Raw genomic sequence first — 144,179 nt, 5'->3', positions numbered from 1 at the left:
CATCTGGAAGGGGGACAAGGATGACCACACCTCGAAAACGAAGGTCAACCTAAAAGTATATATTTCACAAGTATAATTAGATTTCAGTCATAGTAATTTACATTAATTATTATGTAATGGAGACGCAAGAATGTGATAATTTCAAATTCAAGTGGTGTTTTTTGAGGGGACAGCACTAGTATCGGGGTAATATGCCCCATGAAAAAAATATCTTTCTTGTCCCTTTTTGGAAAAATCTGCGAACGTCCGTGATTAGGGGACAATCCTCCTCCCACCCGTGCACACGCCTATGACCAACATATATGGAATAGTTTGTAACATCGAGTAGCAGGATATCTCTCCTGCATGGTGCTGTAAACTAGGGAAATAATGACGATGTTTTTTGGTAGTGCATAGCTATTCAGCCTGTTGCGACACATGTGCAGAACAGGCGGAAGACATTCTTTTGTGTTTTCTGCAGTTGGTGGATTATCCTAGGTGAGATGATTTTGATGTTATTTCTTTTCTTAACGTAATAAAAACGTGTCTTACAACCTAAGGCGTCGTGCTTTGTGCTCTGCCTGAGGATGAATTATGATGAAACTCATTTCAGCAAAAAAGTATTCACACTCTTTGCATAGGGTAAGTAAATGGGGGTAAGGGAGAAGTTGCCCCTTAATAGTCTCACTTAGAAATTTATTGCAGAGGAATCTAATAACCGTTCTTAAACAACATTATGCTTTTATAGAAATAAAAGTAAATACTATTTTCAAACCTACGAAAGTTCCAAGCAACTACGTAAGGAAAGGGTAGTGTATTACTTCCTATGTAATTGGACTCTCCCACTAGCAAATTTCTTATTAACACCTCCACATATTTTATTCTTTAGTTGTATTATCTGTATGTGTCTGCAGAATAAATTGCCCATATATTGCACATGAATAAATTATGTGTAGTTCTTTTGAATTTGCGGTACTAAACCACGTTTATACGTACATTAGTCTTTGAACGACAGAGATGGAAAATAAAGCGCCAGCAGAGAACAATGGTGCTATTGAAGTTGAAATTCATCTAATAAAGTGATTTTAGGTGGGTCGGGACAGATACGACCCTGTTTTGTTCCCATCAATGTAATAAAAACAGTGAGATGGAATGAGGGCTTTATTTCCCCCACCTTCACTGTTGTCATTGCACTACAACCCCATCATGATTTAGTGTTAGGATATCGCGTAGTGAAGAACTGTTCACAAGCATTGCCCAAACCATTGATTCTCCCCCAAAACCTTTCCATGCCTTCTTTTTTCTTTTCCTAGCTCTCAGAATGCAGTTTTCTTGGAAGACTGGCCGGTTGTGAAAGAAAAAAGGGACGGCGGGGGAGTGTGGAGGGGGTGTGGCGGGCTTGAGCACGAGCGGTACAGAGGGGGGAAACGGCTAGTGCGACCAGCTTAGAAAAGTAGAAGTTAAAATTTACATACAGTGCTCTGTATGTCGAAAAACTACAGACATTCTAAAGAAAATTATGTAAGATCAGTTTCATTTCTTTGCTGTAGAAGAACAGTTGAAGCTTTCTGTGCTTTAAAATGTTGATTTAAGTTATTACATACAATTGGCGAGCTAGTGAATTTTACAAAATTGAGATAAGGAAAACTACGTAATAAATAATGTATTTCAAAAAGGCTTTGCGACATAACTAATTTCATATTTGATCTTTAACTCAGTAAAATTTAAATGCCACACACTTGACTGTTCGAGCACAGAAGGTCGACGCAAGAACCTATTTTTTTTAGGTATCGTCACCAGCAGTGATACGGACTCTTAAAGCAACAATTCAAACAAAAAAATCTGACATTGAAATTTATACTATACTAGTACATTCTATTTAAAACATATACATGCAACACTACTCAAGTTATGCGAATGTGTGTACGTAGATATATTTAAAAACCCACTGGAACTTGAAGATGACATTTGGGAAAACGATCCATTCTTGCAAACTGATTTGTCTAGCTATGAATTCCATATCGAAAGTTGTACTTTATATTTAGATCTGGGCATCTTTTTGTAGTCGAGAGATAAATGAAAGCTGTGAAATAAGATAAATGCAGTCAAGTAATGTATTTTCATTGATTTGCAAGACTTTGGGGAAATAAGCTCAGCCAAAAATGCTGAAGAATAAAACTAGTTTTTTCCAACCACCTCTAACTATTCGCGATTAGAATTACCACCTGAACAGTAGTGTCGCTTCCAATATGGCCACTCTAATTAGGATGAATCTGTGTTTACATTAGTAGTAGTACGACTGAAGCACCATGTAGTCATGGCTGGTATGGAAGAAACGTTTAAATTTTGTGGTTGTTTGAAATATTATGAATGTGATGTGAATTCCAGGAACTTTAACGAAGGTGAAGCTGTACTGAGAACAAATCATTTAATTATGATAGGCAAAAATAACATGAAAACGCAGATGAAAGTAATGTATAAGCACTGGTGCTATGCTGTTTCATCTGCATCTCAGATTGTAACTAGGGCTCTCTGAAATGATTTGAAAATAAAGCAATTCATTCACCTGTATTTGCAAAGCTTGGGCACGAGAAAAAAATAAACACACAGTTGCAGTTCTTCGCCCAAAGAGGCAAGCTGGTTTAATAATAACAAAATAATAGAATTCACAATTTCATCGAGGCTATCTTCACTGAAAAAGGACTTACTGAATTAAACAGCAACATTAGCATGTCTATTTTCTTTTTCTGATTACCTTTATGATTATAGACATTAATTAATTCTCAAACTATTTTCATCCTCGCACTTAATTGCCATGCACCTGTTCCAAATTTCATACATAATAGATAATACCACCAACAAAGTCTGGGATAAAACATTGTTTTCAAAAAAAAAATATTCATAGAGAATAATTTAAAATTTTACTTTCATGGTAATAGAATCGTCTTTCAGAAAATAAAGTTAACGGACTCTTGCATTCTTAGTAATTTACTTACCACATTTCAATGTTATCAATCCATGCCAATCTTCTGTCAAACAAATCTGTTCTTCCGGATTTATTTACAAATTTCATTTTGTTGATTCCATGGGGTGGAAACACATGTAAACTTTTCACTTGTCCTGATCCACAAAACGATTCGGAGCAAAAAGAACAGCAGACGTTACTCTTTCGAACACATTTCCCATCCTTTGAGATATCAACACAACACCGTAACCGACATAGAGCAGTTCCGGAAAATACCACCAGATGGTATATCGGATAATTTTAATCGCGAATTGGGGAGGCCAGGAATATTTGTTTTGTTTCTTATTTTACAATAGGTAATTATATTTTTCATGATTCTTAATCATAGTCATGTTACTTGTGGAAATCTTGCAGTCGATAAATGATTGGTGCGATTTTTGTTCATTTTATCGCAACTGCTCCAGTGGGGCAACCAAAGGAGGCATTAACCCCCCCCCCCCCCAAACCTTGGACGGAAACAAATTCTAGGGGTGGGCAAACATTGAAGAAAATCAAGGCTAGCAGAATCAAATTAGTTATATATTTCTTGCATTTTTCTTCCAGATGGCAAAGAGCACCTGCAGGGGGAACACACAGGGGCACCCATAGATTTCAAATTTTATGCATACAAAAATAAGTTCCATAAAACTTTCTTGCTTTTTCTAGTCTCATCAAGTTAATAATAATAATAATAATAATAATATATCTTTATTGAGCGGGCGAGGTTCAGCGTACGCTGTTCTCCCACCTAACCCTTGTCAGAATACAGTCTACAGTTACAAACGGTATATATATCCAATAAGAAAAAAAAATAATAATAATAATGATAATAATAGTAAATAATAATAATAATAATCAAATAAGAACTGTAAAGATACAATTAATGAGTATATGTATACACAAAAAAGAAAAAAAAATACATAAAACTAAATTCTAAATACAATTTTAAGTATATATATAGGCACACACACACATGTACACATAAGTGCATATTTGTTAATGTTTGATGGTGCAAGAATAGAAATATTTGACATGAAGTAATATCAAATTCTTATGTTGACATTAATACATTGTGGGATGTATTTTTATTCGTGTGTGCTTCTAGATTCAAACTGTTTACATAGTAGATAGTCCTTTGCTGTGGATTTAAGAGCATGCAGTGTTGATTGGTTAGTTATTGTTATGGGCAATTTATTCCAGGTTGAAACTGCATTTACCGAGAATGATGATTTGAAGGAGGCGGTACTGTGATGACATGTAAAAAGTTTGTTATGCACTCGCGTGAAGTGTGAGTGTATTTGAGTGCCTACTTTAAGTTTTCTAAATAGATAATCTGGTTTACTTACTTTCAAAATTATGTTTATGAAGGTGATTTAGTGCAGATGCCTTCTTCTGTCCATTGTTAATATTTTCTTTGTGTTCAAATGAGGCAGGATATGTTCATATTTTCTTATGTTCAATGCAAATCGTATACAAGAATTTTGCATCACCTGAATTTTCCTTTTATCTCTGACTGAGACCCCAGGACCATAAACTACATCACAGTAATCAAAGAGTGACCACAATAAGAGCTCAACGAGCTTCAGTTTAACTTTTTCTGTTAGATAATTTTGAGACCTATATAAATTTCTGAGAATGTAGAATGATTTTCTACACAGTCCATTGATGTGTTCTGTCCAAGTGAGAGAACTATCAATCACCAAACCCAGTTTTTTAGATGTTGTTTTATGCGGTATGCACGTCCCACGTATCTTCAAGACTATGTCGTTATACTTGTCGTTCGTAATTGTTTGTCTGTTCCCCAGTAACATGTATGTGGATTTTTTGGGATTTAATATCAGTGCATTGGAGTCACACCAGGTGGAAATTCTTTTTAATTCATCGTTGAGGACCATAACATCACGTCTAACTGTAATTGGCGTGGTAGGTAGGTATATCTGTGTGTCATCAGCATAGAAATGATATGTACATGTTTGTATTGCTCTCGATAAGTCTGCTGTGTATAAAGTAAACAGTAGTGGCCCCAATATTGATCCCTGAGGCACCCCAGTTTTTATTGGCACAGATTTTGAAAATGATAGTGGAGTGCCAGGCATTTGTACTTTCTGGTGTCTGTCTGTAAGATACGAGTTGAACCACTTGATTGCTAATGGGCTGAAGTTATAATATCTGAGTTTAGCTAAAAGTAGATCATGCCGTACACTATCGAAGGCTTTGCTGAGGTCTAAGAGGACTAGTATGACTGCACTCCGTTCATCCATGAAATGAAGGAAGTCATCGACTACTTTTGCGAGTGCAGTGGCTGTACTATGTTTACTGCGAAAACCTGACTGTAATTTTGGTAAAATATTGTTCGCATCAACAAATTTGGTGAGTTGCTGACACACTACTTTTTCAACAATTTTGGAGACAACAGGCAGCAAGCTTATTGGTCTGAGGTCATCAAGACTTTGAATATTCTTCTTCTTTGCTAGTGGGATTACGTGAGCTTCCTTCCATATGGAGGGAAATTCTCCAGTGCAGATAGAGAAATTGATGATTTGTGTTAGTGCAGGTAGTACAAAGGGAAGCGATAACTTGAACATTTTAACTGTGATTTTATCAGCTCCAGCTGCATTTGAGTGTATACTATGTATTGCCTTATATATGTCAAGTTCTGTTATTGTTTTAATTGTGAAACATAAATCTGTGGTATTCTCATTCTTGTTTGTCATGAAGTAATTGTACTGTTCTTGGATAAGCGTTTCAGAAAAATTGAGATTCTGTGTTACACTAACAAAATGGTTGTTTATAACATCTGCATCCCTAAGATTAGATGGAAGGGCATCAATATTATTTGTAGTTTTATCAACAATACCTAAATCTTTTAATTTTTGCCAGGTACCACGTGTGTTCATATTTCTGCTGTTTATATGGGATGTGAAATATGCTTTCTTTTCCTGCCTTGTAATTGACGTTGTGAAGTTACGGAGATCCTTGTATTGTAGCCAGTCGTGTGGGTTATTTGTTTGTTTAAATTTACGTAAGGCATTATCCCTGAGTTTCATTACTAGTTTTACATTATCTGTGATCCATGGAGTATATTTTTTTCCTACCCTTGCCGTTTTAGTAGGTGCATGAATTTCAAAGACGCTGATGATTTTTGAATTAAAATAGTTTATTTTGTCTTCAATATCATGGATAGGTTCATAGCTAGGGGGTGGCAGGAGTCTTACCTGGGCACCAAACGATCTAAACGAGAAAAGGGCCTCAAGTTCCTTTTGTTGTATTGCATTTTTTCATCATGCTGCAAATTAATTTTTACATGATTCAATTTAAGTCTGTTAACACATACTGCAGAGTTGCTTAACATTTTGTTCAATATATGCTTTCGTGGTTAGGTTAGGCAATTTGGGTTGTTTCTCTTAGCATTAAAATAAGGCTGCGACTATATTTCACCATGGGTGAGAATAACATACAGGGTTATTTTCACCAGGTGCTGAGGAACAGCATATATGTGTATTTGCACCAGCAAAAGTAATTACCTGAATCATATCATGACATTGCATTTTATCTTATTACATTCATTGACAGTGTTGCTGAACTTACTCCTAAGTTACTTTTAATTAAGAATGGGTGTGCCACCAGGTAGAGAGAATAGCATAAAGTGCTCAAGACCAGAAATTACATGATCAGGAGTTGGTAAGTATTTATAGAAGCAATTTTAATGCTAATAGCCATAAACCTGACCTGCCTAACAATGAAAGCAAATGCACACCGATTTAAGCTTAATACACATCAGCAATTAAAGAAAACACATCCATTTAGCAGGCCAGGCCAGATTTTAGATGATGCACATGCATAATGTCTACCAGTCAAGAAATCAACAGGTACCAAGAAAAAGTCAAGAAATTATGCATTAACCATTTACTATAAGGTTGTCCTCCTCCGTAGCCGAGCGGGTTAAGGCGTTCACTCGTCTTGAGATCGTTCGCTGCGGGACGGCGTAGGTTCGAATCCAGCTCTGGTTGGAATATATTCAGCCTACGTATAGGGCCGGTGGCAACCCACCATCGTGAGGAAATTGGGAAGCTCCGAATGAGTGAGCGGTAACCCGGTCGAGAAGACCTACAACGGCTGGGGGTTTGACGGGCTGACCACCCGTCACCCCAATACTGGTCTAAGATCTCCACACTACTACAGGTGACGGAGGAACAGTGTGGGAGGAAGACCAGCAGTCGGTAGGTAAGCCAAGGCCCTCACGGGCTGTAGAGCTCTGGGTTATTATTATTATTTACTATAAGGTTAGGTTAGGCAAGCATAGTGGAAAAAAGGGGTTGGAAACACTGACAGGGGTTTACGCCACCAAACGTACACAGCATGCAGTTCACATAGTTGAAGCAATGGCAATTGTGTGTCTGTGAGATATTTCTCTTGAAAAATATGATTTCCTGGTCAAATATATTCCACGATAGTAGTATATTTTATGCTATAGCAAGGACCACTTACAAGTGTAGAAAGTATGAACCCCTCTCAAGCAGATTTGCTTACACTTAAAACAAGCTCAACATGAGCATATGAGCTTTTTGCTCAAGTGCGGAACCTGTCTAATCCAAGATTTTTGTGAAAATGCCCTCATGGATTCCATCAGAAAGTATGACCCCCCTCAGATTGATGTGCCTATACTTACAAAAGGCACTTCTGTGAGATTGTTGTCCATAAACTTGTCAAAAATATGCCCCTCTTGATATTTTTTTGCCCACACATAAAACTAGGCCACCCTTACCTATATACACACCCACACCCACACACATACACACATATTTACTTCCGGTTTAAGTTCAATTGGATACCAGGTTCAAATTGTATATTAAAACAATGCAATATGCAGAGACCCTCTAGAATTGCTCCGTGACTCTCTCATTTCTCACATCATAAACATATGATTTTTCTCCTATGAGAATAACACTACATATGGTGTCATCAGGTAAAGCCTCATGGAATTCACAGATAATTTTAATATTTGTTCTGTCATTCACCACAACTTGTTTCCTTTTTGAAGCATTGATTACAAACATGGGTCTCTGTGCTTTGAATTCATCAGGTGTGTAATACATGTCAGTATTGCCTGTAGTGACTCTTTTGAAGGATGTAAATGCCTCATATAATTTAAGGAAATCATCCTTGGACATGTCTAAATTGTAATTTTCTCTAGGAAAAACCTCATTTCTGCCATTTTTAAGATATATGTTTTTGATGTTGCAGCTATCAAATTTACTTGAATTTTTTTCTTGATTGTTGTGTCTTCCATTCTGAAACAGTACTACTACAAAATCAGGCATGTCATATTGTATGCTGGAGAATGAATTTGTAGCATCAAACTCATAATATGTACCAGATGCGGGCTTCTGTACACATTGATATGTATAAAATTGTAGAGGAATCTGTGGATTTTTTATTATATCAGCTTTGTATTTAAGAGCATAACCGGCTTCATACTCAACAACAGGGATTCTTAACTCCATAGTCTGAATAATGCATTTGCCCTCATCAGGTAGGGTATTAGGCAGAGCTTCTCCTGTAGAGTTTATTGCACTGTACCTCATCAAAGCATTATTATCATTGCAGCTCTTCTAAATGTAATTCTTAACCCACCCTTCCACATAATTTTTTTGTAATCTGAGAAGAATCCTGGCAATAGGCGCATGGGGAACAGCACAGTGTGGTTCTTGGATAATATTTTCTCACCAGCCTCAAATCCTCCGATTTTGTAGTATGAAGCCTCGGTTTTGGATAATTTTAATGTGGCCAAAGCTGTGGAGGTAATGCCGGGATAATCCACTCTGTTTATAACAACGCCATGCTTTCTGATCTCAATTTCAGAGAATAGATGTGGCACAAAATTGTCTACAAGTCTTATATTTGAATTTGCCGGATAATCTGTTCCATCGAGCTTTACAACATCAAATTTGATGTATAGATCTGCTCTGTGGGGGTGTATAAATCCATCCCCTACATCAAGATCAACCTCAATTTCTGTGTTGGGTTGATTTAAATTTGCAAATGTCCTCCTGTTTGGAGGGAATGATTGTAGCTCATAACTCTCAATATTTTCCATTTTCTTCTTGTATGTATTTTTATTTAAATATTAATCTCTATGATTGCAGTTGTTGTGGCTCCAGCAAAATCAACTAATTCTTCTTTTTCATTAGTGACCATCAATTCGATGTTATCTATTCTATTATGGCACACAGGAAAATATAATGTTGGGGATGGATTATAGATGATGGGCTCCATAAATTCAGAATTAGGTTTGAATGTTGCAATGATGCCTGTTTGTTTGTGAGTGCCTATGCCATTTGATTTGGTGATCATACCCTCTGCCACATTACAGTGAATATTCAGAGTTTCTATGGCTAAGAATTTAGGTATATTCATAGCAGTGTGTTTGATGCCTGGTTCAAGTTTTGTGTTGTTCTCAAATCCTAACAGCTCTCCTATAGTACCCAGATCCACTGTTTCTGTGGCAGATACAATTTCTACTCTGTGAGTGACAGAATTTTGACTTAACACTATACCTCTGGGTAATTGAGCATTTAGAGTGGAGAGATTATATTGCCCTGGAGTGATGACAATTTTTTCATCCCCAACTGCAATTTTGTTGTTGTGGTGTGTAATATTAGGGATCAGGTACATGCCATAAAATGCCCTGAGGGCTATTGTTTTGGGATACACTATGTCATCATGTAATTTGAGTTTCAATATTGAATTTTGGCTGGTGAGATGGAATACCCCCATGATGTTTCAGATACCACAAGGCTTTTTGAAAATTTTCAATTGATGGTTTATTTATTTGAGACATGTATCTAAGAACAGATAAACACAAATGTCCGCAATTAACATCTTTGAAGTTTTGAACACGGGTATTATTGTAATAAAGATTAGCTGAATTTAGATATTTTATTAAATTTTCAGGTGGAACACCTCCAAATGAATCAAATACAAATGCCTCATTTTTTAAATATTTAAGATAGCAGATCCAGTGAGTGCCCTGATTTTTGTACTCATCCAAATTAACAATGCCACACTCTTTGTTGAGTGGTTGTTCTGGTAAAGAATCAGACATGTACACACCTCTAAAATGTTTGATGCCCAGTGGCTTGATTAAAGCTTCAATATCTTGGTTTGTAAGCAGCTCTTGTTTTTTTTAAACTTATTCATGGCTCTCTTAACACCCTTGCCTTTTTTCTCCATTGCCAGGTTATGGCGCTTCTGCTCATCTAATTCTGCCTTATTCTTCTTGGCATCTATTACTGTTTTTGCTATGGCAGCTGATCCCCCAGCCAAGCTCCCCACAGCCCCGAGAGCAGCTAAGATGGCAGGGATGGTAAATATAAATCCCCCCACATGTGATTTTTTTCTTGATTGCTGTAATTTTTTTAATTGGGGGGTACTAAGTAACAATTTCATACCATGACCCTTGGCAATACAATAATTTTTTTTCTTGCGCTGCTTTTTGGTCAAAAGACTGTCAATAGTTTTAAGAGATTTGAGACCTGCATAAGGTATTTGATACATAACACCCTTGGCCTTCATTGTAGGTTTATTATATACATATTCACAACCCCCACCCCAATTTTTGTTTGGTGCTCATAGCTATGGTGGTTCCCAATGCTGCTATTTTTTTCACTTAAAGAAGCATCTTTGCTTACAAATCTACCAAATGCAGCCTCTTCTAATTTCTTATCTGCAACATGTCTCTTGTCAAGATCAGAATGTGTGTTGTATGCAATATCATGGTCTCTACAAGCAGCATCTAAGGGATTAATACCAGGATCCCCTCTGTTTAATCTATGATCCAATTTTGTGCCTGGACCACAATACTGATAGCCTGGAATATGTAGTTCAAATGGCAGCTTGTTTATAATGTCATTAACAAGGCCCCGACCCTCAGAAATATTCCAAAATTTGGGGGGTAGAGTATTAATAATTTTTATGAGATATCCAATCCACTTAGTGTCATTCACTATAAAATTAGACAATTTTGTGCTTATCATGTCCATAATTCCAACCTTTTCATTGTAAAAATTGTGGTTGCCAGCATTTTCCTCCCCAGCTATCACCAATAACCTATCTACAAGTTTCCTGACATCATCAACCCACACAAATTCTTTAGGCAGGGTGTTGTATTGTTTGATTCCACTGCCAGTCTTGATCTGTGACCATATGGGCTTGATTAAATTGTTGTATTTTGCCCCACTGCTGGACTTGACTCTTTTTTGTGTGGGATCATTGTTCTGGTACAGAGCATCTGATTTTATTAATATTTCTTTGTAATCCTCATAATCTTGATCTGTATAGCTGCCAGGCCTTTTCCTAGTCATCAGTTCCCACAATCCAGGTGTTCCGGAGTACTTAACAAAATCACCTTTTTCTCCAAGTCGAGATTCTGAATATACAATTATATCATCTCCCATAAATGTTACTCTGAAATTGCCAATTCTATGTATGATGCTCCCATCAAGCTCTGTGTCAGCATATAAGCCAAAAACCTCATCTTTATTGTCTTTAGGTGTGGTTAAATATTTTTGAGCAAGAAGCCCCAATTCAATAGGATTCTGACTAGCCTCAATTCTTCTAGGAGGACTAGGTGTGTGAATACTGGAAAGTGGGGTGAATGGATAATCTAATATGTTTCTTGCAGCTACAGGTACAAGCTCTGTGAGCAAATTTTGATTTTGCTCTGTAACAGTTTTGATATTCTTACCTAAATTATTAATAGCATCAATTACAGGCTGTTCTGTTTGTTTGTGTTTTTCATAAATTCCTCGGTTCTCTGATTTCCATCCCTTAAATCTTTTTACAAGATAATCTCTTAACTTAAGATCATCAATGATTGGCCTTTTCATGTTTATTTATATATGTTTCAATGTCTAGAAAATTGTTGATTTTATTTCTGTATTTGCCACTATTGGGTGTTCTTGTCATATCAATTGTGACAAACCCATAACTGTCCTGGTTCCAGCACTTGCTGCAAATCTTGGAAAAATCATTGTAGCTCAAGTCCCCACCTACATATTCATCATGTATGTGTTTGAGGTTGGTATGGTCTTGATGAAACACACATATAAAATTGCTGTTGTCTCGGATCAGTTGCTTGGGTATTTTTGAAAAAGTCTGTGCCAGGTAGAAGCAATCAATGTTTTTGTGCCGGCCCTGTGTAAAGAAGTTTCTAACCTTGTTTTGATTATCCAATATAATGTCATCAAACACAACAACAGAATTATCGAGACATTCATGAAGTGGCTTAACATCTGGTTCAAAAGTGGCAATATCCAATCCATCATATAGCTTCATCAGCTGCTGATATTTTAATTGTTCCAAGCTCTTAGAAAAAATATACAAGTGCCTGTTTTTCCAGTCTAACCAGTTGGGTGCCAATAAAAAATTATCAACTATTAGTGTAGTTTTACCACAAGCAGATGGCCCAACAATAAGACACCTAATATTATCAGGTAGCAATTTGCCATTTCTCTTATTCTGTTGTTCAGGTTCTGGCAGCCTCTTTATAACATCCCAGGTGCTCATATTATTATTTTGTTTGCATCGATCCAGCTGTTTTCCGGATGACCCAGCCATTTGACAAATAATTTGTTGCCTTTTCTGCGGATGATTTTTTCTATGAGATATGTGTCAGGCTGTTTAGTTTTGCTGAGCTCTTGTTCATAAAACCTGCCTTTGAGAATTTCTCCTCGGTGATCCTTTATTATATATGTGTTAAGGGTCCCGGGTTTAACTTGAACCACTGTAAATAATTCAGTGCTCCAGTTTCTTGTAAAGCCTCTCTTGAATAAGTGCTTATATTTACTGATTCTTACTTGATCCCCTACCGTGTATTTGGTTTTTTTTGTTGTTGGCTGGTATCTAGGATAATAAACAGTGCTGATCAATTTTTGCTCATCAGATGAGCTCATTACTTCAGAGGGTTTCATGTTGATTGTGGAATGGACAGAATTGTTATATTTATGTAGAAGTTCTGGAAGAATATTAATCCATTTATAATTGCCTTGCAGTGTAAATTGTTTATACATAAGATTTCTTAAGGTTCTGTTGAATCTCTCTACAATTGAGGCCTTGAGGTCACTGTAACTCGAATAATGTTTTATTGCCTGGCTTTTAATAAATTGTTGAAACACTGAATTATAAAATTCTTTGCCATTATCTGTTTGCAAATAGCGCGGGGATCTTCCACTCTGATTGATGATTGTCCTGATGGCTTCTGTAACACATTTTCCAGTCTTGGATTTGAGTGGCACAGCCCAGGCAAATTTTGAAAATGTGTCTATTACAGTGAGTAGATACTTGTGGCCCTTGTTGATTTTGTCTAAGTTTTTCAACTGTCCACTTGCCATTTCAATCAAGTCGCTTTGCCATAAATCATCTATGCCCTTTGTGACTACTGGGAGTCTCTTAAAATTATGTCTGGCCTGTCTGTGTAATTCATCAACAATAATTTGTCTAGACATAATATGTAAACAAGAATATTGCAACTATAGGGTGTTCAGCAGCTGAGACTGCAGGATTTTCTAAATATAATTTGTCCCCAATATGTATTTTAAATTCCAGAGTGCCATCATCTTCAGTATAGGCTGTTTCCAATGTATTGGGATCTGTAAAATCCTCCAATTCCACACTGGTGATTTTCACTTTGTTATCAGCATTTGTTATTGATAAGGTAGGGTAGTGATGTGCCTGTGGCTGTAGCCAATATTTGATCTTGATTGGTCTCAATGTGCCCCCAACAAAAAATTGGTAATAAAATTGTGCAGGGGACAGCATATATATTTTGCCACCTGGTGTAAATTGAGAATCATATTCTTTGTTGGGGATGCTGTACAATTCAAGAATTACTGTATGTTTTGGATTCTCGATTATGCCTGTTATTTCCTTTTCTGCTGTGAGCAATCTGCTTGTTACAGATTCAAGGTGCTCATTGATGGTCCTAACAACATCATCATGACCTGGCTTTATCTTTATGTCCACAGCAAGTCTCTTGTATTGTTGCACAATTTCTTGTAGCTGGGTGGCAAAAACAGACAGAGCATTTGCTTGATTGGATTCCATGGTCCCTAGCTGTTGCTTGATATTGGCTACAATTTGTTGCAAATTTTCAACAACTGCCAATTTTGAATTTTGAGCTGTAAGATCATGGACCTGCCTTCTGATATCCTCAAACAGGGCATGCAGTTCATTAATATGTTGATTGGTTGGAAGAGTGGCCACTGTCTGAGTGAGATGTTTGATCTCTGCTTGGATATTTTTGATATCTTCTGATTTCAATATCCTATTCACAGCTCTCTTTATATTTTTAAGTTCCTGTGATGTGGGCAGATTTGATACTGTATTTTGTAAAAATTCAAGTGCCAATTTTACATTGTGTAATTCAGAAGCATCAGCCACATTTTGCATAGCATTTTGGAGCAGGGCTATATCTGCCTGAGAGGGTGTGGATTGTTGTAAAATTTCAAGTTTTGTTTGGATATCATCTATCAAGTGATGAAAATGAGACAGTTCAGATTCAGTGTTGAGGTTTTCAAGCTTTGTGATTTGTTGCTGGACACTAACAAGGGTATCTACAATCCCAGGCAATCTGGATTCTAGTACATTTGCCAAATCACTTTGCACTGCTGCTATTGTACCTTCAAGATGGGTTATGGAACTTTGAATTTTTCCAAAATCTTCATATGTTTCAAGTTGCAGCTTAATATTTGCTACACTCCGAGTTATTGCATTTAAAGCATCAGAAGATGGCAAATTGTTCATAAAATTTTCAAGTGTCTCAATTTTTTCTTTAACCTCGGCTATGGCATTGTTCAGAGGGTCCAGATTAGGTATTTGGAGTGACTGAATCTGTTCCTTTAGAGTGGAAATCACTAGATCAAAATCTTCTTGTGATTTTATGCTTTTGACAATTGTTTGGAGCTGTGTCTGGACATTATTTATTTGCTCTTCTAATTGCTGTTTCAATTGCTCAGAGTTGTTAGCCTGGGTCTTAAATTTGGCTTGAAGAGCTGCAACAGCCTCTTCTAAACTTTGAAAATTATTTAATGTCGCCAGGTCAGTATATTTCTGAAGCAGCAACTTGAGTTCAGAATCAATTTTAAGAAGAGGGTCCATGCATTGTGATTGCAAATTTGTAATTTCTAATTGAAGACTGGCATTGAGTGTAGTTTGTAAAGCTTGTAAATCACTTCTTAATTTCTTGACTCTGACATCAAGCATCAGAATCTCGTCACTGTGATCTTCATGTCTTGTATGGCCAAATATATCATTAGGCATTTTTGTTTAGTAGTTATTTATTATTGAATACCTGATTCTTAATTCTATAAAAAAGGGTATAAGCTTGTCATAAGATCCAGGGACCTCAATATATAAGCAGTCACCAGCAGAAACAGTATAAACAGTGCCAGAAACCATGTTTGAGTGCTTAATTCTGTAAATATTTCTCCCTACTGAAATTTTAACATCACCCTCAGGGGTTGTAATAAATTGCAATTGCCCACCTACAGGTAATTGGTAATGATTTAAATTATTGTTAAATATGTACAATATTTTGCCTGTTTCTTCATCAACATCTGTAAATATGCTGTTCAGATGAATAATTAACAAGCCACTCAGTTTAGACAGCATATCAGAAGAGGGTTGTGGTGTTGGCAGCTCCATAATACCTTGTTTTTTAAACCCAAATAAGTTCATAGGCATGTTTATTTATTTCAAATCATGCTCTGTGCTTGTGCATTGATTGCCATTTTTCAAATCACAATGCCCCCATGGTAAAGTATGTATGCCACATGATAAAATGCATCTCTTATCATCATGTGGGTCCAGAGCCACTTTTCTTACAACATTTGAAGTCAATAAGTGATCCACACTCTGAATTCTGGATTCTGATGTTTTGATTAAACTCTGGGATTTGATGCAATTTTTATAATCTTCAAATTGGAGCTCTTTTTCCACAGTAACTCTGCCAATGCCCTTGGCTTTTTTGACAACAGCATTACATGTTTTAAAACTATACATCTTGGCACTTAACCCAGCAAATTCCACAATAACATCACCAAGTGTCTCATCTTTTAACTTGCCGGGCACCTTTTTGTTGTGGGGTTGAATATTCAAATGGCTTGGCAATTCACTGGTATCAAAATATTGAAACAATTCAGGCTGTGACATATCTTGATAAACATCTTCTGTTTTAATATCAAGAATAAAACTATCCGTGTCCATGTACATCAATTTTATATTATCACCATAAAAAGGTTTCAACACATCATAATACAATGTTAACATATGTGATTTGGCCAATTCCAATATTGCAGCCCCTACATAAATAGGTTTATCAAACTTAATCTTTGTTTTTTTCATGTTGAAAAGTGCCATATGCTCATCATAAATTCTTCTATAATTGAAATTAGGCTTTGCAACCAATTTTTTGCTCAGGCTGGGGTCAGTAATTATTTTAACATCGGTATGTTTTCTGACATTTTCAATTGTTTTGCCATATACAGAATTAACCATCAATTTAAACAAGCCCTTATCAAATTCGCTCTTTGCAGATGTTCGAAGCTCCGTGTTTGTATCAATGTATGGTTTCAACCATCTTGAGTGCCTGAACCTCAAAACTTTTCCAAGTTTGGTCACTTGGACACCATGTTTCATCAGGAACTGGAGGTTCTTGTAATATATGACACAACCCTGTTTTGCCTCCAGTGTCATCATCAATTTCCTCTGTTTAGAGCCAGGTGAGCACTGAACCTCGGGAATTGGGGGCAGATCAGAAAATTTGTTATGTAAATCATCTGGAAATATCAGATCAACCTCTAAGAAGAGGCCATGTTCTCTGTCATCATAGTTCTGAAGATCCTCAATATTGAAATCGACCCATTCAAGCCCTGCATATGGCAGTTTTTGCATCATTGCGTGACCATAGAGGCTGTTTGCATCCACATACAATATATAATTTGATGGCAGTGCTGGATCATAATCAGGCATATATTTGTTATTTGCTCTGGCATATCTCTGAGAACATTGCACCATCCCCCCTCTTATACCTTGCTCCATAAACAGATACATATCTTGATCTTGGATCAGATCCAATGGCATTTTGGTGTTTAAAAACATTGCAGCCCATGCTAGGCCCGGGGCACTGTAAAAATACACTGGGTCCAGTTCATAATTTTGCATAGAAGATTTTCTGAATGTCTGCATTATATCTGCTAAGAGGGTCACATCAAGTTTCAAATATGCCATGTGATAATCACCAAATGTCTGGCATTTTAAATTGTTCCACATCAATTGGGCATGGTGATAATCATCATCAGTGATTCCAGATCCTCTGATTTTGCTGTAAAACTCTTCTTGTGGTGGCAGAGAACATTCATCAAATTTAGAAAAATCTGTAACATAATCATATGGATATACACCCTTCCGCCTAATTAATTTCAGATCCTGATTTGGAAACAATGCACGTGTAATTTTGAATTGATCATCAGATAATTGAGTGGCCAGTGTAGCCAGGCTAGCAGATAAAATTCTGTAAGAATCAAGAAATCTCATGTGAATAGGAACACCATTAACTTTAATTGTTTTGCTAATAGATATATATTTCTCATCATTTTCAGCTAAAATATTTAAATTCTGCTTCTCAAACCCCTCGTACCTGATGAGATGATGGAAATCATAATTGGATGCTCCATGGCAAAATATGGGGATAAATTTTGGTCTCTTGATCTTAATATTACAGCTATTACACAGGGCCTGTTTATATCGACCATCTGTATGAGAATGGTGTTTCACTTTGATATTTGTATCTGAAAATTCAGAATCACATACCGGGCATTTTTCTGCATTGTTGAAATCTTCAATCTGTTTCTCTGTTAAAGGCAACATGGGTTTTGATTTTAATAAAATATTAGATGCTATGTCACGGCACTCATTTTCTATTCTATGTGCAAATATTTTGATGGCATCTGGCCCCAAGTATGAATATTCTTTAGTAACAACACCATCCTGTACAACCACATAACAAAAGCTGGAAGGTTCATGTAGCTGGTATGGTGTAATAGAAGACTCTTCAGGATCTGGATTGCAGAATGAAAGAGATTTGAGATTTGATTCAAAATCACAGACAATATATGCTGGGTGTTCCAACAAGGCTTCAAACTTTTTGAATTTGCAATTTTCACTTGGCATTGGCATCACCATATGAACAGGTTTATGATTTTTACAGTATTTTAAATGCTCAATTAACTTGTTTTTAGCAATTTCTGCATTTTTTTCCAGAACCCCATTCACCATTTTTTGACCATCAAGTACAGTTAAACATCTTCTGCACAACTTAAATATTCTATTAGATTTGTCTAGTTGTGTTCTGACTAAAGCTTCAAGATTATGTATCAGAGTGTAATGATATGTGCCATCCCCTTCAATTAAGAGCAAATCAATTGGAATAGCAGATTCATCATCAATTGTACTGATTCTGAGAGGTTCTATCGGGCAATTGCCAGTGGAGCAAATAAATACATTAATAGATAATTGTTTACCATTCATATCCCGGGCCTTTTTTTCAAATTTATCAATATTCTGAACAGACATTGGATATTCTAAACCCTCCATTGCATCATCAAATTTGTGTTCATGTTGTTTGTAATAATTTATTCTTTCAGGATGCCTTACAACTGGAAACAAAGCAGCTAATATACACCACAAAAAGCATTTCTCATCATTATTTTTAATATTAACCACGGCTCTTTTGTTTTTAATATTGGCAGGTAATGGCAGATATGTAGATCCTTGTAATGGGCAGAATTCAGAAATATTAACATATAACTTGTGTGAAGAGCCGCATAGGCTCCATCCAGACTCTTTTGCAGCAAATTCAGAGTGTTTAATATTTAATTGTTCTATCAAACTGCTTATTATTGTGTCTGAATTTGCATTTGAATATACAGGTACAGTTTCTGTCATGTGGGGCTGTGTAAATTTTGTGCCATTTGGTTTCTTATATTGTGTAAATAATTTGAGGGAGAGCTTATAAGAGCCATTTTGTGCATTTAGAATTGCCTGCAGATCAGGATTTATACTGTTCAAGAAATTCTCAATGCCACATCTTGGCTCTGATACAAACCGATAATCCCTAAGTTGGGCATTAAAACTGCTATGGATGGGTTCATAGCGTGGCTGCTTTGCAGGTCCAGCATTAACAGGTGCTTCATGCTTCCTTTTGAGACCAGATGTAGATGCTTGTGGGGGCAATGTTGATGACTGTACAGAACAAGTATCTTTATGTGTATATGTGAAGTATTGCATGTTATATTTTCTATGGCATTTGGGGCAAATTTTTGTGGGAGCTCTGCATTTGTCTGGGTTACAAATCTTTTGGTGCTTGGCCCAATTGGGGCTGGATATATTCTTATTGCATTGATTACAATATTTTTGATTCGGCATTTTTGTTGTTGTTTATTATATACAATTTCCTGGGATTCAATTCAAAATTCTATACTGGATCAGTTGGGTTCAGCACTGTGCTTTGTGTGTGTGTGTATGAGTGTATGTGTGTATGTGTGTTAATATTTTTAGCTTTGGTATTTATATAAAATTTCCTGGGTTTTTAAATCAAATCTTTATGCCTATTATGACAGGTTGTAAGGCCAATAGCCCACAAGTGGAAAAAGAGAATAAATATTGATTCACACTGACCTAGCGCAAATGCCTGCACGAACATGCATATCTTGAATGGCAATGACCCAGCACTGAGTGTTATGTATTGATTTTTGTATAACAAGCTGTGACAGGTATAGGCCCGACCCTAAATAAGAGTGGATTACAACAAATAAGCTAGATGTAACAAATATCAGATTTTGTATAAAAAAAATGCAAAATATCCCAGTTTCAATTCGATCCATTTATCTGAATCAAAGAAACCAACAATTCACATATCCCCATATCATTGTATGCTTGCCCTATTAGCACCTCTTTTGCTGTTGTGCTCAATTAATTTTCACTAATTGGCAATTTTCTTGAAGAGGCCTAATAGAACAAGATACGGCGGTATGAGAAATATGTGAATTAAAGATATTTTAGCAATATACGACGTCTTAAGAAAGGCATATTCGGCTCCAAAGTACTTTGTCTAATGCTTACTACCATTCCCTATTACTGGCAAAAAGAGTTAAAAATATTGATATATTGACTTGTTCCCAAGTGTTCACCGAGTTCAGACATTTGCTCATAGATGGCCCCTGTTGTTGTTGCTTATCAAATATATATATATTTTTGGAATATCTCTAAAACAAGCAAATTTTGTTTACTGTTTTCTACAATTGGCAATACTGACATGTATTACACACCTGATGAATTCAAAGCACAGAGACCTATGTTTGTAATCAATGCTTCAAAAAGGAAACAAGTTGTGGTGAATGACAGAACAAATATTAAAATTATCTGTGAATTCCATGAGGCTTTACCTGATGACACCATATGTAGTGTTATTCTCATAGGAGAAAAATCATATGTTTATGATGTGAGAAATGAGAGAGTCACGGAGCAATTCTAGAGGGTCTCTGCATATTGCATTGTTTTAATATACAATTTGAACCTGGTATCCAATTGAACTTAAACCGGAAGTAAATATGTGTGTATGTGTGTGGGTGTGGGTGTGTATATAGGTAAGGGTGGCCTAGTTTTATGTGTGGGCAAAAAAATATCAAGAGGGGCATATTTTTGACAAGTTTATGGACAACAATCTCACAGAAGTGCCTTTTGTAAGTATAGGCACATCAATCTGAGGGGGGTCATACTTTCTGATGGAATCCATGAGGGCATTTTCACAAAAATCTTGGATTAGACAGGTTCCGCACTTGAGCAAAAAGCTCATATGCTCATGTTGAGCTTGTTTTAAGTGTAAGCAAATCTGCTTGAGAGGGGTTCATACTTTCTACACTTGTAAGTGGTCCTTGCTATAGCATAAAATATACTACTCACGATGAAAGAAAATACCTCAACGAACGTTGGAAAGCTTGCAGAAACTCATCTCCATAAGTAGTTTCAGTATGACTGAAGATGACCAGACCCCTCTTAGATGTTCTTCATTTTTGGCATAGCCCTACTTACTAATTGAGGCCTGTTAATGACGAATCTGAAGTTAAAGTTTGTCGGAAACATCTAGAAATTTTTAATTAATTGCGAACAATTGACGTGTTGTTAGGTTAGGCAAACATAGTTAAAATTTGGCATCGTGGTAGTATCAGGAATATAAATATTTGCTTGTGGAACAAAAAACTTCAACAAAAATAGACTGTTTCCATTCCGAAAACTAGTGCCTTATTTTCGCTTATTTTGCAATTTCTAGACGTTTCTGACAACTTTTAACTTCAGATTCGTGATTCGGAGGCATCAATTAGTGAGTATGCCATTTCTACTGTAAAAATTAAAAATGTGTTTCCGATATACCAAAAAATATCCATTTTCTTAATTTCCAACCATACCTAAGTAGGTGATTAAATACATGAAATGAAAAAAAAAAGGTCAAGAAATTTGGACTTGTTAATTCATGCAGCTTAAAATGTGGTGAAATAGCTCAAAAGTCACTCCATTAAAATAAAGTCCCTAAATGCATTCTACTAAGGTTCTGATTTGATTGTACATTCATTCCCACTAGTCTATGATACTTACTGTCACTTGTCAAACTGAGAATACCCGTGTCCATGGTAAGTATGCATGCTTGCATCTGGTTTTATTTTTCAACACAAAAATTTGCCGAATGCAAACCATTCACATTACTTTAAGGAAGGTTAAAATTTTGTGCATCAATGATTTCCAAAATTCTAAAATTTGAAAAAATCATAAAACAACTGAAACGGTTACTGAAAACATTGTAAAAGAGAGTTTGCAAAATTTGAATCTAAAAATGTTCTTGCCCGCTTCGCTAGCAATATGATGCTTTTCTGTAATGCATTGTAAATTATTAAGAGAGAAGCAAGACCAAATATGTACGTACATCAGAAAGTTGCTGCTAACAGTTTTGTTTTAGAAGTATGGGTAACAGTTCGTTATATTGGAGACATTTCTTCATTTTTACACAAGAAACTACTTACAGAAATGAGTTTCTCTAAGGTTCCTAATGTTCGTCAAGGTATTTTCTTTCATCGTGGAATCTCATTTTACCGGGAAATCGTGTATTTTGCAGGTGAAATATCTCACAGACGCAAAATTGCCACTGCTTTCCTACATGAACCGGATGCTCCATACATCTGATTACATAACCCCCTGTCAGTGTTTCCAACCCCATTTTTTTTAACTATGCTTTCCTAAACTAACCTTATCGGAAATGGTTCGTGGGGCCTTCAGTCAGCTACCCGTACATAATGTGCAATTTGCACATGTGACAAACACGATAGTAGGTATTTTTCAGTGAATAAGGTTGGAAACCCTGCATACTGACAATAGTATGTCAACGTGTGCCCACCATATTATGTGTTAGGGAAGCAAAAAAAGGAATAAAAACTACTCTCTATGTAAAAAATTGTGTTTTCATGTAAAAAGCATTATGGCACCTTGAACTATGTTCCGCACTACACAATTGGTAAGTACGAACCATACAAAACACAAAATATCAGATTTTAATGTGTCTCCGATATAATGAACTGTCACCGAAGTATGAATTATTGTTTTGAGGAAAAGGAGCATAGGTACTTATCCGATAAGGCCCGAACACCTCTCACTCTTTTTATTTCCTTAATTTTAGCATTGATACTTACTTATTCTGCATTGCGGAAGATTCTTTAAGGTGAAGTTATGCCTTTTTTCCATAAAATAGTGTCAACTTTTCATATTACGAGTCATTATTTGTTTTCCTTGTTATGCTTGGGTAACAGACAATATGGCGTGCACTAGTCATGGATCATCGCGCGTCATGCTTGTGTTTTCTTGATTTGGAGTGGGTATGCAGTGTTTCAACCTTCTTAACTGAAAAATACCTACTTTCGTGTTCATTATGTCATCATAAATCATTGACGGATAGCCCCAAAAACCATTCACGATAGCCCCACGAACCATTGACGGATAGCCCCAAAAAACATTCACAATAGCCCCACGGACCATTTCCAGCAAGGTTAGGTTAGGTTAGGTAATCATAGTTTAAAATAAAAAATAAAAAATCTCATAAAAAAATGCACGTTTAGAAACTGCCAAGACACTCGCGCCATCTGCACGTACATAATGGAAACAACGGCCTAATGTTACACAAGATGCAAGTTCCTTACGTAACAACTGATTATTTATTGTTCTGCAGCATTCTATGGTGAAGTTTTTAGTTTCCGCGAAAGAAAATACCTCGAAGAACCTCAAAAATAATACAGAAAGTGATTTCAGTAAGTAGTTTCTCCTGTAAATTTGAAGAAATCCGTTCGGGCGATATCAGATAGTTACCAGAGCACATACACGTGAGAAACAATTTATATCACTTTTGCTGTTGGATTGTTATGAGTCAGATGAGTTGATTATGTATTAAAGAAACAGTACGTGCACAATTTAGTGTTAACATGTTGCACATGTAGCCTATCTTATTTTACGTCGCTCCATGTCGCATATGCGTAAAACATGTTCTACATGCAAGTTACACATATGTACAAAGAGAATTGTTTTTGTCTTTCAAAAATACCAGGAGAAAATGCCAATAATAATGGAATAAATATAATTATTAACATCATTATTGGCATGCTTATGCTACAGGTACTCCTCTCTCAGTAAAGCTATCTAAAAATTGTTCTTTATATTCTGGTGACTAGTTCATTTGCATACACAATATTCTGGCCAAGCATGCAAAAATAAAGACACCAAAATTATGAAGCACTGAATTACTTGGTTCATTTACTACGAACGTCCATTCGATTAGTTCCATAATGTTCAAACAGTGGCACGCAATCTAATCATTTCGTGCAACAAGGTCAAATTTTACAGTTCTAATCCATTTTGTCACTTAACATACCTTATCATTTTCTGGTCCTTGGCAAAAGTCTTCTTTTCTCCTGTTCGAGAAAATATTGGGCCCGATAGATCACGATGCAATTTTCTTCTTTCGTACTTGTGGTAGCAACGTGCACGGACTGGGGATCACTGGGTCAACCACGTTTCCGAATTGCCTGCTACAACCATGATTCAAGTAAATTTAATCCAAAGTTATATAGCGAATAATAGTTACTTACATAATAATATCATGAAACATGGAGAGCCAATTTACTTATCAAGCATTTTCTGTTATTTGCCTATCCTAGTGGAAACTAAAATCTTTTGCCTTGCTGGTGAACTCGGTTCCTGCAAATTCAAGACGGCATTTTCTAATTTTCATTTCTATTTGGGCCGACAACTCCGTGGTGGAGTGGTTATCAGGTTACGCTATGAACCTGAACAGGCGCGGTTGGCCCTATAGCGCATAGGATCAGTGAACCCCCAGTAATATACGATAATCACCTCAAGAATGAACAATAAACAATGTCTTTACATTTTCACATTATTTCACTAAAAATTCTACACAATAAGTCATGTATTTGTGCCCGTAATACGGCGAACTCTTTTGCTGAGAAGAAGAAACCGCGAATCGGCCACCCTGATACAGACCCTCAGTTGAATCCCCACAGGACAGCTCTTGCCATTGTGAAAGCTTCGTGTGGGAACAGAAGCTCGAGGAGGGTATAGGACAAAATACATGGAAGATGATATTGCAGAACCTATATCTCCACCCAACGGTCATGCGCAGTTCGTTCTCTCGCAGAAGCCGCGGGACAAGGCTCCGTTCTCGCTGCATCCTCCCTTCCAGTGTTGCTGTATGGGGTTCAAGTTTGAGCGCACACATTACATATTCAATCTTCTCTTTGTATCATTTTTGTACCGAACTTCTCGGAATAAATGCAAGATTGTGGCAGAGATGGATGAGTGGAAACAAATAAAAGCTGGAATTAGATGCGATGAATTAAAATAAAAGAGATACATTACCAAAATAGCTCGTGCATGCATTCAGGGTTTTTTCCTTAAAGGTGGAAACACTTCGGGTTCGCGAAAGAGAAAGAATGGCGCGAAGACGTGACTCGCTGTCGCTCGGTGTTAATCGTCTCAAGTTTGTTAGTTTTTGAAGTGCTTGGATACTTGTTGGAAAGTATTAAGTGATGCTGCGAGTGAAGCGAGGGATGGACTTTACCTAGGTTATGTCATTTGATGCAGTGTAGGCGTTGCTGTCCGCGCAGAAATGCACATAATTAACGTAAACAAACTTCCTTGTCCACTGAAAAAAAAGCGTGTGCTGGTCGACCAGCCCCAAATTTGAACAAACCTGTTGCGTATCAATGAAAGGGTCTCAGGTTCAATTTCCAGTATAGGGGCTATCCACCGGAAGGAAGTGCCTTCGCGCGGAGGCCATACTTGTAGCACAACAACTTCCGGTTCGTAGGCTCACAACATGCCTCTAAAGGGAGCTGAGATTGTGTCATGTATGAAAGGAACGAACGAGTGTGTACAAGGAGGATGTAAACTACGATCAGGGCTAAATAATCTTTCATGGATCTCTCTTCATCCATTTCCTCGAGATAGGCCCCAAATTATTGCATTCAAGCTGTCAGGCGTGAAAATTGGAAGACCATTAGCAGGAGTAGACTGCGCAGTTTAAAAGTACAGTAGAGCGTCGATTATCCGAAGTAATTGGGGGACATGGGTGTTCGGAAAACTGGTTTGTTCGGATAATCGAACTGTACATGTTTATTTGCCAAAAAGAAGTACTGTACAGTAAATTTATTCATAAAAACAGGCATCTCTTTAAGTATGTATTACAAAGTAACGTACAAAGGCAACTTTAGTAGGAATATATAGTATGTGGTACAGTTTATTAAACAAAAATATGTACATATTACATACGCATTTTGCATGAACAATACACACAGTACACAAATTTAACGTTTAAAAAAATCCTTTATTTTGGTCTGTCTAAGCAAGCCTACACGCTTACGAGCAGCTAAGTCACGTACTTTTTTCATTACAGATATCTGAAAGTGAGCGAGTACACAGTTCGGTTAAGCGGTCGTTCGGTTGACCGACGTTCGGATAATCGACGCTCTACTGTAGTTTATTCCCTACATTTTTTTTGTACTAAATGTCCGAAATTTATTGAAATTAGCAGTTTTTAATCCAGAAATGCAAAGTAAATCATCACCCGAGGGTGAAATTGTGTGTATAATATTTTTTTTTTTTTTTAGTATCGGGTAATGTTGAATATTTTCCGCTCCTATAATCTCCCAATTTAGTCGGGAATTAACATTATTTTTCCCGTTTTGAACGTCAGGACTTTAAAAATACCCCGTTCTGTTTCCTTCCCAACCAAAAATTTTGCGTCCCGCACCACTTGCAACACTTGTAACAGATAGGTTACACGTTAAGTTCTTGAAGTACACACGAACTGTATTAAATATTTGTGTAACCAGATTTTTTTTTGTGTGTAACCAGAGGAAATAAATTTTTGTGCAACCAGAGGAAATATTTTTTTGTGTAGCCAGAAAATTAAGTGCGGGTACTATTATTAATATTCGTCTTTTGCAATGGAAATCTTTTCAACATTGATAGATAGAGTGCCTCCCCGATGGCGCAGTGGTATCCTCGTCGCCTTGTAATCAAGGGGTTCCGGGGGTTCGATTCCCGGTGGAGGCATATAGTGGTTCGGATCCCAATTTAAACTGTAGGTCCAGTCCCGATTAGCCTTACTGTGCACAAAGTGGACTTAAAACACCAACTCAATCAATCAAATCAACATTGATGGAGAAGAGGTCCTAGGTTTGAACACCATGGTGAGGCAATGGTGTGTCATTGTGTTTGTCCCATCATTAATTTTTTCAGTTTATTATTCATCTTCATCGTCATGTTTAACACAAATAGCAGAAAATTGACTTAAAATAACAATGAACGTTTTGTATTTCTGCGTTCAAACGAGAACGAAACCAGCAAGTGTGCATTATCGCATCCCTCTGACTCGTCCTGACTGAAGAAAGAACAAAAGAAGACCCTTTTTCCGTTTTTTATATGTCCGTACATCTCGCACTTTTTCACTTAAAACATAAATGTATGCATTTAAGCGCTCTCGCTCTGTAGGAAAAATTACTTTCTATTTAATATGTAGGCTACAAATATCGCCAATGAAACGACGATCAGCAAATGGATCTCATCTTGGGATAATGCCATATTACTTCCTAGTTGCTCATCCAATTGATATGCAAAGGCCTCTACTTTGCCCTGATATCTCTTATTCTCCTCGTCGTCAAGTGCTTTTATATGATCCATTTCATCAACGAGAAGAAATGCCACAAGTACGCGCTTGAATTGCCCGGCCGCCGTGAACCGGAAGTTGTTGTGCTACAGTTCGACAATCGATTGTGCCGTTCGATATGTTTTTGTTTACTCGTGGATAGCCCCTATACACATGCCATTAGTTGCCATTTCTCTTTAATAAATGTAGGACCAGTTCTGATTAGTCGGCATGGACGTCCGGAAGGGGAAAAGGGGGCTGCCTCCCATGGAAATTGAATGTAAACCAAAAATTATATATTACATGCATATAATTTAATTTCAGTCACAGTAATTTTTGGTAATTATTATAAAAGCATTGCAGTAACTTCAGACTGAAGGAGTGTTTTTTGCTCCTCCTGGGGAAAAAAATATATTACTTGCCCCTACTTGAGGACGTCCATTCCAACAAAACTCAACTTTTTCATAAAGGCACAATTTATTGTAGTTTCAGCCCTAAATTTATTCGCACACCCCTAATACAAAACCTTATACTCCCAGAAAAAAAAAAGAATTCTGGACAAATCTTTTAAGCCCTCTCCCATCCTTTTGTTAGGGGAAGGAACTGAATATATGTCACATGACTTCAGTGAACCCCCGGGTAAATAATGCACGAGCTGCGCCTGAAGCTGAATGTCCCATGTTCGAATCCCGGCCTCAGAATGTGTCTTCTTTGTGATGGTCCTTTCATGAATTTAATCTTAACTCATTCTAATCTTCACGATTAGCCAGAAAAGTGAAGTAAAATGAACCAAGTCAATCAATAATTTCTATTTCGTTATTTTACGCCGCTTTTCTACCTCTTGGGTTAAATGCAACGATGAGATTGAATGATGATCCGAAGGAATAGCGATGCGACACATGATGCAACCATACCTGTCCAAGGTCCGAACCTGGGACCTCTGGTTTCGTAGCACCTCATGCTCATGCTTCGGGAGTGGAATCCTTTGAATGAAAAACTATAAAAGTAGGGTGAAAGAAAACAACATTGTACTGTGCAAAAAAGCCATGTTTAGGTCCTCTAAAGAAAACTACAGTTATTCAGTAAATGTGTTCCGAAGTGTTTTTCCATTCGGTGACGTGTGGTCATCACATCGAGTCCTATCTAGTTTTGAGAGTGGAATTTGCTTACATATTGATTTCAAGTAGCTTCTCAATTGTCCTCACGATGTTTGGCCATCACAGAAATTTTGGAGTTTCTACCAGGGATCGAACCTTGAAAGATTAGAGCGCAATAATTTGAGCGCGCGGGAATTTTCTTGTTTCTATTGACATCATTTATTCAGTTTTGCACGTACAAAGATGATTACTTTTAAGAAACTAGATGTGTGCATAAAATTTCATACATATTGTCATAATTCTCCAATGTGTACAGTACGACACCACAAAACACTCGTGCATGTCCCATAGAATAGTGGTTAAGGGTGTCGCCTTGCACTAAAGGCCGTCGGATTCGATTCTGGTATAAACAATATACATGCGATGCCTATATTGAACTCATTACACAAACATTTCATTTTCGCACCGTTGTCATACTTGTGCACCTGATTCCAGCACCTTTTTATATCTAAACTGACGGAAGAGGGTTTTCTCTACTTCTCAATTTTGGTCTCTTATCAACCTGAGTTGAAGATCTAAATTTTAAGATTTTATTTGTAACAATATTTACTACTGCAAGGGATTAAAAAAACTTACGGCTAATTTCGGCACTGTTCCTATTATATTCTGTAATAGTTACATTTGTTGTACGAACATACTTAATACATTAATTTACTTTGTATGAATATTACATTATCAGTTGCTTTTTCTAATTAAATCTCATACCATATCCAACACACACACAAAATGCCTTTTACTAATATAACAGTGTGCCATTAGAAAATAAGTCTTGTGAAGCAACACAAATACGGCCTCCCCGGTGGTGTAGTGGTAGCGCAGTCGCCTTGTAATCAAGGAGTCTCGGGTTTGATACCCGGTGGAGGCACATATTGGTTCGGATCCCACTTTAAACTGTAGGTCCAGTCCCAATTAGCATTTCTGTGCAAAAAGCGGACTTAAATCACCAATTCAATCAAGCAACACAAATATTAAATCTAGTTTTTTTTATTTTCTATTTGGTTTATTTTAGTTCACTTTTCTGCCACTTTTGGCTAATTTCGAAGATGGGGATGGGTCATGATGATGAAATTGATGAATGGACACTCTGAAACATCAATACCCAGGCCGGGATTCGAACCTAGGACCCCCGCCATCATAGCGCGATGTGCTAACCACTCTGCCACGGATGCCGGCTATTGTACGTGGAAAGAGTTTCTGCAGTATGTTTGAGTTGTCAAAGAAATTTTATAATGTGTCAGTATTCTCGCCGCATGTATTCAAATATGTACTAATACAGGGCTAAGGCCTACCTACCGACTGCCGAACTCACTTCCACCTGCCAAGGTGGGAGATCACCCAATCGGTTACGAGGTGATGTGTGGTCAGCACGACGACCCCCCAGTCATTTTTGTAAGTTTCCATGACCGGATTACGCTACTCATTCGTAGCTCTCCAATTTCCTCACAATGGTGGGTGGCCACTGGTCTCATACACAGTCCGAAACCTCAGAAGCAAAGTTGTTACGCTTCCCCTAGGAGACTCGAACCTGCATGTTCCGTAGCCAGAGCCCAAAGCATGATGTCTTAGACTGAACGGCCACGGTGTGCCACTAAATATGCACTAAGGTTTAAAAGCAAAAAATACCTTCTTGCGAGTTGCAACATGCCATGAATGAATATAGGGATTATGATTCACATTCTCGGCCATTTATGAAGGTGGTGTTAGCATCACTTTCCGGCCCCCAAAACACTATTTTTTTTATACCCCTGGTGACCCTCAAAGCAGTTTTCATGCAAGGACGTTGCTGACAAAATCCCCCTCGAGGCCAACCACCCTGGGAACAGAATCCTCGTCTTCAGGGTGACAGATTATTTACCGTCTTACCGACTGAACCAACGAGGCTTTTTAAAGCACATATACAATTAATTAAAGCCAGCAAAATAGTATTATATTTGTACGATATCTTGAAATTATAATATAATAGACGTGTATACAACATATTAGCTATATTGATAATACAAAAATCATTGATAAAATTTTCCTTTGTTAAGTATGCTTTACATTGAATAGCTTATTTGGGCATTATTTACATGACAGCTGTTCTCATTGATTGACAAGAAGATTGAAAGGATGTGCAAGGGCAAAACGTCTGTACTGTAAGTCGTACATTATATTTTCAGCACAATTTCTAAACAAACTCACATAAAGTAAAGTAACACAGTGCAATTGCTAATTAGTGTTGGCTACCTATGAGATGTTCAAAGTATTATTTTCGAGGGGCAATGTTTCAACTTCAAAGCTAATAAATCTTATCTTGCTCTCAATATTCAATGAAGCAATACTTAGAAACTCAGTTCCTATTGTGTAATGGTTTTTGAAAGTTGCATACGTGATGATACTGAAGGCGAGTGTGGAAGTAAGGTCAGAAGTGCAACCACGATTTTTTGTCTGGAAGGGGCAAGTACCAGGATAAACGTACCAATAATAATAATAGTAATAATAATAACAACAACATTAATAACGGCATTATAATTACTATTACTAGTGGTAGTAGTAGTAATATCAAAGACGTTATTATCCTCATAAATTACGCAAAAGGCAGGTAGATGTCTGTGCTAAAGCATTTATTTGGAACAAACTATTTGAAATATTTTTTCAACACCAGCAACTTTACATTAGCTAATAATGGAAAACAAGCACAAAAACTGTAGTTTTGAATGGCAGAAAATGCATGCCGAAGATATTTTTTTGGTACATATAACATGTATAACTTTCATGTACAACATATGTTTTACACATATGCAACATGGAGTAACATAAAATAAGAAAATACATATGCAAGATGCTAACACAAAATTATGTACGTATTCAAAGTTTATTCAATACATATATACAAAACATATTTAAATACATTACATTACAGAAAACAATTATATTGTGAGCGAAGCGAGAAATAAAACTTTTAGATCCAATTTTTGCAATTGAAAATAATTTTCATTTAGTAGGGAGCAAATAATATCACATGGCGCCAAGGCATTCTCTCTTTCACAACTTTTTTTAATTTAGATCATTTGGCGCCCATGGCCGACTCCCGCCGCCCCCTACGTATGGCTCTGAACTTGAAGAGACTGAGAAAAGCAGGCATTGCAAGCGAAGCGAGCAAGAAAATGTTACGAAATGTATTTTTATTTCTATAAAATTTGAAATAGAAGGGGGCAATTGCTCCTCTGTGCCCCCTGCAGGTGCCCTTGGCCATCAATGTTTGCCCCTCCTAGAATTGACTTCCGTCGAAGTTTGGGGGCAATGCCCCCCTCCCCACCTGTGGTTGCACCACTGAGTAAGTCCGAAATTTGGAGGAACAAATTGAATCAATCCTGCTGCAGCAACTTGTTTTTGTGGAAGCGATGGTTTCTTTATTCCAGGCGATTTTTTTCTATTATTATTATTGCACATGGCAAGAGCACAAACAGGGCGATTTGTACTCATTCTACCGGTATTCAAGAAAAGGTGTGTATAAGTAAAAAATCGACCCATTTATTTCAAGCTTCCGTATATGCTAACGAAACAAGTTCCATTCTGTCCTCTTAATGATGTCATAGCGTGCACAGGATCATGGGAAATTATCTCAGAACCTCGGGAATGGCCTACCTAATAAAGGTACCGGGGCAGCCATCTACTTCACATGCATGGAATGCAAAGAGGTATTACGTCGCTAAATAATTTTGTTGTTAGGTTAGGATGTTCAGATTTAGGACTTTTCATATTAATAAAACACCCCTTAATGCTTTCATTGGTAGGTTAGGTTTAGGGCTCTTAGCATTAAAATAACATTCCTAAATGCTTCCAATACCTGATCACGTAACATCTGGTCTCAAGCACAAAACTCCTTTCAAGCCTCGCATGAAAATCTGCTATTGAGACGAATGGAAACCAAGAACAGCTGTTAGATGAAAAGCATGGTCGCTTGCATAAGCTACTTTACAAATCATAATTTCTCTAGTAAATAGTACTTAGTTTGATGTAGAAGTTTGAAGCTTCCACAGTCATTTCCAGAATTGTCAACCACTTTCTAATACTCCTATAAAACTTGCAAAAAAAAAAAAATCATTAAACATTTGGGATCATTACTTTGGGGTCTCACTATTTGCGCAGTAAAAAAATAAATATGTAATGCAGTTAATATTCATTGTACTTATTCATTGAATGATCTCCTTCAAAAGATCAAATGTTTCGCCACATCACCTTTCATTTTCTTTCTGCTTCACCAATATTTCTGCCTGGAGACTATATTTTACGTTGACCGAGGCTCACAAGTGAACTATCTGTTTCACTGTTTTTAGCGAGCACGTAGAGAAAGCTTGTATCAGTAAACTTTACACGAGCTCGCTTCGCACATGACATCTCTCTTCCATCATGTAGTGTTACAACCCTATTCCATTTGAGATTGTGTGATGAGCCGAAAGCAACCTACACATCATTGCATGTAGAAAGGGCAATCATCTGTGAGCAGCTTTGTGTATTGTAGTTCATAGGTATAGCAAGTGGATGATGAAAATCCATTGTAGTCTCATTTTATTCAGTTTGTATTGTGAATGTACATTGTAAATGTGATGACGCGTGATATTTCCATAGCGCGTGTGACTGTGGTGGTTATTGAATGCAGAGTTATCAACAATCATGGAAGAGACCCAATGACATGGCTTCTTTCATTATCAATGGAAAAATCATTGGCTATTTCAAATTTGCAGTACATTGTATCTTTTTTACTTTTCAGGAAATATAACTCTGCCATAGTCTCATTATCAAAAGTGCATCATAACTTGGATTGTCATTACAATTAGCTTCATTATGTACACAAAAACCGGTGTGAGTAATTGAGTATTTGAAAGATCAGTGAACGTTTTCACATATCATGTGTTGTGGATCTTCTTTATAGAATTATGATAAACTTTTATCCACAATTTCTGTTTTCACTACTCAATGTTTCAGTACAAAACATTGTCACATATTCATAAACGGCTCTATAAATGTATTTTCATGTGACTGTAAGATACAAAAAATGCTCGTACTTTAGTATTATACGGACTACCTCCAATCAGTATGCTGTACGTACCTAATCTACCCTTCATATCGAATTAGTTAGGTTACGTTCTTATGGTTGTAATTACATATGAAGGTTAGGTTAGATACGTATAGCATACTAATTGGAGGTAATCCGTATAATACTAAAGTATCAAAATGCTTTTTTTGTTCAAATATCACAGAACATACATGCAGTTGCCCAAAGAAAAGAAAATCACAAAAATTCACACAAAAAAATTCTGCAAAATGTCAAAATGAGAGTAAAAAGCTTATTGATCTTAGCGATAGTAAGTGTAAATAACTTCATTATTATCCCTTTTTTCAGACACCATATCTGATAATTCACTTTCGCTTCCAACTTCTTCAAGTGTTGCAAGGATATTTTCACTATAAGATGGATTGTCAACTCGGATTCTGGCACAAGGTTCTATTTCTATGTTTTTTTCTGTAGTTGGGAAGAAAGCTATCAATCATGGAGTGAACATTTGTGAAGGTAGTAAGTACCCAGTTTCAATTGATGTGTTAAATATTCTGAGTTATAATGTATATATTGATATTGGTAAATAAATAACATGTACCACATTGTTTTACTTTTTGCGATGGAAATAAATACTACCTTAGTATGTCATGATTATGAAGATTTTAAAAAAATCGCCTGTGTAAAGAATTCATCGAGATTATGAAGCTGGTGCAAACATGAGAACTGCATGGTATATATCTGTGACATACATACAGCTCCCATTTCAATTTTTAGTGCAAGGAAATGCATACTTTATCTTTATATTTGTACATATATGATGTAATATGAAGCTCTGTGTATAATCCTCTACGTCTCTTGTTTCCCCTTTAATACCAAAGAAGTGAGACGAGGATTGTCTTATCGGCACAGTGGATGATCATATATTAGGTACTTAAAGTATACAATTGGAACTTAATATTTGTTAACCCAATATTTATTACAAAACATATTAGTACTTATACATTCCAAATACAATTAATTCAACAGAAATGTCTATGGATTATCTCCCAGTTAACCTAGTTTAATTTGTCCCATTTGATAGTCAGCAGTCAGTAAGTAAAGGCTACACGAGTCAGAGCAAATCGCAACCCAGCCCAAAACCCCCCACAGCCAACATGACCCGGAGCAATCCACGTAAAAAAATCTAAACTAAAACAATTTCCTTTTCTTGCACTTTTAAGAACTCAAAATAAATCAATGGACTTTAGGTAAATTACACCCGGCCATGAGGGCCTATAAAGGGCGATAGACTGTAATGCAATATACTCAGCCTGTCCAACCAGTGTCCAGTACGTCAGAAGTCTCTCGTAGTCGGCAAGGATCTGCCACGCTAAACTTTTCGCTCGACCAGCGCAGAAGCCCAGCCAATGGCAGAACCTTCCAGAGTCACCTGTCTGTTGAGTCTCCATCCGTCATTCATGAGCAATATTACACTATGGGCTTACATGTGCCATTATGAATGTAATTAATAATAGCTTAATGTAGACATATTTAATTATGCTATAACTACATAGGACAAGGCGAGTAGAATGTAGAACAGGCTTGGGGACTTCACATGCTCATGGAGACACGTGAGCTTTTCACATGGAGACTGCACCTCAAGGCCAGTAAGTGATCAACAGCAGTGGGAAGTTACTCACGAATACAAGAGATTTCACACTGCTCTCAATAATAACAACCCTGATCTTGTTGTAGAATGTGGCAATATTTCCTTGATCGGTCTATGAAAAATATTGCCAGATGGGCAATTTTTCTTTCATTTATGCTTTTCAGAAAGGCTTAATTGGTAGGTAATATGAAGAACACCCACAGGATTATTTGTCATAATATACATTCAGGTCAGTTTATACATTTTTGCCTATGGGAGATTTTTTACACAACAAATACTGTGAAAACATAAAACCATGGGAAACTTTGAAAACACTATTTTGAACTTGAAATATCTTTCAAGCAGAGAAACTCAGATCAACAAGATTTTGAATTGTGTAAGGGTTACGTGAAAATAGATGAAATTATATGCACATTAAATATGCCCATTTACACAAACTCATATTATCTACAATTCTATGTGGTTACTGTTCCATTAATTTCTACCGCAATACAATCATCCACCTTAGAACTGAGGGATTACTGTGATTAGAACAAAAGTTAAGAGTTCCAGATAACGCTATTGTATGTTACAGGTATTTTAAGGAGTGTATCGAAAAGTAGTTATCAACAAGGAGATGGAAAACACACTCAAAAAAAGAAGACAATAATGAGAGAAAGTAGTATTTATGAAACTACACCTCGTGATGAGTACAATGTACAGAAGCAAATACAGTTATCATTCATTACGGACATATGAACGCAGTTTTCGTTTGACCCAACCCATCAATTTCCGCACAGTATCGGCGGTGCAGTGTCGACATGCAGCAGACCAGTATTTCTTGAATTCAGCCATGTTGCGAATAGGTTCACCTTTCTGACGGAAGATTCGTTTCACTATTCCCCAATATCGTTCAATCGGACGGAGCTGTGGGCAGTTGGGTGGGTTCATGTGTGTGCCAACAAAATTGATGTTCCGTTCAGTGAGCCACTGTACTGTGGATCAAGCATAGTGGGCAGATGTCAAATCTGGCCAAAACAGTGGGGGGAGAACATGCCTTTTATACAAAGGAAGCATTCCTTTCTGCAGACATTCCTTTCTGTACGTTTCAGCATTAATGGTTCCTTTTGTATAAAACATAGGAGAACGCAAGCCATAAGAACAAATAGCTTGCCACACCAGCACCTTATGTCCGAATTTGTCCACTTTCACATACTTGTCGGAGTCACCCACAATCACAGCACTGCCTGTTGTATAATACTGCGGCCCCGGCAGTGTTTTCAAGTCCTCTTTGACGTAGGTTTCATGATCCATCAAAATGCATTGCTCTGGCGTCTTCACAATGCGGTCATACAGCTTGCGAGCTCTTGTTTTGGCTATCACCTTCTGCTCCGGAGTTTGTTTGGGCACTTTTGCTTTTTATAGGTTTTCAGATTGTGTCTGGCTTTGACACGTTGCTATTTCAGGTGGTACTTTTAGGTGCCTCACGCGGTGTGTGTGTGTGTGTGTGTGTGTGTGTGTATATATATATACAGGGTGATTGGTAATTCGACCTATTCCTGGAAAGGGGTAATAATAGAGCACATTTGCAACAAATTTGACCCTATGCACCGGGGGTCGGAAATCAATGGGTTTAGAGTCATTGCAGTTTGTAAACTTTTGTGACATATTCTGACTTGCAACCAAAAAATTACTACACCCTGGCCACTTAATCGACATGTAGCTAACAGCTGACGAATGAATGACTACTGGTAAAAAAAAATTCATGCCCAAAATTCCCATACCCACAGAAAGAAACAGTCATTGGAGCACACGTCATGAAGAAATTTGGAAATTATCGTTTAAATCGAAGAGGATTACTCAAAAAAAAAATGGTAACACACTTAGGGTAAAAATTACGGGAAAAAACTGCGTTTCATAAGCTCTCCAAAACTATACAAATGTTGTCAACTGTAACACTGGTTGGGGAAAAAATCTGAATAAAAAGCGGAGAAGGTGCGTTGTAGACCCCCATCATCTGACAAGAATTCTGTGGACGGACGAATCCAAATTTGACTGCGATGGTATTACGAATTTTCATAATGCTTTTTTTGGTCCCATAAGGGTCATAACCCAAGAAAATCTAAAGAAAAGGCTTAACAGCGAAAATTCTCACTAAATGGGAATCATCCACAATCATGTGATCGGGCCATTCTATCTGCCACAAAACCTAAACGGCATTACCTACAAAAACTAAGGGAAGAATTGATGACGCTGTTGGAGGATGTGCCACTCACCACAAAAAGGGGTAGATACTGTTTGACCAGCAATCCAAGAGCTCCAGTTGGCAAAGTGCCAAGAAAAAGGGGAAGTTCGTGAGAGGTAGGCAGGCGGGAGAACGCAGTTCGGGGTTGCACATTGAACAGTGTTACCAATCTGCGAGGATGCTTATCCACCAGAACATAAGTATCGAAAACTGAGGGACACACACAGAAGTAAAGGATTGTGACAAGGACTTGTTTTGTATCACAATCATGTCGTTTGTCCTTCTTACAATTTAAAATAGAAGGATAGTAGGGTATAGAATTGCAGTGTCACTTATACAAGGTATTTTTTTCCAGTGGGGCAAACAAGGCACATTTTCTCCAAAAATAGTGCAGTTCCATAAAAAAACATTGCTTAAATTTGAATTTATGGTGATCATGCAATAATTAACACATATTATTGTGGCTAAAATGAAATTATATGTGTGAAATACATAATTTTTGGTTTACTTTCATATTTCATGCCCCCCTTCCCGACCCCCTTGGTGGTGGCCCGAAACCAGATACGGGTCCGGTCGGCTTCCTCTGAGGTTGGGTCAAAGATGCCGAACTTGCACTACGTTCAAGACCAGCATTTGCAAAGACACCTGTCCACGGCCAGAGCACTTCCAATATCTTGTGTCAATATTCTCCAGTTGGCAACATTGCTTTCTTTCCCCACGTGACACTCGCGCTGCTCGCGTTTCAAAGAAGCGCCTCCGCAAACTCCCCCAATTTACGACTGGACTCGGCTACTTCGGTCATGCGCAGAAAACTCGAGAGCTCTCGGATCGCTGGTCAAACAGTATACCCACACGATGGCTGCCCAGCCCACTATTTCCGGGGTGTGCGACAGTGGCTGCACAACAATTATCCCATGTGATGGATTTATCGTGGCAGCCCGACCCCCTAGCTGGCGAGGAGTCCAGATTTGACGCCATGCCAATACACCAGTGGATTCCCAAGAAGAGTTCACAGAGAGAATTGTGACAGGTGCCCAATATATAAGAGACTGAGTGTCAACAGTAGTGACTGTGTCTGAAGTACGCCGCAGGCTGCGTGCTTGCATACGTAACCGGGAGGCAATTTGAACAGGATTTGTAGTTTTCGTAACAGTTCATTCTGGCAACCTGGAAACATGAGAATGGTAAATAACATTACTATTTCACTCATTTTCGTTCCTGTATTTCTCACAACCGACAACTTCTTTTCATTTTACAAAGAGGTCTACAATGTGCCTTCTCTGCTTTTTATTCAGATTTTTCCCCTCAACCCGTGTGCCAGTTGACATTTGAATCTTTTTGGAGAGCTTATGAAACGTGGTAGTTTTTTCCATAATTTTTACCCTAAGTGTGTTACCATTTTTTTTAGTAATCCTCTTCGATTTAAACGATAATTTCCAAGTTCTGGAATCCAGACGAAAATATGCATTTCTACTAAAAATTCACCAGGCGATTAACACGCACCACCACTTATTAAAGGACAAAGTAATGATATCTAGTAACATACATTATCCCAATCTGCGATCCAACAACACCAACAGTATCCGATTACCAAAATGTAACAAGATACGGATTAAAATCCCTGTAATCTCTGGCAAGTGCAGAAAGGAGAGAAATTTGGCCAAATTTAAACAAGAGATTAGAACATTAATCTATGAATACTGACACCGTGCCTCATTGCCTCCTTCATATAACGTAGATGAAAAAATGTTTATTTTATTCTATTTCTTATATTTTTCAATTATATAAATTTATAATATTCCATTTTATGTATACTTATAAACAAACAGCATAACTGTATATTAATTCATGTAGGGCAAAAAGCTGTTTTTGTAGTTCAGAATCAATGTAAAGAAAATTGTAAGCTTAATTGTAACCCTACTTTAATAATAATAATAATAATATCGTGTCATTCTATAGAATGAAGGGATCTGAACCAGTTAACTGATGGGGTGATGTAAACTACTCATCATTCATCCTCTTGATGAGACCACTCGTCATTGACATGACGAGTTATCGCTTGGCATGTGAAAGGTACAAATTACACAAAGGAATTAAACTACTGAAAAGACAATGGTCACTCGTTGGGTTTCGTGAACCGTTGAACCTGTATCATGGCTGGGTGTAGGATAATTACCTGTCTAACTGAAGTCTTTAGCTGAGTGAAAATAGCGAAGTCCTCTGTAAGCTTCTCTCTAAGGCTGACCAAAGCGTGCTTCCACTATCGACCTCCTGCCTTGCTGACCACCTCTCTCAACCAACTCAATTCCCAAAAGTCCAGTCACTTCCCAGCTTGTCTCACCTCTATATTCCCTGGCCATCGAGCTCTTCCTCGATGCCGAATCGCCGAATCGTGTTTATTATAATTGCTACCATGCAAACCGCTGACACCATAACCAGAAGTGTTACCTGTTCCTGAATGCTCAGGAGGTTTGCATGGCACAACACAATGCATTGTAAACATGCCTAAGAGGCTTGAGACAGCTGAGAAAAACAAGTGAATGCCCTGGTCAACATGAAGCGTTCAGAGAGACTTAATAAAATAAACATACAATCTTAGGGATTGTTACGTTCGCCCCTACAAGGAAAAATTTTCTCCTTTGAAAATTTAAAAGTCAAATCGCAAAGCTTGACATGACTCAGGTTCGCCAATTCCATATATTTTCTTAAAAAACCCAAATATACAAAAGAAATCCACCATAACATAACTTTCTCTTGTTTACTGCATCCTGAAGGAAAGAAAATTTTCATTCCCTAAACTTTATAATGAATAATACCCTTAATACTAACAAATTCGTATGTTTATACGATGTAAAAAACAATAATATATACTATTATAAGACTAGAAATCACAAAAGTTCGTGTCGTTAAGCGATAAAACTCTTAATGTACCACATTTTGTGCGTACGTAATGTGTATTATGTAGAATTGCTCATCCGCCTGCTCCTAGTCAAGAGTCTGTGATGTCTCGCCAAGCGGTAACGACTCTGTGTGTTCCGCGAGGCCAACGGTTAGAGCATCTTCGCAAGAACGGAATTCACAATGTTGTTTATATTGCCACTTGATATAGACTCTTCAAATAAATAAAAAACCTTAAAAAGGTGCACAAGTAAGTAAACGGAAGTAGGCATGTAAAACATTGTCACATCTCACTGTTTTTTCTGTGTGAAAGCCTGATTATATCAAAATGTAGTATGTTTTACGAACTACGTAGCCAGTGCACTCCTAAAATCGTTGAATATATGAATTTGCACGGCTATGTTGCACATTCCAATGTATTATTATACAATATTCAATGCATATAGTGAGTTACACTGAAAACTGTCGCTGGTAAAAACTTAATTATAGCGTTCAATTTTCTTTTCTACGTTAAACTGTACACTGTATACATATATATGGCTTGGTGATTACCTTTGTATGACTGCACACAAAAATTATTAATCTTGCAAGTGACAAAACTATGTGCTTGAGTTATAAATATCAAAAAATGTTCTGCGAACAAATGTGTCGCTTTCAATATTCCATGTTGGTGAGAAGAAAAGAAAAAAATATATATATATAATAATAATAACTGCATGCGACAAACATATGCATAAAATATTGGTACTAAAGCATGCTTTCTAAAATGTTCGAAAGTGCTGTAATTATGTTTTTTGTATTGCTTGCATGTCCGTTTATTATTCGAAGTGCAAAATTTCATCGTAAAAAAAAAATTATGCACTAATAGATGCACTGGTCAATTGACACCACTGGTGCTTGTCGCTTCCTTGTAGTATAATGTAAACTTGAATGCATATAAAACTGGTTCTCATGCATGGCACAAAACTAAAAATGTGTATAAGGGCTATGGAAAAATATTGTTTCCCATAATGCATGTTAGATGACCAAATAAATACACTTGATAGGAGCTCGCATGTGTATGTGTAGAAACATTGTAGCACAATTCTGTAATCATTGTTTGTAACCGGAACTGCTGTTTGTAGAAAGTACGTTTTCTATGCTTCTTCTTCTTTCTGGATTGCTTGTCGTCTTGACTGCATTGGGGCAATGTAAAAAATGTGGTAAATTACCCGTAGAACTTGGGAAATGGGAAAAAGTTGTTGTTTGAACTGCAAACAGTGTGGAGGGGAATTGTATCTAGCTCCATCACTAGGTGTTGTTGATAATGTATAGTCCGCTATACTGGAAATGTATGGTTGACTACATCCTTCCTGTAAAAGGTAGTCTCCGTGTAGTAATAATTAGAAATGTCTGCATGTCTCCCTCGTAGAATGGTAATCAGTCTTTCTGCCTGGTAATAGTAGACTGCCTGCGGATGTCCGTCATGAAAATGCCCATGGATGGTGTAGGCATTGCTTGTCCATGTTGTTCCGTATAGACAGGTTAGGTTAAATAAAGGGAAAATTATGACAAAGAAAGGAAATTGCAATAGGATGGGTATATATAATTCAAGTATGCATGTACACAAAACCAACTAATTTCCACTGCCTTTTCTGTAAAATTAAATTAAATTGTCTCATCAAAATAAAATAAATAAATAAATAAAATAATTGCCATAACTCTTTGAAAATAAATAAGGAAAATTTAAATAAAATATCCAACCGTAATTAAAATATTAATGTCCATGATTAATGTGTTGCCTTAACCTATTAATTATTACTGCGCTGCTCTAAATGCATCTGTTTCGCAAGCTGATGATGCTTATAAAAATAATATCCTAGGGTTGCAGTTAATAACACATTCCAAATAACAAAAACTAATATAGACATGGGCAAAGGGTTTAGGACTAATTCCTGAAATGAGATGCTCTTACTAATAGATTGATTAAGTTGCTTTAAAGCAAGTTCAAGCGAAGTCCATTGGGGAATAGTGAAATCAGATAAATTCTTGAGGATATTAAGTAGTAACTCAATTTCCTTCATTTTGACTTGTTCGAAAGCTAAAATTCTTGTGTGTAAAATTTGTTGATCCACAATAATTTGCGAAAAATCCTGATAATTTAAAAATAGAGATTCCCCTTCATTAAGCTGAATTGATCTGTGCGTATTCAAATTATTATTCAAATTCTGAATAACAATAAATTGACCTGAACCTGATATTAAAATACCATTACGTGTCCTAATAAACTGGAATAATTTATTGTCAGTAATAGATTTCACTTCAAAATTACAAAATGGAGAATTAATAAACAAAGGTAAGTGTTGCAAGCATGTTCTAAATTCTGTTGAAAATTATAAAATGAATTATTATGTTGTGAACCCATAAAATAAATATATAAAATTTGTGTTGCGCAAAGCAAGCTGTTAGTATCTAAAAGGTTGCTTTTTCAAGCCTCTAATGGCCTCCTAATAAATGATAGGCAGGTGCAATTTGCTGTGGTTCATTAATATGCAATGTAAAACAAAATTTCAGTAAATGCTACTTCTGAGTTTCGTTGAAACTCTAGGTGGTAACAAATATAGCATCAGGGAATTAAAAAGGTGATATTCAAATTTGAAACACAATAAAGAATATAAAAACTTTCTCAATTTCAAATCTTCTTTAAACAAAAGAAATTTAACAACTCAAAACTTCTTGAGTCCGCCGTATACCTCAAATCACTTGGTCGTGTAAACAGACCCGCTGCGGAAAAGTATACTTGACTCATATAAGAATGGTGTGTCAATCCCTTAGGTATGTCCAAACAAAATAGATAGAGAATAGTTATGCAATATATTAGAATATAAATACAAATTACTAGTTATTACCTACTGTACTAAAATTAACACTAAGTTAATCAGTAAGAAGTAATGAATTTATTGCTGCATTGTCGAATAAGATGCAAAGTGGGTAAGTAAGCTAAATTTCCTAATAATAAATATGAATAATAATAATAATTCTCAAATTATAACATTTGTGGTAAACCACACTGTTTAAATTTGGAAAGGCTAACGATGCCGTGGCGACTTTTTGCTGCACATGCCTGTGCCAATCACCGAGGCTTAGCCTGGCATGTTGCTAATAATCTTGATTACTCTAAGTGCATAAAGTGCTAAAATTGCCCTTTTGTAGAAATTTCGTTTGACTTTATCCTGATTCTAATGAAAAAAAAAATACGTCGATTTCCCAAAAAATTTACTTACTATAAATATCTCTATGAAAAACGGTAACATTTTGCGAGAAAAACGCAAAAATTCGTCTTGTTGTTCTTTAAAAAAAAAACTTATTGGTCGTGATTACTCTGAAGTGCATAAATGCGACATTTTACGGAAAAATTATCTATATAGAACAAAATATCCCTAACATTGTTTACATGAACTTCTATCGTAAAAATCAAATTCTGATGGCTATATGCGTAACTAAACTGATCCCATAAAATTTTACTGAACGAACGCCACTAACTCAAAAAAAATATGCAAAGCCTATGGTAAGTGTTTCTGAGCTTCTAGCGTGTTCAAAGTACTCGGGAGAGAGCTACAGTGCGGAAAAGGAATTTGCTGACATCAGACATTCTAAATTGTGCAAAGTTGCATTAGTGGTCGCTGGACGCAACTGAAAATTTCTCTACGGCGACAACGAGAGCTCTTGCAAGTTCGCTGCCGTGATCGGCGACTTCGGGTACGTTCGGGTGCCGTCGGAGAGGTGGAGGGGAAAAATCGCTGCTTCGGGCAGCGAGCAAAGGAACGGAGAAAGAAAATGCAAGGCGATGGTTCGCTGACGCCCCGAATGACGCGTACATGTGTACAAAACTTTAAATTACTACGAACAAAGTCTAGTAAGCGCTGCGGGAGTTCGAAATAAAGTCAAGGTCTTTAAAATTACGTCATAGATGGGATGGAAAGGGAAAAAATATCGTCGCGCTTGCGACAGTGTGTTACTTGAACACTTCCGTGCTCGTAATAACAACAGTTGGGAAGCTGTTAGCAAACTAAATGACTAATAAACCTTGCATAAGGTACAATTAAACGTAAAAAATGAATTATACTTAAAATTTGAATCGTAATGAATATAAAAATTCTAAGCGAACGTGAAGTCGTACAGAATATGGTCTGTAAACGATACAACAGGTTCGGGAACCTGAAAATTTGGCTTACTTTCAGCTTTTAAAGTAACACTTGAAACTTTCTCGACTTTTACTGGTGACTGATTCGCAAATAACTCTTGAACTTTTACAACTGGCTGAACACAGGGTGAAATAGGCAATTCACTTTCCATTTTGCAACTGTTTTGAACAAAATTAGGACCCTTGTTTACGGCAAATTTCTGAACTCTATCTTTAACGGATAAAATATTCTTCGGCAAATCTATACTGTCGTCTTTAGTGACTAAACTATTTCTGGATACATCTTGAACTTCTTGTTGTACCCTAGGTTGAATAATAATGGACTGAGGCAGTGGAGGGGGAATTGGCGGGTGGCTCGTTTTAAATGGTACCACTTCAACAATCGGTGCAACATCGTCGTAAACCTGATCGATGGGCGGTGAATCATTATTAAGTTTGCTTAACTGTAACTCGTTGGTACACTCATGGTCATAAGTAATAGATTTCTTGCGCTGACATTGAAAATAACAGATTATGAAAATTATAAAAATACTAATAATAAATGTTGTTAATAATAAAATTGTAATTATATTATAAGGATAGTCAAAGGACTTGTTCAACAGATAAATAAAATTAGAAGCTTTTACGTATGGAAGAAATCCGTTTAAAATAACTAAAATCGCAATGATTTTCATGTTGCTTAGGCAATCAAAACAAACAGTTCTTCAAAGCTAATACGTACTTTAAGCCTGCCTAGTCTAAATTAGTAAATATTTTAACTCAACTTTTAATTATTTCTGACTCTAGGCTCAATTTATCTGCGTAATTTATTTATTTAATGTAATTTATTTATTCTCTAAATTTATTAGCACTGTTTAACTTATCTTATTTTGAATTTTACTGCAAACTTATCTTATTTAATTTCAGGTGTTAACGTTATGTTTAAAAACTTGAAATCAATCGAACCGTACTAAGGTACAAGGTAAAGAAAAGAAAAATTGAGACTGATTTACTCCTGACTACCTGAAATAAAATAATAATTATTATTTATGCAATCTTTAAATGCATTAAAATACTAACATCACTAAAACCTGAAGAATCTTTAATTCTCTCTACTCATTCTAAAATATGCTTAGCATATTATTGTGGCAAAGTTAGAAACTAAAACCGTTGTGGTTTAATCATAATCATTCTGCGATGGCAGAATGGATTTCCAGGATTATCGGTAGCTATCCAATATCCGAAGGAAAATACTTGTTAGTGGAGCGCAAAAAATCTTGACGTCGACGTCTACATATTCATATAGTATAAATATTCTCATAACTGGCGCTTAAAATAAACTTTGCTAATATAATCATATACCTTCTTCTGAAGAGTAACTATAAAATTCTAGTGATGTATTCGCTGAGCTAGTATTATTACATACTGCAAAAAACTTTTGTGCCTAAAGCACATTATTAAATAATAAGTCTGCTTTTTATTGTTAATATTATTAGTGCTATTTTATTATAACTTATTATTATATCTCGTGAGTGGATTTAAAATATTAGACCTGTTTCACTTTAATAAATGCCGTAACTTGGAGCAAACTTGCAATATTTATATTTAAGATTTTAAAACAATCTGCATTTTAAAGTTTTTAACGTTCGAAGCTACAACGTGCTAAGGATAAATATTCAACTGTCAAACGAAACTTTCGGACAGAAAAAAAATATAAATATATACTAACAAAAAAAAATCTCGTTAATATGTGAGAAACGTCCACGCCGTGTAATGCTCTCCTAATTCTCTTCTAGTTATTCAAAATAAGTTGGCTGTGCCTAACTTTGCTTAAAGCATATAAGTATATGTATATCTGTGTACGGATTCATTCTCGTCACTACTGCTTACCTGTGAACGGACATCTCTCGTCACTGCAGCCTATTTATACATCTATTACTTCTCAACTAGAACTTTTAATTAATCGGGCGATTTATATCCTAAATCACGGTACGAACATTGTACAGTGTGTCGAGGAATATAATTGGCGTTTCATTTCTTTACATATTAACATGGATTAAAATTTCAGGCAATGTATGCGTAAGTTAAGGTAACATAAGGCAAGTGACTATCTCGTATAAACTTGACTATCTCCTTAATCTAAGCTCCCTTCATGAGGTGCTAGGAGACTTCAGTCATTAAGAATATAAATGAGTGGTCCTTGGGGCCTTATTCATTCCCAAAACTATATATGTATAAAAATGTAATATCCTCGTTGCAATAATCTTAGCAGTTATAGTTCAAGCATTCTAAATCATTTACAAGTTACGGTCAGTTTTATACAAAATTTAAATTAAACTTTTAAGAAATTTCAATTAATAATAATAATAATAACAATATATTGACTCAAACAAGCATACTCTGTGCCATAACTCGTTAAAATGCACCATAGTGCTGATTCACTCTTACTCGGTGGCACGAATTTATTTTCCTCATTCGTAAATAACTTTAAAATCCACTTTTAATCCACGTTGTTAATTAATTAAAATGTTAAGGGTAAAATCGTTTACTGTTCACTGTAGCTTACTGCATCCTCATAATCAACGTTGTAATAATTCTTTTATCCAAAAAAATATTCTAAAATCACTGTCAATGCAAGAAATCATCAAATCTAAATGCCTTTTCCTTATTCCTTAATTAAAATTCTGGATGGTAAAAATTTCTCAGGTGGGAATTTGTCGTAACCATGGTACCGGGTTCGTGAGTGAACCACAGAACAACCAGGAGCAGATTGATAGGGAATCGTCCACGGACGTCCCTGGCCGACCGCATTGTTGGCAAAATGTGGCTGCCTGAAACCCGACATCGAACCTTCCGCCACGCGGAATGCCGGACGCTCCTGATACCAAAGCGCCAGCCCGTCGCGGGTAACCGCAACGGAGCTAGGGCTTAGTTCCTCCGCATTCTACATTTCGCTGATTACCGACCCAGACTCGAGGTCGATAAATTTAATCGAATTCATCCTCATGTTAGACTAAACATCTATCATGGCATATATAAATTCTTCTCCCCCCCCATTAATGCAAAAAAAAAACTTTAAGCCCTATGTATTTTCAAAATTGATTTTGGCAAGGCTATACCAAAAACTAAACAAATGAGCAAAATGTTTGGGGTGGGTAAGGAACTAGCACTCCACTACGTGTCAAAATTTGGGGTGGGGTTGAATTTAAACTGGTTAAAAATTAACTGCAACTCTTTTCATTTCCGAAAAAATGAAAATTCCAGCACCCTCCTCCACGTGTCATGCTATTTTCTCATCGCATTTCCGCAAAAATGGATGAAAGCCCTAAGCACCTCCATCCACGTGTCATTCTATAGAATGAAGGGATCTGAACCAGTTAACTGATGGGGTGATGTAAACTACTCATCATTCATCCTCTTGATGAGACCACTCGTCATTGACATGACGAGTTATCGCTTGGCATGTGAAAGGTACAAATTACACAAAGGAATTAAACTACTGAAAAGACAATGGTCACTCGTTGGGTTTCGTGAACCGTTGAACCTGTATCATGGCTGGGTGTAGGATAATTACCTGTCTAACTGAAGTCTTTAGCTGAGTGAAAATAGCGAAGTCCTCTGTAAGCTTCTCTCTAAGGCTGACCAAAGCGTGCTTCCACTATCGACCTCCTGCCTTGCTGACCACCTCTCTCAACCAACTCAATTCCCAAAAGTCCAGTCACTTCCCAGCTTGTCTCACCTCTATATTCCCTGGCCATCGAGCTCTTCCTCGATGCCGAATCGCCGAATCGTGTTTATTATAATTGCTACCATGCAAACCGCTGACACCATAACCAGAAGTGTTACCTGTTCCTGAATGCTCAGGAGGTTTGCATGGCACAACACAATGCATTGTAAACATGCCTAAGAGGCTTGAGACAGCTGAGAAAAACAAGTGAATGCCCTGGTCAACATGAAGCGTTCAGAGAGACTTAATAAAATAAACATACAATCTTAGGGATTGTTACGATATAGCTCAAACATACATAAATCAGGGAATGCAGGATATTCTATAATGCTATGTCACTGTTAATTGGTTCTATTCCTGGTGAAAACAGCTATGCAATCTACTGATGAAGGTATGTAAAAGCTTTTTTTCCTATGATAGGCATCCATTATTATAGTTCATTTTTGAGACGGAGCTCCTAGGTTTGATACTTTGGTAAAGCATGTCAGTTTACTCAAGTATTTTATCAATTCAAGAATAATACTTTTTCATACAATTGTAGAATCTAAAATAATGTATACAACAAGAATTCTAGTTACATTTGTTTCCCATAGAAAGTACTCCAATTGAAAAATAATGAACCTCATGAAAGGGTATTAAGTTAGAATTTGTTAGTGGATATTTTGCCATGAGGGTACATAACAGAGCGCACATGTTCAGAGCATCATGGACATAGAAATAAAAAGCATCTTCATTTTTAATATTTATTAAATTCAGTAAAGATAGTAATACAAACATGGAGCACATAATATCTGTAAAAGAACTTAAAATTCACAAAAAGTTAAAAAATTCATTGATGTATAAAATATATTTTTCATTATATCAAAAGCCATTGAGGAATATAAACTCACAGGGCACACCTTTGTTCAAAAGGATCTCTTACTTGTTAATATACATATAACACAATCGTTCATTAACACAGTACATGGAATTAAAATTACAATTTTTCAAAAATATATGTGGCACGCAAATCACAGAAAGCTAACATTGGCTATGTTCTAGTTTACCCTGAAAATTGCACTTTATTAATCATGAAATTCTTTTTGTTTCATATATTTATGCAACAATTGATATTTTCTGTGAAATTGCTACCCTTTACAATATATTGAACAGTTACAAACTTTTACTTTGACAAAACCATGAAAACATGCAAGTAAACATTTTGTCTAGCCTATAATGTCTGCTTAAGGAATCAACTTACAAAACTGTTGAATCAAAACCAACCAGACGTTATTCAAGTGAACAACTTGAAAAATGTTCAACATCAGTAGAGCTCTTATTCTCATGTACTCTATACGAGCGTCATCAAGGGCCTCCCAGATGGCGCAGTGGTAGCATTGCCGCCTTGTAATCAAGGGGTCCAGGGTTCAATACCTGGTGGATGCCCAAAGTGGTTCAGATTCCACTTTAAACTGTAGGTACAGTCTTGATTAGCCTTACTGTGCACAAAGTGGACTTAAAACATCAACTCAACTCAAATGAGTGTCATCAAAGTATTATTCAAGCTTATAAACACAAGAACAAAACACAACATATCTTTATGATATTAATATTTTAGAAGAAAGAATATTTGTCTCACAGGTACTGATTAATAATTTTGTATTGATGCAGTATATCTAACTGAAGTGCTAATAAATTCAAAATAAAAAGAAACCAAGAAATGAAGTTTTCTCAATGCAACATATCTCACAGAGATTGAATGTGTAAATACTGTAAATAAATGCATATATAAAAATGAATTAATGATATTTTGTTTAGGTTTGAATAAATGCAGATTAATTGATCTTCTTACATTGCTTGCAAACTGACAAATTGCATACAAACATGTTTCATTGTTTGGAAATTGCATAAATTACATAAGCCTTTTGAGTTATTTCTAGAGATGGACTAAATCGGAAATTTGATATCGCGATATAGCACCACAGACAATACAATACAATATTTTTCCGTATCGTGATATTGGCGATATATCATCCCCACAATACATAGACAAAATATCGTGATGATATATCACAGGAACGATATACATATCGGCAAAATATCGTGATGATGTTTCGCCAAAATAATGTGACAATATATCACCGACAATATATATCGCCAAAATATCGTGATTATATATCATCTAGTTGATATCGCCTGGATGATATTCTTTCTTCAATATTGTGATGTATTGTCTGGCATCGCGCAATACTAGTCATTTCCTTGTTTGGACAGTAGCACATAAAGATGTGTGTCCATATTGTCTATCACCAATGTGTTGTTATGGGATTGAAACTAAACCATAAATACAGGTGAACATATGCGTTTCAAGTGAGCTGAGCCAATATAAATGCCAATACTCTTAATGATAATCACTAATACTGATACCGGAAAATTTAATATTTCAAAGCATTCAGAATATTTATAAATGTTAATATATACATTTTCCATGGAATCATACTGAATCGGTCTACAGTTTTACTTTAAAATATTCATAACTTCTCATGAGATGACAACTTAATCATAACACCATTTATTTTTCATAATGTTTTTGTAAAAAGCAGTTAAAATTAAGCATTTTGCATAATTTCCAGGATATGCTGACTCAATGACATGACATTTTTGTTGTATCTGGAAAAGTAACAGTCGATAACAGTACATCAGTATTGACTCATCCCTATAATATAACAATTGCTTTCAATTTTTAAGTCTCCGCTGAAGCCAACAAAGCTGTTTTTGAAATTCTCCCTTGTTTCAAAAACCATAATGAATTTCCATAGAACTGAAAAATTACATCTGTTTAGAATTTCTTCTACAGCATAGTTTCTCAACCTATGGGGCGTGACCCAAGACTACTAGAAGGAAAGGCTGGGGTCAGACACTCCTCTTTTCGCGATTGGCGTGGGTGTGACGTCAGCGGCGGAAGAAACTTAGATGAGCCTTTACCCCATATGGAAAGAAACATGTAAAGGCTGATTGGTTTTTTTCTTTTCGCTCCTTTTTTCTTGTATTTCTGTATTGTTGGGTTGTTGCCGTTTATAATGCCTTCAGAGTGAGGCATGAGACGTATGATCTGTGACGAAAAAAGGAAACAGCGAGTGATAATATATAACTGAACCGAACACACATAACAAGACTTGTTAGTGAATGCGTTATCAGTAGCCTCATTACACATCAGGCTCCATACACTTCAATTGGGTTATAATTATTAGAATAAAAAAATGAATATTGTAATTTATAATAAAGATTCTCACGAGTATATACAGAGTTCAGTTTTGGTTGGGACGGTGGTACGCAACAACAGAATATCTTAATAGTATCCGTGGTAAGATATTTAAAAGAGTACCCTTGGCACTTTTAGGAAAACAGCAAATCAGTATACAAATTTTATACCACATCACTAATTTTTCCCCCGCCAAAGTTTAATGTTCGACCCTGCTACTTTACAGAAGTCAATTGACCATGTAAGATCAGAGCTGCATATCCCTCTTCCCCCAATTTAATATCCAATCTGCCACTAAAATTTCCATACCAATTTTAGGTTCAAAATTCCCATACTAAAGTTGGGTCCCCAGTTTGATACCTGGTGGAGAAACATAGTGGTTCGGATACCAGTTAGTGGTAGTCCCGATTAGCCTTTCTGTGCATAAAGTGGACTTAAAACAACAATTCAATCAATCAAATACTTACAAGTACTAAATGTTAGCAAGAATATGATTATAAACTGGATGCAAACCCCTACAAGTAATTCTGCCAGCGTCCATGCTTGTGGGTTGCATGAAGTGTAATATCAATCAAGGTGGGTACCGGACTGAAAAAAGTTGAGAACCACTGTTCTAGAGCATTCACATGAATCTTCACGTACTTTGTTTTTGCTGTTGTGTAAATATTTGCTATAGCGTAATGGACTCATGTCCCACAAAACTACCTAGACAACAGCGATAGCAAACCACATAAATATTTACCTCAATGCTCTGGAAGGAATTCAAAGGAAATGTAATTATTCTGATTTTGGAAAATCATAGTTGTTTTGCGAAAGAAGAGGGAATTTCAAAAACAGCTTCGCTGGCTTCAGCCAAGAAGGCAACAAGAAGAACTTTTACCATTGTCCATATTTCGATTTGATGAGTCTTTTGTGAAAGACGTTAAAATTTTACAGAAATATTACATTATTCCTATTACAATGATGATACTCTTACATTCGATAACTGGAAGAGAATATTTGCTTCAGGATAACATTTTGAAAAACTTACAGCCGACGATGTAACGACAGGTCTATTACAATAAAAAGTGCAATCTCCTACTTGTTCCCACAGATATTTCAGAGTTCTGAAGCCCCTGCTTCATACACCCATGACTGCAGTTGTGTAAATATGTATTCCATAAGGTTATTTCAATGCGCAGTAAATGTAGGGATGGTCAATATGAAATTTTTACCAATACTCGTCAAGTACCAGTATAATATACCATACTGATTTGTTACAACTTTGTACTTTGCAGCATGTGTTTTCTTTTCTCTTTCTTTTTTATATTCTATTAGGGCTTGTTGTAAGAATGGCCTTCAAGGCCGGAACACCTTTGCTGAATAAAGGCAATTTTATTATTTGTATTTCTTATAAACTAAATTATGTGGCACAACAACCGTCTGATGGGAGGTGCATACTTGAATTTTGCCAGAACTTTCTCCGTGTTGCAAAATATTCCATTATAAAGTGAAAAATCATTGAATATGGTCCTAAAACTATTGTTTTTTGTTGTTTTTTAATATCATTGCTCAAAAAAACGAACCTGATAATTTGTATTTGTTGATATATATGTGTTATACACAGTGAATACATGCTCGGTATCTCAAAACTGTTTACAATAGGTGCCTCCACGATAACTCAACATAGCAGCAAATGTTGACCTGCTACATCACACAGTTTTAGGGCTTTTCCTGGATGCAGAGTTGAGTAGCAAGAAGCATCAGCTGATAACAGTTGAGAATCATCTTGTGATCCATGCTTTTCACACTGCATGTCAAACTTTACTCAAGGCCCAGAAAAGTTAACAAAGATATCTATTTACATTTATTTATATCAATAACTACGGACAATGTTATATAATGTATTTAAAATTATGTAAGCATTGATGGCTTTAGTCAGAAGCCATCTGTTTGTGCAATATACCCTAAAAGCTATTCTGCATGTAGTCCCTGTCCGCCATCTTGCCACTAGCAGAATACTAAGTTGACCACAGGTAGCACATGAAATCCTTACAGCCTGAAATAGCAATTGCTATCTTGCAACACCCAGGTAGTAAGTGCCTCCAGAGACCTTGCTACCTGGGTTTGCTCCAATGTTGAACATTCCTGGAGGCACCTGATGATTTCCGGTGAATATTGAAAAACCGACATAATTTCTATTTACACCTCTTGATATACACACACATATATATATATATATATATATATATATATATATATGTATAAATATATAAGTATAAGTATATAAGTATATATAAATATATATATATATAAGTATATAAGTATATATATATATATATATATATATATATATATATATATATATATATATATATATATATATAAATATATATATATATATATATATATAAATATATTATATATAATGGATAAAAGCAAGGAGGGCCAAAAGGGCTAAGTAAAAATCAAAGAAGGTAAAAGGAAACACTCACCGGACAGTAGAAAAGTTCAAAATTTTCGCTAATTTATATTATATACTTTTATATATATTTATAACCGGTTCCGTCTATTTCTCCTCACACCGATGATGCTATATATATATATATATATATAAATAAATCCCGGTATCATTACGGCAACCACTATACTCTGCAGGAGTGTGGCAACCACTGGAAATCTTTGAGTATACTCGTTTTTTAACGTGTATATTTATATATCATATCGTACTGAGAAGCCTGTTTAACTTTATTTGTAAAATTTGGATAAATCTCTAGTAAATTCACTCCGATATCATTGTGAAGGCCATTCGCACCACTATCATTGTAACACCCAATGTATATATTTGTTATTTTGCTATCATTGTGGAACCATTGCAGCAACACTGCTACCAACTGTTGAATATCATACTTTTTGTCCCCGGCTTTGGTTATCAGTTGACATCACGTCTGTTCGTAATGAAAGACAAAGCAGCTTGACAAATATATTGTAATGATGGCCACGAAGAAGGAGAAAAAGAAGAAGAAGAAATTAGCTGAAAGATGCTCGTATGATTTAATGTGGTGTACTGTGGTGTCAATGAAACCTTTTGAGCATAGCTGGAGTGAGTTGAAGGATGATTTGCGAAATTATTTCCCTCGCACTCGAGCATTGGAATTTTACATAGCATTAAATCGGAACAGTTCCGCATTGTGTATTTCAGGCTTGTATAAATACTGAACTTGTGTTGCAATTTGCAGGCAGGAATAAGTACCAATCGTCATGAAATGGCATATCTTATGGTGTATGGTACCTCAACGAAATCAATATCAAACATATTCAATACTTAAAAGGTAATTGTGTGGTATGTAGAGACTGTAATGTTCCTACAAATTACTTATGTTTGCAACCCACGAAACTGAAAAAGTGCCATATATTTGCAGAAAATAAATATTCCGAGTGAAAAATACGGTGAAGTGCACCACGAAAGTGAAAAAGTGCAATATAATTGGAAAAATAAATATTCCGAGTGAAAAATAAAGTGAAGTGCACCATTTACATTTATTATAGAATTGAGAAGGTATGTAGTAATTTGCACAAGATAAGCATGTTAATTGCAAACAATTATGCGCAGCAATTATAATTCTACTGTACAGTTTTCGTTATCATGGTTGATTCATTCTTGTGGTTTTCATGAACGGTATTTGTACTCGGTGTTATTGAAGATCTCTTGTTCATGAAGTTTTATTAAATTATGTGCTAGTTATTTCAGAAGAAAAGGAAAATTTGTAAACATCCAAACTAACTTTTTTAAAAAAATACATATGGAGGATACTCACTGCTAAAAATTTGTAGTTTCCAATCTGTAATTATATTTATCTTGAGACTTTATCTTCCTTAAAATCCTAAATAAACTTAGTGAATTTTTTCATCCACAGTTGCATTATTTTCTCTTGTAATTAGTTCTTCTTCATGCAAAAAGTATGACAATTATACACTAAAAAAGTGGGAATCAAGTGGGAAAATGTAACATAATATTTCATGTCATGTATGTAGCTGAACGTTTAAGGGAAACGTGCCCTTTCAAGGATGTTTTAATTTTGAAATCATGGTAAAATTCTGTCCCATAGGAGACGCCTGGAAATCATCGAATTTCGCGTATGTTACATTTGTACTTACTTATTATGCATTGCTAAACGTCGTCTGCATGTTTTTTTTTTGCTGTTTTCACTTCAAAAACTTCGATTTCTGACAGTATTCTTCGATGCGTTTTCACTTACGTTACGCAGAACATAGCGACCAAATTTTGACGACCGTTGTCTGTGATGGACCACAAACCATTGGCGCTAGCTCCACACACCATTGGCACTAGCCCCACACAGCATTGGCAATAGCTCCACATACCATTGGCATTAGCCCACAAATCATCTACAGGTAGCCCCACGCACCATTCGCAGGAATGAGGTATGCCTATGAGGTTAGGTTAGGCCTGTTAGGTTAGGTTCTATTAGCATAAATACAAAACAAAAAAATTCCCGTACCCCCCCCCCAAAAAAAAAAATTGGCACTAGCCCCACACACCATTGGCGTTAGCCCCACACACTATTGACATTAGCCCCACAGACGATCCACGGGTAGCCCCACGCACCATTCACGGGATCGAGGTATGCCTACGAGGTTAGGTTAGGCCTGTTAGGTTAGGTTCCATTAGCGTAAATACAAAACAAATTTACAGATTTTCGTGTTAATCAGAAAAAAAAAACACAGACTATGTTCAGCAATGCATAATAAGTAAGTACAAATGTAACTTACATGAAATTCGATGATTTCCAGGCATCTCCTATGGAGCAGAATTTTACCGAAATCATTTGTGAAAAACTGGAAGATTTTTTTTTTTAAATGGAATTAGATGGAATGAAGGTGTTTTGATATTTTATACCGTTGACCTGTTTTGTTGTGTGTTTATTTTAGAAGGGCACATGTCACAACACCCTTTTATTTTAAAATATTCCTTTGGTAAACAATTTCAAAGTTTTACATTCTGTAAATACTAGAAGAATGCTCAACACTACTCAGCTGGCTTATGTAAATAGTATGTGTGAACACAAATGGCCAAAAAGATGAGATACGTCCTTTTTACCAGTAACTGCACACTGGACCAGCATTGGAATTAACTTTTATCTGTATTAGCACTTTCAAGCAAGGCTTTGAACTCAATTTAGCCAACACTGGACTTATACCACTTTCTCTTCTCTTCTCTCCCCCAACATGATAAATTTTTTACCAATTCTCTTAGCAGGAAGACTAATTTTTGTAGAATTTTGGCAATCATTGTTACACAAAATTTGAACCTTCATCAAAGTAGTGAGCACTGTTTGGATTTCGAAAAATGGGTAAAATTATCGCAAAGTTAAAACACTTTTCAAAGACATTTCTGTACAGTTTTTAATGGTCATTGATATTTCTTCTTGTGAAAGAAACACATTCGCAGTTAATTACGATGTGTTTCTAACGCCAGAAACCATCTACGGATAGCCCCACACACCATTCACAGAGACGAGGTATGCCTACGAGGTTAGGTTAGGCCTGTTGGGTTAGGTTCCATCAGCATAAAAATACATTACGATGTGTTTCTAACGCCACAAACCATCCACGAATAGCCCCACGCACCATTCACAGAGACGAGGCATGCCTACGAGGTTAGGTTAGGTTCCATTAGCATTAAAATACATGATTTTCCTCTTAAATTAAGTTATTTTGCTTCTGAAAGTTTGCGTTCGAAAAGAATACACTTCCATAAACATAGGAGAGTCCACAGAAATGTGTTAAGGTAAGTAGTTTCTTGTGTAAAACGTAAGAAAACTGTTTTAACTTTGCGATAATTTTACCGAAAAATGTTATTGGTAAAATTCTTGATGACGGCGAACACTATTTCTACAGAAGAAATTACTTAGCAAGTTTCTGTACCATTTGTGATGTTCTTGATGTTATTCCTGTAGAGTGTATTGTGTTTAACATGAAAATCGGTATATTTGCTTTCTATTTATGCTAATGAAACCTAACAGGCCTAACCTAACCTCGTAAGCATACCTCGTCTCCGTGAATGGTGCATGGGGCTACCCGTGGGTGGTTTGTGGGGCTACAAAATCGATTCTTGTTTCCCGATTAAACGTGATTCCCATGTTAAAGAATGTTTCGCAATGCATAATAGGCGAATTCCGATGGAAAAAAATAGAAAACTAACGTGGGAAACGTGCTCACCGTCATCAACAGTTTTAATATGTTATTTATGTTTTTTTAAAAAAAACTTATAAATTACCGTATGCAAGTATGCACGCTTCCCATGGAAAATGTATTTTCCGTTGACAAGTGACTAAGTATCGTACACAAGTGGTAAATAATGTAGAAGTAAATTAAAACCTCAGTAGAATCCATTTACGGAATTTATATTGATGCTAAAGAGAATCAAACATGTCCTGCCTAATCTAACCAGGTGGTGAAGCTAGAATTTGAACTATTTTCACCAGATTTTAAAGTATGCACGTGCATGATCTACACTGAGGTCTGGCATGCTATATACATGTGTGTATTCTTCAGTTGTCAGTGTGCATTTATTTTCATGTTGGCAATATTTTTTTTCTGCATGCCATGGAGTTGGAAAAATACTGCAGGGTGTTCTAATAAATACTGGTGCTGCTAATATGTCACAAGGCATTAGTATAAAGGGGCATTACATTCTTAAATGTTATCATTGTTAGGTTAGGCCGGTCAGGTTTAGGGCTATTAGCATTAAAATTACTTCGTTAAATATTCCCAACACCATTGATGCAATTTCTGGTTTCAGTACTTTTTGCTGCTGTCGCTACTTGGTGACTTGTTAGCAGTAAGTTCTACAACATTGCTAATGAATATAATGAAATAAGGTAAAATACAATGTATTGTTATGATTCAGGTAATTAATTTTGCTGGTGAAAATAGCCACATATGATTTTCTCAGCACTTGGCGAAAATATTCGAGGCCTTTGTTTATAACATTATAACATTATATATATATGCTTCTTTAGTAATTTTTACACATAAAATGTTTCTGAAATTGAAACGTGTGTTTATTTTTAACTTCAGGCAAGCAACCTAACCACACTAAATGAGCATTGTAAGTGTTAGATAGGGATGCATTCTGACTTTAGCGCTACGGAAAAATCTTCAAACACTAAGGGTGCCGTGAAACCATGCTCTACAGCTTGTTAGTCTATGCCTAACGATTTATTATGTGTATATTTTTTTATCAATATAATGTTCCACACTTTTGCGAGTATTGGTAAATGCATAATTATTAGATTTATCATCATATGCAAACAATTTTAGGCAAAAATGTTGCCCCACCTGTAAAGTTAGTGTTATTTGATGCTACGTGCATGTTGTGCTGTACTTTACAAATGCTTTCTTTTGTTTCATAAAGTGGCACACATTTCCACTGCTGAACTATATAAAATGTGCGACATTATGTGAACAGGAGTGTACCAAACACATATGCTTTGAATTTGAGATTTAAGTCCACTTTTATGTTCAGTTAAACTAATTGGGACTTGACCAACAGTTTAAATTGGGAGTGGGATCTGAACCATTTAAGACTCAAACGGATATCAAGCCCTTGATTACAAAGTGACGGTGTTACCAGTATGCCACTGACGAAACCCTTACATATGCTTTGATCAATGAAAATGTTCAGTGAATGAAACAAAAGAAACCTAACCTAACCTTTTCATTTGTACATCCAGTACTGTTTTGCATTTAAAATATAATTTTCTATAGTTTGACGAGTGTTGACTTTTTCCCCTCTGCGACCTTTCAATTACTAATTTAGTCAGCAATACAGGGTTATTAGAACAATGGTTGCAAATTTGACTTCATGCTGCGACACCTTTAAGGGTCAGAGTATGCCTGCCAAGCAGATTCTTGTTGGTGACACATGCATCAATTTCCATACAGGTTGGCATGTTTAAAACTACTTGTTCTAAACATTTAAAACACAAAACTTTGTTTTCTTTTAAAATACTTTAAACATTTCAAGCACACTGCTGTAAGCATGTTTTTTCAACTTTGTCTTGTTTAAAACATATTTTGAAACTTGATATTTGAAATTTTGTTGTTTTACTTATCCTTAATCTCTGTTATTTAATTTACTGTGCACAGACATTGGCCAAATATGTATCCATTTCACAAAGAAACATGCCATTATGACTACCTGTAGGTTACATTTAAACACGTGAATAGTGTTGTTCCGCACTCATTGTTTATTGTTGTTAATGCGATTTGTTTGCATCCACAATAAAATGTGATATTTGGGAAAACAGTAAAACAACTACAGAGATTGATTTGCTTTATTTTAATTGCTTTCATGCCAATTCTGGCTAATTTGAGAAGATGAGGGTGAGTGACGATATGATGAAGGGACACTCACAAACATCCATGCCTAAGCTGGGATTCTAACCCGGGACCCCTGGTGTCGTAGCACGATGTGCTAATCACTCCAACACACGTGTCGGCCACTAGAGTTAGAGTGGGGACTGACAACCGTGGATTAACTAAACCTTGAGCCTACATGTAAGATTTAAAAGTAATGTAAATAGATATTTTAAGAAGTTCTTCAAATGTTTTCCATGTAACTAGAAATGCAGTCCTTCCTTGCATGATAAACATATTACTTATCAGAAATGTATTCTTGGCACTCTGTTTAAAACACATAGCTATTTTTTCTTTTACCAAAGTTTAAAACACATTTGTGGGACTGATACATGGATGAACAGTTTTGTTCTGCACTCAATGTACATTCCCCTTCCTGTAAAATGACACAAACTTTGTAGGGTTGTACAGTTAATGAATGTGTCACTTTATCTGAACTGGAATGTACATTATTGTTAATGTTTTTTTTGTTTTTTTTGCATTCACAATAAAATGTGTGGTATTTCCGGCAACAGAGTGGCTAGTACAGGGATAGAGTGGATCCTGGTAACTGTGGATTAGTTGAACATTCTCAACAGCCAACATGGAAGACTTAAAAGTATAACGTAAGTATTTTAAGAAGGTACTCGGGTGTTTACATTATAACTAGAAACACAGTATTTCCTTGGATGATTAACCCTAAACAGCTAAAGTGGAAAATCAGTAACAGTAACGCTAAAGCTAAGGCATTCTCATCTTGACGACCTTATTCTTTGGCTTTATTGGCTACCAACATAATTTATTTCCGATAGTAACAAACAAAAAAGTTTTGACATGATTTAACGTTCATAGTTGCATTAAAAACAGCAATTTGTTTGGTATTTTCCACATATTGCTTTGGAACAAAGACTGCAATACATTTTTGTTGTACCCTCTTTTGCTTTGATGGTTATCACAGGTTATTTGGAAGTTTGATACATTGATGCTGTGGTGTGAGTTGTCTAAAGCAACAAAACACATATTTTTAGTTTTGTTCTGAAAAACATTTTTTTTTTTTACCTTGTTGAAACAAAAAATAGATATGGCAAATTTGGTTACATTGAAGCCAATGCTTCGTCACAATGACTACCCACATAAAATAATATCAAATAATTTGTCAACTAGACAGAAATTGAACCCAGACAGTATCACTCCCTCTTTCAGAGTTTAAGGTCAGTTGAAAGTATCGAGGGTGCCAAGTATATCATGTGGTAAGAAAAGGTGGAAGGGGGATACCTTTTTGTATTTACTAGTCTTCATTTTGATAAAGCTTTATCTTTTTGGGTAAACAGATAATTATCTGAATATGTTTTCTTGGCATTATGTTTTAAACATTATTTTCTTCATGGTCAAACGGCCTCCCCGATGGCACAGTGGTAGCGTCATTGCCTTGTAATCAAGGGGTACCGGGTTCGATACCCATTGGAAGCACATAGTGGTTCAGATCCCACTTTAAACTGTAGGTCCAGTCCCGATTAGCCTTACTGTGCATAAAGTGGACTTAAAGCACCAAATCAACCAACCAACCAATCTTCGTGGTTTAAAATAATTTAAGAAAACAAGGAAAGTTGTTTCTTCATTAAAAAATGCGAACCCTGCTTTTATAGCTGCAATTATCTGGTATTCTTGACTTAAAAATGACAATTTTTGTTAACTTTTCCACTTGGAGTTTTTAAGTCTAGTCTATGTATAGTACAGCTAATTGGGACTGGACCTACAGTTCAAAGTGGGATCCAAACCACTTGTGCCTCCGCCAGGTATCAAACAACTTTAGCACTTATTGAAAACATTGAGTTACATAACAATATGTCACTCTGTCCTACCTGTAATTATTAAATTGCTGATGGGCAATTGTTACTTCTTGTGTATTTCACAAATGGTGATTATATCGCTAATATTTGAAAAAATCTTAACAGCTGTGCCTTGATTTAAAAACTACTTTCTCCTGCTAAGACAAATTTCATAAGAATGATGTAAATTATAAATGTACATTGTTTCAGAAAATTTCAGCCACAGCACATGCTGAAAACATAATATTTTGTTAATGAAAGTAGAAGCTATTTATAACTTGCAGTCACTCAACACTTCTTTGTCAGCCACCATGGATGAGAGATATTTCAGCATTGGGGATTCCTTATGGTTGTCTGTTAACCTGTATCAGAACAAGAACATTTTTGCAAGTATTCTTGTGAAAGTGATTCATTAACTATATACATAATAAACAACCATATGTACAGACTAAATTCCCTGCAATGTGTAAAACTTAGTAAACTCTACAAAGTGTGTTGTTCTACCACCTTGAGCTACCTTGAAAACAACGATACCATATGAGTGAAAAAGTGTTGTGAACATTTTCATTTTACACAAATAATTTGTATTGAAGTTTATATTTTGACTCACAATAAAGTTTATGTATCACAACACAAACCTATCTATACTTAAGTTTACACTACGACACCACAACGTGAAAAAAACAAAACAAAAAAAATGTTGGCCAAACCTTGGAAACAGCCAAAATTACCAGTGCTTTATGTTCGTGTATTTGGTAAACCATTTTTAGTATGGTTGGTCGAATGTCGAGCCAACTACTTTTCGCTAGTTGGGATACCACAATATTTTGTGAATTTCTTATGATGAACACAAGAAGAAAACAACTTCAAAAGTTCCAGAACCTTTATTCCCAGAAACAAGTCGGATTAGAAGCAACCCCCTTTTTTAGCACAGCTAGCACAATTTCAGTGTAACATAAAATTGCATTTTATTCTTAAACAAACACTGCATCCGAAGCATAAAATTTGCAATGTTTAACGTTTTTTTGTAAGTATAATATTTTCTCTTAGATATATTAACGATTTTCAATAGGCCGTAATAATTTTCAGTTACATTATTGTTGTTGAAACATTGCTTACAGAGAAAATAAGGAACTGTTGTGTGTACATAAATTATCAATTCTTGACTTGAGAAATGTTGCGAGAATGCATATCCAGTGTTTGTTTCAGAATATTCTTAATTTTGTTACAAGTGGAAAACATCAATCATTATGCAAAATTAACAGAAAATATTTAAATTGGAACAGGTGACATTACAAGTGTCGACAACATACATAATGGCTTACACAGTAGAAATTTTAATCATAGTTTCTGCAAGAAAATCACATTCTTCAATACAATATGTACTATGAAAATGATATAATGCATATTTGCACAGATATTTTCTATAATTTGTCCCTTACTTGCTACAGTTCTAATTAGAACTGATCAACAAAATTTTTATTTCAATGATATTCCAGGATATCATGTTTACAACATTCCGTACAAAGAATTATATAAAGGATAACTTACACCACATAACTGAATTCCAGTTTTGTCATGTACTTTTTTACACAAGTTTTTACCATACCACATGCCTTTTTCAGGGGTAAGACAAGAATGGTCAAATAATAAAACTTGGGAACGTAAGTACATTTAAAAGATTAAAGTTGATGGTGAAGAACAGCAGTGACAGGGCACTCTGCTAAGGCAATCTGCCATCTAATAACTTCAATGTTGACCTTTTAAACCAACGTGCCTTCCCATATTTTAAACTTTGGCTAATATCAATGAAGTCTTACATCTTTAGATAAGTGATAATTGAGTAATTTGTTAATCGAAGTGAGAGAGGCTGTGTGCACTGTACATGATTATTTTGCTGGTATTGTAGTTTACTTTATAAGTGTTTGAAGTTTCTTGGATAACTTTTTAGTGTAACAGTTCAAAATTCAAAGATTCAAAATCATCATCAGTTTGAGTTTTCAAACAACCTAAACTCTGTGGTTGAAAATTTGTGAAATGATCCCCTGCGACATTATTTATGCATGAATCTGCTGTGTTACACACATCACCCAAATCATATTGCTGCACTGTCATCATGTTATCACTCAAATTAAGTCCTTTCACGTAGTCTGGATCTTTTACACTATCATGAACAGTTGAACAAGATGAAGATTCAAAATTATCATTAGTTTGAGTTTTCAAACAACCTAAACTCTGTGGTTGAAAATTTGTGAAATGATCCCCTGCGACATTATTTATGCATGAATCTGCTGTGTTACACACATCGCCCAAATCATATTGCTGCACTGTCATCATGTTATCACTCAAATTAAGTCCTTTCACACACATGAGGAAATTGCTTTGCATGGAATGGGAATCTGTGAATGGATCATGAAGCAAATATTGCTTGCATTCCTCACCACAGTACACTGTCGAGGAAGGTGAAGGTGGAACAACTTCTTCAATTTTCACTTTTGGATCACTGTGTAATAATAGTCCATAAACTCCAGCATCTTCTAAAACTTGGCATATTGTCTCTGAACATGTTACGTTACTATTTACACTCCATGACATGGGTTCGGAAACCGTATGAGGTTTATTTTCACAGGACCTTGTTTCACTGTTGCTCACATCCAGCATTTGGTAAACTAAAAATAAATACATGAGAAAAAAATAGTAAATACTATCTTAAATATCTTTAAGTGAACTACAGTGAATGACCATTACAGTTATCATAAAACTGTATTCATGAAATTTAAGCAGATTTATTAATAGGCACTATTTTGGGTGCATTCCGAAAGTCTTAACGAAACAAACGCATCCAATGAAAATAACTGGGCTTGTGAATCTGTTGAAACCTGTTATTTTACAGACTTATGGGACACTAGGCAAAAGCGCAGGTGCAGCGTTTTGTTTAGAAAAAGTTTCCACATGGCGTCTAGCGGAAGGAATATCCTTATTGCAAAAATAAACTCTACTGTGGGCACTGTTACTCACTTTACTCACATTCTAAGAACTGTTATAGTCATACTCATTTTGTGCATGTTGCTTCATATCGCTATCTGTTAAAATTATAATACATTTTCCGAACTAGTGCAATTTGAATCCAACAGCACGTACGTTGTCTGGAAGCAGCAACTATTCTCACCGAACAAACGAGCCTCCTGATCCATGCGTTTGGTGAATCTCATTCTTGCATGAAACACACGGAATGAGACTTTTGGAACAGCATAATGAAACTCACGGAAACACTTATGTGACAGCCAGTTACCATAACTCATTTAATGTGTTAAACTCGTGTGACTTTCGGAACAGACCCTTTGTTATTTTGTTTATGAATAAAAACATATAATTCATATCTCATGTTTTGTACATGTTTATATTCACTGTTTGTTTTTCAAAGGCAATCAGATTGCAATCACTTTGTCATATACATTAATTAACGATGTGAATGAACTATTCACATTTTGCTATGAATTGAGGAAAGAAATCTAAATTTCAGTTTGTGATGTACAAATTGCCATAAATAATAATAATTTTAAGTCCAGTGCATTTCAGGCAGGGCTGAAGCACAATAGCTTCCCTTAAATGAATAATTGGTGTGACATACATAATAGCTGATTTGGGGGGAGTTCATCTGTGCTTAAAATATCTGATGGTAAAATCTTGTAATTTTTTTAACTCCAGAGAAATTGTACACATGCTTGAATACTTCTATTGCCATTATTATATGTATGTTTGAGAGCAAATGCATATAACCTACATCTCACAATGTTTGCAAGATGATGGTCGGGTGGAGCATTAACAACCAAGCAAAATGCATTACAAAAAGTATTGCTAATGCAAGAGAGAAACATTGCTCAGTGGTTCTCACAATTTAGAATATTAATATTGTCGAACATTAGAAATTCCTCAGAATTAATGAAATGGTACAAATAATTTAACTGATATTGTGTCAATTTATAATATAAAGTTTTGGAGTCAGAAATAGTTTTGTTGCAATATCCAGAACTGTGGACGTACAGTATTTCGAAACCACATAATTCATTTTATTTTTTATTCAAATGTGTATCTTAATAAATATATTTTGACACTACTACGTAAGTACAGTGTTGGCAATAACTATTGAATTTGCATTATATTACGTACTGAGACATTGTACCATTATGAAGACCTAAAGACTCAATCCCATCCCTCCCTCCCTCCCAGTTGGCTTGTACAAGTGTAGTTAAAGTAGCAATCGAATAATACATAACAATTTGTTTGAGGTAGTACATATCATCTTATCTGGATTTTTTTTAAAGAGGACATTATAATATTTTTTCATAGCAACATTCGAATATTATCCACAAAATGTTGTTTTCGGCTCCTCACTCTCCTTTCCTCAAGGTTCTCATTTGAAAATAATAGTAATGGCAGCAGTAATGAAACTTCTGAGAGTGCCATGAAGATTTGTACTGGTGTTCTTTTTTTCAAAACACACAAATTACACATGAACTCACAATGAATTACAATTTCTAGGAACAACCATCTGATTTGTCTGCATTGATTACTTCATGAAATACCAAATGCAAGTATACAGAAAGAGAGCTGTTTTTTTAAAATAAATAAATAAATAAATGTTCATGTTTTGAACTACATCATAACGTTTTTTGTATGTACACACATTCAAGCGCCTGTTCACTAGGCAAGAATGCAATTCAACATCAACAGCATATTTTCGTGAGTAGTTTGGGTTTCATATATACAAGAAAATGAATTAGTCTGATCACTTAAATTTTAGTCTGCCATACAGAAGTAATTTTGGACTGAACCTACAGTTTAACACAGAATCCAAATCTCAGGACCATTTCGCACATAGGAGCAGCTTAGTTTAAGTTTCAGCCTGACAGGCAATGTGCTAACAATTATAGCAATGTGATCCTCAAAAGTGCATATCATATAGTAGCATGTAATCAAAATATTATGCAAATCCAAAATTTTCAGACTTGGTAAAAATTAACTTCTTTAGCCTTCTTGGACCTGGATAGCAAAGTAATACAGAGTCCTTATTGTGATTTCACAAATGTCAGTTATTTAGCAAATAATCGTGAACTCTATATTTATGGGATGGCATTTTTTTTTCGATTCTGGCCCCCAAAGTTAAGCTTAAAGTAAGATTCTGCCCCTTTAAAATTAGGCCCCAAGTTACGTCCATGTAAACAATCGTATAAACAAAGCCTACAGAAACAAAGAAATTTACAATTTTGCAAAACGCAGCTACTTTCCTCTTCTGACAGTCCTTTTGTGCTTTCATATTTTGGTTTCCATCCAGTTAGGGTGTCTTTTCCACCACCTCTACTCTTCCGAACCATTTGTAAGATCTTTTTCGCTCTCGACGCCTGGAAATAATAATAAAGTTTTTAATGGTATGTTGTTAAAGGTGTGCATGCTTCTACCGTAACACGCTATTCAATAATTTATTAGGGATCCCTGGTTCGAATTCTGGCCTGGGCATGAGTGTTCTCTGTGAATGTCCCTTCATAAATGTCATCACTCCGTCACTCATTCTCATCGTCGCGATTAGTCAAAAGTTTTGAAATGGTACAAAAACTCATTTACATTGATTGGAAATATATTGTAACGGCATGGGAGAGATTCATATCGCAAATATAACATGTTACAAGATAATAAAAAATTGAATTAAAAACATTTATGACAAATTTAATGTAAATCATTGCCACATCTATTTTTACAGTGCTTCGCCATCCTAATACTATGTATTTCAAACTCTGGTCTTAGAGATTACTTCGTACACAGATCATGAAATAAATTAATTTCATGAGCATTCAGGCTACGCTCTTCTATTTCTTATTTTTTATGCAGAAATAAAGCTTTCCAGCCGCTGACAAAATAGGACAAGAAAAAGCAGCCCTAAAACAATCTGCGCATGAAATCATTGATTTGATTTGATTTTAAACGTGGAACATACAAAAGTCCGATCTCACTGCAGTAGATTTAAATTAAAATCTCCACAATCTTACGCTAATAATTTCGGCCTCCCCCTCCTCCCCACACACATACACACAAAGTAACACCGATTTTAGCTTGATAACCTCATATTTTGTCTGAATTGAGAATATTCTAGTTACTTACGTACGTGCAATAGTATGCTATTTAAATAAAGTTACTGAAACTTCAACTTACCATAGTTTTATTTGAGTTTGTACTTCTTCGTTTTCCTTTTGCAGCTAGCACATGTCGGAACGCTGCAAGCAAGACAAAGCATTCACATTAAATATCACTCCTGCTTCTTCGCGTTGGTGGACCGTGTGCTCGGTAGTCTGAAAGAAATGTATACGAACGCTCACGTGGTTTATCCAATGCTACCAACTTCGTTTTCGGTTGCCACTTTAATGAAACTATGAACAAAGTGTATAAAATCAACATATACAGCGACCGACTGTCGCGCTCCAAGCGGAGGAACCGTGAACTAAAAAAATATACAATCCAGACATTCTGCTACCAATGTGGCAACATGGTCGAATTTTCGATGACAGTTTATTGTACTATTACTTCAAAATTTCACAATTTTGACATTCTACTATCATTGTGGCATCAATGACGTATTTCCAACGACAGTTCATTACACTCTCTCGAGTATCAGGAAAACGATAAGCAGGGTTGCCTTCATGGCAACCGTATACGGTCGTCCTAAACACCCGGTCGTCACTTTAAATGGAATTTTCAAATTGATGGTAGTCACATTGGTTGTCGGATAAATATATATATATATATATATATATATATATATATATATATATATATGTATATGTTATACACAGTTTCCAGGAGTTACTAGCATCTGTTAGTGACAGTTTCTGTAGTTGAAACAATTTTTAAGAAAGTTATTTTCCATTATTTCTCCCACGACAGACAAATACCACTGTATGCCTTCTGTTTGACAGGAGGTGCATGCTCAATTTCTATGATGGTGCTACTTTTCTCGATTGCTCAAAATGTTCCGATACAAAGTGAAAGATCAAGGGAAACTGCTATTTATAGGTTGTTTTTTTAAAAAAATTAATATTACTAAAGGAATCCAACCTAGTAATTTGTATTTGTGTCTGTTGATATTTACATGCTATATGCAGTGACATAGTGAAAGCATGTGTCGTTTCATGTTGGCTGTCCGAATTATTCCATGCATAATACGGACCATAGTTGTGGGGGGGAGCAAAAGTTTTGGGGAAAAAAAGTGTGCACTATACATGAGAAATTATGGTATGTCGACACATGTTAACGTGGATCAAAATTCACACGTATGTCATCAGATTCCCATTAATTTAGTTTGAATTCACCCATCAGTTCCCTCACAAAATTTTGTTACTTTTGTGTGGGATCGGTTAACTTTTAATTTATTTGTTCCAGCAAATTTTATATTGATGCTCTTTCAATATTTGTAAACATTTCATATTTGCACACACATCCCTGATTTGAGTGGCACTGTTGAACAGCAGTATTTCTGGATTGTCTCAAAAACGAAGACCGAATACAAAACCAGCAAGTTTTACAGTCAAGAAAGCCACTGTACCTACTACAGCGACTGCAGTCGTAGTATCCACGGCATCCATGATGGTGAGATGACTCTTGCTTTTTCCGCTATTTCAGAACTGATGGTGAAACACAAAGCATGAAGCCAATGTTGGGAGTTCTTACCCACTGTGGAATATATCATACCATTGTGTTTATTGATCTGTACATAATTCCACAGTCTGTATGGAGACAATCGCACTTCTCCCAGCTTATTATTAAAATTAAATCCCAATGGTCGCTGCTTATTATACTTGGGAACAATTTTTCCATGACAATCTTGCTTCCCTGTGCAAAGAAAAATGCAATATATTTAAGTCACCTTCTCAAACAAGATTGCAGAAACAGAAACTTTTATCTTCTGATTTGGCACACACACAGGATATGTACGAGGGGGTATCGTAAAGTTTTAATTATCATCTGCAAGTTATTGAACTATGTGAATGAAATTTCACCAGTGTAATTATTGATCTTTGTGTGCATGATGGTGTAAAACTGTTCATAGTATGTTGTTTACTTTTTGACATGTGCCGTACATGTCAGTAACCTGCAAGATGTAGAAGAGTCAGGCTCGCAGCGTGATTAAGTTCCTGCATTTGAAAGGTTTCAGTGCCAGGCGAATTCATGATGAAATGAAGACTGTCTATGGTGATGATTGTTCATAGGACACTGTTGTGAGGTGGAAGAGGAATTTCCAAAGTGGCCACATGTTCCACACAGACAAGCCAGGAAGTGGACGACCATCACTCCATCACTCACGGATGATAATACTACAGTGAAGAAAGCAGAGGATCTCTCCCGAAAGACCGACGAGGAACTCTACACATGATCATGGATTCAACTGGTCTTAATTATGGCAGTGCGTGGAAAATTATTCACGACGAACTCTGCATGTCTAAGGTGTCAGAATACTGAACCCCGCAGTCTGACTCCTTACCAACAATGCACCTGCTCACTCATCTCAAGCTGCTGCTGTGGAAGCAAGGCGATACAGCTATGGAATCTTGCTGCATCCTCCCTATTCTACTTTCTAGCTCCAAGTGACTTTTACTTGTTCCATGAAATGAAAAATCCACTCTGGGGTTGGCGATCCAACAACATGAATGATGTCATGCAAGAGGTGGAATGCTGGTTTTTGACGCATTCTACAATGATGGACTGCGGAAGGTCAAGAAACGGGAGAAATGTGTGCATCTGGATGGTGACTATGTAGAGTAAGGACCACAATATAAAATAAAGTACCTGTTTCATTTAGTTCATGGCAATAATTAAAACTTTATGATACCCCCTCGTATTATGTAGAAACTTCCAACAACAAATGCAGGCTTGACCAGGGCTTGAACCTGGAGATCTGGCATACTGTGACATTGCTATACATACTGAACTCAAGGTGGCTACAGATAAGGAAAAATGAAATTCCCTGACTTTTCCAGGATTTCCAGGACAAAATTTGGATTTTTCCTGACAATTATCAAAAAAATTCATGTTTTTGCAAATGGAAATAAGAATGTCATACAGATCCAGGTATATTAAGTACCTATATTTGCTTCCACGAAATTGACTTTATTTCTCTATGATTTGCATTCAAACTGCAAAATAGTGAATTTGGAAAATTATTACTATTCACAAGCTAGAGGAAATATGGGATTTTTTCATATCCGGCCAGTTTTTCAATCAAATATTTGATTTTTTTTAAAAGTTACGACTAAATTAGATTAGAGCGAAGTGATTGATGCAAAAACGAATTATGTAATTTTCAATCTCTTTAGCCTATATCGTTATTATATGTCGATATTTGTACTGAGGTTTGGAATCCTCTTCTTGCAACAACCATGCATGCAGAATTATTTTTCAATGCACAAACCTACTTCTCTTTTCTATGTAAAGCAAGCAACTTAACCCTTGCCTATATCCAAGTGAAATACTGTGAAACTGCCAACATGCAGTTATACCATTATTACTGGCGAAAAGGGTGTGTGTGTGTGTGTGTGTGTGTGTGTGTGTGTGTGTGTGTGCTTTTGCAGATGCTACCTTATGGGGACACTCGTCAGTTGTGAATCCACCTTATGGGGACCGCACCGACTTGTGGGGACCAAAATCCGGTCCCCACAAGGAAATCGTTACGAAAATACATTTAGAAGCCTCGGATCACTGCCCTTGAATTTTTGAGGAACGATAATGAAATTACCTAATAGGAAATACTTGCAAGAACCTGATGGATAGCATCCTTACTTGGGAAAATTTGTTTTTCACGTGTCCCCATAGGGTGGCAAATTTCAATGCAACGTGTGGGATGAGCTTACTATTTTCCACACCAGGTGGCAGAAAAATCGCGTCCGCGTTACACACCCACACGCTCTGGTTTTATCGCCCTTGTCGGTACCCGGGGGGAAGTGGAGTAAGGGGGGAGGTTTCGGGTGGTGGTGCGGTGAGAGGGGGAGCGCATACACACGATTTCTTTCCGAGTAGACCTTGTGGGTACCGGAGAATCACCTCCCGGTCAAAGGCCAAGATATTGAAGGTGTATCGACGCTCGTCAGGAGAGGTTGAGACAGTGTCTGGCTGAAGGTCACTTTTTACCCCAGAGCTTTCTGGAATTCGATTTCTGAAATACTTTTAATTCTTATTATTTGGCGCCATTACCCTCTATCTAAATCTATGTTTCGCAACCGGTGTTCCTCCACAAGGTCACGGGTGTACTGCGAACTTTTCTTGTAGTAACAAATTGAATGTAAATTATTTAATCTGACTACCATGCGAGAGATCCGGGTTCGATCCCCAGGGGGGGAGAACCAGTATATTTTCCACCTGTTCAAGCGGTTCTGGCGCCCACCCAGCGTCGTATAAAGTTGGTACCTGGAGAAAACTTTTGGCTAAAGAAGGTGGTCATGGACGTGGTGCTGATCACTTCACCCCCACCTTCGACCGTGATCAAGAAAGTGTAGGGTCCAAACTCCACACCGACTTTACTCCTTCATGGCATGCCTTGATGGCAAGGGTCAGTTTGTTATTACACATACATAATCTCTACAGGCGTTTCGGATCCATATAATCAGCTGCATGAATCGTTTCAATAATAATAATAATAATAATACCAAAAGTACCTATGAGTGCAGTGAATTGTATTATTATTATTATTATTATTATTATTATTAGTAGTAGTAGTAGTAGTAGTAGTAGTAGTATTTTTAACTGATTATATTGTAACTCATTCCTAAACTTTTAATTTATATCAACAGTGCCGTAATGTATGTTTTTTAGATAAATAAATTTTATGATGAGCCGTGTTCAATACTGGATAATTTATGGTATTCTGCGAGGACAAGAAGGTTGCGGAACATTGCTCAACCTTTACTTTTACAGATGATCGAGGGGTTTAGAATTATCAGAAGGAAAAAGAGGGGAACACTATACTTTCGGAGGTATTTTCTTATGCCCTGGTACCTTAAAATTAACTCAGGGCGTGAGTTCCGCGATATTTCTTTTACGGATTCCCTTTTTGATTCATCCTTTATTTTCCTTATTTTTTTGTTTACAGTAACTCACTGCGACATTGGCATAAAGAACCAAATTTGTTCGGTTTTCCTGTATAACGTTGGTTTTACAGCATTCTACGAGGAGATAAGTAAGATTAAAATAAACGTTAATAATAGTAGAAGGTAAATATGTGTTAGTGTTCAACATTAATAATATTTATGAATACAGATACAAAATCACATAAGTGTGTAATTGGTTTTGTAATGTTTTGTTTGGATAGGTTACATTGTGTGTCGTGTGCCTTAATGTTACTGTTAGTGTCAGAAGGAAGTCATGAGCTAACAAGACGTCCGTTAAAAGTGAAAAGTTAGAGAGGCCCTATCACGGGTAAATACATGTTGTTCAGTTATTTTTTCCACTTATTTCTCTTTGATTCAACCTCGATAGCGAGAAAAGATTAAGATTCAGTTGAAGTGAAGAAACTTCTTTTGGTACTTAATTACTGCGATGTGTAGGGAGTAAAACCACAGACTTAAAAACGAGGGAAGAACAACGTTAATACCTATTTTGTTCTTTGTTTCTTGACTGTAAACTTACTGTTCTCTAGGACACAGCCTATATATTATGCAAGTTCTGTCCCAAAAGTAACTAGACCAATTCTAGAAAAATCGTTTTGTTGAAGGTACTGGTGTGTTTAAGGGGGCTATCGAATTTGAACTTTCTCAGAACATTCTCTGCACATAAATACTATCAATTAAATTCAATACCAATTTTTTTTGCCCTACCCTGTGGCCGAGTGGTTAGCACATCGCGCTGCGACGCCAAGGGTCCCGGGTTCGAATCCCGGTCGGTTGGTTGTTTGTGAATGTCCATTCATCAATTTCATCATTTCATCACTCATCCCCATCTTCGCAAATTAGCCTAGAGGCACAAAACGCGAAGTCAAATAAATTAAATGAATCAAAAAATCAATACCAATTTATGTGATGTAAAAATGTGAATAGAATTTATATATTTTCACATATGCCTTTTGAATGTAACAATGCTATTGTACGTTTAATATTGTTGCCAAGTTGCTCGATGACTTAGAGACAGTCAAAGACGACAGTTGCTACCACTAAGTTATCCAGATACCTGTACCCTGCACCGTCCCGTTTCAATTTATTCATCATTGTTGCGGCCTACCAGGAAGGAATCCTTGATTCTTCAAACTGTTATGGGTTTTCAGCGACGCATTTATGCGCAGCAACCATAACTTAGCAGGGGCAAAGGAGACACTTGCTCCCAATTTTTTAATGGTACTTTTGTTAACCTCCTGAAACCCGAGGACTACAGTAATCAGTAATTTTATGATTTTGCAAATGTAACACTTATTTATCAAAATAGTCCTGGATGATATTTCTATGAGCTGCAAAAAAGAAAATATTCTGATCACCCCCCCCCCCCATGAGTTAAGCTCCAAATTTTTATACTATAATCTGAGCATACGGAACAAACATTGAATATTTCATTCTGTAAAATAACGTAAAGTTTTATGGTTGACGTAAAAGTGTGGAAGAAACCGAAGGAAAATTAAATTTAGATAAATAACATCATAAAATCGGATCGTCTTAATGTGAACGAAATTAAATAACGTCTATTTCTGCCATGAATTCAATGGCGCTTCCAGAAAATTAGTAAGAAGCCTAATGCTGCTTTTTCACTCTTGCAGATGTATTTTCCCAGTATTTCATATTATTTTTGACCGAACTGGAGCTACAAATTCAAAGCGCGACAAGGACAACTTGAAACGTGACCTCATAAGAAATCAAATCCCGGAACCTATAATTACAAGATCAACGTTCTATCGGCGATGCCCCTACGTAAATTCCTCAGTGTATGTGTAAATAAAATAGAGTAAGTTAGTTACCATATATTTTCAACCGTGTTTGGAATTACAGTTTAATGTGGAATCTGTCCCGGGGAACCTTGATTGCAGCTTCAACCACTCGCTATCAGTTGTATCACGTTTTTCATTTTTCTTGGTAAAGGATATACGTATATGTACATTTGGATGGTCACTGATTCACATCTCACGACAGCCTAAAGAGTTCTCGTTGTCTTGTTGAGTCTATTCAGGCGACTGCTGAGATAGTGCCGCTGACGCTTTATTCCCTGCACTTTATTTTCACTTTTTATACACGTCATCCTCTCGTCGCTGTTCAGTTAATTTTGAGGCCTCCTCGATGGCGTAGTGGCAGAGTCGTCGCCTTGTCATCAAGGGGTCCCTGGCACATAGTGGTTCGGATTCCACTTTACTTCTCTATCTCTCTCTCTCTCAATGAAAGAAAGAGAAGAGAAAAGAAAGAAGAGAGAGAGAGAGAGAGAGAGAGAGAGAGAAAGAGAGAGAAGGGATAAACTGTAGATCCAGTCCCGATTAGCGTAACTGTTCATAAAGTTGACTTAAAACACCAAATCAATCAATCAACCAATTCAGCTAATTGTGCATATAAGCAATGATGAGTAAATAAACAAGCACCCAATCACAAAAACGATCCTTCAATTTTTCGCTTCTCATTAACTTAATTCATAGTTTCCAAAAACCTTTCAGCAGACGTGAATAAAAAGCGTAGGTCGTTCCCCGTGACGTAAGCATATCAGAATCAGCTGCCTTGTGACTTGAGAAGGAAAGGAGAAACGTGACAGGTTAGAAGTTCAGATTGCAATGCCTCGATTCGTGATACCCACACACATGCTTGGAACCTAATGTCTTGTGTTTCGTTGTTGATAAAAACACAGCAGCCCCAGAGAACATTTGTGGAAGTTGCTAACAGCATGTCCACTGCTCCATTTCGACCTTGAGTTTCTTCGCTCGAATCACTTTGAACTGCATCGTGTGATATAGGTATATTGGATGTCAAACGTCCCATCTTGTGAACGTCGAAATACATAACATCTTTTATTATAAAGTTGATATTACAAAATATATGCTACGAATGATGTGATAAAAAATTAATGGCAGTTATTTTCCTCAGGACGTCTAACTGCCAAGCGGGTGACCAGGGTTCGATTTCCGGGTGGGGCATGATATACTTTCGGAATTTTTTCCGGCCTTGTCCAAGCATAAAGCGGGTCTGGGCTTACACAGTTTCAAATCTATTGCTAACTGGGGCCAACCCTGAGGGGTAAAGGCGGCTGCAGCGTGCTGCTGATCACATCACCTCCAAATGCCCGAGATCGAGTTCGAGAATATGAGGGGTCCTATACCTATATCCTAAATGTGCCTTTATGGCACGATGCTATCTGCACGGGGAACTTTACCTTTTATCTCACATTTATCACAATAAACAAGCTATGTTGAAAAATATAGTTCTGGCTGGGTAAAGGCTGTGTAATATCCCACTTTATTTTTCATGATTTTCTGTAACGTTACTAAACACGATATTTATTGCCATATTATTTTTATATTATATTTTTGGATTATTTTATATTCCTTTTAGGAAACTGATTAGCGAATGTGTAAAGTGTTTCTCTCCAAGTCCATCAGCCCGTATGAACGATCAGTGTCTCAAAGCTACAAATTAAAAAATCTGATAGACCTAACAGATAGTAGGTAAACACATCTCTATCGGACCGTCCGTCTGTTTGGCCGTGAGGGACAAGAGTCAATGCGAGGTGAGACATCCACATCACAGAATCTGTTGACGCTACATCCGCAAAAATAAACACAATTTACGAGAACGACAAAGAAAATTCTAAACAATCCCTGTATAAATTATCTCCAATCCAATCCAAAAGTCGGAAACCACCCATATATTTTCTCCAGATATTATATATGTATTTATTTATTTAACAAATGATGCCACAGAACATTGTTCCATTGAGACATACATACATTTTGTGAATTATATATGTGCATTACATATATCTGTGCATAACATAAATTGTTTCACTAATTCCTATACAGACGAACCCCTCACCCCTTTCTCCAATGAGCCAGTAGGACTCTTTTGAATGATTGAAATGACAGACTGTTTATATCAACGCTCGGATCATTTGCTACTACTTCATTATAAGTTTTACCCATTTTCCACATCGGAGATATATTTACATAATTTGTTCTAGATTTTGGTACATGAATCAAACCGGGTTTCGGTCTGTTTCTCATTTGAGATACATGATATTGTAATGCAGATACTAACCCCATAGAGTCTATTTTGTTATTTGCAATTTTATATAACGTGCTCATCAAATTAAGATTAAACTTTTCTTCAATTTTTCAATGTTAAACTGCGATACAAGCTCAGAGTACGGATTGAATTTGGGATATACTTTGTCTTCTCTATACTTTATGAACCTCAAGAACTTGGACTGAATCATTTCTATTTCCCTCATATGTTGTTGTTTTTTTTTTGTCCAAGGGCTGCCATATTACCGACGCATATTCTACGAGTGAGCGTACTAGGGAGACATACAAAAAATATTAATATTGATGTACTTTCTAGATCTTCCCCACATATTTTTATCAATCCTAATTTCTTATATGCTTGGTTAACGATATGATGCATATGCTCTTTAAAACATAGATTTGCGTCATACGTGATACCAATATCCGTGAATTTAGTGACCTTAGCTATTTGTTTTCCTCCCATCTGACACTGGAAGTTTCTTTTTATTTCAGCGTTTGTTATATACATTACCTGACATGTATCAAGAATACAAGTCTATAATTTTTCGCTCCATTGTAGTAATATATTTACGTCTGCCTGCAAGTCAAGGCTGTCTTCGTCAGAGCAAATTGTTCTAAATATTTTTACATCGTCAGCAAATATGTCAACGTGATTTCGTAATAATTTTCGGGAGGTCATTAATAAAGAGTATGAAAATGAGGGGGCCCAAATTGGATCCCTGCGGCACCCCAGAAGGCGTAGGGTATTCCCGAGATATGTATCGTCTATAATTGACAAATTGCTTTCGGTCCATGAGGTAAGATTTTAGCAGCATAATTACGTTTTCACAAATATATTAAAATACGATAGTTCCTGAAGTAAAATGTCATCATTTAGCGAATCGACCGCCTTGGTCAGGTCAGCATAGATACCTGTTTCCTTTCGTCTAATTCATAAGCTACAAAATGTGCAAATTCGGCAAGGTTTGGGATTGTCGACCTCCGCGATATAAAACCATGTTACATGGTAGATATAGCCGGTCGTACGTTGGCCATTATTCTGTCGTACAGTATTTGTTCAAACACTTTGCAAAAAAACTGAGAGAATTTACACTGGCCTAAAGCAATCAACGTTCTTTGCATTTGCCTTTTTTTGGGAAGGGATTAACTTTAGTGATTTTCCATTTTGATGGGAAGTTGGGATGTTCTAAAATGTTATTGAATATTATACTCCCCTTGACCACATAGGGAGGAATGATGTCCATCCTCACTGCTTTCTTGGCTTTCAACATTTTAATTGCTTCCTCGATATCATTCAATTCGATATACGATATATCGAGTTGGGAAAGCACTCCGGTTTCGCACTTATCTGATTCAACTATAGAGTACTGTAAAGAATCTTTTACACCGATAGAAAGTAGGTAGTAAATGCATTTACAATAACGTGTCCATTGTGTAAGATTTCATTGTTGTATTCAAAAGTATCACTACCTGAATCCCTCTTTTTATTTCTAATACAGAGTGGCCAAGATAAAAGAGGCCCCTTGTTATACGTGATATAAAAAGAACATTAAGCAAGTAAGAGCTGCATTTTTGTTACAAGATTTTTTTTCGCACGTTGTGTAATGACGTGTTGTTATTTCTTACCGCTAGGGCGGCGCTCGATGGGGTCACGTGATGTCGAGCAGCCATTGAGTGATCAGTGCTGCGTTTTCAGTAGTCGGTTTGAAGCGTGTTGTGAAGTGCTGCAGAATGCCTTTATCAATCGAACAAAGAGAGTTCATTGTTGAAACGTTCTTCGGATGTAAATCGTTTAAAACTGTAAATGAAAGGTGCACGATAAAATATCAAGAGACAGCAGCTCCTGCAAAAAGTGTTGTGCAGAAATTGATCACGAAATTTAGAGCAACAGGTTCCGTCGCTAACGCCAAAGGTAACCGTGTAGAGACAGTTTGTTCGCCGGACAATACTGAACTTGTTCACGAGGCTATGGAAATCAACTAGACGTCTCTCCTCCCAACTAAACATCAAACGAACGTCATGCCAGAACATGTTGCAGCAGTTACATATGCGACCATACAATGTAAGAGTGATGCAAGCATTAAAACCTACGAATTACGGACAACGACAACACTATTGCGAATGGTTACTCACGAATGTTGCTGATGGTTATCTGGGTCCTCATCTTTACTTCCACTCAGACGAATCATGGTTTCACCTTACCGGGTACGTGAACTCTCAAAAAATACGCTATTGGTCAACAGACAATACCAGGGAACACTTTAATGTGCCTCTGTATGATTTGAAAGTAAGCGTTTGGTGTGCTGTATCAGGCCAAAGGATTGTAGGCCCCATTTTCTTTCACAACACTGAACTGGCAAGTGTATCTAACGGAATTGTTGCAACTATTCATAGCGCAGCTAACGGCTGAAGAACGAGAGTATGTGTTTTTCCAGCAAGATGGCGCTACGGCGCATACTTCACGGTTTTCAATGTCATACGTCCATGAAGCTTTCTAAGAAGAACGTACAGTTTCCGCAGGTTTATGGCCTCCAAGATCTCCCGAACTGTCGACCTGTGATTTTCATTTGTGGGGTAATTTAAAGTGTAAGGTCTACAGTAACAACCAGCTTACAATTGAAGCGTTGAAAACAAACATTCGCAATGCGATTGCGGAAATCACACCAAATGAATTTGGCAAAAGTTTCCAGAAACATGTTGAGACGTGCTGAGTTGTGTATCGAGGTTCCTGGTGAACATTGTCAGCACCTCCTGTAAACTATTGACCTAATGAATGTTCAGTACGTTGTGTTTCATAATAATACTTTTCAAGTCTGTATTCTGTATATACAATAAATGAGTGAATTGTCTGTATGTTGTTTATGGGGCCTCTTTTAATTTGGCCACCCTGTATAAGTCCATACATAATTTACATCTATCCTTATGTTTTCCTCCGTCTCACGGATGTACACTTTGTACGCTGCTGTTACCCCTTTCTTTATCTCTTTCCTAAGATTCTTGTATTTCCCTTCATGATACTCTGCGTTGCAATGACCTTTTCCCCACTTTTTGTAATGATATAATTTTGACATTATTTTCCTAATAATGTCACCATTGAACCACACAGGATATTTAGGTACCTTGATGCGTTTCAGTGGTACGCAGTCATTCAAAATATTATACAAAATATCATAAAACGTATTAGTTAGTGTATTGACATCCTCAATATCGCATAGATTTACCCAGTTATAGTCTGTTAATTTTCGATGTAAAGACTGAAGTTCGCTTTTTTGAAGTTTTATTGAAAATTTACATTCTCTGCTTGAGTTGAAACATGGACCATTAATGTAGCCATATGCGGTATTAGGAGATAAAGTGCTTCATCTCTGAGGCATGTTAGATACCCCGTACGCCAAATTGGATTCGCCATATTTGATCTAACCTTTTTTCAAATGAGAATAGGGGTAAGTAACACATCAAACATCTTTGACAGTTTTCGAGTTCAGGAGAACCATTATTAAGTACGTAATTTTATATTATGCAGACACTCAAAAACGAATAAAAATCCCTTAAAAAGGATTTCAAAATGCTATATTTCAGAAAATTTCACGTTATTTCGGTATGACACATGATCCCCTTTCCAATTAAAAAAATAAGCGGATTTGAAGTTGGAGCGGGTATTCTTGTTGCACTCTTTAGTCCAAGACACAATGGTAATGATATTATTGGTTTAACGTTATGCGTTGTCATGAAATTGGGTGGTTCCATGTTTTTGCCTGTTTATACGTCGGTACTTTTTGACACCCCGTAACTTCGAAAGTAATACAGATATCTTAAAACCGGATTTCACCATTCAATTTTTCAGAAAATTTTACATGAATTTGATATGTCATTTGCCTATTCCCATTTGAAAAAAAAAGAAGAAAAACTTTCTATCCACTTTCATCAATTGATTCTCATATCGTAGAATAACAAAACAGGAGAAGAAAGTAAGATATGGACACATAGACTCCTACATACTGCACGTGATTGCATTCACGGTTTATAATATCTGTAGAAATTGTATGGGTGTTTCTCTTTCGACTTTCGAATCACCCTGAATTTTAAAGTGGTGACGTGACCGAAACGGTTCGAGCTATAAATTGAAATTTGTCAAACCAACCGGACGCGTTATTAAAAATCTCCATTGAGTCTTTCATTTAATTGTTGTAGTCATTCACGAAATAATTGGATAGATAGTAAAAAACCATAAAATAGAAGCGTAGATAGGTAGACCTATCAAATACTAGCATGGAGCGGTATAAAGTATCTGGATGCGAGTATCCGTCTGTTTATGGGAGGCAATGAACCGAAAGTCAACAATGAAAATATTCTTATACTTAAATATCTACGACTCAATTAAAGCTACGAACGTGTAATTTGATAGATATGTTAAATAGCAACTTCCATGTGGCGTAACTTGGGACCTAACTTGGGGGGGGGGGAGAGGCATGATCGAAATTTTTTTCATCCCATAACTACTGTATTTGTAAAATTAAAAAGTTATATTAATATAAAATCAATTTTTAATTAAACTTTTAAAACCATTAATTATGTATTGGAAAATTAACAAGCAGAATAGAAATTTTAAACACACAGCAAACTTTTGTTGTTATACTTAATTTAAACTTAGGAGATAAAAGAGCATTCTTCTTTCTGGTTGCAAATATTAGTCCTTGGGGGCTTGTTTTAAGGTGGACTTCCCCACCTGAAAATACTTGTTTCAAATGGTTCATGTTAGAAATTTTAATATTGAAGGAGTTAAGGTCAAACTGTTTCAACAGTGAATAGATGATGATGATCATGCACATTCGCTGATGCCAGAATTATTTAATATATAGCAAACTGTTCGCATTTAAGTATTCATTTAATATTTTTGATATTTAAAGTAACATCTGGTTATTCACGTGGGAATTTACAAATACAATTGTTGTCAATATTATTTAAACTGTAATCAAGGGACCCAGGTTCGATACCTGGTAGAGGCCCATAGTGATTCGGATCCCACTTTAAACTGTAGGACCAGTCCCGATTATCCTATTAGTGCATAAAGTGAGGTTAGAACAACAACTTAACAAGATAATTTATACGTCACACAGCATGCATGAAACTTTTCAGATTCGTTGACTTTCTGCTATCCACTGTGTACGTCCCAGCACAGAAATATCGACTTGTATGGAAATTTTCACACGCATAAATCTTCCACGGTTTCATGTGATTTCCGGTGGCCGTGAAGAGCAGGACTTCCTCCATGCCGTAAGGACCACACAGTATTTGCAAAGCCCTGAAAACCTGGACAATACCTACTTTATAAATTGGACATTTAACCAATGTAGTTCTCTTTCTAAATTTTGTAGTCTTTTCTGCGAGAGGGCGCGATAGTTCGCTCTTTGTATTTCTGCCATTTTTTAAAGAACAAGAATCAGAGCTCAAGCATGTATGTACGATGAGTCCAAAGTGTACCTGGGGAGGGGGAGGGGTGATTCTGAATTATTTATCATCATTTTTACCCCTGTATCCTCATTAAATAATAATATATTTCAAGAAAACTGGTCATGGCTTTGGCTTTCAGGCCTTTGAAAACTCTGTACCATGGTGCGCAAAGTATGCAGTACGGTGTGAGGTTGTTTGCATGAATTTAGTTTCATCTAGCACAGTATAGTTAAACTATTTTTTAGCGTGTAAATTTTACAATTTGTTTGCAGCAAGTTTTGTCAATCATGTTGAGCTGTTAATACCTCTAGTGCATAATGGTTCTATTATTGCAGAAGAAAACTATAAATGAGCCCAGCAACTTATAAATTCCTCCTCTGTAAACGATATCTATTCTTCAAATACAAGTGATAGAAATGCAATAGTTTTGCACTATCTATGTTGAAAAATGATGGTACCCAGCCACGCAAGAAATGTGGGTTTTCGAAGGGAATTCCTTCAGTATTTGGAATCATGTGAGACGTGGCATCCCCAAGAGTATCCGTGAGGTCATAAACATACTATATAGACCATAATACAATTTCGAAGGTGTTTTTATGCATAGCATATTTCGATCTTTATATAGCATATAAATCCGATCCGCCACATACCACATATAGCACACAAGTATGAGTGAAGCTTCTAGTTCTAATGAAGCTTCAGGCCTCCCCGATGGCGCAGTGGCGCAGCGTTGTCGCCTTGTAATCAAGGGGTCCCGGGTTCGATACCCGGTGGAGGTACAAAGTGGTTCGGATCCCACTTTAGACTTTAGGTCCAGTCCCGATTAGCCTTACTGTGCATAAAGTGGACTTAAAACACCTAATCAATCGACCAATCAATCAAAAATCTAACGAAGCTTCAGTTTCCTTTCTTGACGAGTTGCGTCCGAGTAAAATTCATTTATCATTTTGGACCTATTAATATCATTCGTTTGTTAAATATACAAAACAGCAATAAGGCGAAGTCTTTAATGCCCAGTAGCTTTGAGTATACAGTGTATTGGTCCTGAACCTCCGAGGGCAAGAAAGAATGCTCACAGCATCCTGAACTCACGGAGGTTGTCAATAATGTTTTGAACAGTTCATTTCAAATTTGGAAAATGTTCTCGTAAATGTTGTTCCTCACTCACAAGAAAGTTCTGGGTTGAAACTCATGATCAGTGTTCTTATATTCACACATTCCTGACAGCACATTGAGTTCTGAACTATTTCTGTCTCTGACATTTTATGTGTGGAATATACCTCTTTTTCACTCAACACATTATTTTGGGGGGTGGGGGGCGGTTGCCCGCCCTTGCCTCCGCCAAGTTATGCCTATGGCAACTTCTCTCGGCAAAATGTTCTCAAATGGTTTGTGTGTTTGTAAGTGAGGGTAAACAATTTGACAACATATAACTGTCGATTGCTCAGAAATAATTGCAAATTGGATTGAAAGTAGTCTTAAGTCTAGTATTATGGAATAATTGGTATGTCGATAAAATTGTTTGTCTGTCAATGCGAGTTCAACTATGGATATACTACTTTCTGATTAGTACACACAGCATAGAGCATTCGCAGTTACACTGTAAACACCGCTCTATCTTCTTTTTACATATCTACGACGTGACATAAGCATGAATCATGAACTCATGAAATAAGTGGAGGGATTTTCGCACCTGCATGCTTTACTTAGAATTTCAACCTGAGGTCCATAACGCTATGCTTGATCATTTTTACGTACACTGCTGTTATCCTCTAATCAACCATCCCGAATAATGAAGCAAATTTGCATGTGAAAATTTAAAACTGTGGGTTAACTTTATTCATGTATTATAATTACGGACGGAAAATACATAAAATGTGATCTTTATAGTTCGCTTTTATTCATCGTACCTTCATCAACTATTTGTTTCGTTAACGGAAATGTCGAAGTTGCCAAATTCCGTACATAACTGTGGTACAACTTGCTGCACATGGAAGAAAAATATTATTTAAAGTTCTATGTAAAATGAAATACACTAACCGTCGGAGTGGTCAGCGCCAGGGGCATGAGTATTCTTTCTGAGTATCACTTAATCAATTTCGTCAAATCATCACTCATCTTCATCTTCGCGACTTTCCAAAAGTGGCAGAAATTCGAAGTAAAATAAACCAAATTAATCAATCAATCAATCAATGAAATATACTAACTTGAAGTTTACAAAATATATTTACATGTAACTCGTACATAATCAATTTACAATCCATTGATGGAAATATATTTGCTAATTTGCGGTGATTAGAAGACAGTCAAAAGTTCTACTAATTCTTGACTTTGGTCGTTGAGATGTTCTTAAAACGTGCTCATTAAAACTTTCGAAAGCAGATATTTTGATGCATTAAGGAAGATTCAGGCAAAAGCAGATTTCAGAAGAATAAGTAAACAAGAAACAAGTGTCGTTTGAAACGAACATTAAGAATCAAGTGTGACCTTCCACACCGGGGCGACGCAATAAGCAGCTCAGTTGCCTGTAGATTGGGTGACTCTCGGAAAGGTTCGTTTTTTCTATAGTCTTGTTGCACCGTTCACTTGCAGTGAATCCTGTTTTTGAAGATTGCAAAGAAGATCCAGGTGTTGTATCCCTTGCATTTTGTTGCTTTGGTACGAAACCCTCTGTTGGTTCAAGCAACTTGCTTGTCTCCTGTACGTATTTGTTATTTGTATATTTTGTATGAAATCTTCGTAACATAAATGTCATAGCCAAGAAAAACCTCGGAGCACTTGTAATGGTCGGATTGAGCATTACTGGTTTTGGAAATATGTTAATTAATTGCTGGCCAGCTACAAGGTGTAGGGTAAAGTAATATGTTTTCCATGTGCGTACTTATATGGTATTACTGGATGTAAGTGTATGTGCTCATTGGATTGTGCTTTGCTGGATATTAGATTTCTTTATCACCCCAGTGGGGGAGATGTCTTTCCAAAGACCATTACAGTGGAATTTTCCAACGCTACGTGGTCCACGTCCACGGACGTTTACCCAGACTATAAAAAAGCCAATTGGGCTTTTATAGAAAACAGTGTTTCCCCATCTTTCGACGACGAGGAATGTCTCCTCGAGTTTAGTCCACTTTTGGTGGCTAGACTATTATAAGAATGTAGCATTTGGTGCAAGCCAGCCCCTGTATGCTGTCCCAAGTCCCCTTTAGAAAAGTTTTGAATATTTGGATATTTCCGTATTGAATAGTTGATGCCCAAAAGAAAGAGTAAAGGCGTAAGGAAACGCATTTGTAATGAACGGAATATCATTTCAGCTGAGGGTAGGCCCGCAGAGATGGTTTTGCAAAGTTATATACGATATATAACAACGTATAATAAACAATATAATCCTACTAGAAATGTTGTTGATGTTGATTTGATGTTTTAAGTCCACTTTATGCACAGTAAGGCTAATCGGGACTGGACCTACAGTTTAAAGTGGGATCCGAACCACTATGTACCTCCACCGGGTATCGAACCCGGGACCCCTTGACTGCAAGGCGACGACGCTACCACTGCGCCATCGAGGAGGCACTACTAGAAATGTTATGATTTGCTGAATTAACTCTAAGAACTACAGTACTGTCCATTTTAAACCAGTTGTTTATTCACTTGATGTACGTACATGCGTAACGAACCAGGGACTAAAAATATAAATTGTTATGTGAAACCCCCCTTTCGTATTTCCGGCTCAAATATAATCTGCTCGCTTGGCACCCAGGGTGAGGTGAAAGGAGGGATTTGAAGGATTAAAGCAGGAAGCAATCCAGAGGGCCGGATAGAAACCAGGGACTGGGGGCTAACCTTTCAAAGAGGGGGGTTGCACTTTCACACACTGATCCTAGGTTCTAGGTTCGAATCTTGGGTAATCGATATGTGCTTGTTCCGTCATCTATCTCATCAATTCATCCTTCATCCTCATTGTATTGTGATTAACCTAGAGAGGTAAAAAAAGGACGTAAAATAACAAAACAGAAGAAAGTAAGGTATGGACAACAACGTTCCTCCGAATAGAGGAAACATAGAAAGATAGAAGAAAAAGGGGGAACCGAAATATTTTTTTAGGAATAGTCAAATTTTATTCCGATTAAATATCGCATACAAAATGCATACTTGAGGTAAAAGTTGGTTAAATGACAATTTTTCTTGTAGGGACAATTTTTCTTGTAGGCTAAAGTATGTTCATGTACGCATGTGTCAAGCATGTGTACGACCGTGAGGTGCCGCTCTTTCACCCTTGAATTCCTCAAATCCTCAATTGTTTGTTATCATTGTAGTGAACAAAGTTGTAAAATTGTAATGAACAGGGTCGTAACGAGTAGTTTCATTGTGAATTAATTAATCTTAGTTTTTAAAATATGTTCTAGATTTGTGTTTGAACAAGTTGGAGCTAGGGTTGCAGCTTATCATGTTCTCCATGGGTATCGAGGCATTTAATAATGCCCTGAGTTGTCCTGAAGCACAGATTCGAACGACATTATGCGGGTGTGTCTACGAAAACCAATCCAGTCAGCAAATCAACCATCAGCTTGTAGATCCACTGTTTAAAATAGTAGCTTTGACACCACTCGCTTATAGCAAGCAACTGAATGTGTAGATATTTGTGCGACATGAAAGCACTGTTTCTGTTTTGTGGCAATGTTTGTACAATTCAAGATATCGCCAGAGGTTAGAGTAGTTGCGCCAGAGGTTAGAGTAAGTTTAGCTTGTTGAAACAAGTTCGCCACTTCTACCCAGTAGAGGCACATAATGGTTTGGATCCCACTTTAACTGTAGGCCCAGTCCCGATTAGCCTTAGTGGACTTAAAACACCAAATTAATCAATCAATCAATCAAGTTCGTCACTTCGCCGAAAGAAAAACTAAACATCTCTCAACTTACAGCATTTTGTAATCGCGCAAAATAGCGAAAATCCATTTTCCTCCCGCCTTATCGAAGGCCTTGACCCAATTTTACTCAAATGAATTATCACTCTAGTCCTCAAAGGTATACAGCGACTGTAAAAAAATCTGCCTAAAAGCTCTAAATTTACAGTAATTACCATCTTAGCAGAGTTGTAAGTTTTCTATTTTGTTCCCGCTCCCCTCCCCCGCCCCCGCTACCTATGCACTCAAAAGTAAATTTCTTACTGGCAAATTGTACATCTATTGTTTGTTGAGTTTCGATGATTAAGCTCTGCATATTTAGTTTCTACAGAGCGTTGCAAATGTCAAAAATGGGTAAGCAGTGAATATGCATAAATATATTTAAATACATACATACATACATATGTACATATAAGTAGGTATATGCATGGATGTAAGGTTCAAGTGACGGTTACATCCAATGGCTGGAAGCCCTCTGTTATGCTAAATGAAATGAGGTATGTATCATCAGGAAAGCAGGTCAATATTTCTGCCAAACCTCTCTTTTTGTTGTTGGTGTTGTTATTTCCTCACTATCATTTCAAGCTTATTTCTTAAAAAATAAAAAAATGCGGGTTCAACCTTAGTTTACCCATCTTTGCACACCACTAGGTTTCGTGCGAATTCTTCTCTTGTCTTTACAGTTACACATTATTTCACACGCATTTGTTTATGAGAGCTGTGAATTCGTTACAGGGCAGAAGTCGCTAGCAATGCTATGAAGAAAGCACAAACTCCCTTGCTCCTCCAATGTTTGTTTTGATCTGGTGGGGCCTACACAACACTAGGCCCCATCTCATAAACAAGGTGTTCTAGGAATAACGAAAGAGACCCGGGAATTATGAAACATACATTGTCTTTCAAAATGAATGTAAGATTAAGTACATATCTGTAAGTAACTCTCAAAGTATCTTGATACAAAGTTTCGTTTATTATACAGATACAGAAGTTTATTATTATTATTATTATTATTATTATTATTTGAGGCTCACCCTGACTCAAAAAAATTAGTACCTTGGGGTAATGCTCGGGAGTAAGGGCGGCAGGAGTGTGGTGCTGAACACATCACCTCCAAAATGGCCGAGATCAAGAATATATGCTCCCACGTCCCCTAAATTTGCCTCATGCACGGTGCTATATGCGCGGGAAACTTTACATTTTACCTATTATTATTATTATTAAATATGTGAGATATCTATATGCTCTTTGTGGTATGAGTTATTTCTTCGTTATTTTACGTCGCTTTTCGTTGGTTCGATGTGGTGGTCTACAGACTGGGTATTGTTTGTCTCTTTCAGTTCGGAATAAACATAACTTGATGCGGAAAGCATTGGGTCGCCCACGTCGTCTTCGTGACCGCGTACGTGACTTCATATGTTTAGAAAATAAATTCAGGTTGTTTCCACTTGACCTTGGAAGGGGCTGACTATAATTGTGTTTTGGTTCCATAAAGAATGCAGCGTGCTGTAGACAATAATTTCTCTTTCAATAGGTCGCCGCAGCACGGGATGAAAGGGAATGCTTCCACAACTAGCCTTCAGCTTCAAGCCCTGCATTTTCCCTCAGTAATAAACAGATAAGGAAAGAAAAAGGGGAAATTCCTGAAGACGCCCAACCTCCACCCGCATATGTTCAGGGGTAGGTGCTTAGTGCCCTGCTGCCTTTAAAATAAACAAGGGCGTCAGATCAGCGGAATTTCGGTTCCCCCGTTTTTCTCTTCGTCCATGTATTGACGGTTTGAATTATATGTATGTACGAGGCACTAAAGCTAAATCTAGATAACGTCTCATGGATATAGTGGACCAAGATTGTTCCGGCGTTCTAGAAACGAACTTGGTTGTAAGATCTTACTTGCTAGTAATTGAATTAAATTAATGGCATCTGCATTGCTAGTAACGAAAACCGCGGTAGCTCAGCTAGCGTCTGACTACCATGCGAGAGACCCGGGATTTTTTCCACCTGTTCAAGCGGCTCTGGTGCCCGCCCAACGTAGTGTAGTATAAAGTGGGTACGTGGAGGATACTCTTGGAGATAAAGGCGGCCCCACCTTCGGCCGTGATCAAGAAAGTGTGGGGCCCTAACTCCACACCCCGTATACGCCTTCATAGCTTGGTGCAAAGCACAGGGGAACACTTTACTTTTTATGTTAGTAATGAAACGAAAGTTCGGGAGCGGGGAGAATGTGTTAAGACAGAGGGGTGAAAGAGTGGTATTTTAGGAAGGTTAATAATTAAATGAGTTAAGCAGTGTGCAAATTAAGCAAAGGGGGTGCTGGTGATTTCCACACCACAATAAATTTTATCCCCTGCAAAAGGAAATTATTTTTATCCCTGCCAGAAGTGTTTTTTATCCCTTTAAAGAAAAATGGAATTGAAAGGATATATTATTCCATGTCTTAACTATGTAACAGACACCATTGAAAAATCATTTGTTACTTATGGTTCAGTCATAAGATTTCCCTGCCCCAAAGTATGCAGCTTTGTGGATTAAGGAAGGACCCCATTCCGAAACTGACAACCTCACCGTGCCGAGACAACAGAAACTCAAATTTTCGTGGCATAGTGCTGATATTTTACACTTATTAAATTGTTCACAAGAAACTTGTAGGTATGTAAGATTGGCATTAAGTATGAACTTGGCAATATACAGTTGGTAACTTTTTCGGTGTTAGTAGTTCGATAACTATTTTCGTGTATGAGTTTGGGTTTACTTAGAATCCGGGGGGCCGCCAGGAGGTGGGGAAGGGTGCTTCATCACCCCTTCATTTTCTTCCTCACGCCGTCCAGCATCCCTTGTTCAACTTGTTAAACCATTTCATATTCAGCGTAGAAAGGTTTTGAAGTGAGATCGGTATTACTGCATACAACAGGCAAGTCATCGATCTTAATCTGACATCAGGCACGTATCCAAGGGGGCTCGAGCCCCCCACCGAAAATTTTCTGTTTACACTAGATAAAATGAGGCTTTTAGTTTCTTGAATAATGTGATCATAATTTGAGAGTTATGATTATCGAGACAAGACAGAGAATGCTCTATAACCCTCTTATTGTTAATAGCACGTACCCAAGGTGAGGATCGGAAATTTTTCAATTTACTTTAGAAAAAAAATAGGTTTTTGTCTTCTTGAATAATAGGACGATGACTTAAAGACAGAAATAATTATCAAGGCAAGACGAAGAATGTTTTATAACCCTATTTTCATAATATTGCACGTAAACTTTTCTTGCGCTTTCGGTGTTGTCGCAGCGAACTTGAGCACTATGGAAAAACTTGTGAGCATTTGAAAGCTGCACAACAAAGGTACCGCCACAAGCAGGACGTTTTTAATCTCTGGAAAGCACGAGAGGGAACGTTCTAGAATAAGAGAAGGAGTCGAACTACTACTGGCTATATTAACGAATCGTTTTCCTGCTGAACGTTCTAGAATATGAAAATATTCATTTCCCGGTTGATCTGTACAATAGAATCGGTTAATGAGACTTCAGAGGTAAGTGTGGCAACTCATACAGTCGATCAGTGTCCATTGGTGGCTTTATAAGATCTAGTGATTTGAAAATGAAAAGTAACGAAGTCTACATCTAGTTCCAGTTCGGGTCCAAAGATGAAGACAATGACGACAGCGGAACTTCCGGAGCCTCAGTGTAGTGCTCTTTCGGGTCTAGGGCTGAAGAGATCGAAGGTCTCTTTCTCTAAAGTTAATATTTCAGCAATACCGGGTATTGGAGCAGTTTATTAAGAAAGAAATAAACTGCACAAATCAACTGAAAAGCAAAGTTCTGATTGATGATTTAGTTGTGCCCGGACCAAATTCCGTGTATGCTGTTTGTAACCTTATATAATAGAAAAATGCATATGCATGTGTGAACCTACAACAGATGGTGATATTTCAGATATTGGCTTTTTTAGACTTGTTACCCAGCAAGCCTTGATGAGTTACTAAGAGTCTAATTTCCCGACAAATGGAGGAGTGGACTAACTTTGTGACGACTGGTGTCCAACTGGAGGATGTTGCAACATCGCGCTACGACGCCAAGGGTTCCGGTTTCGAATCCTGGCCTGGGCATGGATGTTTTTGAGTGTCCATTCATCAATTTCATCATATCGTCACTTATCCCCACATTCGCAAATTAGCCAAAAGTGGCACAAAAACGAAGTAAAATAAAGCAAATCAATCAATCTTCTAAAGTCTTGAAGATCCAAATCACAAGGATGGAAAATTAGGGCTTTGTTAAGGTTAGGTGCGAAGGCAGGCGACAACACCCTAAAGGATCATATACAAACCTGCGGGAAGAACGATCTTACTTAAGTCTCCAATACGAAATGATAAAACTTCTGGTGAGTTCATTATAAATAATGTGTCCGAGATAAAGAGTGGTATCCCCAGAATTTTCGGAAGGGAGAGGAGTTATGAATACTATTTTTGATGGTCAGTCTTCATTTTGCCATATTTGTCTGTCTTTGACGTTCTTTTTTTTTTAAAGAATACTTTGTTAAATGGGGTTATGACCCCACCAACTCTCCCTTGGGCACGTCACTGTAGACAAGCATTTGATCACATTGGGAGACGAAACATTAGATGTGTTGGGAACTGTGCATTAATTGTTTCTCGATCCGGCTATATTCGAGAAAACTTCCTTTGTTTCGTACCGATATATGACAAGACTGAGGAAGCTGTGATAGGCATCTTTAAACAGCCGCCCCTCGTGAAGGAGTGCTTATCACATAGCGCTACGAGGCCAGGGGTACCGGGTTCAAATCCCGGCCTGGACATGGATGTTTTTTGAGTGTCCATTCATCAATTTCATAATATCATCACTCATCCCAATCTCCGCAAATTAGCCAAAAGTGGCACAAAAGGCGAAGTAAAATAAAGCAGATCAATGCATCAATCACAATTTTGAACACTTGCAAGTGCCTGAATGTGGACAATTTGGTGGGTTTCGGCTTTTATAAGAGCTGCAAACATGGGAGGACAAGACACATTAGTGGTGTTATGGTTCGAATCAGATAGAAATATTCGAGAACTGCCTGCGTTCAGTTCGCAGCCCACAGTTAGAATCTCGCGTTGTCGAGTGGATTGACCATTCCGTGCATTTGTAACAGCTTCGTAAAAACACTCACAGACACCACAGATGTTTTGATGCCTGATGAGAAGAAATGGGCAAACACGCATACTCAGATGGTTCCGGCACACGATATTAATGCTTGGAAATAGAGGAGTCGTGTGGTAAAAAATGTTCTGATTTCACGTTCTAATTAAAATGGCAACCTGAAACAGTGGCGACGATTTAAGGGATAGTTGCTCCCCATTTTTTTGCCTCCTCACTATGGCCTCGTAATGGTAAACCTTGTCTACCAAGAGAAAGTCAATTTTCATTGCACCGCCCCACCCCCAGGTTTTGGAACCCAGTCGCCACCACTGGCCTTAAACATGCGATTCTGAGGTTCTAGCTATACCTCTTAAAAATATGTTGTTAGTGTAAGACTTTTTGCTTGTAAATAGTCAATTGTTTTATGGGGTATTGTTGCTTTCCATTGTTATGCGGCAATAAAGAGGGCCCAAAATACAAGTTTCTACTGTATTTTTACTTATTTCGGCCTTAATATCTTGGTTAAACAACACTACCATTTTTTTTACTCGGCATGAAAGCTCACTATTAGCACTCACTGAAATAGCACATTACTTGGATATTGACGCTGTTAGTAGATATAACCCTTTAAATATTAAATTATTGCGAAATCCGCAACTTTAGAATTAGACTTTTCTCAAAACAGCAAAAGGGAAGAGTAAAACTTGGTATGCCATATTGTAGCTGAATATACAGCCTAAGTCAAAATGATGTTCCCGATTTCGTTCATTTCTTATATGAAAGGTAATGAGCGTTTCTTGCATATGTAATTTTTTTATGGAATACAATCTCAAAAAGTTTTTTCTTTCTTTCTATTGAAGACTCGTAGTTGCGCTGTCAGCCACTAGAAGGCAGTTTAGTAGCAGTGAGAGAAATGGCTACCACTGGACAGCAGAAAACGTTCTTTATTCTCGTTCAGCGACATTTCCCAACAAGATTTGTGGTTGAACCGCCTTCTGCAAGTCAATTAGAAAATGCTACAACATTGGTGGAATTACGTGAGCGCATCACTGCAGCCATAGCCGACGTGGACCCTGACATGCTAGGAAGAAGTGTGGCAGGAACTTGATTATAGACTAGATGTGTGTCGTGTAACACGTGGATCGCACAGAGAATATTTATAATATGCCAGGAAAAACATTTTGAGTTTTTCAATCTGTGTGTGTAATATCAGTCATTTACGTATGATTACAATGAAATAAATAGACACTGAAATCGGAAGAAATCATTTTGACTTACGCTGTATGTACTAACACATGGAAATAAAAAAATCATTGGGGCCTCGTCCTATTTTTGAGGGGAAAACATCAAAATGTTAAGAAATGTCAATGTAAATTATCACACTTCCTTCGCTATCAGAAAGAGGAACAGACCTTTCTCCTACCCTTCTATGTTCCAAATGGAACAGTTCCTGTCTTGAAAAGTTGTGAAAGAGTTTCAGTTTTTCTTTCTTTGATGAGTAGCGTAGTGGTAATGCGACCTCTTTGTAATCAAAGGGCTCCGGGTTTAATGCAAGGTGGAGGTACAAGTTGTTCGGATTCCACTTTAAACTACAAGACCACAGTCCCGAAAAGCATTTATGTGCATAAAGTGGGTTTAAAAATAAAACTCTACCGAACTCTACATACAGTGACATACCAAGGACTTTCGTTATCCATCTTTATGCCACCATTTCCTGCTTTAGACATTCTTTTTACTGGGCCAAAGAGGGACTATGATTCCCTACACCAGGAATGTCCATCCCCCTCAAGGTCCTGAACGCAGTCTCCCAAATAAAGAATTTGAAGGCACCAAGCATAAGGATAATAGTCCAAAATTCATAACTAAATTCGATCATCATAACCCTCCAATATTATTTTGATAAATATAGTAACTGATTTTAATTTGGATGCAATAGCCTGTCAAGTGGTCAATAGTTATATCTTAAAATGTATATTTTCGACACGCAGAAAGCTAGTACATTGATTTCTTAAATAATTTGAAATGTCAGAAAATATATTATGTGTATGCAGTGTTTTTGGTCGGGGAATAGATGTTAAAAAGCCCACAACTGAATGATAAGATAGAAAAATCTAACTGGGCACACCACTTGCATACGCATGATTTTTCGTTTCGGAGGCGGCCGGAATTGTAAAGGTGGATATTACATAGCTGCTTCACTGAGTTCTGGGAGAAGACGGGATATAAAATATTTCATAAATATTATTTTTTGCCTTCCTTTTTAAAGTTGTTCAAAGACAAATGTCGGGGGTTGTTTTAAGGGGAGTTTGCTTTTATCATTTTGCCCTTTCCAGAGTTTTTAGTGCTTTCATTTGAAAAATTAATTTTCTCAGAATTTCAGAATTTCAAACTTTTTAAAAAAATCATAGGTTATTGTGGAGCTACAGCACCATCATCTCCCCCAACCCTTACCCTGCGTACACCAGTGGGGCAAACCAAATATTGGTGCTGCAGTTGTCTTAACCAAAACTTGTTTGTTCGTATGACTGATTCAATTATCGTTTCATACACAGAGCCGTAGATAGTGAAAATAGAATTTGTTGCCTTTGGGACGCTCGATTTGTGGGATGGCGCGTTTTCCTGTTGCAAAAGCACTTTTTGAGCTTTTTGGAAAGTGATTCACCTAATGAACTGCGGCATCATCTCCTAAATTTACTAAAATATTCAATCAACACCAAGAATATTGGTCGTGTCTGGCAATGTAGTAGCCGACCTTCGTGGCCGTGTGATTAGCACAGCGCGCTACGACGCCAAAGACTAGGGGTTTGAATTTCAGGCTGGGCATGAGTGTTATTTGTGAGTGTTTCTTCATCAATTTTATCATATCATCATTTATTCTCATCGTGACCAGTTCAAAGTGAAAGAAAAGCGACGCTAAATAACAAAAATGAAATCAAACCGTAATGTAGCTACAGTATAATCCTTCACAATCATCTTATCAAGACCCAAATAGGGATAATTGCGAGCGAAGCTAGCGGGAAAATTTTTATATCTATTTATTTGCATACTTACAAGAATATTACATTAATTTAATTTTGCGTCAATACTTTCAAAGGATGCCGTGCTATTTACTCTTTCCCAAATTATTCTCCACTTGCTCATGGGCGCCAAAAACGAAAAGGGTGCATCACTAAGAAATGGGGTGGAAAAGTGGTTCAATATCATGTAAATGGTAAGACAAGAACTACAATAATCTTTTTTATTTTTTTCTATAGTGGTGACTTCCAGCGCTCTATGCCCTTTTTCTTCAATTCGCTGTTGTACACTGTGCAATGCACTGCAAGCGAATCGAGCAAGAAAATAATTAGGGCATTAATTAAGAAACCAGCAATAATATTAATTTAATAAGGAGTAAATATTTTCACACGGTCCCGCGACCTTTACTCCTTCCAAATTGTTCTCTTCTTGCTTCTTCAGCACCCACTTTGTTGTCTCGGAGCTCGTGGCGACCCCGTGCCTGATGCTGTGTCAAACCATTTCTCTCACCTTCACTATCTTAAAGTGGCAGAAAAGTAACGTAAAATAACGAATAGTTACCCGTGGATTTCTTATTTAGTAGTCTGTGCTCTATTTTACTTCACTGCATTTTCATGCATCAGATGTTTTATTTAGAAGAGAAGGAAGAGAGGCGGATGGCTATGACACCCACCGCCACGCCGCTTAGCGAATAATCCAGAGTAAAATCCACTTTATACCATACTAACATCAAATGGTATGGTGTCTAAATAATGATCATCATACGAATTTTATGCCAAAGCGCTAAATATTGGTTGCCCCCCTCCCCGAACTTCAAAGTTCGTTCCCTCCTTACTATGGAAATTCTGTGCCAATCTAAACCTCCTCTTTTTCATTCAGGGTCTTGTGCGAGTCGTATGTCGGAAATAGGAAAAATTATGATGGGTAAAAAATAATGAATTTGATAATCTATATTCATCACCAGATGTTATTAGAATTATTAAATAAATACGATTTCGGTGGGCAGGTCATGAAGCACGAATGGGAGAAGAAAGAAAACTTACAGAATCCTGGTTGGGAAACCTAATTGTCGGAAACTTATAGAAAGGCCAAGACGAAGATGGAATGGCAATAAATAAGACGCTTATAAGGAAACTGGTAACAATGGAGAAACCTGAATTAATCTTACCCATTGTAGGAACGGATAAAAAGTTTAGGTTGCTGTGACAATAAACTTTCCACTTTAGAGTTTAAGTTCGAGTTTGTGTTTTAAGTGCACTCTATGCACAGTATGGCTAGTCGGGACTAGACCTACAGTTTAAACTGTGATCCGAACCATTATGTGCCTCAAACAGGTTCGAACCCGGGATCCCTCGATTACAAGGGGACGCTCGCACTTTCCGCTTTAGGAATGTCAGAGAGTTAGTTAATATTTTCTAATTACTTTCACTTTCAAAACTTAAAGTTCAACAAATCTCGACTTCTGTGGAATAGAAGTCAGTGATATTTGTGTCAAGAAGTGTAACTCATTTAGACGCACACGAGAGAGCATAGAAATACGTCTAAAGTGCAAGCACCTAGCATGGGGTACATTCAAGAGGATTGCCATGTCAGTTTGTATCACAAAATGGTCGACAAATTAAGTTTCACTCGGGGCTGTCGGACCCCTCGTTACCTATCAACGTGTAAGATAACGGATTCGTTTTTGGAAGTAGCCGGTTGTAATTCACGCGTTAAGCTTAACGCCTACTGAGACGTTGTTAAACGCGGCAACAGAACGCAACAGACGCGTTTCCGGCGTCTCAGCGGGCGATAACCTTTAAGATAACATGCAGACTTCTGGCAAGGAAATTCCGTGTGTTTCCCTGTAGTGGAAGCAGACAACAGAACTTTTGTTGCTTTCTGTTGCCGCGTCTCAGTGGGTGTTAACTTGAAGTTTCCATCGTCACTTGAGACAAATGCTGCGGAAAATTGCATTTATTCTTATTTGTTTACCACATTTTCCGTCACTCTCTTACTTTGTCGCCACGGTTAACCACCTAGTACAAATTGTCAATTTAAGTTGAATGAATTGAGCAAGGAAGAAGCTAGCAACTGCTACATGCGAAACTTGTTTGAATTGTGTTACATCTTAATATAGCATCGACATTCAATTATTTACAGAGTTGTTTAATGTAAAATTGTAGTTGAGACATCTTGGAAATAGGGTCTGTCAGTTGGGTATGTTATGAATCCTCATGATAATATTTAATTCGGCTTCCCCGATGGCTCAGTGGTAGGGTTGTTCCCTTGTAATCAAGAAGTCCCTGGTTCGATACCCGGTGGAGGCATACAGATCATAGTTATAAACTGTAGGTTTAATCCCGATTAGCCTTACTGTGCATAAAGTGGACTTAAACCATAAAATCAACCAAATCGACCTCAACATACACTGTACGTACACACACACAACAGGTGTGTTTGTGCTTGCCATTAACTTCATTCCTACTTGATACTTCCTACCCTCACATCAGGTTAGCTTAAGGAAATCATTCCCCCTGACGTAATCAATCCCAAACACTCCTATCAAAATGAGAGCGCTTATATCATAGCTGGCACGTAAGCAGTTTACACGTTTCCCTGCACGACCTACGCGACCCTAAATCTGTTGACCTTGAGTTTATTTGTCGACATCAAGTGACCCAGCAACGAAAGATTTAGCGCGAACGCAGCTCACGTGTCGCCACTTTCATTCCGATGCAGTGGCGCGACCACAGGGGGTGGGGGGAGGAGCAGGGGAGGCACTGCCCTCCAACCTTGGACGGAAATGAGTTCTTGGGGGGACAGGGGGGCAAAACATTGACGGCTGAGTGTACCTGCAATTACCGCCCACAACTTGAAATTTTATGCAAATAAAAATACTTTTCGCAAAATGTTCTTGATCGCTCGCTCGCATTACCTGCTTTTCTTAGTCTTCAGTACCGTAGCTAGGGGGCGGAGGGAGTCTGCCCTGGACGCCGAACGACTTGAAGGAAAATAAGTTGTAAAATTGATTGATTGGGTTGTGGTTTTACGTCCATTTTACAAACAGAAATGCTAATCAGGACTGAACCTGTAGTTTAAAGTTGGATCCGAACCACTGTGCCATGTGCCTCCAGCGGATATCGAACCCGGGACCCCCTGATCACATGGCAACGATGTTATCATTATACCATCGAAGGGGCGGCGCCAAAAATTTTCGACCGGGTGGGCAGAAGCTGTATATTCATAAATTAGGGTGGGCAGTATAAATCTAAGACCTTATATGAGTTTTTCATGCACTCATGCTCGTCCCCCCCCCCTCCAACATATTCAGGGTGTCCTAAAACAACTTCAACAACGTTGGATGCTGATAGATAGATATATAAAAAAAACAAGAAACTTTTCCTCATACTTATACTAACCTTGAAAGTGCTTAGTTTCTGATCTATGAGCGCTGAAAATCTAACCTGTATGTACAGTCACGGACACGTCTGGGTTATAACAATCCCATTAACTTTCAATGCAATCATTACAACCCAGAAGTGTCCATGACTGTACGTATACAACCCAACTCACCAAATGATCGCTCTGACGTAACTTCCAGGGACGCGTAACAAGATTGCCACTTGAATTGAAAACAACAAACTTAGGAGTCTTATCTGGCAAAATACAAAAGAATAATTATTGTTGTTATGTTGTAAGCATAGGTGCGCGCAGAATAATTTATTTGGGGGTCCCTTAAAAGAAGTTTCAGTTACCTACCTGGACATGGCTAGCCTATAGTCGTAACTTCATGTTATTTTCACAGAAACTATTAAGTATACATGAAATTTTAACAATATAGAATGAGCATTTGTTATCACTTTAGCACAGGTTTTACTATCACCGTGTCGATATTTTAAGTAATGAAAGTAAACAATTGAAAATGATAAATACAAGGCTAAATCTCTACGGGTACTATCAGCTGAATCACTCTCACGAAGTACATCTGTAGGTTCAGTTTTACCATGTTTTCTAATGCACATTAGCCTACTTCATAAAATATATTGCTGTACCTGGTCACTCGATAGTTAATGCCATGTGTTACATGTCATTTTAAACCGTAGAATTCAGATGTAAGCAAAAATCTGAAAATTGATACACTTGTCATTGAATGAGAAGTGAGAGAGCATTCATGAAAGTCTTTGAACATGAAAGTTTTATTGGAAATATTATAAGGTTGCATTAACAGACAAGTCGGTCCTCGGGAAAAGAATATTTACGGTCCGATATGTGAAGGGGCTCTGCGATTTATCAAGAAAAAAATAATTTATTTACTACGTGATTACTGATTACTATAGTAAAGGAATATCACATTGTTTTGTGGAGAGGGAGAGACTCAGAGAGAGAGAGAGAGAGAGAGAGAGACTCAGAGAGAGAGAGAGAGAGAGAGAGAGACTCAGAGAGAGAGAGAGAGAGAGAGAGAGAGAGAGAGAGAGAGAGAGAGAGAGAGAGCTGGTCATCTCAAATGAAATGAAATTCCTTATTTTTTACCACTGATATTATTTTCATTATTTTAATGGTAGTTCAACATATTTTCTTTATTTCTTAGAAGACGTTTGGGGTAGCCAGGTACCTTTGGCACCTCCGTGTGCACACCTGCCTGTAAGAAGTGCATTTACAAACTGGCCAAGACATAGAATTACCAACAGATACGGACTGAAATTCAAGACGCTTCATTCTAAAATGTCCCCATCGTGTTTCGAGTGTCGTGCAGTACCAATAATCGTGAATCGCGAGATACACTTACGACATGTTGATGAAATCGACGAACTGAGAAATGCAAACATAGTGTGTTCGCCACCTTGTTTTATTTCACACGCAGATTGCAAACCCCTTACTAAAAATAATGAATGGTAAAATCTCTTCCAATGAAATGAAAAATATCGTTTAAACATTAATTAATTCGCAGATTAAAACTAATACATAATAACTGAAATCAATCCGATCTGTATAAGGGTGTCACTACTTGGCGTGTGCTTTCCGAGCACCCAATACAGCTCAGCGTTTGACATAAGTATGAATAATGTCTTATTAGCAAAATTTAAAAAAAGCAAGAACTCGGGTATAAATCAAATTATTAGTTCATTCTGCATAATATTTACCTAAGCTAAAGAAGGACATTTTGGCAAAATATCACCGAAATGTAATAAATAAATAAATAAATAAAATTGTATGTATTACGTTATGAAGCACAAAGTTCTAAAATTCTGTCCCTATTCTGTGTTAGTTAACCACAAGAAAAATCACATGATTACGTAACGGATAGGGAAAATGTATCTGTAAGAAGATTTTTTGCCTCCCTGATGGCATAGTGGTAAAGTCGTCGCCTTGTGATCAAGCGGTCTCGGGTTCAATAACCGGTGGAGGCAGATAGTGATTCGGACCCCACTTTAAACTGTAGGTCCAGTCCCGATTAGCCTATCTGTGCATAAAGTGGACTTACAACAACAACTCATTTAAGAAGATTCCTAATACAATAGCTAACTCATCAAGTCATTACTAATTCTGCAGCTATTTTTCAAACCAACGGAGCTGTTTTATCAAAATCTATTTTTGTGAGCTTCTTATTAGTAGAATGAATATAAAATTATTATATCTATTTTGGATACGATATCGAAATTAGAAATTATAGGTATATAAAATCGTGATGATGAAAGGGACGTATCAAATTACCTCTGTCTTAGTATTTCAATATAGATCTAACTAAACAACTTTGTGTGTTGCAGGAGGAAGCAATGCGAAGAAGAGGTTTTTATTTGTTTAGCAGATCACCTTAATCATACCCAGGCCGGAAGCCCGGAGTTGGCAACATCAAGCAACTCCACTCCACCCCTTCTACACTCAGTTTCAGTTACAACTTTTTGGCCAAGTTATGGCAGACAGTTAATTATATTTCTATATTTTTGCCACATTTCAAGTATCTATTTCTTTTCATTATGTGGCACATTTTCAAAGCAATTTGATGGATCATCCCTGTGAAGGTCAGAATCTGCAGCCCTCAGGCCCATAATCTTGTTCTAATCTTGATCATATTCTGCACAATTTTGCTCCTCTCATAAAGCCTCCTAAGCCTACTGGCTGCTTAAGCATACAAGTGGGCATTAGATCACATTTTTTGTTTCAAAAGATTTGGAAATTCCTTTCGCTTTCCAATGATAAAATTAAGGAAGTTGAAAGAAAAGCTTAAATTAATCCCATTCAACTTATTATTTACTCTGACTTTTGTAAACCTATTCACGAAATCAGTGTTTCGGCAAAGCTTTTTATTGAATGATAATATGTGAACTTGTCTGTAATATAGATAATATTCACAAGTAAAATATACATGAAGTGAACACCATAATAAACTTCTTTATGAGACCTTTCGCATTCTCCCAAGAGTATATATTTATTGAATTTGATTGGGTTGGCACAGCAATTTTTGGGTAGGCAATTGTCCATCCGTGCCCACCCCTGTCGCCGTCCCTGTCGGGGAGGCACAATAGTTGTAAGAGAGAGAGAATGCATTGGCGTCTCGTGAAATTGTTTGAGCCCTCTTAAACCAATATTGATTTCAGCCTGCAAAAAAATTGAATTCAATAATTTTCTTGTTTGCTTTGCTCGCAATATATCATTGTTCTCTGTAATGCATTGTAAATTACCAGACAGAGATATAAGACTTGTCTTAATTGATTTTGTTTTAAATGCATGAACAATTGTTTCGAGGAAAGGCAGCGTGCAGACAATTTATGTAATTTTTGCTGTTGGTTTATTGTGAGATGGATGAATTGGTTGCCTAATGGATTTAAATAATATAAGTTGTATATAATATGTATTAAATAAACTTTGAATATGCACACAATTTAGTGTCCACATCGCTCCATGTTGCATATATCGTCGGTGAAGGGGTGAAGTGGCGTAACTCGAAAAATTGCGTTTTTGATTTATGACTACCTCCTCTGTTACCTGTCAAAATTTCGTGGCTGAATTCCCACTGGTTCCGGAGATTTAAGCACCCTGCAATTGGCGTATCTTGAATTTTCTGCATAAAGATATCTGCGAAGTTTCTTCAGTGGCTGCTAAGAAATGAAGGCGCGTAATGGCGTAAGCTTATATCGGGAAACAAGATATACGATTTACGAAATATTATATAAATTTATATAAGATTTATGAAACAAAGGTGAATCGTACGTTAATCCATGCACAAAAAAGTTAGTTCCAGGGAGAAATCTGAAAGAAAAATGTGATGGAAAATGTGAAAAGTTTGGTAAAGAATGCTTTAAAATCACAGATGCGGAAAGACATGAATTTTTTAAGGACTTTTATGCAAGTGACGACCTTCAGCTTCAACGAGAATTCGTCAACACATATGTAAAGGTTTCAGACGGTAAACACAAAACTACGCAAAATGAAGAATCTCGAAGATTAAAAACAAATCATTACTTTTTACCATAGAAGGAAAGAGAAGTAGTATCAGTGTGTAAAACCATGTTTCTAAACACATTTTTAATATCAGAGAAAACAATGCGAACTGCTCTAGCCAAAAGAAGATGTCATTGAAAAAGAGAGAAGAGGAGGAAAACTTCAGAGCCTACTGGAAAGGGACAAAATAATAGAGAATATGAGATTCCCAAGAGTCGATTGATTAAAGGTAAAGGTAAAGTATTCCCCTGTGCATAGCACCACGCCATGAAGGCGTATAGGGGGTGTGGGGGTAACGCCCCACACTTTCTTGATCCGGTCGTGAGTGGGGGTGATGTGATCAGCATCACGCCCCTGACCGCCTTTACCCCCCAGGGTTTCCCCCAGGTACCCATGTTATTCGACGCTGGGTGGGCGCCGGGTGATTGATTTAATTTAGTTTATTTTACTTCGCGTTTTGTGCCTCTTGGCTAATTTGCGAAGATGGGGATGAGTGATGAAATTGATGAATGGACATTCACAAACAACCAAGCGCGAGCGGAATTCGAACCCGGTACCCTTGGCGTCGCAGCGCGATGTGCTAACCACTTTTTTTTATTATTGTTTTTTAAAGGAATGCCCCTATGCGGAAGCTTACCCCATCACACTTCATTCACTCATATTATTTCATTCATATTTCAATTTCAGGACTTTTCAGGACAGACAATCACAAACATTCATGTCCGAGCCAGGATTCGAACCCGGGACCCCCGGCGTCGTAGCGCGATGTGCTAACCACTCCGCCACGGGGGCCGAGCACTCGACCACAGGGTCCGGCCCCAAGAGTAGAATCTCACTACTGCAGGAAAGATACAAAAATACAATATCTTCATTCGGATCTGCCTAAAAGCAAAATGTATAGAATGTTTATTTAGGATCATAAAGAGAACATCCCCCCTTTACCAACTTATCAGACATACAGAAAGATATTCAAAAGCATGAACCTTTCTTTTCATTGACCGAAAAGGATACGTGTGGTCTGTGTAGCAACTTTCTGGAAGGAGATGAGTCGAAGAAGAGCGAACTAGGTGATAAGTATCAAAAACATATCGCCGAGATAGATACTGCAAGAAAGAAGAAAATGGAAGCTAAAAACACATCGGACTTTCAATGCAAGACTGTTGCTGCAGTGTTTCAGTTGCAGCAAGTCATTTATCTTCCCATTTCAAATGAAATAAAGTTATTTTATAAAAGACGATTATGAATATACAATTTTACACTCTATGATCTGAAGACAAGGGAATGCTATTGTTTTGTTTGGCACGAAGGAGTGACCCACGACCCACAGAGGTGCATGCGAAAATCTTCACTTGCCTAAACAATTTTCTTCATGAATTGGATGTAAAACAAGTTGAAGAAATTTACTTGTTCGCTGAAGGTTGTACAGGGAAAAATAAAAACTCAATAGTTGCAGCCATGATGCTCTACACTGTTACTATGGCTCAGCATATCAGTGTCATCAATTTAAATTTGTTTGAATCGTACCATGGACAGAATGAAGGCACTAAAATCAACTGGAAATGTATTCCTTCCAGCTCAGCTGCTACCAATTTTTAGACTTGCACGATCTGATAAACCATACACTGAGCATTCCCTTCGATGCATGAATTTCTTAGATTTCCGAGATGTCGCATCAAATCTGAGGATCCTATCTGTAAGGAAGGATGATAATGGTGAAGGAATTGACTGAACAGGCATACGATAACTAATGGTGATCAAGGATCAACCAGATAAAATTTATTTCAAGGACAGCCATTTAAATGGGTTTATTGAAGTATCTCGCTGCAAAGGAAAGTTATATTCACCAAAACTCCAAAGTGTCTTCACTCACATCCACCAAGGATTTCACTACAGATGTATGCAGATTTGGTGTCTTTATGTGAAGGAGATACACCTGTAGTGAGAGAACCTGAGTTTGTGTATTTCTACGAAAACCTTCCACACTGAATATCATTAAAAAAAATATTAAAAATATTCTATTGTACGAGCCTTCAAAGTCCCATAGTTATTCTTAGTTACAAGTACAACCAGAATTCATATTTTCTTTGTACTGAAGTGTTACTATACCTTGAATTGCATTAAAGATAAACCATTATTAAGTTTCTGTATTTTATTAACTTATTTTAACTAATATTTTCAACAGCAATGGATAAATAGAAATGAATGTATGGATCACTTTTAATTAAAGGTATGAAATCAATACAACTATTATTAAATACTTTATATTAACGGGAAAATTAATAAATGTATCTCTACATACCAAAAAGATCATTTTAAAAAAAATGTAAGGAGGGCGTAACTTTAATCACAATCTTTGAAATGAAAAGGCGAAGGGGTGTAAGTGATTCAAGCACATTCCAAAATTTTTCTTCCAGCAGAAATGAAAACATGTTCAAAATGTAACTTTTTCCCCAGATGTAACAACAATCATACACTTATTGTACAAAATTTGCAATTGATATAATAAATATCAAATGAGCAAGACGGTATTATGTTGAACGAAAAACTTTAAATCTCTCTCTTAAAAAATCTTAAAAATCAAGATACGTCACTTCATCCCTTCACCTAAGATATGTGAAACACATATCGTGCACTAAAGTTATACATGTTAATGTAAAAAATAATTATATTTGGAATACATTTGTCAATGTGAAATTGAAAGTGTTGAAAAATAATTCAATCGTTTGTTCGAACACAAATGCTTTAGCGCCAACTTCTACCCCCTTCTTGCATAATTTACGAGGGTAATAATGTCTTTGTTACTACTACTACTACTACTACTACTACTACTACCACTACTACTACTACTAATAATAATAATAATAATGTTGGTGCCGGGTTCGAATTCCGGCTTGGGCATGGATGTTTGTGAGTGTGTGTCCATTCATCAATTTCATGAAATCATCACTCATCCCCATTTTGGCAAATTAGCCAAAAGTAGCACAATAAGCAAAGTAAAATATGGCAAAATCAATAATAATAACATTATTAACATTATTATTATTAACATTATTATTATTAACATTATTATTATTAACATTATTATTATTAGCATTATTACTATTATTAATATGGCATATTTATCCTGGCACTTGCCACCCCAAACAAAAATTCGTGGTTGCGCCTCTGTTCCAATGGGTTTCTTCCTGAGATCGATCCACGTTCAAGTGTTTCAGATGTTTTTGAATTCAGATATCTAATATTCGTAATGATTCCAACGAGTTTATTTTTTTCCAAAAACAATTACATTGTCAATAATGAAAAACATAACCAGCTAGATTTTCTGGCGCCTTACCCACGGTTACCCTCCCCCAAGCACCGACATTTTGCATAATATGTGATTTTTTGTCAATTTTAGACATCGTGGGGACGGGATCGTCCCGTCGAACTCATACCTCCTTTGAAAACAATGAGATATCAATATTATTCATCGTGCAAGAAATTCCGGATCTCGGTATTTAAAATTTCAAACCGGGTAGTCCCTGTAGTACTTTGTGAGTGACATATAAATTATTTTTTTTCATATTTTCGCACATAAACGTTGTGTTTTTCTTCGCAGCAAACAAAAGAAATATATTGTCGCAACACAGTCTGTAAATTAATCATATGAATGAATACACGTTTATTATTTTCAAGCCCCTAGCGAGGGATAGGAAAGGGGGACTAGGGAGCCATCCACAGAAGGCGCTTCTTGAATTTTTTCCCCTCAAAGTAGTAGCAATACGGCGTTTTAAATGATGTTCTACAGACATAACTGAAATCAGTGGCGCAACGACCGAGGGCAGGGGCATTGCCCCCAACCTTGGACGAAAATCCATTCTGGGGGAAAGGGGTGGGTCAAACATTGAAGTAAAATAAAAGCAAGACTGGCAGACTCTAAGAGTAACAGGACAAAAGGATACTCAATATGGAATATGTTTTCACGTATTTCTTGCATTTTTTCTTCTAGACGGCCAAGGCACCTGCAGCGGGGGAGAAAAGGGTAACTACGCCACTTTATTTCAAATTTTATACAAATAAAAATACATTTCGTATTTTTCTTGCTCGCAATACTTAATTTTCTTACAGTCTCATCAAGTTCAGAGCCGTATGTAGCTAGAGGGGCGGCGGGAGTCAGCCCTAGGAGCCGAACGATCCAAATGAAAGAAAAATATGTAAAAGAGAATCTATATTATTTTCAGTTTTCACAATTTTGGTTCTAAAAATTTTCTTGCTCATTTCGCTCGCCATAAGAATTATATTCGTTATGCATTCTCTGTCGTTCAAAAATGCAGTTTGTGTGCTTGTTTTTCATTATTAGCTAATGAAAATGAAAGTGTTGAAAAAATATTTCAAATAGTTTGATCGAACACTATTGCTTGGGCGCCGACTTCTAACCCCCCTTATTGCGTGAATAATAATGTTTGGTACTACTTCTATTATTAATAATAAAAATAGTAATACTAATTACAATCGTGTTGTTATTATTATTGATTCGTTCATCCTAGTGGTTGCCCCCCAAACAAAAATTCGTGGTTGCGCCTCTGACTGAAATATTCTTAAATATGCTAAAACTTTTATTAAAATCAGAAATGCAAAATACGAATCTTTAAATATAACCCATATTATTTTTAATGAGCTTTTATTTCTTTCCTTACTACAAAATTTGTAGGATGTTAGCATTCGCGCTCATATTGGAAGCACTTGACCTACCTGAGATGTCTGGGAACACCTAATATCATTTGAATAGTGAAATTGTTGCGTGAAAACATGGACAAGGTGTGTCTTGAAAGATATCAGACTTAGCGGTCTCTGATATTTGCGTTTTTGTTTTTAAGTCCACTTTATGCACAGATAGGCTAATCGGGACTTGACCGACAGTTTTAAGTGGGATCCGAAGTTTTGGTTGCCTCCGCCGACTACCGAACTCGGAACCCCTTCATTACAAGGCCACGCCATTACCACTACGCCATCGGGTTGACCCTAGTCTCTGATATACACATCGTGAAAAAATACAAAAAGACACTGAACTGTTCCTAAAATAAATATTAAAGTTTATGGAAAGGAAGCAAGTCGAATCCAGTTTCTATTTAAATAGAGGACTCAAGTCTGAACTTAGCAACAACGCCACGGTATTTTCAATTAAATTTAAATTTTATGATTTGTAAAACAACGACAACAATAATGATAATAATAATAAAATGTCACGGTAATTTTTTATGATATGAAATATTACCCTGCCCCGAAGTGCTCGAATTGAAAATTCTTTCCCAGTTTGGGAAAAAGATATGGGGATGCTTGTAGTTGTATGGATCAATTTTGAGAAAATGCGGTAGGTGAAGGAATGCCTATGCAAATTATCCTTGTCATGGATGCTTTGTTAGAATTTCCTTAACTGGGGAATATCATTACTGTGGCATAAGAAGAAAATATCGAAGGACGTATGCGACTAAATTGCAATTTCCTCTACAGTTGTCATAAAACGAGAGCTCTCCTCCCTAACATCTTACATTTAGCCAACAGTACTCGTGGCGACGCTTCAGATGATTCTTTTTTCAGGTGACTGTTGCTAGTTACGGGGATCAACGTTTTGCGATTATAAACTTCCCTCTGCTACAGTTTTTCCATTTTCTGCGCCGCGTTTTTGTGAGGGACGCTCGGTTGACTAGTTAGCGACTGTACGAGACACTAAGCAAATTCAGGGCCTCCCCGGTGGTAACGTTGTCGCCTCGTAATCAAGTCCCGGGTTCGATATCCGGTGAAGGCACATGGCACAGTGGTTCGGATCCCACATAAAACTGTAGCTCCAGTCCCGATTAGCCTTTCTGTTCATAAAGTGGACTTAAAACAAATCAATCAATCAAACTAAGCAAATTCATCTACCAGTGACTTTCGGTATAGTGTAATGTGCAATGATAAATAGGAGAACGATAAAACTGCCGGAGAATGGGCAAGAGTGTACGAATGATCTCAACAGCTTGGCGAAGAACGCTAGTTGCTCACGAATAAACAGCGTGGACACATTTGTCCGACTGGGACATGCAAGGTGTTCTTTATGTGAATTTTTGGGAAAAGGGTCATGATTTATTCCCAGTTTTCCTGCACATTGATGAAGGGTGCCGTATAATGACATTTGTATAAATAAGACGTTGATGTTGTCTGCAAATGTGATCCTTCACCATAATTTCCCCACATGGTCAATTTGACAGCAATAACTCTCCGAAAGGGTTTTGCTTCATGTTCTTACACTCCGGGCTTAGCTCTTAGTGAATATCAGATTTATTTGAGCCACTTAAAGATAATATGTGAGAGAAGAAATTTTAGACAGATGAAGCACTGACAAAAAAAATATCAAGATATCTTGCGGTGGCTATGACAGCAGTCTATTTTCTTCAACGCCAAATAACTCACGGAACTGACACATTGATAGCAGTTATGCCTGTATGCTTCGGGAGATTCCTTTAAAAAACTCATGTAGTTTTGTCCTTGTAGGAGTTGTAGTCTTGGTCGGCCAACCCTGAATGACCCTTGCAAATGTGCTATTTGAGAAAATATCACACTAATTCCGTCTGTATTTTTACGTCGCTTTTCTGCTAATTTAGCTAATCGCGACGACAAGGATAAAATTGTGAAATAGATGGAAAGACAAAAACACATTATGCCTTGACAAAGATTCGAATCCAGGAATTCTGGCGCTACACTTACTTCTCTGCCACAGAAGACGACCTAACTATTTACATTTTTCAAATTATTTAGAGAATATTTTCGTTCACTATAAATTAATGGAAAGACCAAAAATCATCAAATGAAATAGGCCTATAAGTTAGATAAAACAAAATTAATGCTTACTGGAAGAAAGCAATGTTTCGTTTCTTTTCCTAATGCCTCAGACCTCCCCGATGGCGCAGTGGTAGCGTCGTCGCCTTGTATCCAAGGGGTGCTGGGTTCGATACCCGGTGGAGGCACATAGTAGTTCGGATCCTACTTTAAACTGTAGGTCCAGTCCCGATTAGCCTTACTGTGCATAAAGTGGACTTAAAAACTGTTTTTTTGACTTTATGGGTGTGAGTGATCGGAGTTTATGGGTCCAGGACGGGATCGATACGGTTTATAAAACTATCCCGATCTTCAGGACAGAAAATTTCACGTATTTCCCGACTAGTTCAGAAACTTTCATGGATGGGTAATGTTCAGAATTTCCTAACACTCCTGAAATTATTGAGTTCCATGCACATTTTGTCCCCAAAGAAATTATTTTTGGTATTTTGATGCCATTTCTAGAAGATTTCCCTTCCCATAATTAAGTATATCCAGAATTCTTATTTCGCGATCATTTTAAATTCCTGACCTATCGGAAATCCAGAAAGTAAGGAAATCATTTCTCGAAGTTTCCCGGGACAGGACTTCTGGATCCCGCAAACTGAAGTCTGCTTTCCGTTGCGACTGGTAGTATGTCAGAGGTCCCAGGTTCGAATCCTCGTCATTGTGTTTGTTCAATCACCATGTTCCTGACGTGAAATAACCAGAATACGTAAACTTTAATAAACAAATATCGTATCCGATGCAGAGGCGGGCTGATTAACATCTGTGCATAAATTGGACTTGAATCTAAGGATGTACAATATCGGAATTTTGATATCGAGATATATCGTCAAGAAAATATCGTCGCAGACGATACGATATTATTTCCGTATCGTGATATGGGTGATATATCGTCTCCCTCTCTACAATATATATCGCAAAAATATCGTGACGATATATGGTCTAGTTAATATCGCCTGGACGATAGTTCCTCAATATCGCGATATATCGCCGATCAGTACTTGAATCAGTTGAAATGTCGGTTCTGCCAACCGAAGGCTTCGTGTTTTGATGACGTTGCTTTGGTCTCAATATGTGTTCCTTGCACCCCTAGGACGCGTGGTTTTACCACAGAGAGCAATGTAATAAAAACGGACTCTTTTGAACGTTCGTACCGCCGAAAGGACCCACCGAAGAGAAAAATGACACTTGCATTAAAATAAAAAAATCATTATGACCTGCCTGCTTTACCCACTGGATCATTCACTGTGCCTTCACTTCCTTCTTCTTCCTCCATGATATGTGGCGCCGTTCTTTCCCTTCAACATGTTTACAGTTAATCGGATATCATGAGTAACCAGTTGCAGTGGAAGGAATCTTCCAAAGCGATAAAAAACAAAACATATTTGTTTCCCCGCCATAATGACTTCACAGTTGCCTTCTCCTTAGATATAACACTGGCATAGTGTTGATTGAGTTGGTGTTTTAAGTCCACTTTATGCAAAGTAAAGCAAATTTGGACTGGACCTACAGTTTAAAGTAGGATCCGAACCACTATGTGCCTCCACCGGGTATCGAACCCAGCACCCCTTGAATACAAGGCGACGACGCTACCACTGCGCCATCGGGGAGGCCTGAGGCATAAGGAAAAGAAACGAAACATTGCTTTCTTCCAGTAAGCATTAATTTAGTTTTATCTAACTTGTAGCTTCCTTGACTGAAATATTGATTTTAGCCATGTGTTATGTCGCCCCTCCTACCTTCGAAAATTTTTAAGCCCCCCTGTACTTTTTGAGGACATCATACACTTCCTCAACATAAGATAACAACATTGTGAGGGCGCTAATCACTTGTGCACCAGAAGTAATAAGCCTTGTGAGGACATCATACACTTCATCAACAGAATATAGTAGCCTTGTGGAGACACTACTCACTTTGCATCAGAAGTAATAAACCTTGTGGGGACATCATACACTTCTTCAACAGAATATGGTAACATTGTGGGGACACTACTCACTTTGCATCAGAAGTAATAAACCTTGTGGAGACATCATACACTTCTTCCTCAGAAGATAGTAACCTTGTGGGGACACTACTCACTTTGCATCAGAAGTAATAAGCCTTGTGAGGACATCATACACTTCTTCAACAGAAGATAGTAACCTTGTGGGGACACTACTCACTTTGCATCAGAAGTAATAAGCCTTGTGAGGACATCATACACTTCTTCAACAGAATATAGTAACCTTGTGGGGACACTACTCACTTTGCATCAGAAGTAATAAACCTTGTGAGGACATCATACACTTCTTCAACAGAACATGGTAATCTTGTGGGGACACTACTCACTTTGCATCAGAAGTAATAAACCTTGTGGGGACATCATACACTTCTTCAACAGAAGATAGTAACCTTGTGGGGACACTACTCACTTTGCATCAGAAGTAATAAACCTCGTGAGGACATCATACATTTCTTCAACAGAAGATAGTAACCTTGTGGGGACGCTACTCGCTTTGTATCGGAAGTAATAAGCCTTGTGAGGACATCATACACTTCTTCAACAGAGGATAACAACCTTGTGGGGACACTACCCACTTTGCATCAGAAGTAATAAACCTTGTGAGAACATCAAACACTTCTTCAACAGAAGATATCATCCTTGTGGGGACACTACTCGCTTTGGATCGGCAGTAATATACCTTGTGAGCACATAATACACTTCAACAACAAAAAGGTAAGATTGTGGAGCGAAAAGTTTCTTAAACGTATATCGAATTTCTATCGCGAATTGAAGCCATGACTTCCTTATTTCAAAGCATCCGAGCACATAAAGTAAATTGATTGAATTTGTGAGATGTAAATAATGCATAAAAGAATAATATATTATCATAAATTAGAAATGTACATAAATCAATAATAATAATAATAATAATAACAGTTACTGTTAGTATTTTCATGGCGTGTAAAGTTACATTTTAGCTTCCTTGAAAAATATATTGACTTTGTCCATGATACACCCCTCCCGCTTCCGCTTGGAACATTTCTACCCTTGAGCGCACTATATATTTCTTCAATCGAAGATAACAACGTTGTATGGATACTACTCGATTTTCCATCAGAAGTTATATTCCTTGTAAAAGCACTTTTTAAATTATTAACTAATTTAATTTAGTAACACCGTTGAGCCATGTTTCATGCCTTGGTCAGCATTGTAATGTTTAATTAAATTTAGATAAAAATTAACATTTAACTTAAAGCAAAGCATGATTCGAAATGTATATAAATTAAACACAAATAGTTTGTGAGAACAATGAAAGATACTTTGCATATATATCACATTTTGCATCGTATCTTTCTGGCTTTTTGGGTTAATCGTGACGATTAGATAAAATTGATGAAGGGACACTGGAAGAAAATAATCGAACTCGGAACTTTATTGAATCAATTTCAAGTCCTATATCCCTCTGCAAGATTTCCACATCATATCACATGGTGGTGGTATTATTATTATTATTATTATTATTTTTATTATTATTATCATCATTATTATTTGTAATACGCGTGCTATGTAGCTTTTTACTTTTTGTCTTGATGTTAAAACACAGAAGTTTGCATTTCTTCCCAAAATAGCACAACACTCGTTAGTATACTTATTTTGCTAACTTTATTTGTCAGTCATTTAATTACATCCACCGTCAGATGTCTCCTATTTCATGTAACATCTGTTTCTCCAGTGATTTATTCTCTGCAGGACAAGTATTTACGATTTTTTTAATGAAAAATATCATAAACGACAAAAACTGCAAAAATCGACAGAGACTAAAAGTATTTCCTCTCTTTTATTCTCAAGTACCACCAGGGTAGCATTTTCAAACTTATTTACACATCGGTCCCCACAGCGTCTGTACAGAATCAATCGTGTGTATGGAGTGTATGTGCAAATTTTCATGAATCTAATGGACCTTGTGGGGACCCGAGGCCACCTGATTTCACAGGCCTTGTGGGTACTGGTGTCCCCACAAGGATAGGAAACGTTTTTCTTGTATAATTTGCTCACAATGTAGGTTACTTTTAATTTTCGGGAGTTTATAGTTTTACTGTGTTATTTGTCACATAATTTCAACAAACACATCAGACTACGACCGTGATTTCCCCCGGTCCCCACAGTGTATGTGCACTAACAGAGTCCCCACAAGGTAGCATATGCACGTATGTGTGTGTGTGTGTGTGTATACAGGGTGATTCTAAAGGTATAGTACAAACGAAAACCACAGATACCTCCCATGAAATAGAGACGAAAGTTCCCCTTCCACTTTGCCGAGAGATGCCTCCGTGAGGAGCTAGACAATGCCGAAAACGTGTGAAAATAAACTTCACACCTCTGTACAGCCAGTACCAGTGAAGATAGAAAGGTGGAACAAACGAAGTCAAAAGGAACACCAAAGTCGCCCATCCGAAAAACACTAGGCGGCAGCTGCGCAACGCATGCGCATGGGGTTCCACAAAGGAAATAGGAGTGTCCCGCAAGACAAGTGAAGGGAAAGGGTAGCGATCGACAACGGTAGGGAGGAAAGAAGCTATGAAGCATGAAGTAACAATTGCACAGCGGGAAACAAACACCATGACTGAAGCAGTGCAGTCGAGAAAAGTAGTGCGGGGTTGCAGAACCACGGGAGGACGACGTAGGATGTAAAAACACACTGAGAATGCAAGCAAAGTGGTCCGTGACTCTTGACAGGCAACAGACACGTACATGGTTCGGGGCAGAAATGGCGGCGCTGGCGGTGCAGCGCAAGGGGAGTCCCCAAAACACACTGGGGAGACACCGCAGCAAGAACAAAGCACGGTGCAACAAAAGAGAAAGAGGACCGGACGGGGAATGGTACCTGTCAAGGAGACAACAAATGCGGGACGAGGGATTCCCCGTAGCAGCACCGAGGGGATGTCACACAGAGGTCGTGCGCCAGCAGGACAAACACAGCAACTACGGGCACAGGAGGTTATTGCTAATGAAAGGTGCACGTACAGATAGGACCATGTACCCCGTACTGACGTTGTAACAAACGTCGTGATGGGGCCCAATCAGGCTCTTAGAAATGAAGCCGGAGGCACATCGCTGGGTGGGAGCGGGCGAAAGGCTGCTGGAGTGTCGTACGGACCCCACCACTCCGTACGGTGGACGACACTAATGGACGAGGTCGGAATGTTTCCATCCCGATCACCAGGTCCACCGTTCCCAGACCTGACGCGGCTGCTTGCTTCCGAGCGCAACCCCAGCCGAACAACTCGAGTCCCTCCTCGGCCACAGCCTTCCGCTCAGAAACCAAGCATGGCCTCACACCACCGCAGCCGCACACTGCCGCGTGGGTGTGAGACCGGGCCGAGCAAGGCTGGACAGATAAACTGCGTGGGACAATCGTGTAATGAAGCTACGTGGGGGTATGCACGTCTGTTCAACTGCTGGGTTACCCCACATTGGTGTACACGAACACCACACGATCGTACGTAGTGCTCCCCGTCGGCTCGAGCAAGACGGACGAAGTACGTGTTGTAGGTGAATGGGGCAAGAATGAAGGATGCTACATGTGTTCCACGATGACAAGGCCCCACAGTACATGGCCCCACCTGACGGCAGTGGTCAGGTAGTGAAGAGCACAGGCACGGGTGGCTCAGGAACGTCAGCTGATTGTACCACAGCGGACGTGTGGGCTGATTGGAAGTGCAGCGTCAGGGAGCGTGTCAGTGAAAGAGCCGGTGCAGTGGTGGTGTGCTTGACGTATGACAATTGAGTACGTTGTTTCGAAGCCATTGTGACCAGTGTGTGTGTGTGTGCCACCTGTGCACTGCAGTACAGTATTCCATAATTGGCACTATCCTCACCGTACCATGGAACGCTACACATTTGTAGAACTGAGGGACATGCATTTTGTCTACGGCCTTGCAGATGGCAATGGCCGAGCAGCTGCACGCCTTTATCGTGGACGGTATCCGGAGAGCCGACAACCCGACAGCAGGTTGTTTTCGAACGTGCACCGTACCCTTGGTGAATCAGGTGTGTTACGTGCAGGCCATCATGTCGGTCACCCAAGACATGTGCGCACCGCGGCAGTTGAGGAGGAGGACGTACTTGCTCGCGTGGACGACACACCGTCCACTAGCACCCGTAGCATTGTACATGCAGTGGGAGTATCACAGTCGACAGTGTGGCGTGTCCTTCATGATGATCTGCTGTATCCCTATCATCCACATTGAGTCCACGCGTTGCAGGTTGGGGATTACCCACGACGTGTGGAATTCTGTCAACGACTGTTGCAGTTTTGTACCGACGATCCCCGTTTTTTGCACCATGTGCTTTTCACGGACGAGGCAACATTCACCCGTGAGGGCATCTTCAATTGCCGAAACAGCCATGTGTGGGATTATGAAAATCCACATGCAGCAGTCGAGGTGCACCATCAGACCCAGTTTGCAGTAAATATCTGGGCAGTTATCATCGATGAACAGATTATCGGTCCATACCTGCTGCCACCACGTTTAAATGGCCGCCTCTATCGCACCTTTCTTGCATCAGTCCTTCCAGAGCTGCTAGAAGATGTACCCCTCATTGTGCGACATCGTATGTGGTTTCAATTGGATGGAGCGCCTGCACATTTTGATGGCACAGTGCGAAACCTTTTGCACCATACCTACCCACAGCACTGGATCGGCAGAGAGGGCCCCGTCCCCTGGCCCGCCCGTTCGCCTGACCTCACACCAATGGATTTCTTCTTGTGGGGCCATGTGAAAACACTCGTCTACGAGACCCCGGTGCCTGACAAGGAAACATTGGTAGCGCGGATACTTGCAGCATCGGCCGAGGTGTGTACCATGCCAGGGATTTTTGATAGGGTTCGCCAGAATTTCCTGCGATGCTGCCATGTCTGCATTGAATGTGGTGGTCGTCAATTTGAGCAACTTTTGTAACAACGTCAGTCCGGGGTACGACTACGTACTACGTACTATTCCTATCTGTAAGTGCACCTTTGCATGGCAATAAACCTCCTGTGCCCGTAGTTGCTGTGTTTGTCCTCTGCGTGACATCCCCTCGGTGCTGCTACGGGGAATCCCTCGTCCCGGATTTGTTGTCTCCTTGACAGGTACCATTCCCCGTCCGGTCCTCTTTCTCTTTTGTTGAACCGTGCTTTGTTCTTGCTGCGGTGTCTCCCCACTGTGTTTGGGGACTCCCCACGTGCTGCATGTGTTTGTTTCCCGCTGTGCAATTGTTACTTCATGCTTCATTGCTTCTTTTGTCCCTACCGTTGTCGATCGCTACCCTTTCCCTTCACTTGTCTTGTGGGACACTCCTACTTCCTTTGTGGAACCCCATGCGCATGCGTTGCGCAGCTGCCGCCTAGTGTTTTTCGGATGGGCGACTTTGGTGTTCCTTTTGACTTTGTTTGTTCCGCCTTTCTATCTTCACTGGTACTGGCTGTACAGAGGTGTGAAGTTTATTTTCACACGTTTTCGGCGTTGTCTAGCTCCTCACGGAGGCATCTCTCGGCAAAGTGGAAGGGGAACTTTCGTCTCTATTTCATGGGAGGTATCTGTGGTTTTCGTTTGTACTATACCTTTAGAATCACCCTGTATATATATATATAAAATTAAATGCAAGCCATTTATGAAAGAGGGATCTACTGCTTTGTAAAGGTGCCTGATTTGGCTAATCAAATATTAAAACAAGAACATGCTTCCGAAAGTTTATGTACGAGGGGCATCCAGAAAAAGTTCCAATTTTACCTGTACACGGCGCTAGTGGTTAGAGCGCAACATGCATATGCAGGCAGGAAGAAATGCCATGTGGCTGTAATCTGGTGCAGTAAAACACAGCCGTTTTATGTGTTTTAGGACAGTTCTAGGTTAAAGATGGCAGCTCTCACAGTCTCCCACCGACCTTGACCTTGGTATTCTGTTATTTTTCTTCCAAATTGGTGTTATTCTTTGTTTTATTTATTTATTTTTACTACTCATTGTTATTTTTCCCAAAAATCACATTTTCATTTTAGCACATTTTGTGGCAAATATACCTAAAATTATAGCTGCATGGTGTTTTAAATTGTAGGTCATGTGGTGCATGCATTTTCGTGGCAGTTTGATATGTTGAAACCGATTTTTGAGGAAGTTATTTTTCATTATTTCTCGCTCGACAAATGCCGATGTTACGACTCCCCTGTGGTGGTAGGTGAGCACTCCATCTCCACAAAAATCGCACTACTTAGCTTTTTTTAAAATTTGCGAAAACTGCCAACAATTCACATTTTATGCCAAATTCTCTTTATTTCACTATTTCAAACGGGTGAAAAGTGTGTCCACACATCACTGCACATTCATAAACACTACTTCGCACATTTTTCATTATTATCACGTTTGTGAAAAATCAAGGTCCCTACTAATTGGAACTTACTTTCTGAACACCCCTTGTATAAATCAGTAGATGAAAAGTGAAAATTTAGCTGCTCTGGCAGAGAACCGTCAATTACTGAAGAAAGTCATATGCTTTTAGGATTGAATGATTCCAGTAATTATGATATTAAATATTTTTGTATTTATTATTATAATTTTATTTCATAAGATTTAAACAGACAGGACCGAAGGGGGTGGGGGTTGGCGTGAATTGCAATTCGAATGTTGCAGAAAATTTGAGGTTGGGAGCATCATGTACTTGTCAAATTTATATGACGTTCACCCATGCAGATTTCTGTTTTCCTTTTTTGTGACATTATTCAACATATATATCCTGATTTGTTGTATTCTTCTTGACATGGAATTATAGTTCCATGTCATTGTAAACTAATGTTAACCTGTGCAAAACCAGTATTACGCATGGATGATGATAGAAAACCTTCGTACACTTTTCTACATTGAATAAGATTAAGTGAGCCAAAAGAGTAATAAAATTCCGGAAGCATATTTGCAGTGGTTTAGCAGACTAAGGCTTCATTTTTGTTGGATGTTGCATCTGACAAACGTCATAAACGACAAAAAATGTCATACTGGAACATCCAAGAAACGTCGGATTCATGAGAGTACAATGCGTGTGATTTTTGTCGGATGTCGCAGAATGACACGTATTGAACTGCTATGTTCGACAAAAATTGCATGCATATAAGGAGCCAAAAAGTTTGTTCAATGAAATGTTGTACCACACAAAACAAACTTGGACGTACAAGGCTCTGTTAATGGGTGGAATATTTGTCAGATGTTGCAGTCCGAAGACATCCAATAAAAATTAATTTCATAAGAATAGCATGCATGCACTTTTTGTCGCACATTATAGTGAACATTTTGTCAAAGTTCAACATTAGTCTGACGGCGATATCCGAAAAAAATCGTATGCATCAATGGAGCCTACATGTTCATCCGACATGTACCATGACATTCAACAAATTACAAGGTTGCATAGTGCCCTTTTTGTTTCCATGTTCCTTCAGAATGTCCGACAAAATGATAATGTACGACGTCCAACAACTATTGGACAGTGCCACAGTGATAATGCCCATCCCCACCCCCTCCATCTGTTGACTGTTCTGCCTCCTTACAACTTCCATACAGATAACAAAAATAACAATAATTCAATGCATTTTCCACGTGATATTTAGAGGCTTATGAAATTTGTCTGCCCCTCCGGAAATTTCTCTCTCTCTCCCTCCCCTCCCCCCATCACTGGTTTCTGTTCTGGCGCTGTGGTTGTGTTGAGCATAAAAGGGACCTAAAAGTTGAGGCCAAGATTTAGCAACAAGATTTCCTGTTCCCATGCAGTGCTACATAATGACATCTTTCAAAGCAAATGCCTCAAAAAGTCAATAGAGGCAAAATTCCCTGACTTTTTTTGACCTCTTAAATTCCCTGACTTTTCCCGGTTTTCCAGGTCTGTCGCCACCCTGTGAACTACAATTCCACGAAGGTAAGACAGCAGCAGCACAAAAATCTGGCAAAACTAGGTTGGCTCAGCAGCTGAATAAGTAGAGCAATGGGCAATGTGTCAGGGACCCAGGTTGCAGTTCTGGTTGAACCTGCATTTTTTTTTCACTGGAATTTCTACCTAGGAAATTTTATATAAATCAAGGTACAAGCAAGACATGCTTTATGCAGGTAATAACTTGAAACTTAAACTGAAACAAAAATGTTATTACTATGAGGTGTCAGCATTCAAAAAGTAACTTCTACAGGGTGATCCAAAAAAAATGTTAATAGTATATGGGAAATAGAAAAAGTACTACTTACAGTCTACATTTACTTCTTTTATTAAACAAGACTGCATATATTAGCCTGTCACACACTAAATGTACTGTATAACACCCTAAACAAGAATAAAAACATATCATTGCAGATTGCAGCAAAGTTTGCTCCTTTAAGCTAATTTTCTACTTCCCATATAGTGTTATTTTTTTTTATTACCCTGTATTTTCACCTGTCCGACTTCCTGATTGTTTTGTAAGTTTACTATTAAAAGAAATCTATAATATAACCAATGCAATAAAATTAGATGCTTTGTTATTCATCACTTGTACACCAAAGATGTGAAGAGCTAACTTCATTCCTGATCATCTATCCAAATTTAATAGTTTTTTGATCTGTTGTTGATATGATTTTTAGTCTAAATTATGTGCTGCTAAATGGACTTTGTAGGTGTAATTTCAATTTTGTTCATTTCCAAAGGCCAGTAATGTTGGTTTGGTATGAATTTGTCTGTCTACTGAGAGGTACACCACCACACCGAAAAGAAAGAAAGGAAAAAAAACTGTTTTGTAAATCTTTCAAAAGGTGTAGGCATGATCTGGTGTTTCTAGGAAAGGGGTAGGCAGCTAAGGGTAATAAAATTATGTACCAAAATCACTTTAATTCAAGGAGTAGAAACTTAAAAAGTGTGTTTTTCTGGAAAAAGAGACACACACAGACAGAAAAATATTGTAAAAAATTTGTAATCATTTGTGCGATTATTTTAACTAATAATATCTGTTGCATGTTTGGAAAACTTGAATTCAGTGTTATTTACTCTTTCTTCTATTTTCTTATCTTGAAATTAGGCCTCATGAAATACTGGCGGATCCAGTGGTTACAGTTGAGAGGGTACCTCACCTCCCTGAAAATCAGAATATGTCATACTATAAACAGAAACCAAGTTGACTTTGATGTTCTAGAGATTATAGTATAATTCTGCAAAAGAAAGGGGCCCAGGACTGGAATAGATGGTTATTATTGCATGTCGTTCAATTCCTCCCATTGCCACAATAAACTGAAGTAAAGTGAAGAAGCGGTCTTAGGCTCGATCTCCTTTTTGGGCATATTGCACAGTAGTGGATCCAAATTTAAATTGTAGGTCCAGTTTCGATTAGCCTATCATGACCATAAAGTGGACTGAATAAAACTTTAAAAAAATTTCTTGGGTCTGTTAAACTTGGTGAAAAAAGGGTAGAACATTTGAGTCTTCAAAAAGTTGGCATAATAATATATCCAAACCTGCATGCATACTTACATACTCAAAACTTACACTCTAGATGTCATGGCCACGGTGCATGACTATTATTTTTATTGCAGTATTATTTTTTAAAGAAAGCTGGATCACAGGACCCCTGACATTGCATATGTATAGACTGCTTTGTGCTTTGGAAATTGAATTTAATGGAATTTTTGGTTTAGGTCCACTTTATGCACAGATAGGCTAATCCAGACTGGACCTACAATTTACAGTGGGATCCACTGGGTATCGAACCACAACCCTTAATGACACTTAATTACCACTATGACATTGGAGATGCCCTATGTGCACTGGAAAGCCTATAAATTTTGGATGTGGTTGCAACAAATGGTTTCATACACTAAACTAAAAATGTTGTACACCATACTTCCCCTACATTTTATGCATTATTTTGACATTCTTGGCATATACAAGGGTGTTTCCTCATTCATTGATGTCCAGGAAGGAGGCAGAAAATACTTAATTTTTTACCCACTTTTTTCTCTTCAGTTTGTTGTTAGGCAGCTAGATTTAACAACTCTCTGTGTAAAAAATATTGGACGAGGAAGATGCATGTAAATAGGTTAGACCCTCTCACTAAAAAACATTGTTTCTCATTATATAAAATGAGACAGTAATTCAAGGTAACAGTGCATGATTAAATGACACCATAATTTTCATAAAAACTCAAAATTTCAGTCTTTATGTGAAAAACGTACTGTTTTGGAGTACATGCTAATTTCCGTAAGTCCATAAATACATGTTCTGGTGCTTCAACTTCTGATGTTTTGTCTTCAAGACAGTAAATATTTATGTGGGATTCTTTCCCGATAATTCAAGGGGGAAGGACAAGGAAATATCCCTGCAGTGTGTATATTATTATTATTGCTTTGGGGAGGGGAGGATATTATCAATATAGTGTACCCACTGAAACTAACCTTCTGCGGTTCTCCAGTCATCACCTTCAAACTTGACAACTAAAGCCCAGTGTTCCGAATGTGAGCTTCGAACAGGCCGCTTAAACAGATACAGGGTTGCCATCCTCTCTGTAACATCAGTTTCATGTGGAAGACCCCAGTATGCCATAACTACAAGTAGTAACCTGTGAAAAATAATTGTTCGTTATTATTTAATAATGTGTCAACAAAAATGTTATTTTATATAATTTTCCAAAATTTTGAAGCACCATAAAAATTAAAGAAGATAATTTCTTGTTCCACTAACAGGGCATTGCTACTAACCAGTTGTTGCGAGTCATAAATATCAAGTATATATACACACACACACACACACACACACACACACACACACACACACCGGGTGGGGCACGTAAAAGTACCACCGCAAATATTGAGTAAACAACAATAAATATTGATAAACTGCTTTCGCAGATATATGGGTATGAGAGGGGCTCATGAAATTAATGGACACAGTATGTTCAACTATGTAAGGAAATATTGCTTTCAACACAAACTGTTAACAAATATTTGTACATTAAAAAGTATAAAGTTTAAACATTCCACCATGAGTTACATTCATAAAGGTTAGTACATTAACATCTTTCTAATTTTTTATGGGCATTCATTCATTTACATCATAATTTTTAGTACATCGGAACAATCAAGTCTTCACATTTGGTTATGACAAATCTTTAAGTTTTCAACTTTTATACTTTGCACCTTATACATTTTTTTTCTTTCTTTTGAATTGATTTAACAAATTTTATCAAATAAAGCAAAGACCTAACAAAGTACACTGATTAACCAGACGTTTGTACAGTCACGGACACTGCCAGCTTGTAATGAATACATTGACTTTCAATGGAACCGTTACAAGCCGGCAGTGTCCGTGACTGTACTACATCAAAACTGTTGCTAAGAAAACAGTATTTTCAAACTATGAAAAGGCCAAGATGATACTTATCTATGGCGAGTGTAGAAAAAATGCAGCACAAGTGTGCAGGCTGTATGAACGACGGTATTTGCGCTTGGCTCTGCCAACAGGCATAGGATGCACCTTCTGCGCTCAACTTCACATTGCAATTACTTGAGAACCACTTGACATATTACAACGTAACAAATGCCATTCTTAATGATTTTTTCCGTACTTTCAAATGAGCTGGAAATAAGTGAGTTTTCCATTAAAAAAACTAAGTTTGTGTTGAAAGCTGTATCCTTATGTAGTTGAATGTATTGTGTCCATTAATTTCATGAGCCCCTCTCATACCTCTATATATGCAAAAGCAGTTTTTCAATATTTATTGTTGTTTACAAAATACTTTTAGGTGCCCCACCCGGTATATATTTGCTTTGAATTTATAATGTATTACCATTACAAGAACAAAATAAGAAAATGTATTGTGTATTTTTCATTGTATTTAGATCTTTCACTTTACTTCTTCACCTTTGTAGTTTAATCCCAACAGTGAGAATAGATGTGAATTGATGAATGAAGGAAGGACAGCAAAGAAATGGTCATGCAGTGTGCATATTATTATTATTTGTGGGGTCTGTGCTAAAGGAATATGCGGGAAACAACAAATTCTATTTCACATTTATTGTAAAACACATGCAAAGATATGTTTGAAGTTCAACTCCAGCAATTTTAAATAAATTCAATTCCGGTCCAGGAGAGAAAATCAGCAAGCGTAAATGGTATCTGTAAAGTATTTCAATTCGGTCCAGGAACCATTTTTTCTGGATGAATTTAAATACTGTCCAGGAACATTTCTTCTGGATCAGTTTTTCATCTGTAAAGTATTTCAATTTGGTCCAGGAACCTTTTTTCCAGATCAATTTTAATACAGTCCAGGAACCTTTTTTACAGAATCAATTTAAATATGGTACAGGAACCTTTTTTCAATGAAACAATACACAACGTAGACTGAATTTAAATTATGCAAGATAAAAGGTTCCAGTCCTGCAGCAGAACCCAATAGAGATGCGATGGTACTAATTAGCATCCTTAGATGCAATGGTCTCTTCCATTGCATCGGCGAACAGTGATAAATGCCGGTGATGCACGGATATTAGGGTGTTGCTAGCTTCAGGATTAAGAGCTTATCCTTTGGTCGATACAACCAAATATCAATGAAACAATATATATAGTATAACGCATAAGTCGTGTATATAGTATATACGTACATGCTTATACTCCAACATTTTTACAATTTCTATCTCTTATCGGTTTCAACATATATATATGGATCGAGGGGCCGTTTAAGGAAGCCTAATGCATCGTTTTGAAGTGTCTATCTCAGACTGCTCTGTGGAGATGATTGGATTTAAGGAGTCGAAGGATTACATTCATCATCTTTTTTCCCTCCCAAGAACTGGTCCAAGTGTGAGGTTTCGGATAATACTTCTTTATATGCTTGTTTCCGGCATCTTGAGCAGCCGAAATAATCGCTGGACAAGTATTTTCTGTGGAAACTGGCACGTTGATAGAGTTAGAAGTAAAGCTCAATTTTCTGCTTGGTTCCCATCTCAAATTTCACCACGTCTAGTCCCAGCCCATAAGATAGTGCCCATAGGATATGCCTATGCGCATATAACACTTTTCTGTGAGAGCCGTGGTTTCCTTTTATAATTGAAGTCTGATCGGCCAGCAAAAATTTGTTGTTGAAAGTCAAAGAGTTTGTTAAATAGCAACTTTTCCTAGTTTCTTATATTCATAGTGTATCTTAAGCTGAACAAGGGATGTGACGAAAATGTCTGTCTTGAAATCCCTCTTCCCTGGCCCTCTGCTTACATTGAAAATACCCAGATGTCCATCCCAACCCAACTTAAGAAGCGTGAAGATCTTGCGTATCCAATTGCATTTTATGACTGTTTCTTAAAAGGGGCAAGAACAGGCAAAAACTACTTTTGGATCCTGAAACTCTAGAAACATTATTCTAACATAAGATAGTTGAATCTTAACTTGAGCTTGTTTGAGTCGTTTTGTAATTGAACGGAGAAGTATTGAAAAATAAGAAATCTGTGGCTAACTTGAGTTTCAGCACATTAACAAATTAATACTTGATTAAACCAGATGACAGTATATCCTCATAATTAAAGCTTAAGACTAACAAAAAATAAGATTCAAACCGCAATTGGCATCCGATAAATGTTTATAAAGACGCAAAACTAACTACGTGAAAAAGTCTTTTCTGCAACAAACAAACATCATAGCCACACTTCAAGGCTCGCTACCCAACTGAAGGCGACACTTATTGTGTAACATCAGGTAGTTTTCAATAGAATGGACCTTTTACTCTAGAATTATAAGGGTAACAAATCTACTTTCGCAATTTCAATTTTGGGATTTTGGCCAGGATTTGCAGTCACTTGGACCACTGTGCACAAGAACAGAAAACACTACCCTCTTCCAAACATTCCAAGGATCAAGAACCATGTTACACCAAGCCACAGTACACAACCCAACCTGCCTGTCACCACAATGCAATGCTGCCAGGCGAGGGAAACCTAAACAGCTGCCAGCTGAAAGCACTGTAGACGATGCAAACCAAGAAACATGCACAAACACTGGCAAATGGGATAAAATGGAACTGCTGCTGCCCAGGAAGAAACAAAGCAGTGATGCAGTGTCTGGGCAATGCACTGTCCCAGTCACTGCATCCCGAGTTAATGAAGACAGTGAGTGGGCCTTCGAAATTAATTTGAAATCATCCAAATTAGCAACGTGAAAACACGAAATTTCACGTATGAAATACTAAAACCTCATCCACAATGAACAGATTGTATGTTTCAGACCTTGAATAAAATTCTTGACCTTCAGCTGCGAACCAATTTTAGTTGGTCTCCATTATTTCCCACAGATTTTAACTATGAGACATTTATTAAATACCTAGATTGGGTCTTGCAAGAAATTTTAATGAAGTTATTTTAGTAGGTGATTTTAATGTAGGTGGTATTGGCTGGAGCACTGCCAACATTCTTTGTACTGATTTTTATGTTTAAAAAAAGCAGAAATGGTTGTAGCTACCTGCCCTAGCAAATGTCAATGAGTTCAATGTATCTTATGATCCACCTGTTCTATACCACGTCCTGGACTGTGCCTGTGAATCCTACTCGACAAGCAGTGATTTCAGTTATCCAAAGGTGATTATAATCATGTTTATTTTGATTTATTTTAAATATTTCAAAAAGTTTTTAATTACTCGTGATGAGGGTGAACTTATTAAGAAAATAATATGCCTCTAAAAGTTGGATGTGCTTCTGCGAGTTTGGCTTAGATGACCAAGAAACTTAAAAAGTAATGATGAATAAAAAAAGATATTATGACAAATATAAACAAACTGGTAAATTTGAATATAATGTAACTTATTCCAATCTAAGAAGAGATGTCAAAAATGAATGCATAAGGAAAAAAAAAGAATACTTGCTTTTTTACACTTAAAAAAATAAAGATTTCTTCTGGTTATAATTTAACAAGAAAAAAAATAAAATGTTTGAATAAACAATGAATTGCTCCACAAAAAAATATGCTTTTTAGAGATGTTTTTCATAGGATGAGATGTTTTCATTTTCAAGGTTTACTACATTGATATGCCACTAACTCTAGAAGAAAGCATGTCTAAAGATTTTTGCAATTTTTTTTTTTAAAAAAAAAAGATCTGCAAACATCCAGATAGAGTAGGAAATTTTGCCTGTGTCCAAAAGGTGCAAGGCTGTACTTGAAGTGAACATCCTTTGAGAATGGTTTCTCTTTTCAGTCTTGAAGCTTTCGACTAGTAATGAAAATCTATCGAATTGCACTTCGACTGCAGCACCAAAGACAAATGAACACAAATGAATTAGCACATTCAAACTGCACTAGGTGACGTCACTTCTGATAAGACTGTATTCAAGCCTGCTTTTTGGACCGTTTGTACACAGCCTGAATCTTAAAAGGTAATAAAGAGGTTCTGGTTCTGATTATCAGAGGCGAGGCATCCGGTCATCGGGAGATGCGGCGATGACCAAGCAAAATAATAAAAATATTGCATTTTATATATTTTAGAGAAGCAGTAAAAATAATAAGTCAGAATACTCACATATTTGTGCGAAATAAGCCAAGCAACAGCAAGAAACAGCTCAAAATACGTAAGAGATTCGCTAATCTTAGCGCATCAAAATAAGGCCCCAGTAATACCCCTCATGCTGAACCCTCCCGCCAAGTTTCCTATTGAAGGCAATGGTGTTCGTCGACCCAGCTCATCACAGAATGGTGCGCATCTCTCTGGTCTCTGCCGGTGCCGAGAACAGCCGAACGCTTCAGAACAGGCAGACAAGTCCAGCGACCTGTACTTTCCCCCTCTCTTGAAGGTCTGGGTCTTAACAGGCCCTTTTTTCAGCCCCCATCCCCGTGTTTACAACCACAGCAGGGTTTGTTTGGAGTCATCAAAATTCTTCCGAGTGTCCAGTGGCGTTCTCAAGGAGGGGTGGTGAGGATCATAATTCTGCTTAGGCTCAATATTCTTTGGGGAAAAAAAGAAGAAAGAAAAGGCAGGAAAAAAATGGCAAAATGAGGACTTCAGGAATCACTACTAAAACGTACACGTAACCCCCCTCCCTCTTTGAAAATCCTGGGCACACCACTCGAATGTCTGCTATTTCCACTTCTTAAGAGGAAAAGCACACATTGAACAATATGAATCTGCTTCTCATTATCAAAACAAAAATTGGTGGTGAACTATAAGGTCCTTCTTACCTTTAAATGCGACAATTGAGGTGTTTGCATTTCAGTTTCCATCATATTAAATAATTGTCGTCGTATGGGATACAATTATGTGTCTTTTGTAGTCGTAAATTCTGTGGTATGAGCTTTTACATTGAATTGGCAATGACCTTGCCGTTTGTCACAGAGAAATATTGTGCCCCCTCTCCATTGAAAGATCGAACCTGATGTTTGGCAAATCTTGCGATGACTACGTAAAAATGTCACGCTTCGCCACTGCTGATTATCGAATCTGAGAGTCAGCAAGCAGATGAAGACTTTCAAGAAATCATGGCAGAATCAGATGTTGCGAGTTGGCAACATTGCGCAACCACAGTGCGTTGCAGTACAACAAACAAAAGGTCAAAACACCATTTGACTCACTAGTTTAGTCAATATTATAAAATATCTTCGTATATTCCCTACTTGGATTCCATTATACTATATTTAAAGGAAAGAGTAATAATAATAATCAACAGCCCATTGAGGGCCCGGGCCTACAAACAGACTGCGGGCCACACTCCCACCTGATTCTACTCACTCACTCAAGGTTGGAGATCATCCAGCCAGTTACGGGGTGACGTGTGGTCAGCATGATGAACCCCAGTCGTTGTAGGATTTCATAACAGTGTTATGCTACTCATTCATAGTTCCGTACTTTCCTCAAGATGGTGGGTGGCCACCAGTTCAATACACAGGTTGAAATCTCGGAAGGAAAGCTGTTATGCTTCCCCAGGAGACCCGAACCTGTATGCATCCCGTAGCCGGAGCATAAACCATTACTTCTTAGGCTGCATGATCACAGTACAGGACTAAGGCCAGCTGCACACCGGATCCGATGAGTCATTTTTGTTGCAAACTGACTCGGGGAACGTTTAACATGGGGCTCTTATGAGCCGCCACACAATGGATGGAACATTTGACTAGAGTCACGTTGCGATTATTTGCGATAAACCAGTGAAGGTCCCGGGAATTTGGTCTCGCAGGATCACGATGCGACAAAATACTCTGCGGATGTGCAAATCCTTTCATCTCAGTGCACCACCTGCATGTGACTCATCACTGTATCGTTTAACAGCAAATATATAAGTAAGTTTGACAGCACGGTTAAATATAGAGGTTAAAAATAGAGCTTGATCCAAAGCAGCTAATTGTTCTTGTGCAAGCGAGGCCTCCACTGTACGATTCATCGACTGAGCACCATAATAAAGACAAAATTGATGCACTATGGAATGAAGTGGCACAGGACGTGAATTACATTACAATTACATTTACGTGAAAAAAAAATAGGCTTATTAGAAATTTTCTTGTAGTGTACAAAACATATTGTAAATTGTACAAGAAAAACAATCTTCAGGCGAGCTTTATATTTATTGCTCGAATAACTATGTGATTGCAGTATGCAAATTAAACTTTTTGCTTTTTTGGAGGGTGCAGGGGCAGCACTTAAAGTGAGCCGGAATGGACCGGAACTCCATTCTGGCAAAACGCTGTTCCTGCTGCGACATTGGACATCCATTTTATTGATTTAATGCACCATACAAAAGTTCATTCTTTGTTACATTAATCCTAGTGAAGAATAAATGAAAGGAAAAAAAGGAAGTTCTTGTACTAAATGTGTCTTCTGTCAGTGGGCGGACCAGAAATGTAGAAACAACTAATATATTGGAGTGAGTGCTATTCGTTTTAGATGTAAATGAGAACCTAATTTCCTGAAATGACAGATGTGATCTATCTTGTGTTTATACATTTACTTTGGATGCAATAATAATAAAAATCAGTGCTTTTTTTCAGGTGGTACGCAACAGCACGCCATACAGGTAACTTTTTGTATGTGAGAATGAAACTAAAATAATTTTAATTTAACAAAAGAAGTATATGTGTGTGTGTGTGTGTACATGTATGCATGATTATTTATATACTACAGTATTTAGAGCAGTTCTTATGATAAACACAATAACAAATAATAACAGCAAACCAACTTGTAGAGTGCCGAAAACTTTCTTTCCAGAAAAAAGCAATGATAACAATAATAAATATTTGTTACTTTTTGTCAGAAGCAAAGTGACTTGTCGTGTCGGTTTGTATTCCATCGTGTTGCATTGCATTGCATCATGACTCGTCGTGTCAGATCCTGTGTGTGCCTGGCCTAAAGGAAAAAGTGTCAGAAATTTAAAAAAATAATTCATTTTTTCATTTTCATTTTGCATCCGAGAGAATCATGAAGGAATCAAGCTTGAATAATTATAAAATGATCATTATTAGGGCTTAACATTTAATGAGCAAAAATACCTAAAAACATGCAAAATAGAAAATGCATTCATGACCTAAAAAAAGTTAAAAAAAAAAATCCCAAAAATTTTAAAAAGATTTTTAAAAACATATTTGTATTTTTAGTTTCTTACCAGAAAATGAGTTAATTTTAGGGAGCCATTTAATGGATTATAGTCCAATATGCTTAAATTTACCGCATGTTGTTTGAGATGGAGGATAATGCCCATGAACACCTCTTGTAAGAAACAGTCTGATTATTATTGCAGAAATAGCAAATGTAGAACAATTTAATATCAATTTACAAAAAATAACTGTATTCTGTATTGTTACTGAAAACACAAATTGAAATAGTTTTTTGCAATAAATCTGAATAAAAATGAACAATTAACACTTGGCTGATATTTTCAAATAAAAATAATTGCCTATTGTTTGCTAGTAGTGACATTAACTTGAGGAGCTTCTGTATACTTTCACTGGGCCTGTTCCGAAAGTCGCACAAGTTTAACGCGTTAAACGAGTTATGGTAATTGGCCGTTCCATAAGTGCTTCCGTGCGTTTCGTGAGTTTCATTATGCTGTCCCAAAAGTCGCATTCCGTGCGTTTGGTGAATCTCGTTCTTGAACGAAAGGCACGGGCCAGGATGCTGGTTTGTTCCGTGAAAATCGTCTGCTCCTTGCAGACAAAGCGCGTGCTGATGGATTCAAACTGCACTAGTTCGGAAAATGTATTATAATTTTAACAGATAGCGATATGAAGCAACATGCACAAGATAAGTTTGCCTTGACCATTCTTAGAATGTGATTAAAGTGAGTAACAGTGGCCATAATAGAGTTTATTTTTGCCATAACGACATTCCTTCCGCTGACGCCATGTGGAAACTTTCTCTAAACAAAACGCTGCGCATGCGCTTTTGCCTAGAGCGTTCCATAAGTCTGTAAAATAACTGGTTTCACCAGATTCACGAGCCCAGTTATTTTCGTTGAATGCGTTCGTTTCGTTAAGACTTTCGGAACGCACCCACTGATACAATTACAGCATGCTGAAAGCAAGCAATGTATCCTGGATTTAATTCATAGTCGGCAAGAGAAAAGTTTTCACATGGCAAAATCATCAAATGTCTTGCCCTAATCATTAACAACATCTACAACACTCGCTAACGTCTATTTCCGCAAACAGTAGCTAATATTATATAAGAGTTATATAATATTAGCTACTGTTTGCGGAAATAGACGTTGGCGAGTGTTGTAGAGTTGTTACAATATGTGGAGAATTGGGGGTTGGGTGGGTATTATTTCATTTCCGCTACTAGTTGCTGAAACGCAGTGTTGCCACTGTGCATTGAGAAAATGTACAGAAAGACAAAGAACTATTCATTAGCAAAGTACAGGCACCCTTGGTAGAAGGCAAGGATTATATTGTGATCATACTGCTTTGAATTCACAGTACCAAAGAATATTTATGCACATAATTTCCTTGCACAAATTTTGGCAATCTTAACTATATGTAAGCTAGATAATAATAGTACTGTTATATATCTATTCACTTATCGTCTTTTTAGTTATTAACGTAATAATACCAATACAGTTTTAATTTATTTATTATCTTAATTGACATTATTTAAATTTAATATAATTATTTTAATTTAAACATTATTACAGTAAACCTTCGTTAACACGAATCCTAAGGGACCGAAAAATCAAGAGTTCATGTTAAAAAAATTTCGGGGACTCAAATTTTATTGTTGTAATACAGTTCTTTCTACACATTACCTAACCATATACAATACATATTATGTATGTCATCATAGTAAACACTACTACAGTAATTAACTTTTTTAAAAAAAAAGTACTCAAGATCATTTTCTGGTGAAAAATTCCTGCATATTGCACTGTCGCAGATGGGAACACAAATGCCTGGTAACTTCACGGTCAACTGTACTCATAGCTTCCGTAAAACTAGCAGTCAATTCGTACTGGCTACGTTTTAAAGAATAGAAAAGCACATCTGAACACACAACTGAATTTGTTGGTTAAATACATATAAGCTCATTGTAGATGGGATGATCGTGATTGTCGAGGAATTGCACCCAAGTTTTAATCTTAATGTTACTCATACTGGCTATGTTTTAAAGAATAGAAAAACACACTTGAACACATTGTTGATCTAAATCTGTTGGTTACAATACTGTATAAGTTGATTGTTGACAACATAATAGAGATTGTTGAGCAATTTCTTACATACCTAGCAGAGGAACGACAGAGGAACATCAAAAAAAGTTATGAAAAGCTTTGAAAGTTCATGTTAAATGAGATCTAATGATGCAACGGACTAAGAAAACAGTTCGTAATTCGTGGTAACCTAAATTCGCGTTAACCGATAAAACTTTCTATAAGATATAATACATCCCTGCCGGGACCAACATTTTGTTCATGTTAACCGAGTGTTCGTCTTAAGCGATTTTGTGTTCATGAGGGTTTACTGTATTATGATTTCTGAGATACTTGGTTCGGACCCCCCACCCCCTCCCCAAATATATTTCTAGACATATTGTTTACAAGGTTTCTAAATATCGGACTAGACACAATTCCCTTATTTCAGTAAATAACAATGGTGGTGCAATCCTAAAAAAATTTAAATAATGATGTGCTGGGAAATAACTAAAAATATTGGCTGTGGTGCTGTATCTGGTCATCACTGTGCTCAACATTAAGCAACAGGGCTCCAATTATGAGACGCCACCAGTTCGAATCTCCTGGGGGAAGCCTAACGACTTTTCTCCTGAGATTTTGGCCTGTTCCTGGAACTGGTGGCCACCCACCATCGTGAGGAAATTTCGAAGAGACGAATGGGTAGCATAATCCGGTCATGGAAACCTACGACTAGGTATTGGTCATGCTGACCACACAAAACCCCGTAAGTGGTTGGATGATCTCCCACCTCAACAGGTGGGAATGAGGCCAGGAGTCGGTAGGTAGGCCCTGCCCCTCACAGGCTGTTGCACCACGGGATATCTATATTTATTTTATATAATTTGTTTATCGTGATTATCTTTGCAGCATTCAGGTTTAAATTTGAGATCAAGTCAGGAACGAGGCTTTTTTTTTTCAATGCAGATGGGGCACCAAGATACAATTTTACAACTTGATGTGAGACCATGAATGAGACCAACCTCCTTGCACATGAAAGAAGACAAGATTACCAAGTCTCACCTCATTGCAATATTGATACCATGTCTGTTCTTGCATTCTAAGTATGAAATGACACTTGCTTCATGAATAACTTTCTATCTGAAAATCTAACAGAAATACAAATTCTACTTGTTACAAATATGATTATTATTGTTATGAGGGGTGGACACAATCAGCCCTGACAACAGAAATACTTGAGGCTAACCTGGTCTCGACTGGCCTCCTGGGTAAGATTCTGGTGTGCCCTTTAATCATGGTACCCTCACTGCATTAGAGCACCTAGAATATTCGTAACTACACATTCCTGCTTGATTCATTTCTCACACACGTAAAATTTTATATACCCCTTGCATCCATTAATTTGCTCTTGATTAATAATAAAATTACATTGTAAAAATATCAAGGTTGTATGCTTAAGTCATAGATGTCAGCCCATGATCATCAATTGCTTACAAATTTTGCATTTATGAATATTTTGACATTAATTTGAATATAAAAGTCTCCAGGAAAAATCAGTGCATTATAAACTTGATAGTAACAGCAATTCACAGTTTAAATTTATAATAATAATAACCCATAGCTCTACAGCCCATGAGGGCCTTGGCTTACCTACCGACTGCTGGTCTCCCTCCCACACTGTTCCTCCGTCACCTGTTGTAGCGTGGAGATCTTAGACCAGTATTGGAGTGTCGGGGGATCAGCCCGACAAGCCCCCAGCCGTTGCAGGTCTTCTCGATCGGGTTACGCTCACTCACTTGGAGCTTCCCAATTTCCTCACGGTGGTGGGTTGCCACCGGCCCTATAAGTAGGCCGAATAAATTCCGACCAGAGCCGGATTCGAACCTACGCCGTCCCGCAGCGAATGATCTCAAGACGAGTGAACGCCTTAACCCGCTCGACTACGGAGGAGGACACAGTTTAAATTTAAGACCTCTAAAAATCAACTTGTTCTCCACAGATTAAAAAGACAAGTGCTGAAGGAGTAGGGTTACCAGACATCCAGTTTTTCCCCGGACATGTCCTACATTTTACCTTATGTCCGGCATCTGGGAGGAATTTGAAAAATATCATAAACGTCCTACATTTTGAGCATCACATAATATTAATTAGGAAAATATGTAACAAGATAAAATCATGCAAGTTACAAGTCAATTACTGCACTTCCAAACTCAATACTGGTATTTATTTTGATTCAGTCATTCATCAGTTGTTGTATGTATATCTTGGTGTAGCTTGAAAAAGTTTTGGGAAACCAGGGTGAAACGTTGCAGATAAAATAAAATAAAAATCACTAAAAATAACTGTTTGATTATTTTGCATCTACAAAAAGTTGTTATATGTGAACCTTTAAGAAGAACATAGATATTCAGTCATTGCCCAAAAAGAAAAATGTTTGTCCTGCTAGAAAACAAATGGGAATACGGAAGCAAGTAATGAACAAACTTTTGAGATCTCTTACTACTGATGTCACTGTTTAATGCCTGAGTGGAATTTTTTGCCTTAGGGTTTATACTGATTCAATATTTTAATTGTAAAGCAGGGATATAGAGAACAGAGTTATTCAGGGTGTTTGAAAGTCAAGAAAAAGCAAAGAAATCAACAAGTAGTTCAAGAAGTCAATAAAAAGGCAATAAATTATTCTTGTGGTCAAGAATTTTTGCTATCACAATGACTGATTGGTAGATTTAGTATATTTTACTTCACTTTTCTGCCCCTTTGGCTAATTGCGAAGATGAGGATGAATGGTGTTAAGATAAGATGGATGAAGGGACAGTCGCAAACATATAGGGACAACAGACACAAGCCCCACATAAGATTATACTGGCTGTGAGTCCAGATGCCAGAGCCTTGCTAGTCTGCCAAATGCAGTCCAGGATGCATTAATAGATAAAGCAGGTTTAATTATCTTCTTAAATACAGCTTCAGTTTTCAACTTAACTGGGCCTTTGGTAGGGATTTTTCATTAAATAAATATTTATTTTCTAAATTACTAATTTCCAACTTTATCTAAGTCGGGGTTTATTAAATAAAAGTCAAGGAAAACGAAAAAAAGGCCAAGAAGAGTCCAGAGAATTCTGGATTTGTTATTTTCTTAGAAACCCTGTAATTGAACTAAAAACTACTCAAAATGAAACTCTGGAACCATTTCAAATTATGGTAATTGCTGAATATTTATTTGCCATTACAATTCATAATGCAAATGTATATTTTTCATAAAGTTTGTAAAATGTTGGTACTGGTCCCTATAATTTCAAAGAGTTTGACTGCCCACTCTAACATAAATATATTTTGACTAAACCTGATTTTCTTTAGAAAAATAGGCTGCTCTGAGAAGTACCACTTAAATCATGTAGTAAGAGTTGCATTGTTTAGTATGATTGCAAGTTTTGAAATTTTGCATTTAAAAATACATTAACAATTCATTCTTTTAAACTGAAAAGTGTCATTTTTAAATTGCTTTCTAACGTGTTCTATAGAAATACGTATTATTTATTGAGAATGTTTTATGTCCCACATTTTGGGACAGCATGCCCTCATAGCTAGCTATCTGGTAATCCTATCAGAGAGTAACTCTTCAGTCAGCTGATTAGTCACATATTGTACTGCACCAATTAATTGAAGAGTAGGAGAGGCTACAATTTGCTTCATTCTCTTTCAAGGAAATTGCCTTGTAATCAAGGCTTCTGGGATCGATCCCTAGTAGGACACATTGCACAGTGAATTGGATCCCACTTTCGACTGTAGGCCCAGCCTCAATTACCTTAACGGAGTATAAAGTGGACGTAAAACAAACATGTTTCAAGAGAATTGGAAGGTACCTAACCTGGGTTTGTCCAGAGTCAATGGGTATAATCACAAAATGAAGTATTTTATATGGTTCTTCCTTTCATGGTTCTATTTCTAGCTGGAATTAGTTGATGCCAGAGAAGCCTATAATGCCATACCCTTGCCAATTTAGCAATTATTGGCAAAGGAGGTAGATATGGTATTCAAAACAACATAACAATTTCTGCATTATTGGTGCACCCAATTCCATCCTGGAGTCTAATGGTCATCCCCATTAATTTGTATCCTGAATCAATTTGAAACTCAGATGATATTTAATCTTGCAGCACAATGGGCAGATCAAGGGGACTATGGGCAAAAGTCCCTCTCCCCCTAGAGATCCAATATAATCACCAAATGCAGAGTAAATGGTAATCACACCCTTTTAACATAAAATATAGCGACCACATGGTAGTCGTCCAAAAATGAACAATGCATCTGCTTTGGACATAATGCATGCAGTGCAGGTGTGAGGACTACTTCGCTCCTCACCAGTGAAAAAATATATAAACTAGGTAAATAAGCATGCTTGTGGTGCAAATATCAATTTTTGTCTTTGTGTGCATAAAAAATTAAATTGCAGTCTGAAAATATTTCTGCTTCCACACTTATTTTTTTCATGGATCTTTCTCACTGCATAATTTGTCTTAGAATGGAATACTTTATTAGTCATTAGACAACATGATTGCAAAGACTTCATCATAATAAGAATATAAATGTTAATATAAAACATTACAAAAGAAAAGAAAATTAAAAATACATATTAAAATATTACACATTCAACAATACGAAGTTTGCAAATTAAACTACATGTTTTATTACAACGAATGCAATTGAAAAATAGTACTCTATTTTGATTACAATACAAGCCATGTACAAAAACCCATTCTACAGCTCTGTGATGCATTATGAGTAGACATTTACATTTTACAGGCCCAGACGGAAGTGTTCTTCAAATTCCATGACACTATATATATACACAATATCATACTAATATATTATTAATGTGTTTAGCAAACTGCTTATTTTTCAAATTAAGTATAGAAGTATATAATTTTCTATGTTTGCCTAACCTAACCTTCCATGAATGGTTTGTGGATTAAAAACAATCATTATTATGTTAATAAGTGTTAGTGTAACAACCACGCGGTAGTTTTACAAGATGACGTGTGAGCGGGGTTTTTTCCTCCAATTCAATTTTCTGTTTGCCTAACCTAACTGAACATAACCTAACCTTATGTGAATGGTTTGTGGATCAATTTTCACTTAAAAACCTTTTGTGAATAGTTTGTGCGGCATTTATCGGTTCATAAGTTTGGAAACAAGGTAACACTTTACTATACCAGAGATGGGTTTCTTCAAATTTACAGGAGAAAGTACGGTAAAAATTTACTATCCTTCGGACACCTCTAACTTTTTCATTTCGTCAATTTTTGACATTCGTACTTACGTATCTGCTTCACGGAACATTCCAAATATATATATTCCTGATACTACCACGACACCAAATTTGCCAACCTAACCACGTGCCAATGGTTCGTGGGGCTAGCGTCAATGGTTCGTGGGGCTAGCACCAATGGTTTGTGGGGCTAGCACCAATGGTTCGTGGGGATAGCGCCAATGGTTCGTGGGGATAGCGCCAATGGTTCGTGGGGCTAGTGCCAATGGTTTGTGGGGCTAGTGTCAATGGTTCGCAATTATTTCCAATTTCTAGATCATGATACTAACACGACACCAAATTTTAACTATGTTTCCTAACCTAACAGAACTAACCTATCCAAGCGCCAATGGTTCGTGGGGCTAGCTATTCTCCATCGGAGAATTAATTTTCAACAAACAACATGAATTTCAGCTATGAAACATTCCCACATCACACAAAACACCTTCCCGATGTTCGACAATGCTACAGGAACTTATTACGGTAAGTAGTTTCTTCTGTAAAAATAAATAAATGTGTCCGAAGGATAGTAAACTAGTACCGAAAGTACTTACGCAAATCAGTTTCTATAGCATTGTTGATGTTTGGGAATGTAGTTTTGATCCATTTTAATGCGAATGCAAGTGGTTTTCTACGAAAATCTATTTCCAACGTGCTATTGCTGCTGCTACAAGTCGATGTTGTCCGTATGTGCTAAATTGAACGAAAGGAGTGCTAATGGAACCTAACCTAACAGGCCTAACCTAGTAAGCATACCTCGTCCCCATGATGGTTTGTGGGGCTATCCTGAATTTTTGGGCTAACGTTAATGGTTTTTGGGGCTGACCATGGATGGTTTGTGGGAAATAAGGAACAACTGTAAGTACTCGTCAATGTAAGAAATAGATATTATTTTCGTTAGAAATTCATTATTTCACCTAAAGAAATGTTCCGCAATGCAGAATAGTACGTTAGCAATGTAAAAAATTGGGAAATAAATCATTGATAGGTGTCTCCGGTATTCTAAAGTAGTACCGGAAATACTGCATATCAGCTGACGACACAACATATCAGCTGACGATAGACAATGAGAGTCAAAATTTCGCCGCCAATTAGCAACGACCAATAAATACTTATAATGTTAAAAATAAAGCTTTTTTCATTGACAAAAAAAGTAATCCCTAGTTGAAAAATGTTCCGCTATGCATATGAGGTAAGTAGGAATGAAATTTATTTCAAAATAAATGAGTTAAATGTGTTTCCGGTATATCTAACTGGTACCTTCGTGGCTTTGATAGTTTTAATTGTTTTATGATTAAATTGTGGGAAACTTTGCCTACCAAGATAGCCAGCCATTAAGGTCATTGTTGATAGTGTCTTTATAGTTCACAGAAATTTTGTTTAAATGTTCTTGATTGTTTATAAAGAAAGTATTAAACTCATCGGGTGTCATACTTGGCAACTTTGTTTCGTCCCTTATCTTAATTCCCTTTTTGATTATTGACCAGGCAGCTTTGCATTTATTACTTGCCTTAGTTATGTACTTCTCATTAGCTTTTAGCTTAACTAATTTTATTTCCTTTCTATTTTTTTTAATCTCACTATATTTCAATTTAGCAGTTTGATCGCCATTTTTGGCATTTTCATGTAGTTTGAGCATAATAGCTCTAAGGTTCGCTAATTTAGTAGTGAACCATGTTAGATGTGTTCTCATTTTCTTCTTACCAGTGCTGATATTTCTATATTAGACAGCACTCGTAAATCCGGATGAAGCAATTTTTTATAAGCATCCTCTAGTCTGATCGTTTTTCTTTCTTTTGTGTACCATTTATTATTCATAATTCTTGTAGGTATGTTCAAATATTTCTATTAATTTAATATTATTTTTTTAGAAGTATGAATTTCATATTGGACAGCACAGTTTCCTAGCATATGGCAATGACCTATTTCAGTTTCAGTGCGAATAGCATTTTGACTTAAATTTGTACATTTTGTAGAAAAACGTAGACCTTTTAATATGTTCATCTGGTTATCTAAACTGAACATAAATTCCAGATAAAAATCTTGAAACTATACATGCATTATTTGGTAGAATTTTGGATGCTACAGTAAATACATCTCTCTCTTGATTGTGAAACTCAGAGGAAAAGAACTAACATTCCAGTCTTCAACAAAAGACCTTTTACATATTCTACATATGTGTTGCGTACTCTGCAATTTCAAGTACAGCGAAGAATATTGTCCCTTACCTTCTCACTGAGTAGAAAAAAATAATATTGAATTATCCGTTTTCACTTATTGCCTGATCTTTCCGAAAACCGAAAAACTTCTTCGCTCCGTAGTGTGCGCGTCACAGGGGGTGCTCGTTCGGCGCAGATCGTATGCGCAGTTGTCCGTGGATGCATTACGTCATCGTCGAAACGCTCGGCACGGAAAAGGCTGGTTCCATATGCAAATATTGAGATATTTGATAACGAATATCTTCTAAAATATAGTAGCCATGGACGTCCGCAGGATTTTTTCCAGGGAGGGGCAAGAATGGTATTTTTTCCGGGGGGGCAAACAAGGTAAATTTTCCCCAATAATAGTGTTGTTCCCTCAAAAAAATTGCTTAAATTTGAATTTATCATATTCATGCAATAATTAAGACATATAATTGTGGCTGAAATGAAATTATATGTGACAAATATATAATTTTTGGTTGACTTTCATTTTCCAGGGGGACCACGGCCTGCCCTTGCCCCCCTTCCGGACGCCCATGATAGTAGCAGGGGAAAAGTTACAACTTTTACTGTTAAGATTCATCCTTTCTAATCAATTTATCACAAAGTTGATTCAAATGTGTAAAATGGTTTTCAAGAAATCGTGTTACGAAGGAAGCCCTGTTTTGTTCTCTCCATTCTTCCAATGTAGGGAGTTTTAACTTAAGCGCGTTGGATTTCATTTTGCTCTATGTTTTGAAATATACCGTGTTAAAAATGTAAACATAAACATTGGTGAGGTCTTGCCCGGTCCCCGCGGAACTTCCGGTTTAGGCCAGTCCCCGTTGTTGCCAGTGCAGATTCACCGGCATACAAAGTAAGAAATGAGCGCTTGTTTTCATCAGTTGTGCGACGATAGTCAAGAAAGGTATTTCTTACAGTTCTATTATGAAGGAGTGGAAGTATAAAATCCGTCGGATGATCGACTGCAGAGCAGATTATTAAAATATGACGTGTCTTTGTGGCCGCCAGTTGTGTATCTCATGTACAGGCACGACGAACTCAAAACGTACGAAAGTTTATATATATTCAATTATTTTTTAAATGGAAAAATGAGGGAAAGATAATTCTATAAAACTAGTGATATTATTATATTATAAAGTATGCTTAAGTTAATCTTTGCCAACAAATCTGCAGAATGATGAAATGACACATAACAAATGCTAGTAGTAACGCGTCTGACTACCATGCTAAAGGTCCCGGGTTCGATCCCGGCCGGTTCAAATCCGGGAACTTTTCTAACGGTGGAAGCGGCCCCGGCGCCTACCCAGCGTCGAATAACATGGGTACCTGGGGGGAAACCCTGGGGGGTAAAGGCGGTCAGGGGCGTGATGCTGATCACATCACTCCCACTCACGACCGGATCAAGAAAGTGTGGGGCGTTACCCCCACACCCCCTATACGCCTTCATGGCGTGGTGCTAAGCACAGGGGAACACTTTACTTTTTTTTACTTTGCTTTCAACGTCGCCTTTCCGTCTGAGGGATTTAGAAAGAAGCTGCAATTTGTCGTGTCGCTTAATTTGGAAGGTGTTGTTTATTTTTGAATGTTGGTTTCCAAGAGACACGTATCGCTGCAGTCTGAAAGCTTTCGTTGGAACCAATTCACCACGAGAAAATGCACGTGTCGCTTGGACTGGACTATTGTTTTCCCAGTGTCATGCATTGTGTCACCTCAGTCTGTTGTACTCGTGTGCAAGATGAATTGTATCCTTTAGAGTTAAGGGGCTGTTGCTTGTCGCTTCGGTGTGTAATCTCCGTGCCACTTAAAAGTTCATCCTCAGTGATCAATGAAATTTTTCGAACCGAAGCGACACGACAAGCTGCACGTGTTGCTCAGATTTCGAATGGCGTGTATTGTGCCGCCTGAGACTTGATTTCCCATGAGCGGTAAATGCTTATTTATAGACTAAATGTGTCGCTTGTCACTTCGGTACGAACCACTGCTGTCGCTTGTCGCTTCGGTTTGAAACCTCACTAAGAGACGTGTTTTTCACCACAACACAATACGCAGATAAACGATCAACATGTTTGTAACAAAATGCAAGTCGTACAAATCCTTTCCGGGTACCAATCCTTTCTTTGTTCCGCTTGTATCAACAGGTATCGTCTCTCCATGTCCTTCGGAAACCTACGAAGTGATACTTCCCAGTCAACACACTAACGTTGCCACAACGTTGTGTGAATGTTGTATTTATGATGAATGTTGTATGTAGGGGAACAACGTTGTGATAACGTTGCCACAACGTTGTATTTATGATGAATGTTGTATGTAGGGGAACAACGTTGTGATAACGTTGCATCAACGTTGCAAAAAAACATTCCACTGAATCCGGTTTAGTTTGGATGATCACCACCATGAGCGCCACAAGCGTCAGATCGGAGTGTTTTGTTTAATCTGAGTTTGTGTGCGCACTAACCACCAAACCTTATATTTCCTACAGCGTACACTAGATGGCAGTGCGACTCAAATGCAAAACAAACATAAGTTTTAGTAACACAAATAAGGATACTTTCGATTGTAATTAGTGAAAAAATGTGTTTTATTATCCTTCGAAAGATGTGTGAATATTGAAGTTGTAAGGAAGATCAGAAAATGAAATGTGTTGAATACAAGTGAAACTCCCATGATAAATATTTTTATTCCAGACTATATAATCAGGAGGTAAGTATTACAAATAGAAACTGATTACCAGGTGTAGTTAGAGGTTGGTCAATTCATCACAATCTCCAGACTAACAATTGCCTATTCTGGTGGAGCAGGAAAAGTTTTTATAATATGTAAGAGAAACTGTGACGTCAGAAACGCATATGTATTATATACAAAAATGGCTTGGCAAGATTGCTAATAGCTTACCATACGAAATAACCATATTTTAAATATGCATTGTTATATTCATAAATTACACAGGCAGCAAGGTAATGTTGCAAAAAAGTTGTGGCAACGTTAACCCCTGACATACCTAACGTTGCTACATAATGTTCAGTATATGTTGTGACAACGTTGTCAACCAACGTTGCAGCAACGTTGAAAAAAATGACCCTGAAACGTTGACACAACGTTTTCACAACGTTGTATCAACATACATTCAACGTTGTAACAACGTTAGGTATGTTAGGGGCTAACGTTGCCACAACGTTGTGGCAACATTACCTTGTTGACTGGGTTGACTCAATAAATTTGTTCCCGATCGAACTGTACAACTATATGCTACACAGCTGACACCCTATTTCCTTGTAAAATAATCTCCACTTTGCCCTTTCATATTAACGTCCATAGCACCGTAAGCGTAACCGGATGTTCGAGGGGGACCAGACAAGTGCGCATGCTCCGCAGTAGCTCCGCCTTTAACACCGTCTATAAGATTATTCTCTTCTTGTCAACTGAAATCATGCCTAAATGCTATGGAAAGATGTGAAAACTATTATCAGAAAACTAACGGAAGAAATCTAAAATATCACAGCTTGATTGATATAAAAAATGCGGGATTGCCCGTTTTTGTGAAAAAGGCATTGTGCGAGATCTAAAAGCAGAACTTTTTAAAATTGTATGCAAATAGAATAGAATAGAATAGAATACTTTATTAGTCATTAGACAACATGATTGCAATAGACTTCGTCATAACAAGTATATAAATATTAATATAAAAAAATACAAAAGAAAAGAAAATTAAAAATACATATTAAAATATTACACATTCAACAATACAATTTGCAAATTAAACTACATGTTTTATTACTGCGAAAGCAATTGGAAAATAGTACTCTATTTTCGTTACAATACAAGTCATGTACAAAAACCCATTCTACAGCTCTGTGATGCATTATGAGTAGACATTTACATTTTACAGGCCCTGACGGAAGTGTTCTTCAAATTCCGTGACACTATATATACAATATCGTACTAATATATTATTAATGTGTTTAGCAAACTGCTTGTTTTCTAAATTACGTATAGAAGCTGGTAGCAAATTGAATAATCTCATCCCATTATGTTTAAAATTTTGTTGAGTCTTGCATAGTCTAGCGTATGGCATTTCTATATTCAGATTGTGCCTTGTATTATAGTCATGTACGTTAGATCGCAACCTAAAACTGGGGAGGTTTTCCTTATGTACATTAAACTATGATAAATATTTATAGACATCACTGTCATAATACGGTATTCCTTACAGAATTCCCTACATGACTCCATATTCTGTACTCCTTTAATACAACGTATAGACTTCTTTTGCCATTTAAAGACTTCCTTTGCACCTGTAGAGTTTCCCCATAGTAAATTTCCATACAGTAAGTGTGAATGGAAAAAAGCGTAGTTTACAGAGATCATCATTTCCTCACTTACAGACCTTTTTAATTTCCGCAATACATATAAGACACGTGCAAGTTTCTTACATAGTTCCTGGGTATGAACTGA

At 37.3% G+C, this 144,179-nt stretch overlaps 2 protein-coding genes across 2 annotated transcripts; both read right to left on the bottom strand.

Annotated features, from left to right (window-relative positions):
* Positions 1–63,233: 63,233 nt before the first annotated feature.
* On the bottom strand, positions 63,234–66,989 carry LOC145999501 (uncharacterized). The gene is made up of 2 exons (XM_083136464.1): positions 66,890–66,989; positions 63,234–64,295 (listed from the first exon to the last, which is right to left on the bottom strand). Exon 2 carries the CDS (start codon positions 64,285–64,287, stop codon positions 63,574–63,576), a length of 714 nt encoding a protein of 237 aa, XP_082992590.1. The 5' UTR covers positions 64,288–64,295; positions 66,890–66,989; the 3' UTR covers positions 63,234–63,573.
* A 1,916-nt stretch (positions 66,990–68,905) lies between these two features.
* LOC145999500 (uncharacterized) lies at positions 68,906–139,814 on the bottom strand. The gene is made up of 3 exons (XM_083136463.1): positions 139,752–139,814; positions 122,037–122,200; positions 68,906–69,507 (listed from the first exon to the last, which is right to left on the bottom strand). The coding sequence occupies exons 2-3, from the start codon at positions 122,182–122,184 to the stop codon at positions 69,224–69,226; spliced, it is 432 nt and encodes a 143-aa protein (XP_082992589.1). The 5' UTR covers positions 122,185–122,200; positions 139,752–139,814; the 3' UTR covers positions 68,906–69,223.
* Positions 139,815–144,179: the final 4,365 nt, after the last annotated feature.

This window comes from Lepisma saccharinum, chromosome 15, assembly GCF_977018435.1.
Source record: "Lepisma saccharinum chromosome 15, izLepSacc3.1, whole genome shotgun sequence".
NCBI lineage: Eukaryota > Metazoa > Arthropoda > Insecta > Zygentoma > Lepismatidae > Lepisma > Lepisma saccharinum.
Note: the sequence above shows the minus strand (reverse complement) of the source record. Positions and strands in the feature narration are given on the sequence as shown.

What these genes read in the sequence shown, in the direction of transcription:
- LOC145999500 (XM_083136463.1), bottom strand. Translation starts at nt 122,184, where the DNA reads ATGGCATACTGGGGTCTTCCACATGAAACTGATGTTACAGAGAGGATG. An exon ending in TGACTGGAGAACCGCAGAAG is followed by an intron (nt 69,508 to 122,036) that starts GTTAGTTTCAGT and finishes TTCTTTGCACAG; the next exon opens with GGAAGCAAGATTGTCATGGA.
- LOC145999501 (XM_083136464.1), bottom strand. Translation starts at nt 64,287, where the DNA reads ATGCTGGATGTGAGCAACAGTGAAACAAGGTCCTGTGAAAATAAACCT.